General features: G+C 34.1%; 1 pseudogene; it reads left to right on the top strand.

The window, feature by feature from the left end:
- The first annotated feature begins 21,216 nt into the window (after positions 1 to 21,216).
- LOC145261181 (uncharacterized) lies at positions 21,217 to 86,182 on the top strand (annotated as a pseudogene).
- Positions 86,183 to 144,179: the final 57,997 nt, after the last annotated feature.

The following is a 144,179-nucleotide window of genomic DNA, read 5'->3' on the forward strand; positions in this document are numbered from 1 at the left end:
GGAAGCAGGCAGCAGGGATGGAATTCCAAGTTTAACTGTTCGAGGGAAGAAACTATTAGAGTAGAAAGCTTTCTGGCATTTAGGGGGGGCACAAGAGTGAAGGGGTGTGATTTTGTTTGTAAGCGGGTTTGTCAGGGATATGTACGTCGAGGGGGGACAAATGCAATAAGGTCATCAGAGCACATTCAATTAAGATACTTGTAAAACAGGCAGAGGGATGCAACATTGCGACAATAGGACAAGGGTTGGAGTTGACATAGTGGGACATATTAGATTGAAGATTCTTTTTTGGACCCTATCCAAGAGGGGGAGACTAGTTGTAGATGCACCAGCCCAAATGTGGCAACAATACTCCATATAGGCTATAACTTTTTGCCTACTGTTAAGTCTAGTTTATATAATATTAGGTTGGTGCAAAAATAATGTCGTTTTTGACGTTCAACGACATTATTTTTGCACCAACCTAATAATGCGCTAAGGCAATTAAATGTTTGTACCTTTAACCCTTTGTTAAGATTGAATCGCCGGATCGTTGGAAAATGCAATGAGAAAAAAAAAAAAACAGGAATTCAAAAGATTTTGCTGCTGTGAAGAATGTAAACCTCAGATCAAAATTTCTTGTTGGTTGGTTGGTTTTGTTTTACGGCAAATCAACCCTTTTCAGTTTATTTAATGCTGAATTCAGTGATTTTGAAGAAAAACTTTTTAATAGAATATATTTTTTGTTTCAACTTGGTTTCTATTTAATCCATAGTTGAGACCCTAACAGGTACTACCCCTACGGGTCAGAGTGGACCTGGGAGCAATGGCAATTAAAGGGTGGCTCCACACTCCTTAAAGCCTGCAAGCTGGGGCCTCAACATTGGATATAGTTTAAGGTCATATCCAGGACCAAAATTTCTTGGTCTTCAAAGTAGAAATCAGTGGGCAGAAAGGGTTGGAAAGGTCATACTAACAAATTATTTATGCTTTGTTTTCCTCCACTCCACACTAATAAAATGATTTTATATAAACGTTGTTATTTTTTTTTTTTTAAACAAGATTTTTTTTCAAAACGATTTGGGAAAATTAAGTGGGACGACCCCTAGTAGGAGTAGGAGTGACATTTTTTAGTTATCTTGTGTGCGTTGGTTTAAAAATATTCATAGTGTGTATGTAAATAATATATGTATGTGAGTATTTGGAAGCATAGCACTGTGTATGTGTGTGCGTTGGTTTACCCTTTTTATGCTAATGCGTACACAATTTTTTCTGTTCACCTGACTGTTGCTAGTGTGTAGGAATGTGGTGGAGAAAGCTTGTATGTACATCATCACGTTCTTTCTTGCCTACTCCAGTCAAAAGGCAAAGAGGGGGGGGGGTTAAGTAGAATTTCTGGAATCCTGTTCAAAGTGCCCGGCTTGACCGACACCAATTTTCCCACGCTTTCAAATAACCTAATGCCTAATTGGTTTAAACTATTTAGCATGTAATTTTTTTATATATATTTTGCAAATAAATAATTCCAGATGTAGTATCTGTTCTATCTAAAGATAGTACAATAATCTGAGATCTACATACATACCGGATATCAATAGAATGAAAATATCTCACAAACTCCTCCAAGAATTTTAGAGCTACTACTACTATCGTGGGGTCTTTATTTGTATTGGACATTTACAGAATTCAAATATGCCAAAAATCCCTATAACGATATAACAGTGGAATTTCCACGGGTCCCGCTAGTTAATAATATTTATATAAAAATTTAAAATAGCAGGTAGACTCACTAAAATTTTGAATAAAATCAGGCATAAAAATTTCATAGTAATAGATTAGATGTTCTTAAAATTCTGGAGATCATCACATTGTGTTTCTTTTCTTTATTTTCATCTGCAAAGGAAAAAATCTAATATGGAACTTGACGCTATGGGGAACACTAAATCAGGATAAAATACACCCAAATACAATACACACGTTATATTCACACACTGACAAATACAACATAGACGATTAACATCACATAACAGAACATATAATAAAAGGGATTTACTCACTCTTGTGGTGGTCTCTACCATAGAGTCTATTACAGAGTCACGTCATATTCACCCATATGGAATTCGGCATGCCGTGGAGAAAGCATGCCTCCACATGTTGTTGTCTGGATCGTTGTAGAGGAAGTAACCTACCGGTGTCTTTAGGAACCGGTGTTCTTCTCTGTTATTCCCCTACAATCATATAAACATATACTGAAATAATTATTACTAGCAGGACTTGTGGAAATTCCCAAACTTATGAAGAATTCTTAGTAAAATTATAAATAAAAAAATAAATGACTTGAGTGCCATTAGCTATAATCTAACCCGAAACCAAAACTTATGAAGAATTCTTGGTAAAATTATTTATAAAAAAAAAATAGATTACTGGAGTGCCATCAGCTATAATCGAAACCGAAACCAAAACTTATCAAGAATTCTTGGTAAAATTATTTATAAAAAAAAAAATAGATAACTTAAGTGCCATCAGCTATAGTTGAAACCGAAACCAAAACTTATGAAGAATTCTTGATAAAATTATTTATTTAAAAAAATAGATGACTTAATGCCCATCAGCTATAATTAAAACCGAAACCAAAACTTGGTAAAATTATTTATTATTACAAGAAATGGAAGTTCATAACAATTAAACGGCAGTCAATCGAATGTAAGCGTGACACACAAAATAAATAACACACACGCTATCCTATTATATATATATATATATATATATATATATATATATATATATATATATATATATATATATATATATATATATATCTCCCCACTCAATAACCAGTTATATTCTGAAACTACATTAATCAGTTACCATTATGTGTTAGATAAATTATCCCATCTATTTTAATGACGACTTTAAAAGTAAAGCACTGGTTACGTATTCATTTACTTGATATTCATTAATATTTGATATATTCATTTATTAAATGTTGATATTACGTCTGCTTGTTCAACGTTTATACGAACACTAAAACAGCTGCCCACAGAAAGCTGAAATTTAATAGGAATGATCTTTTTTATTTCTCTATTGTTTTCATGATGCTTAATGTTCATGGCCGAAATCATCTCTATAATAATAATACACTAAAACAATTTCGTGTTTGGATGTACATTATCACCCTTCACCCTTTTTAAAACACGGAACTGCTTAATCACCAAAGATTTTTTTTTTCTTTCTACAAAATCAGTTTTCTCCAGAATTTTCAAGCCAGGCACTTTGAATAGGATTCCAGAACGTCTGCTTAACACTCCCCCCTCCACTGTGCCTTTTGGCTGGAAAAGACAGAAAGGACGTAATGACCTACATACAAGCTTTCTCCATCTCACGTGCACATTCCTATACACTAACAATAATCATGAATTGTTACAGCTATGAAAACGAACTGTTACAGCTACGCACGCATTAACATGAAAAGGGTAAACCTACGCACATACATACACAATGCTATGCTGCCAAATACTCACATACGTATATTACTTACATACGCATATAATACATACTATTAATATTTAGACTTACGACTCTAAACTTGTCTTTCTTCGTCAAACATGTGTTTGTATAAATAACTGAAAGTAACTTTTATATTCTTATCTCTTGTATGAAAATTCTTTGTTATAAAAGTTCATTTTCCTCCGAATTTTCATCTACAAAACTCTGATTATCTTGTAGGTAGCACTTACTACTTGGTGACCCTTCTATTCTTCACCTTTTATTTTATTTCCTTTTTAATATGCCTGCATGTCTATATGTCATATAATGAGGGTACCAACATGACGTATGTTGTATACATACTGAAGGGACATACTGTCGTATGTATGTGACGAAGGGTTCATCCAAATGTGTGTACGTGTCACTAAATGTCTATGGTGGTTCTTCACTAATTGAACCCTAGCTTATCGTGTTGCAGTCAAGGTGTGTGTTCTTAACATTTTCTCAGTGTATAATTAACTCTTTGCTTTAACCTTTTTAACCCTGCCATGATCGTCAGTAGTCTTTTTTAATGTGTGTGTGTGTGTGTGTGTGTGTGTGTGTGTGTGTGTGTGTGTGTGTTAACATATAACACAAATACATAAACGACGACATACCTGGTTCTGCTGCTGCCTTTTGGGAGGGTTCTTCGATCATCTTGAGGGAGTTGACTCTCTTGACAAAGAAGACGCATGCAAGATACTCAAGACGATGCATTGTTTTTTTTTTATAGTTGTTTATTCGCTCCCAGGCATTACGTCTAGCAGAAGAGCGATCAACGATCTTTACTTGGGTGGCTAATTCTTACACGTCCCACATCTGAGATGCTAATGTTAAAAAAGAATATGCAAATTAGCTAGATCTTTTGCAGATGATTACCCATATAAAACAAAGTTGTATTTGCTTTTAAAATAAATAGGAAAAAGGGTTTTAATATGAGTATCAATGCACACACACACACACACACACACACACACACATATATCTTCTTTATTATTATAAATTTTCCTAATGTATGTCTGTGTGTGTGTGTGTGTGTGCGTGTGTGTGACGCGGTTTATCTCAACCTACAGGCAATCCACCCATGCAAGTAAGGTACCGAAATGAAGCTTATGACCCAGCCGATGTTTTAGTGATATTTATATTCATTTTTAGTGTATGGAAATGCAAAAAAAAAAAAAAACGCAAAAAAATAACGATTTACTAAACAACGTTTTATTTTCTGGATATTTTTCTGGTATTCACCGGAAATTATTATCTCCCTTAGTAAGTTCGATTTACTGTGTATGTGTGTGTGTGTGTGTGTGTGTGTGTGTGTGTGTGTGTGTGTGTTTACATATAACAAAAATACATAAACGACGACATACCTGGTTCTGCTGCTGCCTTTTGGGAGGGTTCTTCGATCATCTTGAGGGAGTTGACTCTCTTGACAAAGAAGACGCATGCAAGATACTCAAGACGAAGCATTGTTTTTTTTTATAGTTGTTTATTCGCTCCCAGGCATTACGTCTAGCAGAAGAGCGATCAACAATCTTTACTGGGGTGGCTAATTCTTATACGTCCCACATCTGAGATGCTCCCGCCCTTTAAGAGGAGACCCCTTTCAAATCATCTTATTCTGTTGACGTCGTCAATCCAACTCATCTATTTTTCCAGCTAACCTGATCACTTGACAACCATGTCCTTCCAGGAGAGAAAGCACTAGCCAGACCTCTGCTGGATGAGTGCGAAGAGGACTGGGACTTTTGGGAGGCTTATTGCCACCCAAATTCTAGTGAAGACTAATGGTCGCTGCCAATGACAAATCAATGGTAAACAGCTTTAGTGATCACGCAACTCTATCTGCAAAGTTTATTAAAAGAGGTGGAGAGTACTGGAAATCTGAGGAGATTTGTTGTCCCTGAAATAATAATAATAATAATAATAATAATATAGGTCAGCTATCAGACACTCTTCCGGTGCAACTTGTCCAATTTATAGTTTTGACAAATTTATCAAACATCTCTAAACAATAAATAACTTCCAGTATAAACTATTTTAGCAATGTCACTGAGTAGATAGATAAATAGATAGATAGATCGATAATACACATAGATATATAGATAAATCGGCAAACAGATAAATAACAAATATTTTTTTTTTTTTTACACAGTGATCACCACTTATCAAGGCCCGGAAGCCACTCAGGGATAAGGGTTATTGCAAGTACATTACGTTAGTGTGGAGATTTGATGAAGTATTTACTTAAGGGGGCGTTTCATTAGGAATTTGTTAACGTTGGACTTGAACACATCCAAGTTGTAGCCCGGTGGGAAGCTGGCAGACGGAACAGAGTTCCACAAGCGTGCAGTTCTAAGAAAGAAGCCTTGTTCATGGAATCCGCGTTTTGATTTAGGCACAGATATAGAGTGGGGGAAATTTTTCACAGTGGATTCAGCTAGACGGGTGTTTTTCGTGAAAGATTGACGAGGGGGGACCAGAGATTGGAGTTCAGACGAGCTTATGCTTAACAACTACATAACATATATATATCCTTCATTTTATTCTTCCACTAAAACCCAACATTTAGATATATTTACTGTTATGTTTCTGAATTTTTTAGATAAGGGTTGATTAGTCATATTGTTTAGATTCTTCGGACAATTGTTTTCATTTTCAGTATTATTTTCATGGCGAATTACTTATTTCATGGCAAAAGTACTTCTACCCGGTCATGCCTGACGGAACACAAGCATGCAACTTCCGTAAACCAAATAAATGATTCCATTCAAAATTCCATGCAGGTTCTTAAGCTCAACAGATAGATTCTTGGGTTCGACAAGATACACTTGGAGAAGATCGGAGGTTACATTGATCAAAATATGAAAATAACACTCAAAGATGAAAATAGTAGTCCGAAAAATACAAATAATACTAATAATCACCCCCTCATCTGAAAAATTCAGCAATGTGTAGTATTAATGCATATTATCATGGAAGTGTTATTTTTATGATTATTGGTTTTCATATTATATTCAACTAGTAGGGAGACTCAATGTTGCCCGGGATCGGATGAGGGTCAATGAATATTTTTATTGTCATCAAAATTGGTAAAATCGCAAATTTTTCAATCACTCCTAGACAAGGTTCAAAGGGAGTCGCCAACCTAATGTTATCTAGGTTACAGCCTCTGTCCCATCAACGGAATCTTGCATCCCTCTGCCAGTTCTACAAATATTTTAATGGTGAATGCTCTGACGAACTACCAGCACTTGTACCCTCTCGACGCAAATCCCCCATTAAACCCAACAAGCAGCTAAATCCCACCCCTATACAGTAGAGATCCCTAGGTGTAAGAAAGCCTTCTACTCCAATAGTTTCTTCCCCAGAACTGCTAGACTTTGGAACTCCCTTCCGGGAGTCTGCTTTCCCAACGGTACTGACATGCAAAAGTTCAAATGTAATGTGAACAGATATCTTGCTACTTTCCCAACTATACTGATATGCAGAAGTTCAAATGTAATGTGAACAAATATCTTGCTACTCATTTCCCTTCATAATATCCCTGCAACCTATGTCCCCGATAGTAGCCCCCTACTTCAAAGTGGTACTGTTGCCTTGTTTGGGGTGAATTTATTTTTTTAAATCAAAATGCAGATTCCATGGACAAAACTTTTTTTCTAGAACTGCCTACCTGTAGAACAGGTTTGATTAGCCTGTTTCCCGGCCGACTAAACAAGTTCTTCCTGGCCAATGTAAACAAATTCTTGTTGAGCAGTCCCCTTAAATAATCAGATTCTACCAACCTTACACCATTAACGATTACTATACTACCATCTTACATTCAGTTACCCTTATCCTCGAGTGGCCTTCAGGCCTTGATAAGTGGTTACTCCCTTGTAAAAAAAAAGTTCAAAAGATACACCTGAAGAAGGTCGGAGATTATATCAACCTAAATGTTGTGAAAATGGCACTCAAGATGAGAACAATAATTCAAAGAATCCAAATAATACCAATTCATATCAAATGTTCTTGGTAAAATCCAAAGACACTATCATAATCGAAAATGACCTCTACCAACGCCAGGGACCACGCTACAGATTTTCTTCAACGATTTTCTTATATTCCTTTTTTTTTTAATTGTGACAGTATTTTCTTTCTACTGTTTACTCAACCGAGACTGTCTCTGTTAATATTTTTGTTATCTACAATACAGACGCACACATATGACCGATGTAGATTCAAACACCTTTAAAAAAAAAAGTACAATCAAACAATGCATTGATTCAAAACACATTTCAACTGACATTAGATAAATAATTAGTTGTCATCTTGTCTATCACAAAGGCGAAAAATTGGCGGGAACCCTGTTGGTATTTTTCCCACAGGTTGACCTGTCACATTGTTTTACACCATACATTCAAATTTATTTTCCTCTCCGCAAGCAATCTCTATTCATTGCCACAAGGGTATTTCAGAAAGGCTTCCAACACTTTTGAATTTGAGGAAGATATTTGTCTTAAGATAGAGCGCTACTGCCACATTTAAAGACGTGTCACTCTTTTTTTTTTAATACAACAAATACAATACACTTTTATACAATCGACTTTTAACCCTGATTTTTACACAATTTTTCGACATGTACTATATACAGTGAATGCTAGCCCTTAATCTAATGCTGATTTCTGCACAATTTTCCGACACGTACTGCATACAGTGAATCCTAACTCTAATTCTAAGCATACCCTGACCCTTGCTCAATTTTTCAATATAGCTGATCCTAGCTTTAACTCTAATGCTGATCTCTGCACAATTTTTCAACACGTACTGCCTACAATCGAACCCTAACCTTTGCAAAATTTTTCGACAGGTACTGCCTGCAATAGATCCTTACCCTAACTCTGACCCTAACCCTTGCACAATTTTTCACCATTTACTGCATACAGTGACTTCTAACCCTAACTTTAACCCTAACCCTGACTTCTGCACAATTTTTCTACATGTACTGCCTACAACAAATCCTATGTATTCACTGCTCTAACCAAATCCCAAACCGCACCACTTGTGCAAAAGGAAACATCACCAGTTTCACAGATACCTTTCTGTCAAAGAGATTTTGCTGGTATAGTCACATTCTGTGATATCCTAAAGAAGAATTCATCTGCAAAATGGTAACCCTAATCGGCAGAATTGTGGCCACATGAAAACATGGATTAAAATGGTGAAGACAGGAATGGCGCTGAGAGCTGACTCCTGTGTTCTTTGGTATCCATCGTTGAAACCAAGAATGGCTGAAATATGCTGAGGACTCAACTGCAGATTGATGTGGGTGGATTGCCTTGAAGCAGAACACAGGGAATACATCTGGAGCCAACTGAACCCACTCCGAGGTAATACAGTAATTTATACAAAGTAAGGCCTAGATGTGATGACTTCCCCCTAAATTTGTACTTGGTATTCTCTAAGTAATTAGGAGAGAGTTAATGGAAGTTAGTGCCAATTATCATTTCGTTATTCCCTCCTCCGTCAGGCAAGATTACTTGAATGGGATATGTAGAGTCAATCTATTTGACTTGAAATGATAATTATAGGCTTAGGGTGAATCTGTAGATGAACGAACATGATTGGATCTCGTGGAAGAAAGAAAGAAAGAACAAACACATCATTATATGCACATATATACAGCTTTCTCTTTTTTTATTTTCACAATGTATAAAAAAAAACGAAAACATAAAAACGGGAGAAAGAAAATTTTTCCAGTCAGTTTGCAATAGTTCAATTGGAGGTTAGTTCATCTCCTCCACCCCTTCCCTGTTTTTCTTATTTCAAATCTGTTTTTCTTTTTTTTTTTGGGGGGGGGTCACATATGTCTCAACCCTTAGATGCCTGAATGGGTTGGTCTCACAAAATATGTTCGTAGATCAGTCCAAGGGAAGTAAATCTTATATCATTTTTTTCTCTTCCCTTATTTACTTATTTGTCTATTTATTTGTAATTTTCTTTTTTTTGTGTATATATATATATATATATATATATATATATATATATATATATATATATGTATATATATATGTATATATATATATATATATATGTATATATATGTATATATATATATGTATATATATATGTATATATATATGTATATATATATATATATGTATATATATATATATATATGTATATATATATATGTATATATATATATGTATATATATATGTATATATATATATATATATGTATATATATATATACATATATATATGTATATATATATATATATATGTATATATATATATGTATATATATATATGTATATATATATATATATGTATATATATATATATATATATACATATATATATATATATGTATGTATATATATATATATATATATATATATATATATATATATATATTTTTTTTTTTTTTTTTTTTTTTTTTTTTTTGATAAGATAGGAGGAAAAAAAAATAATAATAAGAAGAATTTTTGGTATACTGAATTTTTTGTTAATTCAGCAGTTCAAATAATTAGAATTTAAAAAAAAATAAAAACTTATGTCGTATCATTGCGCCCTCGGTTGTATTTTCTTTTCGTTACGACACTGACTTTCATCTATCTCCACAATTATTAATTCTTAATGATTGCTAATAGCTTCTTCATGTGAACGGCACCTCCAACAATAATTTTTGTTCGTTCTTTTCGTAAGATGTTATTTTACCGTGAGAAAATTTTCACCTCATTTTAACAACTCCAAAATTTGCTCATGCTTGTCAAGTCCATGCTGAAGGGGTTTTAGGGTTAGGGTAATTTTCTGCCTCGACACCGCTTACGTCAGACAGCTTTTCCCTGAACTCAGAACGAGGCGGGACATTGGGACCTTATCCGTACAGGTTAACCATATTTTCCAACATATATATATTGCCGTCCATCATTTTGGGAAATGTTCCCGCAACTGCATTCCAAAGTTTTCCGATTTTTGGTTGTTGAATTTCGGCACCAATATTTTTTTTTTTCCTCCCATCTTATTGGTCAATTTGGATCGGATGATTTTTCTTTCTGAATCGGATGATCTTTTCGCTTCCTTTTATGTGATCATCAGCATCATCATTTTATATGACGATCATCATTTTATATAATGATGATCATCAGCATCACCATCATTATCATCCAATTAAGTTCATCTGTTTTTTTTTCTATTGCAATATACAATTATCGTTACTGTAAATGTTGTTGACTTGTGATGGGGGTAAATATTTATTTTATTTGACAAAAATACAAATAAAAATGTGGCACAAGGCCGAAAAAGGGGGGTGGGGGTTAATGTTGACCTAACTAACATAACGTTAACTTAACTAGACTCTTTCACCAAAATACCAAAATCACTCTGTGGACATCCTACTTTAAACCCGAAAGTTACAAATATATATACATGATGTGGGGGGTTGGGGATAAAAATTTTATTTACAAAATCGTATGAAAAATATACAGTGATAAAAAGTGGTTAGTAAAAAGAACCCCCTCACTACTGATTGTGGCGGATAAAAAGTTTTGTCAGTCGAAAAGATGTAGGTCCCACGAAAGCTAACTTTATTCAAACACAACAAAAATGGCCTACATCTCTGGCAAAACAGTTTATCCGTCACCTAAGGGGCCGGGATTGGGGGTTATCGAACCAAAAGTGGGGAAAAAAAAAAAAAAAAAAAAAAAAAACGAGGGACGCTGGGACAGGGAAAACCAAAAAAGGAGATTGGGGCGATGACAGCATGCATACTCTAGCTAAGTTAAAAATCGAACAAAAATGCCTAACTAGCCTACTCTAGGAGGTCCGATGCATGTCTATGTTTGATCAGGTTACCCAAAATCCTTAAAAAACCTAAGCCACTCAAAAAAGAAATTCAAGACTAGCTCCATTCACTTTACACAGTCGCGAAACTTTCACCCACCTGTCGTTGAAATTCACAGGAGCGAGTTTCGCCTTCTCCAGCTTAATTCGCATTTTCAATCGATATTTGAAAATGAGGACAAGCTGGGGAGCAGTGAAGGTCTCATCTCCGTAAACCTCCTTCTGTCGCGTCGTCCAAATCACGCCTCTCATAACTGCTAGTAAACACAGAAAAACATAGCGTTCTTCTTTCTTCATGGTCGGTGCCCAGTTGCAGCACGGGGAAACCGACTCCAGCACAAAAAACCGCTCGCTCAGCATGCGAACCGTGAAGCCTTCAACTAACTCACACAACGGTCGAACGATGGCGCAGTGGAAGAAAGCATGATCAAGGTCTTCCTCCCATTCTCCGCATCGGACACAATTGGGTGTCTCCGTAAAACCCGCTGCGTAAAGTCTTTTGCCGACCCAGAGAGCATTTCGTATTACCAGCCAGGTGAGTGATGCCTCGTAATTATCGAAGCAGCTCGACCCAGGCGCCCAAGGCCATATTAAGCGGCGCTCCTCCTTCGTAAAACCGAACTCCTCAATCTTTTCGTCTCGAACGGATCCCCTCACTAACGCCCGATATAGCGCTTTGCGAGACAACAGCTGGGTGTCAGAGAGGCTTTCTTTGACCCGTAGAAGAAATCTCAAGGCCTGCCGACACTCGCGATAGAAAGGGCACTCGTTTCGGGGCAACCTGTGTGCCTCCCCCTCAGCCGAATGCACACTCTCCAAAGCCTGAAAGGCTTTCTTAGTGTCTTCTATCCAGAAGACACCGTTTCCCTCACTTGGTGTACACATTCGATCCAGGTATATCAGCCTAAGAGTGTGTCTACGTATTTCTACACTAGGCATACCCAGACCGCCTTCAGACGGATGCAGGTAACAGACCTCCCGGGTAACCATGGCTTGCTTTCCGCACCATAAGAACGCGAAAAGAGCCCGCACCAGATCAACTAGTGTGGTCTCCGGGAGTGGAAGTACTGATAGACGGTAAAGGATCAGGGGGTAGATATGAGAATTGCATACCTCCGCCCGACCCTTCAAAGACAGATTTCTCAAGGCCCACAAATGAGATGCGACCTTGACCGCTTCCAATACCTCCGACCAATTTTTCTCCAGCTGGAGACCGGGACCAAACCAGACGCCGAGTAGCTTGCATGGCCCATCAGCCCAACCAAAGGGTCCCTGAAGGGGCATACCCCTCCAGGCACCGATACGTAAGCCAATAGACTTAACGTAGTTAATTATGGCCCCTGTGACCTTGGCATACCGACTTGTTTCTATGTCAACGACTCTAATCTCGGCACTGCTCGTTACAAGCACAGTCACGTCGTCAGCATAGGCGGTATACTTTACCGGGGTAGAGCCACCTGGCAAAGTAATCCCGCGAAGGACCGGATTCACCCGAAGCTGGCGCAAAAATGGCTCAAGCGCCAGCACATATAACATTGGGGATAACGGACAACCTTGACGGATCGATCTTGTTAACATGAAGGGTTTCGACCTCACCCCATTCACTTCAACCATAGCACCGGGGTTGGCATACAAGAGGCAAATCCAAGAGCGAAACTGGGGACCAAACCCAGCCGAGCGAAGAACAGCCCCTAGGTAATGATGGTCTACTCTGTCGAATGCTTTGGACTGATCTAAATTAATCAGCGCAGCTTCTGTGTCGACTTTTTCTACGATCAAGCGTATCGTGTGCAAATTATCTTGAATCGTCCGGCCCTTAACAGAACAAGTCTGTTCGGGACTTATTAGACGGTGTAAGACAATCTGCAGACGATTTGCTAAGATCTTGGCCAAAATCTTTAACTCTGTGTTTAACATCGTTAAGGGCCGGAAATTACCTATCCCATCCCCTCCATTTTTATCTTTGCGTAACAATTTAATGATCCCCCTGGTAAAGTACTGAGGTATGCACCCGTTCCTATACCAGGAGTTAAAAAGTACGGTCAGCAAAGGAATAAAAATGGGCGACAGCCTCAAATACACCTCGTAGGGCAGACCATCTATTCCAGGGGTCCTGTCTAGCCCGACCTGTTTCAAGGCCTCAATGACTTCTTCCTCTTTTATGCTACCTTCACACCTAGCTGCTTCGGTCGCCTCCAGGCAAGAAAAGTCGGCTAAATAGGTGTCAAACTGCTCAATAGTCAGACCGGGCTCCTTGGTAAAAAGCTCCTGAAAATGAGTCCGAAAACCCTCCAAGATTCCGTCGTTTGAAGTTACGGTTCGTCCGTCCGGCAATGTGACACAGGCGATGTGTCGATCTGCAGAACGTCGAAACTCCTCTGCACGCAGTGACGCGGCCATGTTTGTTGCCTCGTTTGGCGCTCTTTTTAATCTAGCCCTAACTAATAATCCCTGGTCCTCCCTGTTATCCAACGAGTCCAGTTCAACCTTAACTATAGTATAGCTAGCACTATCCCCCTCCTCCACCGCCCTTTCTAATCTATCTTCTAGCGCCGCTTTCGCTGCTCTAGAACTACGTTTGAGCCGGCGACTAAAATCAGCAGCGAAGGACCTAATGACTTTTTTAAGGTTGCCCCACCACTTATTCCCGATGATAGCCCCCGTCAATTCCCTCTGTATTGTTAGTAGAAGCTGTTCCCGGAAGTCCTTCACATCGAACAACGACGTGTTGAACTTCCAGTAACTAGCCATCCTAGGTTTAACACTATCTAAGTTTACTCGAACCCGGACAAGCCTATGGTCCGAATAAACTATACTATGAAAACTTGGACAGTCTAAAAGCCCTAGGTCGACTCTCCTAACTAAGAACCGATCGATGTAACTCGAAAGCTGCACCGGATCGGAGCCGCGTCTACCTGTCCAAGTCCATGCTAAATCCCCGGGTTTTTCGTTCCGAAATTTATCGACAAGATCAAACTTGTCGACAAAGTCTCGAAACGCTTTAGCATCCCGGTTCTGGTTAGTATCCCTTGTGGTATTAACCCCACGATCTAACTCGGGATCCAGGACCGCGTTCCAGTCTCCCGCTAAAACTAACCGTCGAGACGAATTCATGAAAGGCTCGATTTGCCGAAAAAAGGAAACTAGCTCAGTACGGTTATTGGGCGCATAAACCCCAATAAAACGAAATGCCACATCCTTTACGGTAACATCCAGAACGAGCAATCTTCCCTCTGGATCTGCATAAATAGGGTCACACGATGCATCAAGAGTGCGCTTAACTAGCCAGGTAACCCCCCTTGCGTGGGTATCATAATGTGCTGAGTAGAGCTGAAAGCCTCTAAGGAGCACATCCTGATAGTCACTTGGAATAAAGTGAGTCTCCTGTAGACAACATACATCCACACCAAGGCGTTGAAGGTCGCGTGCAACTCGAAGTTTACGAGAGGCGTCCCTCAACCCTCGGACATTTAAAGTAGCTAATCTTAAAGAAGCCATCCTGAGCTACTTAGGGTTGGGAATCCTGATCAAACATAGACGGTGTCAAGACACCGACAGCTGTCCCCATGGATCCAGTGGTCATCTCAGTGGTGATTGACCCGTCAGGGGACAAACCGCCGATGTCAAGAGGAAAGGTTAGTTTAATGGCCCTATACAATGATGGATGCATTTTGATAGGGACCCGTCCAATACATGATTCTTTCATTTTTTGTATGTCGTTATCATTGAAAAAAACGGCTGGAGGAAACAAATTAAAAGCGCTATTTGCTTCCTCCATCATTGTCCACACTCCACTGGCCTCTGCTCTGGGCCTTACTACAGTCAATAATCTTGGGGCTTTGGGGAAGTTTTCGGGGTTAGTGGTATCCTTTTTCTTTATATTTTTTAAGGCTAGCAAATTTTTATAATCCTTATTCTTGTGTGCTTTCATCACAGTTTCTCTTTCGGTTGAGATTTGACAAACTGCTTTGCCTGTAAAAAAAAGGGGAGATTTTTTTTTTCGGGATTCTCTCTCGGAAGAGGGGCTCCTTTGCCTTTTTTTATCTGTCGGAGTGGGAGGGGGCATATCTGTTTTCATGGGAGAAGGGGGAGGAGTGCTTTGAGGCGTGTTAGCAGGAGTGCAGAAGGGGGAAGGTCTCGGGCTTCTCTTTTTGGGAGGAGCGCCTAGATAGGTCATATTTTTCCCTCTAGTCGGGGGTGTAGAAACTATTGGGGCTGGAATTTTTGGGGGGGAACGTTTTTCTTTTGGGTTAGGTTTCTCCGGGAACAGGGACTCTGGGAAGGGAACGTGTATTTTTTCTTTTCGTTTTTCATCGAGAGATTCTTTTAATTTTAGCAGTTCTTTATATTTATTCCCTCCGGGGTCTTTGCTCGAACGTATTTCAACTTTTTGTTCCTTTGTTAAGGATTTTGCATAGGTTGGTGATGCTGCTTTTCTGATTGGTACGGTTTTCCATTCACCTTTCTCTGGTGATGCAGCTTCAGTGTTATAAACTGCTTCGATCTCGTCAGTTGATAGACTGGGAGGATTAGTTTTATCTGTCGGTTCTGGTATTTTAAATCCAGGTTGTGCGCCCGGCTCTAAATGTGGTAATACCCGATTTTTTGGGTTTCTCGACGTTGTTTGCTTCTTGGGGCACGTATACGTTAAGTGCCCCACTTCTCCGCATATCCAGCAAGCCGGACGCCTTCCTGCCACTACTATAGGTAGTTTCTCCTCCTGTGCCTCGATGTAGTATGGTATCTTATAGTATGCCTCCTTATTCAGCAAAATATCAAACGACCAGACACCATTGTACTGGTCGACGTTTACTCCAGAGATGTCTCCGTATTGCAGTAAATACGCCGCCAAATATTCCCCTGGTATTACACCTGGGACTTCGAATATGGAAATGGTTGTCCGTCTCCGTCCCAGGTATTCCATCCTCAGAATGTATTCTAGAGTGATGATTTCGTTTTTCGAGAGCTTAATGCAATCTTCTGGAGATTTAAATAGGGCTGCCCAGGTGTTGTAGCCCTTTGTCTTGGTTATCCTTTCCGCTCTCATTCCCACAGTCGCAATTAACTTTGTCACGGTGTCTTTGGTTGATCTAATCAGCTTCTTGGTTTTTCTGTCGATGACAAAAAGTGAAATTGTCTTTTTGGCAAATTCATCCATCCGTAGTTGTTCCACCTTGATGCCATTCGTGGTGACATGCTCTATGCATTTCTTGGCTTCTTCAAGAAACGATTCTACGTCTATTTTTACTGCTGGCGGCTTCTTCCAGACTGCATTCTCCTCTTCTTGCCTTTCCTTGACAGGTTCCGACGGCTCACAGCTGGTAGATGCCATGGCCGACGGGAAATGAGAGAAAAAAAAAACGCAAAGATCCGGGACTTAAAAAGGTAACAACGGGGGAAGAGAAGAAAGAGGAATAACAAATTTAACAAATATATAACAATAATAATAACAATAATAATAACAGTATCAGCGCAATGAATATCGTATACAACCAAAAGACGAAGTGATGGGGGTATGAGACGAATGGATTCGCCAATCATTTTTATAACCAACGGCTGTGCTAAACAACCAATCAAAACGTAGCAAAATTATTATAAAAAATCGTCGAATTTTGGATTCAATCAGTTCGCCATTTGCTACGTCACGGACCACATTTAATTCTTCGCCGCCATCTTGGTTACTGATCTGAACTACGCCGCCATTTTGGTTACTGATCTGAACTACGCCGCCATCTTTGTTCAACATAATATCTCAGAACTTAAGAGGTTACCTACGCGACGGACCGCATTTGATTCTTGGTCGCCATCTTGGTTCTGATCTGAACTACGCCGCCATCTGTGTTCAACACAATTTCTCAGAACTTAATAGGTTATGGGCCCAGCCCCGTCTTTTCTTTGACGGATCGGAATCTAAATTCGAATTGTGGCAGGTAAAATTTCTGGGATATCTAAGGATTCGAAAACTACACAAAGTCATACAATCTACAACAGAGAATCCAAACGACCCCGAATTTCTAAAAAAAACGACTTTTTTTGCAGAACTGATTCAATGTTTAGACGATAGAAGTCTGTCTCTGATTATAAGAGACGCACTGGATGATGGGAGGAAAGCATTGAACATACTACGAGAACTTAACAGTTACACTAGATAATATTAGCTATTTTAAAATTTTCCAAGCATCAACATTAATTTTATTAAGAAGAACACATGATTTACTATACAGAGACTAAAAGATCCTGCAGGAGGTAAAAAGTATAAAAAAGAATATAGCCATGGCATGGATCGACTACAATCCCACATGGATAACAGAATGTCTGGAAATGTACAAAATGCTAGGCAAGATCATCAATTTGATTGAAAATGCAATGAAAACATGGAGACTTGAACTGACAGCTGATGGACAATACATAACTGATATTAAAATACAAATCGGGTATCTTCCAAGATAATTCCCTATCACTATTACTGTTCATCATAGTCATGACAAGATACTAAGAAAATGCCAAACTGGATACAAGTTCTCTAAAAAAGATGAAAGAATGAACCACCTAATGTACATGGATGACCTGAAACTTTTTGCAAAAACCGAAAACGAACTAGAAACGCTGATGAACACAACGCTGAATCCTCCTCCAGGGCATTTGAATGGGATTTGGTATGGAAAAGTTATGAAAAAAGAAAAACTGAAAGCAACGGAACTACACAACCAAACGGAGATGAGGGCACTAGAGAACATGACCCCTACAAATATTTGGAAGTTATTGGAGCAGACACAATCAAAGTAACAGGAATGAAAAAGGAAATTGGAAAGGAATGCCGGTAAAGAACAAGAAAATTCTAGAGACTAAACTATACAGAAAAACGTAATAAAAGGATTAAATACAGGAGCAGTGTCACGGGTAAGATACTCTTGACCGATTATAGGGTGAACCAAAGATGAACTGATGCATCTTGACCAGAAGACCAGGAAACTTATGACCATGCACAATGCATGGATAATGCTGGCCGACTTTACATGAAAAGGGAGCCGGTTGAAGAGAACTGGTTTTATGAAAGATAGTGTGGATTACATGAAAAAAGAAATTGAAAAATTATGTCGAACGCAGAAGGAATAATTACTGCTGGAAGAGACACTGATCAAATAAACAATACAGAAAACAGAGAGGCAAGAGATAAGACGAAAAAAGAAAAATATGAAGAGAAACATCAACGCGGGCGATTCATCAGGATGACAAAAAGATTAAACTAACAAAAACACTTGGACATAGCTGCAAAAAGGACATCTAAACAGAAAAACAAAGAAACTGAATTCTTAGAAACGGTCGCACAAGATAACATGATTAGTACCAACCCCATCAATGCAACGATAGTCAGAACACAAGAAAGCAGCAAGTGCAGACTCAGTAGACAAATAAACGAAACAATAAACCACATAATCATCAAATGCAGAAAACAAGCTCAAAAAGAACATAAGAATAGGCATGATTACTTGATTACTGGGAACTATGTAGGCAACTGCATCTTGAGCACTCTGACAAATGGTACCCGCACAAACCGGCAGTAGTACTTGAAAAAGAAAATCACAAAATTCTATGGAGCATGGATATACAAACAGATAAACCCATCCAAGCAAAAAGACAGGATGTCATGATAGTTATAAAAAGGAAAAATCCTGCCAGATTATAGATCTTGCTGTTCCAGCAGAGATTTAATATTAAGGAGACAGTGAAGCAGAACAAATACACGGAGCAGACCAGAGAGCTCAAAGGGATATGGAATATGAAGAAAGTGAAGATAACACCAATAATATGAGGAGCACTCGGGACAATCCTGAAAATCTTTGAAAAAAGAATAGAAGAAATTGGAATCAGATGAATAGCTAAGATAAGATAAATGGATAAGATTTACTTATGATTACTATGCTATAATCACATTGACTAATGTATACCCGTTAACCCTTATCCTCGAGTTGCCTCCGGGCCTTGATAAGTGGTGACTACTTTGTAAAAAAAAAAAAAAAAGATAACGAAAACGGCTGAAATTGTAAGGAAAACACTTGAATCCGGAGAATAATACACATGAACTGCAGGCACTATCCAGAAATATAAAAACTGCTACAGAAGTAAAACCCATAGAAACACCACATAAAATTAAAAAAAAACTGTATAATACTATATTAACCCTCCTCCAAAGAAGTGTCAGCATCAATCAATATATCACCAAATAATCAAGGGTGGTCAATAAAGATAGAAAGACTGAGGAAGGAGAGCACTAACCAGACCTCCACTGGATGAGTGTAAAGAGAACTGGGATATTCAGGAGGCTTATTGCCAACCGAATTCCAGTGAAGACTGATGGCCGTTGCTAGTGAAAAATGAGTTGTAAACCGCTGTTGTGATAATGCAAATTAATTTGCAAAAGTCATCAAAGGAGGTGGAAAGTGCTGGATATCTGGGGAGACTTCTTGTCACTCAGACTCCAGGGAATACCAGAGGTTGTTCTCAGGGAGAAATTTTTGATGATGGCCTGTGTGAAAACTCCTAGTGAATAATAACAATCCCGTCTTCCCTTAATAAAGAACAGATATGCATATGCATGAATGGAATGGACATTCTGACAAGGTAGAGTACTAACTAGATTTCCACTAGAAGGGTCCAGACAATACTGAAATCTTGAGGTGCATTGTCAGAGATGACCAACAGTTTCTACTAGCAAGAAATTCCTATTAAACGACTGTTGCAATAAGGCAAAATGATCTTCAACAGTTATCAAAAGAAGTGGAGAATGCTGGAAATTTGGGGAGACTTGTTGTTACTCAGATTCCAGAACAACCCCTGATAATGATTCACGTAATAATTCCTGGCAAGGGAATAATAATAATAATAATAATAATAATAATAATAATAATAATAACCAGATGTCATAATAATTAACAAGAAAGTAAAATCCTGTCAAATCGTAGACTTTGCTGTCCCAGCTGACCACAGGGTGAGTATGAAAGAAAAGGAGAAACGAAGCAAATATACAGAGCTAGCCAGAGAGTTAGAGGGATTTGGATGATGAAGAAAATCAAAATAGTGCCGATAATAGTAGGAGCACTAGGAACAATTCCGAAAAACTTTGAGAAAAGAATGTCAGAAATTGGAATCAGAGGAATAACTGCAAAAGTACAACGATAATGAAAACGACTGAAATATTAAGGAAAACCCTTGAATGTGGAGAATAATACAAGAAGACAATATAATGAATAAGCGTTACAGGGAATGAAGAACACTGAAGCTGCATACCTACATGTTCTACACCCCCATCATGAACCCCCCCCATAGTTTTACCACCGCTCCTCCCAATAAAAAAGTGACACCAAAGAGCTGAGAAGGGTCAAGAAGGACTGAAAGACCGAGAAGAGAGCGCCAGCCAGACCTCAGTTGGACAACCGCAAAGAAAACTGGGACTTTGGGGAGGCTTAGTGCCACTCAAATTCCAGTATAAACCAATGGCCACTGCCGGCGAAAAATCAATGGTAAGAGGCTGTTGCGATGATGCAAATTCATTTGCAAATGCTATCGAAGGAGGTGGAGAGAACTGGACGTCTGGGGAGACTTGTTGTCAGTCAACCTCCAGAGAACACCACAGGTTTCCAATCAGATCGTTTGTTGACTTGTGTGAAAGCTCCATGTGAACCAATAATAATAATAATAATAATAATAATAATAATAATAATAATAATAATAATAACAACAGCACCAATAATAGTAGGAGCACTAGGAACAATACCAAAAAACTTCGAAGAAAGGAGGAGAGTGATTGAAATCAGAGGAGTGGTTGAGAAGATAAAAACGGATAAAAATAAAGAAAACAGCTGAAATATAAAGTAAAACACTTGAATGCAAGCCAGACATATAAAAACTGCAACAAAGGTAAAACACAAAGAAATACCACATGAAATCAAAAAAGCTGAAGCTATGATTGTAAGTAAACCCACTAATATAAGAAAAGGGGGGGTGAGAGGATTGGAATCAATAAGCAATATACCGAAGAGTTGAAGATTAGTGCGAATAGGACTGGGACTTTGGGGAGGCTTATTGCCACCTAAATTTTAGTGAAGACTAATGGTCGCTTCCAATGGCAAATCAATGGTAAACCGCTATAGCGATAAAGCAAATTCATCTGCAAAGTTTATCAAAGGAGGTGGAGAGTACTAGAAATCTGAGGAGACTTATTGTTACTGAAATAATAATAATAATAATAATAATAATAATAATAATAATAATAATAATAATAATTATAATACGTGAAAAGAAAAGACAGCAAGACAGGACTGGTTTGTATTAAAGACTGCATGAATGACAAAAAGAGAACGAGAAAAAATCATAATGCAGAACACTAAAAGGATAATCATGACAGCGAGAGACACTGAAAAAATAAACAAAACAGAGACAAAGGATAAGACGAAAACAGAAAAATGGGAAGATAAACACCTATACGGAAAATTAATAAGAAAGATGGGAATAACGAAAACACTTAGACATGGATGGGAAAAGGACACAATAATGAAAACAGCTGAAATATTAAAGAAAACTCTTGAATTCGGGGACTAATAGATGAGCCACATGCGTGGGCCAGATGAGCTACCACAGAGACAAAACACAAAACGTTATATGGAACCAAAAAAATTGATGCTGCATATCTATAAGTTCTTCATCCCCATTCTCGTTACCCAATCACCGCCCCCACCCCATTAGAATGATGCCAAATAGTCGTGAAGGCTCATGGAGGATGGAAAGATTGAGGAGAGAGCGCTGACCAGACCTCTGCTGGACAAATTCCAAGAGAACTGGTACCTTGGGAAGGGTTATTGCCACTCAAACTCCAGTAGAGACCAATCAATGGTAAGTGGCTGTTGCAATAATGCAAATTCATTTGCAAATGGTATCGAAAGTGGTGGAGAGTACTGGAAATCTGGGGAGATTTGTTGTCACTCAGCTTGCAGAGTACACCACAGGTTGTTCTCAAGAAGAAATCCTTTATGATCTGTGTGAAAGCTCCCTGTGAGCCAATAATAATAATAATAATAATAAGGAGGAGGAGGAGGAGGAGGAGGAGGAGGAGGAGGTACATGAGGTACAAACGCTAACTGACCATATAAAAACCACAACAAAAGTTGGACAAAAAGATAAAGAACACCATATGGAACCAAATAAACTGAAGCCGCAAATTTGTAAGTAAACTAACCAAAAACATAACAGTGTGTGCATCGACTGACGCTACACCAAATAGTCGTTAAAGGTCAAAGAGGATGGAAAGCCCAAGGAGGGAAAGCACTAGCCAGACTACCACAGGATGACTGCAAAGAAAATTGAGACCTTGGGGAAGCTTGTTTCCCTCTAAACTCCAGTGAAGACCAATTGTTGTTCATGTGAGAAGATAATGGTAAACTGCTGTTGCAGTAATGCAAAGTCATTTGCAAAGGTTATTGGAAAAGAGGGAGAGTACTGGAAATCTGAGGAGACTTATTGTCATCCAGACTCCAGGGGATACTCTCGGTTGTTGTGAATAATTTCTGATGATGGCCTGTGTAAGAACTCCTAGTGAGTATGAAAAATAAAAAGAAGCTAAGAACGTGATTTTCAATACAGATAATATTAAGGTTTACCAACGTTGGCAGGGGCCCTAATTCATGTAAACAATATGAAATACGGCTAAAAAATAAGCGTAAGTCAATTTTAACAAAATCGCTTAATATTGCAATGTGGAATGAATGACGTTTGGATTATATTATGCTATTTACCAAACTTTGCATCATGGGAAATATTTTCCGTTACCTTTTGTTTGTTCATAGATAAAATTGCTTTGCGGAAATTATCAGGGCATGATGTGCGTGACTTGCTTGCAAATATTAACTGCATAATATGAATGGTCAGATTCTGCGTGAACAATGGATATTTTTTTTTTCTTTTGATGATAAAGATTGTCATTTATCGAAAGAGAAAGAGCGGAAATGATATAAATGAAGGATTGGCAATCACCATCATCTACATCATTATCAGCAGCAGCAGCAGTAGTAGAAACAGCAGAGGCGGCGGCAATTACAACGGCAACAGCAGTGGCGATGACGGCGGTGGCGATGACGACGGTGGCAAAATGTTCAGTTTAATGTCTGTTTTACATGCTAACATCTGTTGAACGACTTTTAGAGATTGACTTCTAAACTCACCTATCTCTGGACAGGTCTTTATTTATCCCTCTTTCTTTCAAATCGATCCTTATCATTTGCTCCCATATTTTCCATGGCCAACTTTTGTGAACTAACCATGTTACTTCAACTGTTCGGCCGTTTTAAGAGATTGATTTCCAAACTAACCTATCTCTGATCAGGTCTTTCCTTATCCCTCTGCCTTTCAAATCGATCCTCATAACTTCACTTTTCAATGGCCTGCCCCTGTGAACTGGCCAACTATTCTACATCTATTAACCCACGCGGAATTAAAAACTTTCGTTTATATTATAAAATAGCATCCGTTTTACATACTAGCATGTGTAAGATGGCTTTTAGAAAATGGCTTCCAAACTAATCTATCTGTAGATTGGTTTGTTTGGAAGATCTTTTTTTAATCTCTCTTTTTCTCGAATCGATCCTTATCATAACCTCTTATGTTCTCATTGGTCTTCCCCTGTCAACTTACTATGTTACCTCAACTATCCTACACCTATTTAGATATTTGGCAGGTGACCCCAGAAAGAGAGGAAATCAATGGGTTGCACACACACAGATCGATTCCATGCTTGTTTATTGAAATGCATAATTTGACCCAGAATATGTGATAGGATATCAGTCAAAGGATCCAAGACAATATACAATGGGAAATATTAAACATTCCAATGAATGTTTATATAAATCGATACAAACAAAAAAGCAAGCAGTTGGTAACAGAGGTATGGAAGAAGCTGGTGCATTCTTCAACACCAAGCATCCACACCACCTCCACGTGCATTCACTGATGTCAAACACTGGTCATAACTAAATCCAAAACTGTTGTCGGTGTGAAATAAAACAAAATATTTTTATAGATCAGCTGTGTTGTGTTTTATTCACTGTCAGTGTGTATACATTGTAGACCAGTAATAAAAGTAGATTAAGCAATTATATAGACTGAAAAGCATATTTGGACACCGGCCGCAGCAAATGCATAACATACAGGGTGGAACAATAAAATTGTCGCCCTAGAAAAAGTGACATGATTCCATTTCCGTTTGATAAAAAACAGTTTTCTTTTTTTGTTGCAAACCATCAACTAGTTGGCCAGCTGTGTACAAATCCCAAAAGCTATAGGAGCCTTCTATCATGTCTGAAAGTGACACAATGTTTAACAAGTAAGATCAGAGATGCGCCACTGTACAACTCATGCTCTCTACCGATCTAAGTTATGACAATAGGATCATTGCTAGCACCCTCAAAATGCAAATCCAGATGGTTCAACGTTTGAGAGATGTGCCGAGGATTATGAAAACAAACATGGTCATCTTCTTTGGTTTGATTTCAAGTAAAGGCCACATCATGCCACCTCACATCTACGAAGTCGGCTTGAAAGTCAACACATAAAGTGTACCCAGATGTGCTGAAAAATGTGGTGATGTTCTGGTGCAATTAGGTGGCCGCCGGAAGACCCTGGGTGTGGCAGCAGGACTCAGTGTCGGCTCACAAATCCAAAGAGACCCAGGCTTAGCTTCAGGAGTGCTAGGACTTTGTACCCTTCTCCTACTGGTCCTTCATCCCCCGACTAGAACTTGCTGGACTACTTCGTTTGGTCATATGTCGAGAACATCACCAACATGACCTCCCACAATACCAAAACCAGCCTGATCACCGTCATCCAACAAGCATTCGCCGAGCTCCAGCTGGCACTTGTGGAAAAGGTATGCTTAAAGTTCTGGACCCATATTAAGACGGTGCTTGAGGCTGAAGGCGGCTACATTAAATAGATATCAGGTCTGTTATATAATCAAGTTACCTATGTTGTTTTATCGTTCTAGCGTGTACTGACTTAAGCACTCTTACTTATTCTATCGTGGCCATCATTGGATTAACGTCTGATTTACATAAAGATATGTGTTAGATGACTTTTTGAAATTGACTTCCAAATTTACCTATCTCTGGTTCGGTCTTTATTTTTCTGTAATCGATCATTTCCCTCATGTTTTATTGGCAGACATCAATACGTATTCTGAAAAGAATACAATGTTTTATTGCATATGAATGTTTAAAAATGTAAAATAAAGGAACCCCTGCTAATCGACCCTGCTACTAACCAATCACACTCAGTCCTGGATATGACCTAAAACTATATCCGATGGCGAGGCCCCACCTTGCAGACCTTAGGGAGTATGGAGCCACCCTTTAATTGTCATTGCTCCCAGGTCCACTCTGAGCCGGAGCGGTAGTACCTGTTAGGGTCCCAACAACTATGGGTTAAATAGAATCTGACTTGAAAAAATGTATACTCCATTAAAAATCGTTCCTCAAAATAACTAGATTCGGCATTAAAAAAGGTTGATATGCCGTAAAACAAAAACAACCAACCAATCACACTCATCCAATTTTCCTTGTTCCGTGTATTGTCTGGTTTGAATCTTGCTCCAAGATCAACAGATCCAAGACTTTAAGTCTTACATTTTGCATTTATTGCACCATTCTCATATCGTTTCTTTCCATGCAACACATATCCTCAACACCCAGCATAAAAAGTTATTGAAATCTTGAAAAATGGTCAGTTTTGGGCAGTTTTGACGATTTCTATGAAGAGGGAATTGTCTTTCTAACTGAACTCTGAGGAAATAGTTCTATCCTATCGGTTCATTAAAGCACTTTGATAATAGTTGAAAAAAAAAAAGATGATAGAATTCCCATGCTGAAAATATTCTTGATTTTATATATAGTTCTTAAATGCCTGGTTATTTATCTGGTGCCATTAAATATGGCCATAAACATAAAGTCGTCTTACTAGAATGGAAAGCAGAACTGAAGCAGAAAATAATATTTCTGAACAGTCTGCTAATGTTCACTCGGTGTCAGGCACTTTTTGTTCTCTCTCACATAAAGTACCATTTGTAGATTCTTCATCATCATCATCATCATCATCATCATCATCATCATCATCATCAGAAGCAGAAGCATCATCAGAAGCAGAAGCAGAAACAGAAGTAGAAGCAGAAGTAGCGGCATAAGCAACATCGTTGTTGTCATCTCACCTTCATCATCGTCATAATCATAATTGTTGTCATCATCATCGTTGTTATCTTCATCATCATCGTAATCAGCGTCAGAATCACCATCATCATCTTCATCATCGTCATTATCATAATCATTATTGTTGTAATCACCATCATCAACATCAGCATCACCATCACCATCATCATCTTCATCATCATCATAATTACCATACTCATCATTGTTGTCATCATCTTCGTTGTCTTCATCATCATCGTAATCAGCATCTTAATCATCATCCTCATTGTGGTCCTCAGCGTTATCAACATCAGCGTCACCATCATCATGTTCATCATTATCATAATTACCATAATCATCATTGTTGTCATCATCGTCATCAGGATCACCGTAACCAGCATCATCTTCATCATCGCCATTGTCATCGCTATCATTGTTGTCATATTTTATAACTTTTTTTACTTATAACCAGCAGTCACATATTGATAGCAAATATCAATCCAGGATATGAACTTTGAACCCAAATTATTTGCTGACTGAATTAAGGTCAAAATAAAAAAAAATTATTATTTCAGATATAAATGGCACAAAGGAGCATTGCATGTCAGCGTTGACACCAGATGATATAAACAAAAGTTATTTAACAAGATGTCTGTCAAATGCTAGGCAGACAAAGAAGAGAGGCCTACAGACAGACAAACTTATGGAGAAGAAAGAGTGTGTGCAAAATCAACTTGTGCGAGTTAATGACTCGTTTGTTCATTCGTAAATGAATTTAAGTCAGAATAATAATAAAATAAAACTACCTTGATTTTATATGAGGGGAAGCAACTTTACTTCCATGAGAAACGAGAAAATGAATTAGGTTATTTTCCCTACATTCAATACCAAACAACCAAACAATAAATTATTGGACTTAGTTACACAGTATTTATATGTAAGAATACTTTTCAAATAATGTTCCTTAATCTTACATTTTTAGACATTCATATGCAATAAAACATTGTATTCTTTTCAGAATACATATTGATGTCTGCGAATAAAATGCTAACTCTGAAAGTCTCATTGTTCTTACTTTTACAATAATGCAGTTGCCTTTAGACATTATGCTGTGCTGATATATTCTTGTCAGCTATTTTGACATTGTATATCCAGCAAACCATAAGATTCTCATTTGGGCCAAACCTTCCTCGACTTTGCACATAACGGGGCTTTACTGTTCTGGTTGTTTGCAAAATGAATAGCTGCACAGACCAGGTGCTCCAGTATATGGTCTTCATGATTTTTGTAGAAAAATCTGATCTACCCAACAAGAATAATAATTACAGACATTGGATGCTTTAGTAGGCTCTTTAAAGCATTTTTCCAGAGTGCTTGTTCAGGGGATAGATTTCGTCCAGGTTCCTGTGAGAATTTAATCTTACATAACCCGATGCCTCAGCGCCAGACATAACCTGACAAAAAACAAGACTTACTTTCTTGATTGATAGATTCCATTTGTTTTGGTTCGTCTTGTGAAGTTCGTTTTGACGGATTTTGTGAGCAAGAAGCCAAGTAGTTGAATCCTTTGAGAAGATTTGTTAGTCGGATTTAAGGTCGAATCTTATGCACAGTTCAGAAAGAAACACTAATAAAAACACAACCACATCAATTACAATATTTTTGCACTATAATGGGGGTAGTTATTTAAATTGCTGCCCACATCAGCAATATTTGGCATAAGGCCGGGAAAGTGGAGATCTAAAGCAGGCTCCACTAAAGGAGGGGCATTCCTGCAATTGAAAAAATTGCCTGAGTAACCCCATCGGCATTCCCTGGTCGGGGCACCTCAGGCGACAAGCAATAAACTTGTCCCACCCGAAAGCCGGGTGGCAAGGCCTGGGAGGGTGGACCTCCTGGGTGATACCCTGGTGGTGTACCTCAGTCCGGCAGGTGCTGATTTGGTTCCCAGCCCCTCACCTGTCGGGTTGAGTGTCAAGAACGGATCCTTGACTTGTACTACTACCCTGTCTCCCTGCAGCTGAAGCCGTTAGGAGACACATCCCACTATAGTAGCACTATAATGGGGTATGATCCTGTACAGTCGGACGATTCTATTTATAAACGATGCTGCTAGAAACTGACAAATCGAATTAATTCACGTTCTGCTACCAACCAATCAGAAACCAGAATTGCTCCATAAATATTAAACCTTTCTGTAGCAATTTCGCATATGTTTTCTTCGTCTCAACACGGGAAGAATCTTTGCTCTGTGGATTCCAACTCGAGAACTGTCTACTGCGAACCAGTCACCTCCCAGGAAGGACCTGTGTAGAACAACAAACCATTGGAAACTGTTCTGTCTACTGCGAACCAGTCAACTCCCAAGACTTGTATGGAACAACGAACCATCGGAAACTGTTCTGAAACTAAACATGGCTTACACTTCTAGACCTAAGACATAGGACATCAGTCTGCATCATTACACATTTTACCATCGCAACCTCTGATGAAAGGAAATTAATGTCGGGAAAATACGCGTTTGGAATGTGTAAGGGATGGACGATAAACGTTGTTTCTATTGGCCAAAGAATATTTTAACAAAGGCAGCCATTTTAAAGTAACCACGTTAGGCTTTTTATGTGTGTCCCAAATATTTCAGGCAAGCAAATAAGAATCGAAATAAAAAACAGTTTTATTTATGTATTTTATGCATTCTTGTTTCATTCTCTTATTTAACTTATGTACCAACTTTTTGGTTGAGATTTTCCAACTAAAAAAAAAAAGCCCACACATTAACTCGCTTGCAAATAAGTTTGTTATGGTGCTCTGCCCTATTTATCTGATTTCAAATCAAAAATTACTGTTTGAATATCTAAATATTCAAAATGACAGCACCTATAACTCCCCTCCCCTCCACAGTAAATCTGGCAAATAAATCCAACTGCGACGTCTACATTAAGTAGAAGTCACTCTGAACAGCAGAGTTTACACTGCCATTAATTGAATACATAGCATCACTTCCATTTATGGATGTTGGCGACCTTCATGTATTCCCTCCTATATTTTAAAGAATCGAGGAAATCAATGTCCAAAACAAAGTCATCATATTAAAGGGGGGGTGATTAATTGGATACTGATATAGATTAACGAGTTGGGCATGAGATGTTTGAATCCAGTCGATTCCATAGAACCACTTTTTCTTATGGATGTTGGCAACCTTCATGTTACCGCTCCTGTAAGTACCTGATTTTAGTGTTAAATATTCTTCGAGTAGACCCACTAATATATAATTATAATATTAAAATAATATAGTATTCTTGCAGGAGGGACCACATGAAGGTTGTCAACATCAATAAGTGAAAGTGGTACTATCGAACCGACTACACTCGAACTTGACACACCTAGGATATCAGTCTGTATCATTTTCCATTTCACCATCGCAAACCTCTCTTGAAAGAAAAATAATGCAGAGAAAATTGTGACTTATTTGGCTTGCATGTGCGCAATGCGCATGCTTCAAAGGCGTAACACTAAAAAGTGAAAATGATTAGTTGATAAAGGAGGTGGCGACGATGAAGTGGATACTGGCACGAACCAACAGCCTGAGTATGCTAAGTTCGAATCCAATAGGTTTTATAGCACAACTTTCACTGATGGATGTTGGCAACCTTCACATGATCCCCTCCTCAAAGGATTTGAAAGAATCAGGAAAATCAATACCAACAACAGAGGCATCACATTAAAGGGAGTTGACTGTGATGAATAAAATATTCATGTAAATTAAAGACTTGGGTATACCAAGCTTAAATCCAGTTTAATACATACCACCACTTCCACTTATGGATGTTGGCGACCTTCATATGTTCCCATCTGTGTTTGAAAGAATCGAGGAAAACCAATGCCAAAAACAGAGTTATCATAATTAAGGAAAGTGAGTTTGAGGAATTGGATACTGATGTAGATTAACGAGTTGGGCATACCAAGTTTGAATCCATAGCATCACTTTTACTTACGGATGTTGGCAACCTTCATGTAACCGATTCTGTAAGTACCTGATTCTAGTGTTAAATATCCTGCGAGTAGATTTGGTTTGGTTATTTTGTTTTACGGCATATCAACCCTTTTCGGATTATTTAATGGCAAATCCAGTTATTTTGGAAATAGTATTCATGTCGCAGATGGTTTTTGTCTTCAGCCCTGCAGAACATGATTTAGTTCTGCAAGGAAAATGGTCCCTAGTATTCTTGGTTGATGTGTTTTAGGAATTCAGTAGGGAAGTGGGTGTGGAAAAAGTAAAAGGGAGGGGGAGAGGGGAAGGGGACAGGGCTGTTGTTTTTGTTTTGGGGCTTTGCAGAACATGGTTGAGTTGTGCAAAAGAGAAGAAAAAAAAAACAGTAACAGTTATGTGGTGCATTTGAGCCAGGAAGCCAGTATTTCAAACAGCCTGATCTGGTAACACCATTGGACGCAGTTTATCGTCTTGCCCAGGACAACTGCGAGTAGAACCATAATTATAGTATCAAAATAATATAGTATTATTGTAAGAGGGACCACGGGGGAGGGGAGGGGGGTTCACAAAATCCCTAAGTGAAAGTGGTATTATAGAACTGACCAGACACACATAGGATATCAGTCTGCATTATTATCCATTTCACCATCGCAGCCTCTCATGAAAGGAAATTAATGCAAATGAAAAGTTCGCAAATGTACATTTTTCTTTTTGATAAGCAAGAAATATAAAAACAATATAATTTCTTATCAACTGATATCAACGAACGGTAACCATTCCCAGCCCGCCCTCCATTGAAACGATAAAATTTTTGCACTAACTGTACAAGAGATAGTGAATTAATTTGATTAAATTCGACGTGCAATTTGCATAATATTTTTATTTGTTCACAACATGAGTACTATCGGCAGTTTGTAATTAAGTACAGAATATTAATTTCTGTAGCAATTACTAGTGGATCTCTCTTTTTAGAGAATATCATCATTAAACCATAACAGAGTTAGCTCCCTTTTTTGACAGACTTAAAGAATGTACATCTTATCTGTACTTCTATAAATATAAAAGCGAAAATGTATGTATGTATGTATGTATGTATGTGTGTTCGCTTTTTCTGTGTGTCTACAAAAGGCTTCTTTCAGAGGAGCGGTTGCTCGCTTCACAACTTTTTAAAACTTTTTATATCACATATAAATCGTAATATCTCACAGTTAACAATGAAGCTCGCCTGTCTATTTAATTTGCTCGATTTTGGGAAGATAAATATTCAACATTTGTCGCTCGCCGCATGTGGGTTAGTCTTTTTCCTATAACATCTTGGGGGTGGGGGAAAGCGTTCAGCACTAAATGAAATCCCGCAGGCAAACTTGACCTCATTAATTCATTTAAACGGGTACCTGCTAAATCCAAGTAATTAAATAAATTCAAACGCGTCTCCGTTAGCATGTCGCAGTGGGGCAATGCTTAACGTCGCACTTTTTTTTTCACACTTTAATTTACAACTTTTCCTCAACGGTTCGGGTTCGATCCACATACTTACTTTTTTTTAACCCACCCCCCACCCCCGGAGTTTCCACACACACCTACAAACACCCGGGCAACGTCGGGTATCCCTCGCTAGTATTATATAAAAGGCACTTTATTCTGTGTGTGTGTGTGTGTGTGTGAGTGTCTGTATGTGTGTGTGAAAGACTTCCATTCTTATGGACTCCAAAACGACTATATCGATTTGTTTTTAAACTAAATGTACTTTATGTGTCTAAGAGTGTTCTTAGATAAGTTTTGTATTGGAATACCTCCGATAAGTATTGAAAATCAATAATCGAAAATTAATAACATTAATAATTACAAAAGTTAACACCCTTTTACAGCCTAACATCACAAGTGCATTTGATTTTATCACCAAATAAAGAAAATTGCCTGGCATACCAAATCAACAACAGATTCTTGGATAGGATAGGAGCGCATTCAAAATAAATATTTCTGTTTAAAGCACAATTGATATTAAACTTTTGTATTTTAAACTTGAATTGAAGCCATTGTATATAAAACTAATTTTATAAAAGCAACAGTAGGTTCTTTATAGTACTATGTAGACTACAACGTACTGTAGACTAAGTCACTGTGCAGAGGCATTTAAAACTTTTTCATATGCACCGTGGTAGGTCCCTGACTAGAACAGATTGATTGAGAATTAGATAATTTCATCGAATTAAGGTATTAGAAGGGTGGAACATTCGTTTATCCTTCTCTAATCCAAAGTAACATCGGGTCTCCCTGCTAGTAACAATTAAATATTTATTGAGGCCAATATTAAATATGTATTGAGCCCAATATTAAATATTTATTGAGACCAATATTATGATGTTATATATTCGGGGGGGTCCCTTAAAGGAGATTTTGTCAAGGAGATTCGTGTACGTGATCGTCTAGTTTCTAATGGTTTTATTTTTGATGTCTTTCTCTGAGTGTGTGTTTGTGGACATGTATTTCTTAACATACCTTTATTCATGTGTCGTCGGTTGTTCCTCTGGTTTTCATTGTCTCTTGGAGGGGAGCTGGCCTGTTGGATGAAGAATTCACTCCAAGATGACAATTAAGGTTTTTATGTTTTTATTCACCTTCCAAAGGTCGACACAGAATGGAGGTGAACCTTGCTTGTTTGATGATACACGTCATCGTCCTCCCCAGCCCAGGGGGGGGGGGACAGCTGAAAAGCCGTCTGTCTTATTCAACACCCGAAAACCCAACTGCCAAGAAAGAATCAGCTAACCTCATCACATGATACCACGTCATCTGGTCAGCTGACCCTTCTTTTGCAAACGTGTCCACTGTCCACGTTATTCACCTCTCTCTCTCTCTCTCTCTCTCTCTCCCTCTCTCTCTCTCTATTCTCTAATAGAGACACACAGAGAGAAAATAGAAAGAGTAAGAAAGCCAGAGAGGGGGGGAGAGATGCTCTTTAACATTCCTCCACCCCTTTTTTATCAAAATGTATGGCAAGCCATACATTTTTAATAACTAACTAACTAAAAAAAATAATTATGTCCGAAGTACATCTTTATTTTTTCACTTTCCGGACTCACCCCTTTTCCAAGAAAGATCAGGCACCAGTACTCTTCTACAACACTATCAACCTTTCTGCTGCTTCTCAAAAGTCCCTCCTAGACATTAACTTGCTTCCAAGTTAGACAAAGATACAGCTTTGCAGATATACATCTTGTCTAGGCGGTCGCATTGTTGGATATTTTCCACTGACTCTGCTCTTTATTTGGACCACTTGGCCAAACAAATGGAGACTCCATTTTCGATCACTTTTTCGAAATGGGGCCAGCATATCGCAATTACGACCAGAACGTCGGATGCTCCATGTTGGTGGTAGCTTTATCGCATGGGGACTCGAACCCCAGACCCTCAGATTAAAAGTCTGATGTTCTACCGACCCAACCATCCCATTGAGGCCAATATTAAATATTTATTGAGGCCAATATTAAATATTTATTGAAGCCAATATTAAATATGTATTGAGGCCAATATTAAATATTTATTGAGGCCAATATTAAATATTTATTGAGGCCAATATTAAATATGTATTGAGGCCAATATTAAATATGTATTGAGGCCAATATTAAATATGTATTGAGGCCAATATTAAATATGTATTGAGGCCAATATTAAATATTTATTGAGGCCAATATTAAATATGTATTGAGGCCAATATTAAATATTTATTGAGGCCAATATTAAATATGTATTGAGGCCAATATAAAATATTTATTGAGGCCAATATTAAATATTTATTGAGGCCAATATTAAATATTTATTGAGGCCAATATTAAATATGTATTGAGGCCAATATAAAATATTTATTGAGGCCAATATTAAGTACGTATTGAGGCCAATATTAAATATGTATTGAGGCCAATATAAAATATTTATTGAGGCCAATATTAAGTACGTATTGAGGCCAATATTAAATATGTATTGAGGCCAATATTAAATATTTATTGAGGCCAATATTAAGTACGTATTGAGGCCAATATTAAATATTTATTGAGGTGAATATTAAATATGTATTGAGGCCAATATAAAATATTTATTAAGGCCAATATTAAATACGTATTGAGGCCAATATTAAATATTTATTGAGGCCAATATTAAATATGTATTGAGGCAAATATTAAATATGTATTGAGGCCAATATTAAATATGTATTGAGGCCAATATTAAATATGTATTGACGCCAATATTAAATATGTATTGAGGCCAATATTAAATATGTATTGACGCCAATATTAAATATGTATTGAGGCCAATATTAAATATGTATTGAGGCCAATATTAAATATTTATTGAGGCCAATATTAAATATGTATTGAGGCCAATATTAAATATGTATTGAGGCCAATTTTTAATATGTATTGACGCCAATATTAAATATGTATTGAGGCCAATATTAAATATTTAATGAGGCCAATATTAAATATTTATTGAGGCCAATATTATATATTTATTGAGGCCAATATTAAATATGTATTGACGCCAATATTAAATATGTATTGACGCCAATATTAAATATGTATTGAGGCCAATATTAAATATTTAATGGGGCCAATATTAAATATTTATTGAGGCCAATATTAAATATTTATTGAGGCCAATATTAAATATGTATTGACGCCAATATAAAATATGTATTGACGCCAATATTAAATATGTATTGAGGCCAATATTAAATATTTAATGGGGCCAATATTAAATATTTATTGAGGCCAATATTAAATATGTATTGAGGCCAATATTAAATATGTATTGAGGCCAATATTAAATATTTATTGAGGCCAATATTAAATATGTATTGAGGCCAATATTAAATATGTATTGAGGCCAATATTAAATATTTATTGAGGCCAATATTAAATATGTATTGAGGCAAATATTAAATATGTATTGAGGCCAATATTAAATATTTATTGAGGCCAATATTAAATATGTATTGAGGCCAATATTAAATATGTATTGAGGCCAATATTAAATATTTATTGAGGCCAATATTAAATATGTATTGAAGCCAATATTAAATATGTATTGAGGCCAATATTAAATATTTATTGAGGCCAATATTAAATATGTATTGAGGCCAATATATAATATGTATTGAGGCAAATATTAAATATGTATTGAGGCCAACATTAAATATTTAATGGGGCCAATATTAAATATTTATTGAGGCCAATATTAAATATGTATTGAGGCCAATATTAAATATTATTGAGGCCAATATTAAATATGTATTGAGGCCAATATTAAATATGTATTGAGGCCAATATTAAATATGTATTGAGGCAAATATTAAATATGTATTGAGGCCAATATTAAATATGTATTGACGCCAATATTAAATATGTATTGAGGCCAATATTAAATATGTATTGAGGCCAATATTAAATATTTAATGGGGCCAATATTAAATATTTATTGAGGCCAATATTAAATATGTATTGAGGCCAATATAAAATATGTATTGAGGCCAATATTAAATATTTATTGAGGCCAATGTTAAATATTTATTGAGGCCAATATTAAATATGTATTGAGGCCAATATTAAATATTTAATGGGGCCAATATTAAATATTTATTGAGGCCAATATTAAATATGTATTGAGGCCAATATTAAATATGTATTGAAGCAATTATTAAATATTTAATGGGGCCAATATTAAATATTTATTGAGGCCAATATTAAATATGTATTGAGGCAAATATTAAATATGTATTGAGGCCAATATTAAATATTTATTGAGGCCAATATTAAATATGTATTGAAGCCAATATTAAATATGTATTGAGGCCAATATTAAATATTTATTGAGGCCAATATTAAATATGTATTGAGGCCAATATTAAATATGTATTGAGGCAAATATTAAATATGTATTGAGGCCAATATTAAATATGTATTGACGCCAATATTAAATATGTATTGAGGCCAATATTAAATATGTATTGAGGCCAATATTAAATATTTAATGGGGCAAATATTAAATATTTATTGAGGCCAATATTAAATATGTATTGAGGCCAATATTAAATATGTATTGAGGCCAATATTAAATATTTATTGAGGCCAATATTAAATATGTATTGAGGCCAATATTAAATATGTATTGAGGCCAATATTAAATATGTATTGAGGCCAATATTAAATATTTATTGAGGCCAATATTAAATATGTATTGAGGCCAATATTAAATATGTATTGAGGCCAATATTAAATATGTATTGAGGCCGATATTAAATATGTATTGAGGCAAATATTAAATATGTATTGAGGCCAATATTAAATATGTATTGAGGCCAATATTAAATATGTATTGAGGCCAATATTAAATATGTATTGAGGCCAATATTAAATATTTAATGGGGCCAATATTAAATATTTATTGAGGCCAATATTAAATATGTATTGAGGCCAATATTAAATATGTATTGAGGCCAATATTAAATATTTATTGAGGCCAATATTAAATATTTATTGAGGCCAATATTAAATATGTATTGAGGCCAATATTAAATATTTAATGGGGCCAATATTAAATATTTATTGAGGCCAATATTAAATATGTATTGAGGCCAATATTAAATATGTATTGAGGCCAATATTAAATATGTATTGAAGCCAATATTAAATATGTATTGAGGCCAATATTAAATATGTATTGAGGCCAATATTAAATATGTATTGAGGCCAATATTAAATATTTATTGAGGCCAATATTAAATATGTATTGAGGCCAATATAAAATATTTATTGAGGCCAATATTAAGTACGTATTCAGGCCAATATTAAATATGTATTGAGGCCAATATAAAATATTTATTGAGGCCAATATTAAGTACGTATTGAGGCCAATATTAAATATGTATTGAGGCCAATATAAAATATTTATTGAGGCCAATATTAAGTACGTATTGAGGCCAATATTAAATATTTATTGAGGTGAATATTAAATATGTATTGAGGCCAATATAAAATATTTATTAAGGCCAATATTAAATATGTATTGAGGCCAATATTAAATATTTATTGAGGCCAATATTAAATATGTATTGAGGCAAATATTAAATATGTATTGAGGCCAATATTAAATATGTATTGAGGCCAATATTAAATATGTATTGAGGCCAATATTAAATATGTATTGAGGCCAATATTAAATATGTATTGAGGCCAATATTAAATATGTATGTAGGCCAATATTAAATATGTATTGAGGCCAATATTAAATATTTATTGAGGCCAATATTAAATATGTATTGAGGCCAATATTAAATATGTATTGAGGCCAATATTAAATATGTATTGACGCCAATATTAAATATGTATTGAGGCCAATATTAAATATTTAATGAGGCCAATATTAAATATTTATTGAGGCCAATATTATATATTTATTGAGGCCAATATTAAATATGTATTGAGGCCAATATTAAATATGTATTGACGCCAATATAAAATATGTATTGACGCCAATATTAAATATGTATTGAGGCCAATATTAAATATTTAATGGGGCCAATATTAAATATTTATTGAGGCCAATATTAAATATGTATTGAGGCCAATATTAAATATGTATTGAGGCCAATATTAAATATTTATTGAGGCCAATATTAAATATGTATTGAGGCCAATATTAAATATGTATTGAGGCCAATATTAAATATTTAATGGGGCCAATATTAAATATTTATTGAGGCCAATATTAAATATGTATTGAGGCCAATATTAAATATGTATTGAGGCCAATATTAAATATTTATTGAGGCCAATATTAAATATGTATTGAGGCCAATATTAAATATGTATTGAGGCCAATATTAAATATTTATTGAGGCCAATATTAAATATGTATTGAGGCAAATATTAAATATGTATTGAGGCCAATATTAAATATTTATTGAGGCCAATATTAAATATGTATTGAGGCCAATATTAAATATGTATTGAGGCCAATATTAAATATTTATTGAGGCCAATATTAAATATGTATTGAAGCCAATATTAAATATGTATTGAGGCCAATATTAAATATTTATTGAGGCCAATATTAAATATGTATTGAGGCCAATATATAATATGTATTGAGGCAAATATTAAATATGTATTGAGGCCAACATTAAATATTTAATGGGGCCAATATTAAATATTTATTGAGGCCAATATTAAATATGTATTGAGGCCAATATTAAATATTATTGAGGCCAATATTAAATATGTATTGAGGCCAATATTAAATATGTATTGAGGCCAATATTAAATATGTATTGAGGCAAATATTAAATATGTATTGAGGCCAATATTAAATATGTATTGACGCCAATATTAAATATGTATTGAGGCCAATATTAAATATGTATTGAGGCCAATATTAAATATTTAATGGGGCCAATATTAAATATTTATTGAGGCCAATATTAAATATGTATTGAGGCCAATATAAAATATGTATTGAGGCCAATATTAAATATTTATTGAGGCCAATGTTAAATATTTATTGAGGCCAATATTAAATATGTATTGAGGCCAATATTAAATATTTAATGGGGCCAATATTAAATATTTATTGAGGCCAATATTAAATATGTATTGAGGCCAATATTAAATATGTATTGAAGCCAATATTAAATATTTAATGGGGCCAATATTAAATATTTATTGAGGCCAATATTAAATATGTATTGAGGCAAATATTAAATATGTATTGAGGCCAATATTAAATATTTATTGAGGCCAATATTAAATATGTATTGAAGCCAATATTAAATATGTATTGAGGCCAATATTAAATATTTATTGAGGCCAATATTAAATATGTATTGAGGCCAATATTAAATATGTATTGAGGCAAATATTAAATATGTATTGAGGCCAATATTAAATATGTATTGACGCCAATATTAAATATGTATTGAGGCCAATATTAAATATGTATTGAGGCCAATATTAAATATTTAATGGGGCAAATATTAAATATTTATTGAGGCCAATATTAAATATGTATTGAGGCCAATATTAAATATGTATTGAGGCCAATATTAAATATTTATTGAGGCCAATATTAAATATGTATTGAGGCCAATATTAAATATGTATTGAGGCCAATATTAAATATGTATTGAGGCCAATATTAAATATTTATTGAGGCCAATATTAAATATGTATTGAGGCCAATATTAAATATGTATTGAGGCCAATATTAAATATGTATTGAGGCCGATATTAAATATGTATTGAGGCAAATATTAAATATGTATTGAGGCCAATATTAAATATGTATTGAGGCCAATATTAAATATGTATTGAGGCCAATATTAAATATGTATTGAGGCCAATATTAAATATTTAATGGGGCCAATATTAAATATTTATTGAGGCCAATATTAAATATGTATTGAGGCCAATATTAAATATGTATTGAGGCCAATATTAAATATTTATTGAGGCCAATATTAAATATTTATTGAGGCCAATATTAAATATGTATTGAGGCCAATATTAAATATTTAATGGGGCCAATATTAAATATTTATTGAGGCCAATATTAAATATGTATTGAGGCCAATATTAAATATGTATTGAGGCCAATATTAAATATGTATTGAAGCCAATATTAAATATGTATTGAGGCCAATATTAAATATGTATTGAGGCCAATATTAAATATGTATTGAGGCCAATATTAAATATTTATTGAGGCCAATATTAAATATGTATTGAGGCCAATATAAAATATTTATTGAGGCCAATATTAAGTACGTATTCAGGCCAATATTAAATATGTATTGAGGCCAATATAAAATATTTATTGAGGCCAATATTAAGTACGTATTGAGGCCAATATTAAATATGTATTGAGGCCAATATAAAATATTTATTGAGGCCAATATTAAGTACGTATTGAGGCCAATATTAAATATTTATTGAGGTGAATATTAAATATGTATTGAGGCCAATATAAAATATTTATTAAGGCCAATATTAAATACGTATTGAGGCCAATATTAAATATTTATTGAGGCCAATATTAAATATGTATTGAGGCAAATATTAAATATGTATTGAGGCCAATATTAAATATGTATTGAGGCCAATATTAAATATGTATTGAGGCCAATATTAAATATGTATTGAGGCCAATATTAAATATGTATTGAGGCCAATATTAAATATGTATGTAGGCCAATATTAAATATGTATTGAGGCCAATATTAAATATTTATTGAGGCCAATATTAAATATGTATTGAGGCCAATATTAAATATGTATTGAGGCCAATATTAAATATGTATTGACGCCAATATTAAATATGTATTGAGGCCAATATTAAATATTTAATGAGGCCAATATTAAATATTTATTGAGGCCAATATTATATATTTATTGAGGCCAATATTAAATATGTATTGAGGCCAATATTAAATATGTATTGACGCCAATATAAAATATGTATTGACGCCAATATTAAATATGTATTGAGGCCAATATTAAATATTTAATGGGGCCAATATTAAATATTTATTGAGGCCAATATTAAATATGTATTGAGGCCAATATTAAATATGTATTGAGGCCAATATTAAATATTTATTGAGGCCAATATTAAATATGTATTGAGGCCAATATTAAATATGTATTGAGGCCAATATTAAATATTTATTGAGGCCAATATTAAATATGTATTGAGGCAAATATTAAATATGTATTGAGGCCAATATTAAATATTTATTGAGGCCAATATTAAATATGTATTGAGGCCAATATTAAATATTTATTGAGGCCAATATTAAATATTTATTGAGGCCAATATTAAATATGTATTGAGGCCAATATTAAATATGTATTGAGGCCAATATTAAATATTTATTGAGGCCAATATTAAATATGTATTGAGGCCAATATATAATATGTATTGAGGCAAATATTTAATATGTATTGAGGCCAATATTAAATATTTAATGGGGCCAATATTAAATATTTATTGAGGCCAATATTAAATATGTATTGAGGCCAATATTAAATATGTATTGAGGCCAATATTAAATATGTATTGAGGCCAATATTAACTATGTATTGACGCCAATATTAAATATGTATTGAGGCAAATATTAAATATGTATTGAGGCCAATATTAAATATGTATTGAGGCCAATATTAAATATGTATTGAGGCCAATATTAAATATTTAATGGGGCCAATATTAAATATTTATTGAGGCCAATATTAAATATGTATTGAGGCCAATATTAAATATGTATTGAGGCCAATATTAAATATTTATTGAGGCCAATATTAAATATTTATTGAGGCCAATATTAAATATGTATTGAGGCCAATATTACATATGTATTGAGGCCAATATTAAATATTTAATGGGGCCGATATTAAATATTTATTGAGGCCAATATTAAATATGTATTGAGGCAAATATTAAATATGTATTGAGGCAAATATTAAATATGTATTGAGGCCAATATTAAATATGTATTGACGCCAATATTAAATATGTATTGAGGCCAATATTAAATATGTATTGAGGCCAATATTAAATATTTAATGGGGCCAATATTAAATATTTATTGAGGCCAATATTAAATATGTATTGAGGCCAATATTAAATATGTATTGAGGCCAATATTAAATATTTATTGAGGCCAATATTAAATATTTAGTGAGGCCAATATTAAATATGTATTGAGGCCAATATTAAATATTTAATGGGGCCAATATTAAATATTTATTGAGGCCAATATTAAATATGTATTGAGGCCAATATTAATATGTATTGAGGCAAATATTAAATATGTATTGAGGCCAATATTAAATATGTATTAGGGCCAATATTAAATATGTATTGAGGCCAATATTAAATATGTATTGAGGCCAATATTTAATATGTATTGAGGCCAATATTAAATATGTATTGAGGCCAATATTAAATATGTATTGAGGCCAATATTAAATATGTATTGAGGCCAATATTAAATATGTATTGAGGCCAATATTAAATATGTATTGAGGCCAATATTAAATATGTATTGAGGCCAATATTAAATATGTATTGAGGCCAATATTAAATATGTATTGAGGCCAATATTAAATATGTATTGAGGCCAATATTAAATATGTATTGAGGCCAATATTAAATATTTATTGAGGCCAATATTAAATATGTATTGAGGCCAATATTAAATATGTATTGAGGCCAATATTAAATATGTATTTAGGCCAATATTAAATATGTATTGAGGCCAATATTAAATATGTATTGACGCCAATATTAAATATGTATTGAGGCCAATATTAAATATGTATTGAGGCCAATATTAAATATTTAATGGGGCCAATATTAAATATTTATTGAGGCCAATATTAAATATGTATTGAGGCCAATATTAAATATGTATTGAGGCCAATATTAAATATGTATTGAGGCCAATATTAAATATGTATTGAGGCCAATATTAAATATGTATGGAGGCCAATATTAAATATGTATTGAGGCCAATATTTAATATTTAATGGGGCCAATATTAAATATTTATTGAGGCCAATATAAAATATGTATTGAGGCCAATATTAAATATGTATTGAGGCCAATATTAAATATTTATTGAGCCCAATATTAAATATGTATTGAGGCCATTATTAAATATGTATTGAGCCCAATATTAAATATTTATTGAGGCCAATATTAAATATGTATTGAGGCAAATATTAAATATGTATTGAGGCCAATATTAAATATTTATTGAGGCCAATATTAAATATGTATTGAGGCCAATATTAGATATGTATTGAGGCCAATATTAAATATTTATTGAGGCCAATATTAAATATGTATTAAGGCCAATATTAAATATGTATTGAGGCCAATATTAAATATTTATTGAGGCCAATATTAAATATGTATTGAGGCCAATATATAATATGTATTGAGGCAAATATTAAATATGTATTGAGGCCAATATTAAATATTTAATGGGGCCAATATTAAATATTTATTGAGGCCAATATTAAATATGTATTGAGGCCAATATTAAATATGTATTGAGGCCAATATTAAATATGTATTGAGGCCAATATTAAATATGTATTGAGGCCAATATTAAATATGTATTGAGGCAAATATTAAATATGTATTGAGGCCAATATTAAATATGTATTGACGCCAATATTAAATATGTATTGAGGCCAATATTAAATATGTATTGAGGCCAATATTAAATATTTAATGGGGCCAATATTAAATATTTATTGAGGCCAATATTAAATATGTATTGAGGCCAATATTAAATATGTATTGAGGCCAATATTAAATATTTATTGAGGCCAATATTAAATATTTATTGAGGCCAATATTAAATATGTATTGAGGCCAATATTAAATATTTAATGGGGCCAATATTAAATATTTATTGAGGCCAATATTAAATATGTATTGAGGCCAATATAAAATATGTATTGAGGCCAATATTAAATATTTATTGAGGCCAATATTAAATATGTATTGAGGCCAATGTTAAATATGTATTGAGGCCAATATTAAATATGTATTGAGGCCAATATTTAATATGTATTGAGGCCAATATTAAATATTTAATGGGGCCAATATTAAATATTTATTGAGGCCAATATTAAATATGTATTGAGGCCAATATTAAATATGTATTGAGGCCAATATTAAATATGTATTGAGAACAATATTAAATATGTATTGAGGCCAATATTAAATATGTATTGAGGCCAATATTAAATATGTATTGAGGCCAATATTAAATATTTATTGAGGCCAATATTAAATATGTATTGAGGCCAATATAAAATATTTATTGAGGCCAATATTAAATATGTATTGAGGCCAATATTAAATATGTATTGAGGCAAATATTAAATATGTATTGAGGCCAATATTAAATATGTATTGACGCCAATATTAAATATGTATTGAGGCCAATATTAAATATGTATTGAGGCCAATATTAAATATTTAATGGGGCCAATATTAAATATTTATTGAGGCCAATATTAAATATGTATTGAGGCCAATATTAAATATGTATTGAGGCCAATATTAAATATTTATTGAGGCCAATATTAAATATTTATTGAGGCCAATATTAAATATGTATTGAGGCCAATATTAAATATTTCATGGGGCAAATATTAAATAGTTATTGAGGCCAATATTAAATATGTATTGAGGCCATTATTAAATATGTATTGAGGCCAATATTAAATATGTATTGAGGCCAATATTAAATATGTATTGAGGCCAATATTAAATATTTATTGAGGCCAATATTAAATATGTATTGAGGCCAATATTAAATATGTATTGAGGCAAATATTAAATATGTATTGAGGCCAATATTAAATATGTATTGAGGCCAATATTAAATATGTATTGAGGCCAATATTAAATATGTATTGAGGCCAATATTAAATATGTATTGAGGCCAATATTAAATATGTATTGAGGCCAATATTAAATATGTATTGAGGCCAATATTAAATATGTATTGAGGCCAATATTAAATATTTATTGAGGCCAATATTAAATATGTATTGAGGCCAATATTAAATATGTATTGAGGCCAATATTAAATATGTATTTTGGCCAATATTAAATATGTATTGAGGCCAATATTAAATATGTATTGAGGCCAATATTAAATATGCATTGAGGCCAATATTAAATATTTATTGAGGCCAATATTAAATATGTATTGAGGCCAATATTAAATATGTATTGAGGCCAATATTAAATATGTATTGAGGCCAATATTAAATATGTATTGAGGGCAATATTAAATATGTATTGACGCCAATATTAAATATGTATTGAGGCCAATATTAAATATGTATTGAGGCCAATATAAAATATTTATTGAGGCCAATATTAAATATGTATTTAGGCCAATATTAAATATGTATTGAGGCAAATATTAAATATGTATTGAGGCCAATATTAAATATGTATTGACGCCAATATTAAATATGTATTGAGGCCAATATTAAATATGTAATTAGGCCAATATTAAATATTTAATGGGGCCAATATTAAATATTTATTGAGGCCAATATTAAATATGTATTGAGGCCAATATTAAATATGTATTGAGGCCAATATTAAATATGTATTGAGGCCAATATTAAATATGTATGGAGGCCAATATTAAATATTTATTGAGGCCAATATTAAATATTTAATGGGGCCAATATTAAATATGTATTGAGGCCAATATTAAATATTTAATGGGGCCAATATTAAATATTTATTGAGGCCAATATTAAATATGTATTGAGGCCAATATTAAATATGTATTGAGGCCAATATTAAATATGTATTGAGGCCAATATTAAATATGTATTGAGGCCAATATTAAATATTTATTGAGGCCAATATTAAATATGTATTGAGAACAATATTAAATATGTATTGAGGCCAATATTAAATATGTATTGAGGCCAATATTAAATATGTATTGAGGCCAATATTAAATATGTATTGACGCCAATATTAAATATGTATTGAGGCCAATATTAAATATGTATTGAGGCCAATATTAAATATTTAATGGGGCCAATATTAAATATTTATTGAGGCCAATATTAAATATGTATTGAGGCCAATATTAAATATGTATTGAGGCCAATATTAAATATGTATTGAGGCCAATATTAAATATGTATTGAGGCCAATATTAAATATGTATGGAGGCCAATATTAAATATGTATTGAGGCCAATATTAAATATTTAATGGGGCCAATATTAATTATTTATTGAGGCCAATATAAAATATGTATTGAGGCCAATATTAAATATGTATTGAGGCCAATATTAAATATGTATTGAGGCCAATATTAAATATTTCATGGGGCAAATATTAAATAGTTATTGAGGCCAATATTAAATATGTATTGAGGCCAATATTAAATATGTATTGAGGCCAATATTAAATATGTATTGAGGCCAATATTAAATATGTATTGAGGCCAATATTAAATATTTATTGAGGCCAATATTAAATATGTATTGAGGCCAATATTAAATATGTATTGAGGCAAATATTAAATATGTATTGAGGCCAATATTAAATATGTATTGAGGCCAATATTAAATATGTATTGAGGCCAATATTAAATATGTATTGAGGCCAATATTAAATATGTATTGAGGCCAATATTAAATATGTATTGAGGCCAATATTAAATATGTATTGAGGCCAATATTAAATATGTATTGAGGCCAATATTAAATATTTATTGAGGCCAATATTAAATATGTATTGAGGCCAATATTAAATATGTATTGAGGCCAATATTAAATATGTATTGTGGCCAATATTAAATATGTATTGAGGCCAATATTAAATATGTATTGAGGCCAATATTAAATATGCATTGAGGCCAATATTAAATATTTATTGAGGCCAATATTAAATATGTATTGAGGCCAATATTAAATATGTATTGAGGCCAATATTAAATATGTATTGAGGCCAATATTAAATATGTATTGAGGGCAATATTAAATATGTATTGACGCCAATATTAAATATGTATTGAGGCCAATATTAAATATGTATTGAGGCCAATATAAAATATTTATTGAGGCCAATATTAAATATGTATTTAGGCCAATATTAAATATGTATTGAGGCAAATATTAAATATGTATTGAGGCCAATATTAAATATGTATTGACGCCAATATTAAATATGTATTGAGGCCAATATTAAATATGTAATTAGGCCAATATTAAATATTTAATGGGGCCAATATTAAATATTTATTGAGGCCAATATTAAATATGTATTGAGGCCAATATTAAATATGTATTGAGGCCAATATTAAATATGTATTGAGGCCAATATTAAATATGTATGGAGGCCAATATTAAATATTTATTGAGGCCAATATTAAATATTTAATGGGGCCAATATTAAATATGTATTGAGGCCAATATTAAATATTTAATGGGGCCAATATTAAATATTTATTGAGGCCAATATTAAATATGTATTGAGGCCAATATTAAATATGTATTGAGGCCAATATTAAATATGTATTGAGGCCAATATTAAATATGTATTGAGGCCAATATTAAATATGTATTGAGGCCAATATAAAATATTTATTGAGGCCAATATTAAATATTTAATGGGGCCAATATAAAATATGTATTGAGGCCAATATAAAATATGTATTGAGGCCAATATTAAATATTTAATGGGGCCAATATTAAATATTTATTGAGGCCAATATTAAATATGTATTGAGGCCAATATTAAATATGTATTGAGGCCAATATTAAATATGTATTGAGGCCAATATAAAATATTTATTGAGGCCAATATTAAATATGTATGGAGGCCAATATAAAATATTTATTGAGGCCAATATTAAATATGTATTGAGGCCAATATTAAATATGTATTGAGGCAAATATTAAATATGTATTGAGGCCAATATTAAATATGTATTGACGCCAATATTAAATATGTATTGAGGCCAATATAAAATATGTATTGAGGCCAATATTAAATATTTAATGGGGCCAATATTAAATATTTATTGAGGCCAATATTAAATATGTATTGAGGCCAATATTAAATATGTATTGAGGCCAATATTAAATATTTATTGAGGCCAATATTAAATATTTATTGAGGCCAATATTAAATATGTATTGAGGCCAATATTAAATATTTAATGGGGCCAATATTACATATTTATTGAGGCCAATATTAAATATGTATTGAGGCCAATATTAAATATGTATTGAGGCCAATATTAAATATGTATTGAGGCCAATATTAAATATGTATTGAGGCCAATATTAAATATGTATTGAGGCCAATATTAAATATTTATTGAGGCCAATATTAAATATGTATTGAGGCCAATATTAAATATGTATTGAGGCAAATATTAAATATGTATTGAGGCCAATATTAAATATGTATTGAGGCCAATATTAAATATTTATTCAGGCCAATATTAAATATGTATTGAGGCCAATATTAAATATTTATTGAGGCCAATATTAAATATGTATTGAGGCCAATATTAAATATGTATTGAGGCAAATATTAAATATGTATTGAGGCCAATATTAAATATGTATTGACGCCAATATTAAATATGTATTGAGGCCAATATTAAATATGTATTGAGGCCAATATTAAATATTTAATGGGGCCAATATTAAATATTTATTTAGGCCAATATTAAATATGTACTGAGGCCAATATTAGATATGTAATGAGGCCAATATTAAATATTATTGAGGCCAATATGAAATATTTATTGAGGCCAATATTAAATATGTATTGAGGCCAATATTAAATATTTAATGGGGCCAATATTAAATATTTATTTAGGCCAATATTAAATATGTATTGAGGCCAATATTAAATATGTATTGAGGCCAATATTAAATATTTAATGGGGTCAATAATGAATATGTATTGAGGCCAATATTAAATATGTATTGAGGCCAATATTAAATATGTATTGAGGCCAATATTAAATATTTAATGGGGCCAATATTAAATATGTATTGAGGCCAATATTAAATATGTATTGAGGCCAATATTAAATATGTATTGAGGCCAATATTAAATATTTATTGAGGCCAATATTAAATATGTATTGAGGCCAATATTAAATATGTATTGAGGCAAATATTAAATATGTATTGAGGCCAATATTAAATATTTAATGGGGCCAATATTAAATATGTATTGAGGCCAATATTAAATATGTATTGAGGCCAATATTAAATATTTATTGAGGCCAATATTAAATATTTAATGGGGCCAATATTAAATATGTATTGAGGCCAATATTAAATATGTATTAGGGCCAATATTAAATATTTAATGGGGCCAATATTAAATATTTATTGAGGCCAATATTAAATATGAATTGAGGCCAATATTAAATATGTATTGAGGCCATTATTAAATATGTATTGATGCCAATATAAAATATTTATTGAGGCCAATATTAAATATGTATTGAGGCCAATATAAAATATTTATTGAGGCCAATATTAAATATGTATTTAGGCCAATATTAAATATGTATTGAGGCCAATATTAAATATTTATTGAGGCAAATATTAAATATGTATTGACGCCAATATTAAATATGTATTGAGGCCAATATTAAATATGTATTGAGGCCAATATTTAATATTTAATGGGGCCAATATTAAATATTTATTGAGGCCAATATTAAATATGTATTGAGGCCAATATTAAATATTTAATGAGGCCAATATTAAATATTTATTGAGGCCAATATTAAATATTTATTGAGGCCAATATTAAATATGTATTGAGGCCAATATTAAATATTTAATGGGGCCAATATTAAATATTTATTGAGGCCAATATTAAATATGTATTGAGGCCAATATTAAATATGTATTGAGGCCAATATTAAATATGTATTGAGGCCAATATTAAATATGTATTGAGGCCAATATTAAATATGTATTGAGGCCAATATTAAATATTTATTGAGGCCAATATTAAATATGTATTGAGGCCAATATTAAATATGTATTGAGGCAAATATTAAATATGTATTGAGGCCAATATTAAATATGTATTGAGGCCAATATTAAATATTTAATGGGGCCAATATTAAATATTTATTGAGGCCAATATTAAATATGTATTGAGGCCAATATTAAATATGTATTGAGGCCAATATTAAATATTTATTGAGGCCAATATTAAATATTTATTGAGGCCAATATTAAATATGTATTGAGGCCAATATTACATATGTATTGAGGCCAATATTAAATATTTAATGGGGCCGATATTAAATATTTATTGAGGCCAATATTAAATATGTATTGAGGCAAATATTAAATATGTATTGAGGCAAATATTAAATATGTATTGAGGCCAATATTAAATATGTATTGACGCCAATATTAAATATGTATTGAGGCCAATATTAAATATGTATTGAGGCCAATATTAAATATTTAATGGGACCAATATTAAATATTTATTGAGGCCAATATTAAATATGTATTGAGGCCAATATTAAATATGTATTGAGGCCAATATTAAATATTTATTGAGGCCAATATTAAATATTTAGTGAGGCCAATATTAAATATGTATTGAGGCCAATATTAAATATTTAATGGGGCCAATATTAAATATTTATTGAGGCCAATATTAAATATGTATTGAGGCCAATATTAAATATGTATTGAGGCCAATATTAAATATTTATTGAGGCCAATATTAAATATGTATTGAGGCCAATATTAATATGTATTGAGGCAAATATTAAATATGTATTGAGGCCAATATTAAATATGTATTGAGGCCAATATTAAATATGTATTGAGGCCAATATTAAATATGTATTGAGGCCAATATTAAATATGTATTGAGGCCAATATTAAATATGTATTGAGGCCAATATTAAATATGTATTGAGGCCAATATTAAATATGTATTGAGGCCAATATTAAATATGTATTGAGGCCAATATTAAATATGTATTGCGGCCAATATTAAATATGTATTGAGGCCAATATTAAATATGTATTGAGGCCAATATTAAATATGTATTGAGGCCAATATTAAATATGTATTGAGGCCAATATTAAATATGTATTGAGGCCAATATTAAATATTTATTGAGGCCAATATTAAATATGTATTGAGGCCAATATTAAATATGTATTGAGGCCAATATTAAATATGTATTTAGGCCAATATTAAATATGTATTGAGGCCAATATTAAATATGTATTGACGCCAATATTAAATATGTATTGAGGCCAATATTAAATATGTATTGAGGCCAATATTAAATATTTAATGGGGCCAATATTAAATATTTATTGAGGCCAATATTAAATATGTATTGAGGCCAATATTAAATATGTATTGAGGCCAATATTAAATATGTATTGAGGCCAATATTAAATATGTATTGAGGCCAATATTAAATATGTATGGAGGCCAATATTAAATATGTATTGAGGCCAATATTAAATATTTAATGGGGCCAATATTAAATATTTATTGAGGCCAATATAAAATATGTATTGAGGCCAATATTAAATATGTATTGAGGCCAATATTAAATATTTATTGAGCCCAATATTAAATATGTATTGAGGCCATTATTAAATATGTATTGAGCCCAATATTAAATATTTATTGAGGCCAATATTAAATATGTATTGAGGCAAATATTAAATATGTATTGAGGCCAATATTAAATATTTATTGAGGCCAATATTAAATATGTATTGAGGCCAATATTAGATATGTATTGAGGCCAATATTAAATATTTATTGAGGCCAATATTAAATATGTATTAAGGCCAATATTAAATATGTATTGAGGCCAATATTAAATATTTATTGAGGCCAATATTAAATATGTATTGAGGCCAATATATAATATGTATTGAGGCAAATATTAAATATGTATTGAGGCCAATATTAAATATTTAATGGGGCCAATATTAAATATTTATTGAGGCCAATATTAAATATGTATTGAGGCCAATATTAAATATGTATTGAGGCCAATATTAAATATGTATTGAGGCCAATATTAAATATGTATTGAGGCCAATATTAAATATGTATTGAGGCAAATATTAAATATGTATTGAGGCCAATATAAAATATGTATTGACGCCAATATTAAATATGTATTGAGGCCAATATTAAATATGTATTGAGGCCAATATTAAATATTTAATGGGGCCAATATTAAATATTTATTGAGGCCAATATTAAATATGTATTGAGGCCAATATTAAATATGTATTGAGGCCAATATTAAATATTTATTGAGGCCAATATTAAATATTTATTGAGGCCAATATTAAATATGTATTGAGGCCAATATTAAATATTTAATGGGGCCAATATTAAATATTTATTGAGGCCAATATTAAATATGTATTGAGGCCAATATAAAATATGTATTGACGCCAATATTAAATATTTATTGAGGCCAATATTAAATATGTATTGAGGCCAATGTTAAATATGTATTGAGGCCAATATTAAATATGTATTGAGGCCAATATTTAATATGTATTGAGGCCAATATTAAATATTTAATGGGGCCAATATTAAATATTTATTGAGGCCAATATTAAATATGTATTGAGGCCAATATTAAATATGTATTGAGGCCAATATTAAATATGTATTGAGAACAATATTAAATATGTATTGAGGCCAATATTAAATATGTATTGAGGCCAATATTAAATATGTATTGAGGCCAATATTAAATATTTATTGAGGCCAATATTAAATATGTATTGAGGCCAATATAAAATATTTATTGAGGCCAATATTAAATATGTATTGAGGCCAATATTAAATATGTATTGAGGCAAATATTAAATATGTATTGAGGCCAATATTAAATATGTATTGACGCCAATATTAAATATGTATTGAGGCCAATATTAAATATGTATTGAGGCCAATATTAAATATTTAATGGGGCCAATATTAAATATTTATTGAGGCCAATATTAAATATGTATTGAGGCCAATATTAAATATGTATTGAGGCCAATATTAAATATTTATTGAGGCCAATATTAAATATTTATTGAGGCCAATATTAAATATGTATTGAGGCCAATATTAAATATTTCATGGGGCAAATATTAAATAGTTATTGAGGCCAATATTAAATATGTATTGAGGCCAATATTAAATATGTATTGAGGCCAATATTAAATATGTATTGAGGCCAATATTAAATATGTATTGAGGCCAATATTAAATATTTATTGAGGCCAATATTAAATATGTATTGAGGCCAATATTAAATATGTATTGAGGCAAATATTAAATATGTATTGAGGCCAATATTAAATATGTATTGAGGCCAATATTAAATATGTATTGAGGCCAATATTAAATATGTATTGAGGCCAATATTAAATATGTATTGAGGCCAATATTAAATATGTATTGAGGCCAATATTAAATATGTATTGAGGCCAATATTAAATATTTATTGAGGCCAATATTAAATATGTATTGAGGCCAATATTAAATATGTATTGAGGCCAATATTAAATATGTATTGTGGCCAATATTAAATATGTATTGAGGCCAATATTAAATATGTATTGAGGCCAATATTAAATATGCATTGAGGCCAATATTAAATATTTATTGAGGCCAATATTAAATATGTATTGAGGCCAATATTAAATATGTATTGAGGCCAATATTAAATATGTATTGAGGCCAATATTAAATATGTATTGAGGGCAATATTAAATATGTATTGACGCCAATATTAAATATGTATTGAGGCCAATATTAAATATGTATTGAGGCCAATATAAAATATTTATTGAGGCCAATATTAAATATGTATTTAGGCCAATATTAAATATGTATTGAGGCAAATATTAAATATGTATTGAGGCCAATATTAAATATGTATTGACGCCAATATTAAATATGTATTGAGGCCAATATTAAATATGTAATTAGGCCAATATTAAATATTTAATGGGGCCAATATTAAATATTTATTGAGGCCAATATTAAATATGTATTGAGGCCAATATTAAATATGTATTGAGGCCAATATTAAATATGTATTGAGGCCAATATTAAATATGTATGGAGGCCAATATTAAATATTTATTGAGGCCAATATTAAATATTTAATGGGGCCAATATTAAATATGTATTGAGGCCAATATTAAATATTTAATGGGGCCAATATTAAATATTTATTGAGGCCAATATTAAATATGTATTGAGGCCAATATTAAATATGTATTGAGGCCAATATTAAATATGTATTGAGGCCAATATTAAATATGTATTGAGGCCAATATTAAATATGTATTGAGGCCAATATAAAATATTTATTGAGGCCAATATTAAATATTTAATGGGGCCAATATAAAATATGTATTGAGGCCAATATAAAATATGTATTGAGGCCAATATTAAATATTTAATGGGGCCAATATTAAATATTTATTGAGGCCAATATTAAATATGTATTGAGGCCAATATTAAATATGTATTGAGGCCAATATTAAATATGTATTGAGGCCAATATAAAATATTTATTGAGGCCAATATTAAATATGTATGGAGGCCAATATAAAATATTTATTGAGGCCAATATTAAATATGTATTGAGGCCAATATTAAATATGTATTGAGGCAAATATTAAATATGTATTGAGGCCAATATTAAATATGTATTGAGGCCAATATAAAATATGTATTGAGGCCAATATTAAATATTTAATGGGGCCAATATTAAATATTTATTGAGGCCAATATTAAATATGTATTGAGGCCAATATTAAATATGTATTGAGGCCAATATTAAATATTTATTGAGGCCAATATTAAATATTTATTGAGGCCAATATTAAATATGTATTGAGGCCAATATTAAATATTTAATGGGGCCAATATTACATATTTATTGAGGCCAATATTAAATATGTATTGAGGCCAATATTAAATATGTATTGAGGCCAATATTAAATATGTATTGAGGCCAATATTAAATATGTATTGAGGCCAATATTAAATATGTATTGAGGCCAATATTAAATATTTATTGAGGCCAATATTAAATATGTATTGAGGCCAATATTAAATATGTATTGAGGCAAATATTAAATATGTATTGAGGCCAATATTAAATATGTATTGAGGCCAATATTAAATATTTATTCAGGCCAATATTAAATATGTATTGAGGCCAATATTAAATATTTATTGAGGCCAATATTAAATATGTATTGAGGCCAATATTAAATATGTATTGAGGCAAATATTAAATATGTATTGAGGCCAATATTAAATATGTATTGACGCCAATATTAAATATGTATTGAGGCCAATATTAAATATGTATTGAGGCCAATATTAAATATTTAATGGGGCCAATATTAAATATTTATTTAGGCCAATATTAAATATGTACTGAGGCCAATATTAGATATGTAATGAGGCCAATATTAAATATTATTGAGGCCAATATGAAATATTTATTGAGGCCAATATTAAATATGTATTGAGGCCAATATTAAATATTTAATGGGGCCAATATTAAATATTTATTTAGGCCAATATTAAATATGTATTGAGGCCAATATTAAATATGTATTGAGGCCAATATTAAATATTTAATGGGGTCAATAATGAATATGTATTGAGGCCAATATTAAATATGTATTGAGGCCAATATTAAATATGTATTGAGGCCAATATTAAATATTTAATGGGGCCAATATTAAATATGTATTGAGGCCAATATTAAATATGTATTGAGGCCAATATTAAATATGTATTGAGGCCAATATTAAATATTTATTGAGGCCAATATTAAATATGTATTGAGGCCAATATTAAATATGTATTGAGGCAAATATTAAATATGTATTGAGGCCAATATTAAATATTTAATGGGGCCAATATTAAATATGTATTGAGGCCAATATTAAATATGTATTGAGGCCAATATTAAATATTTATTGAGGCCAATATTAAATATTTAATGGGGCCAATATTAAATATGTATTGAGGCCAATATTAAATATGTATTAGGGCCAATATTAAATATTTAATGGGGCCAATATTAAATATTTATTGAGGCCAATATTAAATATGAATTGAGGCCAATATTAAATATGTATTGAGGCCATTATTAAATATGTATTGATGCCAATATAAAATATTTATTGAGGCCAATATTAAATATGTATTGAGCCCAATATAAAATATTTATTGAGGCCAATATTAAATATGTATTTAGGCCAATATTAAATATGTATTGAGGCCAATATTAAATATTTATTGAGGCAAATATTAAATATGTATTGACGCCAATATTAAATATGTATTGAGGCCAATATTAAATATGTATTGAGGCCAATATTTAATATTTAATGGGGCCAATATTAAATATTTATTGAGGCCAATATTAAATATGTATTGAGGCCAATATTAAATATTTAATGAGGCCAATATTAAATATTTATTGAGGCCAATATTAAATATTTATTGAGGCCAATATTAAATATGTATTGAGGCCAATATTAAATATTTAATGGGGCCAATATTAAATATTTATTGAGGCCAATATTAAATATGTATTGAGGCCAATATTAAATATGTATTGAGGCCAATATTAAATATGTATTGAGGCCAATATTAAATATGTATTGAGGCCAATATTAAATATGTATTGAGGCCAATATTAAATATTTATTGAGGCCAATATTAAATATGTATTGAGGCCAATATTAAATATGTATTGAGGCAAATATTAAATATGTATTGAGGCCAATATTAAATATGTATTGAGGCCAATATTAAATGTTTATTGAGGCCAATATTAAATATTTATTGAGGTCAATATTAAATATGTACTGAGGCCAATATTAGATATGTATTGAGGCCAATATTAAATATTTATTGAGGCCAATATGAAATATTTATTGAGGCCAATATTAAATATGTATTGAGGCCAATATTAAATATTTAATGGGGCCAATATTAAATATTTATTTAGGCCAATATTAAATATGTATTGAGGCCAATATTAAATATGTATTGACGCCAATATTAAATATGTATTGAGGCCAATATTAAATATGTAATTAGGCCAATATTAATTATTTAATGGGGCCAATATTAAATATTTATTGAGGCCAATATTAAATATGTATTGAGGCCAATATTAAATATGTATTGAGGCCAATATTAAATATGTATTGAGGCCAATATTAAATATGTATGGAGGCCAATATTAAATATTTATTGAGGCCAATATTAAATATTTAATGGGGCCAATATTAAATATGTATTGAGGCCAATATTAAATATTTAATGGGGCCAATATTAAATATTTATTGAGGCCAATATAAAATATGTATTGAGGCCAATATTAAATATGTATTGAGGCCAATATTAAATATGTATTGACGCCAATATTAAATATGTATTGAGGCCAATATTAAATATGTATTGAGGCCAATATAAAATATTTATTGAGGCCAATATTAAATAGTTAATGGGGCCAATATAAAATATGTATTGAGGCCAATATAAAATATGTATTGAGGCCAATATTAAATATTTAATGGGGCCAATATTAAATATTTATTGAGGCCAATATTAAATATGTATTGAGGCCAATATTAAATATGTATTGAGGCCAATATTAAATATGTATTGAGGCCAATATAAAATATTTATTGAGGCCAATATTAAATATGTATGGAGGCCAATATAAAATATTTATTGAGGCCAATATTAAATATGTATTGAGGCCAATATTAAATATGTATTGAGGCAAATATTAAATATGTATTGAGGCCAATATTAAATATGTATTGACGCCAATATTAAATATGTATTGTGGCCAATATTAAATATGTATTGAGGCCAATATTAAATATTTAATGGGGCCAATATTAAATATTTATTGAGGCCAATATTAAATATGTATTGAGGCCAATATTAAATATGTATTGAGGCCAATATTAAATATTTATTGAGGCCAATATTAAATATTTATTGAGGCCAATATTAAATATGTATTGAGGCCAATATTAAATATTTAATGGGGCCAATATTACATATTTATTGAGGCCAATATTAAATATGTATTGAGGCCAATATTAAATATGTATTGAGGCCAATATTAAATATGTATTGAGGCCAATATTAAATATGTATTGAGGCCAATATTAAATATGTATTGAGGCCAATATTAAATATTTATTGAGGCCAATATTAAATATGTATTGAGGCCAATATTAAATATGTATTGAGGCAAATATTAAACATGTATTGAGGCCAATATTAAATATGTATTGACGCCAATATTAAATATTTATTCAGGCCAATATTAAATATGTATTGAGGCCAATATTAAATATTTATTGAGGCCAATATTAAATATGTATTGAGGCCAATATTAAATATGTATGGAGGCAAATATTAAATATGTATTGAGGCCAATATTAAATATGTATTGACGCCAATATTAAATATGTATTGAGGCCAATATTAAATATGTATTGAGGCCAATATTAAATATTTAATGGGGCTTATATTAAATATTTATTTAGGCCAATATTAAATATGTACTGAGGCCAATATTAGATATGTAATGAGGCCAATATTAAATATTATTGAGGCCAATATGAAATATTTATTGAGGCCAATATTAAATATGTATTGAGGCCAATATTAAATATTTAATGGGGCCAATATTAAATATTTATTTAGGCCAATATTAAATATGTATTGAGGCCAATATTAAATATGTATTGAGGCCAATATTAAATATTTAATGGGGTCAATAATGAATATGTATTGAGGCCAATATTAAATATGTATTGAGGCCAATATTAAATATGTATTGAGGCCAATATTAAATATTTAATGGGGCCAATATTAAATATGTATTGAGGCCAATATTAAATATGTATTGAGGCCAATATTAAATATGTATTGAGGCCAATATTAAATATTTATTGAGGCCAATATTAAATATGTATTGAGGCCAATATTAAATATGTATTGAGGCAAATATTAAATATGTATTGAGGCCAATATTAAATATTTAATGGGGCCAATATTAAATATGTATTGAGGCCAATATTAAATATGTATTGAGGCCAATATTAAATATTTATTGAGGCCAATATTAAATATTTAATGGGGCCAATATTAAATATGTATTGAGGCCAATATTAAATATGTATTAGGGCCAATATTAAATATTTAATGGGGCCAATATTAAATATTTATTGAGGCCAATATTAAATATGTATTGAGGCCAATATTAAATATGTATTGAGGCCATTATTAAATATGTATTGATGCCAATATAAAATATTTATTGAGGCCAATATTAAATATGTATTGAGGCCAATATAAAATATTTATTGAGGCCAATATTAAATATGTATTTAGGCCAATATTAAATATGTATTGAGGCCAATATTAAATATTTATTGAGGCAAATATTAAATATGTATTGACGCCAATATTAAATATGTATTGAGGCCAATATTAAATATGTATTGAGGCCAATATTTAATATTTAATGGGGCCAATATTAAATATTTATTGAGGCCAATATTAAATATGTATTGAGGCCAATATTAAATATTTAATGAGGCCAATATTAAATATTTATTGAGGCCAATATTAAATATTTATTGAGGCCAATATTAAATATGTATTGAGGCCAATATTAAATATTTAATGGGGCCAATATTAAATATTTATTGAGGCCAATATTAAATATGTATTGAGGCCAATATTAAATATGTATTGAGGCCAATATTAAATATGTATTGAGGCCAATATTAAATATGTATTGAGGCCAATATTAAATATGTATTGAGGCCAATATTAAATATTTATTGAGGCCAATATTAAATATGTATTGAGGCCAATATTAAATATGTATTGAGGCAAATATTAAATATGTATTGAGGCCAATATTAAATATGTATTGAGGCCAATATTAAATGTTTATTGAGGCCAATATTAAATATTTATTGAAGTCAATATTAAATATGTACTGAGGCCAATATTAAATATGTATTGAGGCCAATATTAAATATTTATTGAGGCCAATATGAAATATTTATTGAGGCCAATATTAAATATGTATTGAGGCCAATATTAAATATTTAATGGGGCCAATATTAAATATTTATTTAGGCCAATATTAAATATGTATTGAGGCCAATATTAAATATGTATTGAGGCCAATATTAAATATTTAATGGGGCCAATATTAAATATTTATTGAGGCCAATATTAAATATGTATTGAGGCCAATATTAAATATGTATTGAGGCCAATATTAAATATTTAATGGGGCCAATATTAAATATGTATTGAGGCCAATATTAAATATGTATTGAGGCCAATATTAAATATGTATTGAGGCCAATATTAAATATTTATTGAGGCCAATATTAAATATGTATTGAGGCCAATAATGAATATGTATTGAGGCAAATATTAAATATGTATTGAGGCCAATATTAAATATTTAATGGGGCCAATATTTAATATTTATTGAGGCCAATTTTAAATATGTATTGAGGCCAATATTAAATATGTATTGAGGCCAATATTAAATATGTATTGAGGCCAATATTAAATATTTATTGAGGCCAATATTAAATATGTATTGAGGCCAATATAAAATATTTATTGAGGCCAATATTAAATATGTATTGAGGCAAATATTAAATATGTATTGAGGCCAATATTAAATATGTATTGAGGCCAATATAAAATATTTATTGAGGCCAATATTAAATATGTATTGAGGCCAATATTAAATATGTATTGAGGCCAATATTAAATATGTATTGAGGCCAATATAAAATATTTATTGAGGCCAATATTAAATATGTATTGAGGCCAATATTAAATATGTATTGAGGCCAATATTAAATATGTATTGAGGCCAATATTAAATATTTATTGAGGCCAATATTAAATATGTATTGAGGCCAATATAAAATATTTATTGAGGCCAATATTAAATATGTATTGAGGCCAATATTAAATATGTATTGAGGCAAATATTAGATATGTATTTAGGCCAATATTAAATATGTATTGACGCCAATATTAAATATGTATTGAGGCCAATATTAAATATGTATTGAGGCCAATATTAAATATTTAATGGGGCCAATATTAAATATTTATTGAGGCCAATATTAAATATGTCTTTAGGCCAGTATTAAATATGTATTGAGGCCAATATTAAATATTTATTAAGGCCAATATTAAATATTTATTGAGGCCAATATTAAATATGTATTTAGGCCAATATTAAATATTTAATGGGGCCAATATTAAATATTTATTAAGGCCAATATTAAATATGTATTGAGGCCAATATTAAATATGTATTGAGGCCAATATTAAATATGTATTGAGGCCAATATTAAATATGTATTGAGGCAAATATTAAATATGTATTGAGGCCAATATTAAATATGTATTGAGGCCAATATTAAATATTTATTGAGGCCAATATTAAATATGTATTGAGGCCAATATAAAATATTTATTGAGGCTAATATTAAATATGTATTGAGGCCAATATTAAATATGTATTGAGGCCAATATTAAATATTTATTGAGGCCAATATTAAATATGTATTGAGGCCAATATTAAATATGTATTGAGGCCAATATTAAATATTTAATGGGGCCAATATAAAATATGTATTGAGGCAAATATTAAATATGTATTGAGGCCAATATTAAATATGTATTGAGGCCAATATTAAATATTTAATGGGGCCAATATTAAATATGTATTGAGGCCAATATTAAATATGTATTGAGGGCAATATTAAATATGTATTGAGGGCAATATTAAATATTTATTGAGGCCAATATTAAATATGTATTGAGGCCAATATCAAATATGTATTGAGGCCAATATTAAATATGTATTCAGGCCAATATTAAATATTTATTGAGGCCAATATTAAATATGTATTGAGGCCAATATTAAATATTTATTGAGGCCAATATTAAATATGTATTGAGGCCAATATTAAATATTTATTGACGCCAATATTAAATATGTATTGAGGCCAATATTAAATATTTTATGAGGCCAATATTAAATATTTATTGAGGCCAATATTAAATATGTATTGAGGCCAATATTAAATATGTATTGAGGCCAATATTAAATATTTATTGAGGCCAATATTAAATATGTATTGAGGCCAATATCAAATATGTATTGAGGCCAATATTAAATATGTATTCAGGCCAATATTAAATATTTATTGAGGCCAATATTAAATATGTATTGAGGCCAATATTAAATATTTATTGAGGCCAATATTAAATATGTATTGAGGCCAATATTAAATATTTATTGAGGCCAATATTAAATATGTATTAAGACCAATATAAAATATTTATTGAGGCCAATATTAAGTACGTATTGAGGCCAATATTAAATATTTATTGAGGTGAATATTAAATATGTATTGAGGCCAATATAAAATATTTATTAAGGCCAATATTAAATACGTATTGAGGCCAATATTAAATATTTATTGAGGCCAATATTAAATATTTATTGAGGCCAATATTAAATATGTATTGAGGCAAATATTAAATATGTATTGAGGCCAATATTAAATATGTATTGACGCCAATATTAAATATGTATTGAGGCCAATATTAAATATTTAATGAGGCCAATATTAAATATTTATTGAGGCCAATATTATATATTTATTGAGGCCAATATTAAATATTTATTCAGGCCAATATTAAATATTGATTGGGCCAATATTAAATACGTATTGAGACCAATATTAAATATGTATTGAGACCAATATTAAATATTTATTGAGGCCAATATTAAACAGCGAGCAGACTTAAATATTAGCTTGCGCTTAACAAAGTTAAACGTGAATAGTGTCTACTCTGTCTCCAGGCTGTACGCCAATTTGTTGTATTGGAATAATTATAAACATATCGGTAGTTTCTGTGTGTGTTTGTGTGTGTGCGTTTTTGTGTGTGTGTTTGCGTGTGTGTGAGTGAGTGTGTGTGCGTGTGTGCGTGCATTTGTGTGTGTGTTTATTTGTGTGTGTGAGTGACTGTGTGTGCGTTTGTGTGTGTGCGTTTGTGTGTGTGCGTTTGTGTGTGTGCTTTTGTGTGTGTGTTTGTGTGTGTGTGAGTGAGTGGTGGTGCGAGCGTTTGTGTGTGTGTGTGTTTGTGCGTGTGTGTTTGTGTGTGTGTTTGCGTTTGTGTGTGTGCGTGTGCGTGTGCGTGTGTGTGTGCGTTTGTGTGAACGTGTGTGTGGGTGCGTTTGTGTGTGTGCGTGTATGTGTGTGTGTGTGTAACGGATAAACTCTCTAGCTGTTGGTCACATAACAGTGAAATTAACAGGAAATGATGATAATCATACACCAAGGTTAACAGAGAGTAAAATCTTTGGATGAATAACGCGTACCGAAGTCTTCAAGTTGAAATGCAAAATGTTTTTTTTTTCAACTTACCAACATATTTGTATTAGTTTTAGTCATGCGTAAAACTAATCATAGCTAAAAGTGGTTTAATTTTTTAACTTTCTTATTTGTCTGTCGGGTTAGTTCAAACAGTAAAGAAAACGGCTGCAAGGCAGAATGTTTTGGTTTCGATTCTTGCTGACGGCACAGAAGTCATAACTTTTTAACTTTTAATATAAGTACTATATATAAGCACTATATATATATATATATATATATATATATATATATATATATATATAATTGGTTTTGATTCTAGCTGACGGCACACAAGTCATTTATTTTTAACTTTTGATATAAGTACATAATATAAGTACTATGTATATAAGCACGATATATATATATATATATATATATATATATATATATATATACATACAATATAATAAAATATTTTTATATACGGGGTGCCTTCAGTAAGTTTCCCGTTTTTTTTGTTTTTTTTTTGTACAAGCATTTAAAATTGTTGTATACACTTTGAAAATTCATTATGGTATTGCTATACATCTTATGAGATGACTGACCAATTTCAAAATTTCAAATTCAAATTAACAGCTACAGCAGGAATTTGAATACACCCTACTAAAGCCTGATTGTCGCAGCTGGTGAATTTTAAAAATGCAATCTGGACGTTAGGACATTTTAGAAGATCAATATGTAATAAAATTCTATTTAAACTTGGAAAAAATGCCACAGAAACGTATGGAATGCTTCAGACTGCTTTTGGACCATCTTGCATAAATCGAGCATCAATTTTGGAGAGGTATAAGAGATTCAAGGGAGGTAGTGAGTCTGTGAGTGATAATTAGAAGTGTGGGATGAGTGAGAAATATCGTGAGTGAGAGTTCCGGAAACAGCTTGTGAGAGTCAAGCCCCCTACAGAAAAAATCATGACTAAGAAATGTGTATGTGAAATCCCATATGAATGTGGAAAACTATACAGAGGTGAAACTTGTCGTCGGTTGAAAGTACGATTAGAAGAACATCGAAACGCCGTAGTGCGTGGAGAGACTGAAAAGTCAGGTATAGCTGACCATATCTGGAAGGAAAAGGGAAACCATCTGGCATTATGAGACGAGGTAAAAATTATAGATAGAGAGGAACGGTGGAGGATAAGACGACTGAAAGAAGCAGTACATATGTTGGGGAATGACCAACTGGTAAGTAGACCTAGTATAGAATTCAATACGATATGGGAACCAGTAATTATAAACAATAGATAATATATACAAGTAATAAGTATAGAGATAGATATACATTAATATATAATAATAATTAGTGATAAATAGTGATATTTACAACTTAGAAATAAAATAGGTTTAAGCTGCTAAAATTCGTACTAGAATTGTCCGCAAGGACCTGCTGCGCAGTGGTTAGAGTAGTGGGAAAAATCGATTGTAAAAGTGATATTCTCCTGAAGGTTAAAAGTTCAATCCTCAGTGTGGGCGACCAAAATATACATTTGCAAATTACTTAGGACATCTATCCAGTCATGGCTGACGGAATACCCCTGTGAAGTAAATAGAAGGTTCCGCTCGAAATTCCCGAGTTCGACAAGATACAAGAAAAAGGTCAGAGGTTATATCGACCGAGACGTTATAAAAATTACACTCAAGGTGAGAACAGTAGTCTGATGAATAATAATACATCAGAGTTGATTGGCCAAATAAAGAATTTCATGGATAAGGACCACCGCATGTCTATAGAGACAGTAAGTGCACAGTTTTATGTCAGTGTAGGAAATGTACACAAAATTATTCATGAGGAACTGAAAATGCAAAAAATTTGCGCGAATGCACCAGTTCACGATTCCATCCTTGTTGCAGACTATTTTGACCAAGATGTGACTTTTGGTTATTACCTAAGCTCAAGGAAAACCTTAGAGGCTGTCGTTATGAGATAATTGAGATGAAATAGTCTGTGACGAGGATCATTGACACGCTCACACAAGATGATTTCGATGGGACCTTCCAGAAGTTGTGGGAACGATAGAACAAGTTCATTACAAGAATATTACATCGAAGGGGACTAGAGTTTCATGTGTGTACTATCAATAAAAGCACTCATATGAAAAACGTCTGGAAACTTATTGAACGCACCTCGTAGGTACTATATACGTGTATATATATAATATTTTGAAATCCATACTATATATTAGATACAGCATAATATTCAATGGTGAATTGGCTTGGACGTAATAAATACAAAATCTGCATGAATTAAAATATATTAAAGAGTATTTTTGTGACCGGACTGGTTGGGCAACCCCCACCCCCACCCCACCTCCTGCTAATTTTGTATAAAAAAAATCGTTAAACACTTTACTGATTGGTTAAAATGTAAAAACAGGCAATGAATTGGTTTCTCTAATTTAGGGAAATGAATTTTATGACTCTTTACGATGTTTGATCCTAAAACAAATGAAACCAGTTAGAACTCCGAGCAGTTCAGACTATACATGATTAGCTCAATATATTCCATTGTAGTCTACGGAACCATCTTTGCCAATCTATTGAATCTAATGGGGCCATCTACAGACTGATACATTCAAGAAAATGTTGTTTTTGTTTTTGTTGTTGTTGTTGTTGTTGGCGGCGGCGGCAACCATCCGTCTCAGCCTGATTCTAACGGCGCCGCAGGAGTTGCCAGTAATCCCAATACAAAGCCAGGCTGCCTTAAGAACTCCATCTCCAGATTTTATGTTGGGGTTTAGTAAATGTATGAAGCCACGAATTCATCCTAACTCAGCATAAACTAGCAACTTGTGTTCAATTAATCGCATCATAATAGGTGTTTGACAATACCCTCCCTAAAAGATCTATATATTGTAAACAGCGAAAACTGGTTCAATTTTACCAAATTTGCTGGAACACGCTTTATGTAGTCTGCAGAAAAGGGGGTAGAATCCATTGCAGTTATTTGTGCACTAATAATCTGGAGCAAAAGGTATGAACTTCATATCTACAACCCTTCTCACATAATCGCTTATATGTACTAAACAATAGATACTCTCATCGATGAAGGAATCGGCTATGCCTAATCAGTTATGCAATAACACTTTTAGGTAAAGGTATGAACCTACAAATCCACCCCCTTTATAAGTAAACGAATCGAACCAGCTGGAAATCTTAAAAATTCAGGAGGTCCGTGATTGGCGTAATGTACTCCAGTGTATATGCTAATACATATAGGGAAAGGTATGAACCTACAAATTCACCTTAGCTCTTGATAAACCGGAAACGTGTGTTTAATTAATCGCATCATAATAGGTATTGTGTTCTAGATGCTGTCATGGATGTTGAATCGTCCATGTTGAGTTCAAATAGGATCAAATGGTCAGTTCTGCATTAATACTTGTGGCAAATTTTTTAATCTGCAAATCCACCTTGTTTATAAATAAACGGATCAAACCAATTGGAAATCTGACCATTCGGGGGATTCGTTATTGACCTAATGTTTTCTAGTCTATGTAATCAGCTATATCGATCTATCGAACTTAATGACATCATCTCTGCGCTGATACAATTAGGGAAAGCTATGAACCGACAAATTCATCTTAGCTCTGGATAAACTAGCAACTTGTGTTCAATTAATTATAATAGGCATTGTGTTTTAGTAATAATCCCGGAACTAGTTGATATGCCGTTAAATGTTCAAGACTGGGTCAGTTTCACCAAACCTGTTGCCACTCGATTTGTCTATTTTTCGTTATTTCGTGTCCACACATTTAATGAAAGCCAATTTCGGTTTGTCTATTAATAGAAGAACATTTCCTTTTGTTAAAACGCCAAGGAAACAAAATGGTTTGACTCGTGCATGCAGAATAGAATGGGGAAAGTAAAATATTTCCTTGGAGTTTTATGAACCAAATATGGAATCCATTGTGTTGAAAAGGTTTCCTTTTGAATTATTGGATAATGCGACTTTTTTTTTCGAGGGCAAACGTTAGGGTAGTTCTTTGTATTTGTAGTGAAACCATAATGCGGCTCTTCCTTTTGTGTATGGGATATCGGTGGAGGATGCAATGTCTTTTAGCAATGGAGGGAGAAGGAATTGGTAGAGAAAAAAATTGGTGGTCGGAAGATATATATATATATATATATATATATATATATAAAACGGGAAAAGAAAGGAGTGGTGTGGAATTATATATATATATATATATATATATATATATATATATATATATATATATATATTCAATTCCACAGTAGTCCTTTCTTTTCACATTTTATATATTTTATATATATATATATATATATATTTATTTATATATATGTGTGTGTGTGTGTGTGTGTGTGTATAAAACGGGAAAAGAAAGGAGTAGTGTGGAATTATATATATATATATATATATATATGTATTCAATTTCACAGTAGTCCTTTCTTTTCCCATTATATATACATATATATATATATATATATATGTATACATATATATATATATATATATATATATATATATAAATTATTATAGTAAATAATTATGACAGTCCTTTTAAGAAACTCGTTTATTTTATCGTTGAGCACTTTCAGTTGAATTAAAGTCTGTCAATTTAGCTCATCCTATAATGATTAGATCACTCTGACAGACGTTAAAAGGCATTTAAAAAATAAATGTTAAAATTTCAACAGCATTTCTCACGGTTAACGGTAACTGAATGGATTGGGTCCTTGCTGATGAAGCCAGGGATGGCTTCTGTTGCCGAGTTCGGATCTATTGACTGGTGTTTATCGTGACACCCTGCACTGGTGATTCCCGTAAGGATGCAAGATTAGTGTCTATACCAGTTAAAAGGTATTCAAGAGTGATAACCAATGAATTTAGAGAGGTTATAAAGAGTGCTCAATAAAAGAAAAGCAAGATATATTTTTATTTATATTAACAAATTTGCATGATCGCTACACTGGAAATGCTAATGTTTCCGACAAATGGTCGGTAAAAACCAGAGGTCCTCGTCAGGCGACTTAATCACAAGTTGCTTTCCACAGAAGAAACCAGTCGCCTGACGAGGACTTCTGGTTTTAACCAACTATTTTTCCGAAATATTAGCATACAAATTTGTTTACATAAATAATATATATATATATGCGTGTGTGTGTATGTGTGTGTGTGTGTGTGTGTGTGTGTGTGTGTGTGTGATCAAACAATTCCAATATTGTTTCCAATTCCAATACAATTATGGATGCCATACTAAATTCCCGAGTCTGACACAATTACCGATTCCGATTTCGATTGGTTATAAATAGATATATATTTAACTATAGCGTTGTTATTTTTTTTTTCAGGATAACCGTTAAAAGCACATGTTATATGCACAGATATTTTCTCAAATTTACAAATACATTTGTGGGGATGATGCATCAATTTTTTTACTGATGGTTAACAATCAATTAGTGTTGGACTATTAATCCGAATCGGAATCTGGAATCGGAAAAAATTGGTACATTTAAGGGTATCAGAATCGGTATTGGAATTGGAAAAAATTGTACATATTTTCCGATGTCTAAACGATTCTTTTAATTGTCTTTTTTTTATTTGAATACGCTTCTTTTGCCGGTAATAATTATAAAATAATAAATATTTATTGGTTTTTAACTAATAATAAAAAAAATTGATAGATGATTCTCTCAAGTGTATTTTGTTTTTAGTTTAGGAAAATATCTCCACATTTAACATATGTTTTTATGGTAATCGGAGAAAAATAACAGCTCTATATTTAAATGTTTAGATATTTATAAAGATCGGAATCGGTAATTGTATCAGAATTGAATAATTATTAAGGAATCGATAATTGTATTGGAATCGGGAAAAATGTTGGAATTGTCTCATCACTAATATATATATATATATATATATATATATATATATATATATATATATATATACATATATACACACACATTATATATATATAATCACATTTTGTCTCGGCAGCCGTGTCAAACGCATATCTTATTTTTCTTTTATTAATATTATTGGAATTTTTCCCCTTTTCTTTGTACATATTCATGAATTATTCCATGGATTTCGGCCTTTTGGATTATTTTGGACCATCTTCCAATTACGTGATTTCCTTGGATTTTACTTGTGCGAATGGAAATTCAATTAACTTTCTTGGAGTTATATTTTTGGATTTTACCGTCATTGGATATTTTACCTTTCACCAGACTATCCATTTACGTGTAATGACCTTTTTCTTCACCATATTCCCCCTGCTTCACTTTTTGTTATCAAGTAAGATCTTTGACTTACTTGCAGTTTCATCAAATACTTTTTTATGCAAAATCCCATCCCGCATTTTGCTAATTCCTCTAATGAGAAGGAAAGTATTTCTTCGAAACTCTGCGGATTAAGGACTATCCACTTATTAAGTGTTTTTTTTTTCATATTAAATGTTTTTAACTCTTTTTCAAAGTGTTTTTAACATGTTTCATTAACTATTTGCTCTTATATATATATATGTGTGTGTGGGGGTGTAATTTTGTATATCTGTATTTCCCTATATATGTCCTTATTTACCCAATCTTCTGTCTACCTTTATTAGCAGTATCCTTCTACAGTCATCATTCAAATACTACCGTGTTTGAATATATGATTAAGTGTTAGTTTTACTCATTTAGAACTGCTTTAAAGCTTCGCTGCTTACTCATTTTGCGACCAAATTTTTAACAATTTATACAGTTAATAGGTAACCTTCTCAGCCTTATTTTGAAATAAAGATTTTCAATTTTCGTCCATTAAAACATAAATTATAAAAAAATTACTGCGAGCATGAAAAGTAATATGGTTAAGATTAAACTTAGAAAAGTAAAATGACTAGTTGTTAAAACTGGAAGAGAAAAAAGACAAGATATTCTAATAAAAAATATAATTCATTTATAGCTTAAAATATGGCAGGATTAAAAATTTCTTTAAAATTCAATTTAACATTATATATAAATTATACTGCAATATTTTAAATTTTAAATTTATTATATTTTTTACTAGAATATCTTGTCTTTTTCTTTTCCAGTTTTAACAACTAGGCTTTTTATTTTTCTAAATTTAATCTTAATCATATTACTTTTCATTCTCGTATTTTCTATGTAATCTAACATATAGTCTTTTTTATCTTGTTTCTAAGCTAATGTCCTCATTGTAATTTTTTCGTAGATATATAAACCTGACTTTTTTCCTTTTCTAATGAGGAGCATTTGGGTACGAAATGCCATGGCTGAAAAAGTTGTTTTTTTTTACCTTTTTCCTTATGGATCTGATAAAGTTTTATTTAATCTGAATTCTCATCTTTTATATATATATATATATATATATATATATATACATATATATATATATATAAATATATATATTAAGTAATGTGATTGATAATTTAAAATTTAAAAATCAAATTATAATTAAATTAAAAATCCGTTTCATAAGAAGGAACAACAACAAAATCAATTATCTGTACGATCGTTTCGGAAAACAATGCGTTTTATTGTGGTAGACATCAAGTTACGTACAATAATTATTACATATCGTTTTTTAATAAACAAGGTCTCCTCGTCAGCAAATTTTGAAGGGTTTTTATTAAATTTAAAAGACACCATAAATAAACCTAGCATTAAAAGTAAGGCAGATGTATCTTTTAATTTTTCGCCTTTTGGAATCAGGAACTATGGTTAAAATACTCATTTAGATGTTTGCTATAGCTTTTTACATTATTTATTTTTTCCATTTAGTGTCTTTAAATAACTCTTGCTTAAATTTTCTTAAGTAATAACCTGTTCATTTCAGTTGACATCTAAATGAGTATTTTAACCATAGTTCCTGATTCCAAAAGGCGAAAAATTAAAATATATATATATATATATATATATATATATATATATATATATATATATATATATATATATGTATATATATGTGTGTGTGTTTCAATGAAGATCATTTTTTCAATCAAATCGATTGTTTGCCTCCTCTCTGCAGTTTCTTTGTCCACAATACATTGTAGTCTGCATTGTAGAAAACCTTTTGTTGATTTAATAAAACTATATATATATATATATATATATATATATATATATATATATATATATATATATATATATATATATATAAAATAAAAATTACAATTAAATTTCTGAAACTCAATAATCCTTTATTTTAATTCTTTATTTCTTCTTTGTTTGGCCGGTTTTTTATCTGCAATTTCTGTTTTAGTCTTTAAATATTCCTATCTATCAATTATATCAATCTACTTACACATTCATATCCTGTGTGTATATTTACTTATATTTTACTATATGCATTTACTTACATACTTACTTGCTTTATCCGGAATTTGCAGATACCGGCCATCCTCTCCCCTTAAAAAATTATTTTTAATTTTATATTTTATATTTATTTTTATTTTTCATTTTTCATCTTTTATTTATTTCTTTATTTCTTTCTTTATTAATTATTTTTTTTCCATTTAGTGTCTTTAAATAACTCTTGCTTAAATTTTCCTAAGTAATAACCTGCTCATTTCAGTTGACCTCCTTTTTTTGCCCTATATTATTCGCGTGTTTTAACGTTATCCAGATACTGGATCATTTTGATATTTGCTTTTCTAATTTATATTTGATTCTATCACCATTTAATCTTCTCTCTCTCTCTCTCTCTCTCTCTCTCTCTCTCTCTTCTTCTTCTTCTTCTTCTTCTTTACTGATTTTTTTAAATTGCACTTTGTTCTCGGCAGTCGTGTTAAAAGCATATATTATTTTTCTTTTATTATTATTGGAATTTTTCCTCCTTTTCCTTGTACATATTCTAGTCTGCATTGCATTGTAGAAAACCTAGTGTGATTTAATAAAACTATATAGATATGTGTGTGTATGTGTGTGTGTATTTCAATGAAGAAAGCCATTATACTCATATCAAAAAGAATATCCGAATTATCTCATAATGAACATATATTTAATAGCTAAAAGAATATTATAATCGAGCATTTGCTAGATCAGATGAAATTAAGTATATTCAAAATGAAAATAATAAATTAATTGAAGGGAAGGGAACAAAACCGAAACCATCACATGTGATTTCATACAATATGGCAATGGTTAAAAATAATCTAAAAAATAAAACTAGAAAAATAATTTTGAAGAAAACAATATAAGAATCTCTGAAAATAATATCCAAAGTAAAATTAAAAAGAAAAATAGACATACAAATTGCATTTGGTTTAATTCGCTTTATAGCACACGCATAAAAAATAATTTGCCGAGGAAATTTGTTCAAATTATTGACAAAAATTTTGCACAATGAAATAATCTGGTAAAAATCATATACCGAAATAATGTTAAGTTATCTTTTTTTACAACGACTAACTTTGTGAAAACTATAAGTTCTAACAGTGCAAAACCAGACAAAGAGATAAATGAAGTGGGATTCTTAACGAATCAGAACATTGAAGAGAATTTACTTTGCAACTGTGGGAATATTGACGAATGTCGTTAGAAGGTAAATGTTTCATTTCTAATATAGTATATAAATGTGAAGTAATAGATAATAATAGAACCAGAGATTGAAAACTAGATTTAACAACCATATAGTATCTTTCAAAATACTAGCAGTTAATAATAAGAAAACAACATCATTAGCAAATTGGATAATGGATTAAGAATGAATAACGTTGAATACAAATTGAAATGGTCAACACTAAGAAGCGCTAGTAAATACTTACCAAATATGTCTTACTGATGGAACTTTTGCAATCTAGAATCATATGCTGTATAAAGAAAGCATAATAAACAAATGATAGGAAGTAATACAAAACTGTTTACATAAATCTAAGTATATCTTGTCTCAATTAAAACCTGATTAGGAGCATGTAAATATTTTTTTTAATTTATAGAGATCAATATATTAAATAATATAAACAAAGAGCCAATAAGGTATAAATAAGATTAACAAATAGCCAATAAGGTATAATAAAGTACAATAAGGTGAAAATCGTAAGTCAGAATAATCCAAATAAATAAACTAAATGTGATAACATAATGAAAGCAAATAATGACATTAAATAATCATATATTTAGAATAGATTAGAAAATGAAAGATGGTGACATGTTTTACATAATGTAGTATTTAATATAAATCTGATAACTATGAGTTAATAATTTTATAATTATATGTAAATAATAAATTAAACTATCAAATTAGTATATGGAATGGAAGTTGTGGAACTTTAAATATTCTAACAATTAGTCTAATTGCAATATTTGGACACGTTAAATATTAGTTGAAAATTAAAACATTTTATTTATAAATAAAATAAAACGTAAATGAGAGGGTGAGAAGTATAATATTGTATTGTAATGACAATTATTAATAATCATAATTATAATCATAATATCATAATATAATAAAGTATAAGTAGATTTTAATACTAATTTAATTATTTGAAATATGAAATTATCATATGATTGGTGTGTTGCCCTAAATAAATAAAACAAATGTGATAATAGAAATTAAAACATTAGTTATAAGCAGGTATATCTATGGAACAAATTAGAACATGAAATAGAGTGGTATAATTTTAGATGTTAATAATTTTAATTTGGGATTATGGGCTAAAATAAAATAAACTATTACATTAACATACTGAATTAGGGATGTGGAGCTTGAAATATTGGTAAAATTGCAATATTAAAACATGTTAAATATTAGTTTATATTAAAAATTTCAATTTATAAATCTATATATCCACCTACACATTTATATTCTGCATGTATGCTCACTTATATTTTACTATATGTATTTAGTTACATGATGATTGCAACGTCTTGTCAGACGAATGCCACTCCCTCATACACTTAAAAGTCCATGAGCCCAAAAATGACTTTCATCGCCACAGAACCATTTTAATAGACAAATGCCTGAGGGAGTATCTATACACAGATGATGTTACAGTCTTAGCTTTGTACGACAGCTAAGTTTCTCTATCAGTTCAAAATGTTGATCCAGCAACAGGCAAGAGCAAGATAGCCAGCAACAAGTTAAACTGCAGACCAGCTTAATGCGGGTACTGGTCTCCCGCTTTATGTTTTTTAATCAGAGATTTGCTTCTCCTAGAAAGGTTGCCTTCACCACGGCTTATGGGAGCCCTCTCCACCCCAACACACATATACATACACACAAACACACATGGTGCTAATTGGCCGTTGACCCCGAAAAAGGGTTCATTCGCCCTTTGGAAGGCCTTGTTTTTATTCCTTCAGGGAGACTAGCCACCCTCCTCACCAAACAAATCTGGTGGGGGAACCAGTTTAGTCGCCGGTGACCCGATCATGAGGCAGGTAGTACTGGGTTACATGGTACCAGTAGCATATGACATGACCTGACACACTTACATTTACTTACATACTTACATACTTATTTACTTACATATTTACTTGTTTTATCCGGAATTTGCAGATACCGGCCTTTCTCTCTCCTTCTAAATTTTTTTAACTTTTTATTTATTTATTTATTCATCTATTTATTTATATGTATGTATGTGTGTGTATATGTGTGTATCTTATATATATATATATATATATATATATGTGTGTGTGTGTGTGTGTGTGTGTGTAACTGTATGTATTCATATATATGTATGTATGTATGTTTGTATTTACATGTGTATGTATTTATTTTATATTTCTTCTTATTTCATTTGGTTTCTTTCAAATACTCCTGCTGATAATTTAATTCTTAAATAATAACTTGTACATTTCAGTTGACCTCTTTTTTGCTTAAAATTTCGTTGCCTCTAACGTCATCTTGTCTGGGTAATTTTGACATTGGTTTTTCTATTTTAAATTTATTCCAATACCATTCAACTTTTTTCCCTCCCTTCTTCTTCTTCTTCTTCTTCTTCTTCCTCTTCTTCTTCTTCACTCATTTCCTTTAATTCAGTCTTGCCTCGACAGTCGAGCTGTATATTTCTTCAATTCTTTTTTTTACACACATTTTATCTTTCTTTTAATAATATTATTGGAATTCTTTCCCTTTTCCTTGTACCTATTTGTGAATTATTCCACGTATTTCTGCTTTTTGGATTACTTTGGATCATCTTCCAATTACGCGATTCCATTAGATTTTACTTGTGCGAATGGAAATTTAACTTTCTTGAATTCTGCATCTTTGGATTTTACCATCATTAGATATTTTACCCTTCATCAGACTATCCATTCACGGGAAATTACTTTTTTATTCACCCTATTCTCTCTGCTTCACTTTTTGTTATCAAGTAAGATCTATGACTTACTTGTAGTTTAATTTAATACTTTTGCAAGCAAAATCCGATCCCGCATTTTGCTAAATCCTACCCTCTGATGAGAAGGAAATTATTTCTTCGAAACTCCGTGGATTTAGTTTTTTCTTTTTAAAATTTAATATGCTTTTAACTCTTTTTCAAAGTATGTTTTATTAACTACTTGCTCTATTTCCTATTTGGTTTTATCGAGCTTTTACATCTGGTTGAGATTACTTTATAAATATTAATTCTTTAATATTTATAATTTACTTTAGATTTGCCATCTTGGATCATTTTGGTAAACTTACCTGTAATTCTTATATATATAATTAGACCCCGTTTCTTAGTGTTTTGCCCGAATCAAATGAAACTTTGGTCATAACTAGTTTATTATATTCAAAACATCACATCAAAACACTAGGGTGTTTGGCCTTCTTTTTCTCCGTTGACTGTAAAATGCTCAGAAAAACAATTGAATGTCCTGTGTTTTTTGGGTCACCCTATATATATATATATATATATATATATATATATATATATATATATATATATATATATATATATATATATATATATATATATATGACATTAGTAATCTCTTCTGTTAATGAAATAATTAAAATTTAGTTTCAAGCAGTGCATCTTTGAACACTGGTAAATGTACCTGTAGCATTAATTTTGAAGAACCTCTACATAAATAACATTTTGCGTGTGACCTCTAACTGGTGTGAACTGAAATGGCATGTCAGAAGGAATAAGGGAAATTCGAGGAATTAACACAGTTTCACCCTGAAATTTTCCAGTTATTATAATGGCTTCCAGATTATTAGTTTTAAAAGAATTTATTGCTAATCGTGTGCCATCACACAGTTTAGGTGGATCAAGATTTCATAATAATATAACTGGAGCTCCTTCCTTCAATATCAGGTTATAATGTTGCATTCCAGGTGGTTGTAGTGAATGTAGAAAATCTACAGGAAATTCTACTGCCTGATCTTTATCAATAACACAATAAATGGATTGATAAGAATGCTCTAACCAAACAACTCTTGCAAAAGATTATAATTGATCATATCAACAGCATCATTTCTAGGGGTCAAGATTTCTCTTTCACAAAGCCATCGAACATTGTGGAAATTTTTAGCAATATAATCGGAAAACCTAAGTCATCAGGTCACCAATTGAATTTACCATCTGGTCACATGGTAATCTGTGCAATTGAAGATCTCTATTCAATGTTAGTAAATCATGATACATTCATTCTAAACTATTAATCTAGTTCGTTGTAATAAACTGGTCATGCTGGGACCTTGCTGGACGCCGCAAACTCATTTTCAGATTTCCCAGCCAAATCAAGAGGCAACTAGAGTGTGTAGTATCACCCACATCTAGAAGTGTTGCTTCTATACATGAAGAAGTAATAGAATGTTATTACTATATCTCATTTTTTGCAGGAAGAGGAATGTTTCCCCTGTACCACCTGAAGCATCGAGAAAAAAAGGCCACCTCTAGCATCATCTACTCTACCCACTATGAAGTCATATACTCTTTGTTGTTCATCTAGAAGTTTTGACTCATTTTTACACACATGCCTGCTCATGTAAGTTGTATAAAGTTTCATGATATTCTGAAAGCCGTTTTTCTCCTAAATGGGGAAGCTTCTCCTGAAGATGCCACAAAACTTCATTTAAGATGCCATCTAAAACAATGATATTGACATGAGAATTGTTTTGCTTGACTCTGTACAGGATGTCTTCGTTGAGATGGGGCTTATGCTTCTCCCACAGATCTGTTGGGTTAGAAATATTACAATTATGAAACATAATGGCAAATAAACTGCTTGGGTGACTGGAAAAGTGATGCTTCATCCATAGTTTTATGTTTCGGTATTTAATTTTAATTTTAAATTTATATTAGGAAAAACGAAATCTAAATGTATCAAATTTATCGAAATATCAGATAATTATTAAAAAAATTGGTAAAGTTTTACATTTTATTACAATTCACTGCACATATTCGAAATGTTGACTCTTATATGTTTTCGGATATGCTGACAACACTATCAATAATTCCCCCCCACTCTTTATCTGTGCCTAAACATGAACGTAGATTCCATGAACAAAGCTTCTTTCTTAGAACTGCACGCCTATGGAATTGTCTTCCGTTTTCCTTCTTTCCAGCTGACTACAATATGGTTGTCTTCAAGTCTAACGCAAATAAGCTCTTGATGAGCCGTTCCATATAAGTTATCAAATTTACCAAATTTTCATTACTAATGATTACTATATTGTCCAATTTTTACGGTACACTCTTTAACCCTTATCCTCAAGTGGCCTCTTGGCCTTGATAAGTGGTAATGCCTATGTAAAAAAAAAAAAGTAGTATCAAATTTTTTCATTCAATTTTGTCTTCGTTCGTGAGGGCTTTCCGGCAAAAAAAAATAATTGTCATTATTTTCCCAGCCTGTAATTAAATTCTGATTCCGCTTGTCGTAAAAAAGAAAGTTCAAATATATTTAAATTCATGAAGATTTTCGTAAAGACATGATGTTAAATGTTTAAAAAGAATGACTTGGTGCCATTAGCTAGAATCGAAACCAAAACATTTAGCATTCCAGCAGCGTTCTCTATCAATGTTGTTATCGATAGAAACGCAATCAAGTCTAAATATTAAAACACTCAAAGAAATGAATTTTATGTGAGCATGCGCAGAAACAAGTAAAAACATGTCGGCCAATTGAAATGAACATTTCGCATTTTCATTTGACGATATATGTCTGTACGAGTTATTCACCAATCAAAACAAAGATTTTACTCATCATAAACTCTCCTTGGTGTATGATTACCTGATTTCCTGTTAATTTCAGTGTTATGTAACCAATAGTTTAAGAGTTTACCTGTTAAATATTTACACACACTTATACATCTACTCTTTTATGTGTATCTAGCTAATTTGCATATTCTTTTAAGCATTCATTTTAATTAATTCCCTATTAATTTTTTTTTTAATTTTCTTATGCGATGATCATCTTTAGTTAACTCTTACATGTAATTTAATTATATTCATGCAGATATTCTACATGATTTTTACTTGCGTAATATTTGTGTAAAAGGGTTATAGTAAACATAAAACTATTTCTAGATATATTTATGTATATGTATATATATTTGTCTAAAAAATTTTGCCTACCAAACTTTCCTGTCAATTTTTGGTCTATAGACATGAAACTTAATATATAGGGTATTCGAACCCATGCGAAACTTCATATTTGGGTTTAAGCTGGGGAAAATCGGTGCAAAAGTATGAAATTTTTTTTTAAATGGAATTTGCCAGGTGATGGTCGAACGACGCCATTACGAATATACATGCTTAACGTAATAGCTATTGGTTCATGTTTTTAATTTTAGCCTTGCAGCAAACATATCTTCATAGATCATGCATTAACGTCAAAGGAAAAAGTAAATCATAAGCTAAACGTTTTGGTTTTGATTCTCGGTCAGTGCGCACAAGTCATTTTTTGTTTTTGTTTTTAAATCATTACTGTATAAATAATAAATCATTACTGTATAAATAATAAATCATTACTATATAAATAATAAGTCATTACTGTATAAATAATAAATCATTACTATATAAATAATAAGTCATTACTATATAAACACGAAATCTACATTAATCAAAATATCATATTTAAGGATATTTTACGACCGGGCAATGCCAGGCTAGTAGATAACAGATATCTAGAGAAAGTGATTAATGAGTCATCCATGTTTGTAATTGTATGAAGTCGTAATGCTGATAAAATCCGTCTGATACATATAGTTTCAATGGAGTCAAGTGGCATTATCTTTTTCGTTAGAAAGTAGAACTCCTTCTTCGAAAACTGTCAAGGTATTTAAAAAAAATGCCGACAGTGTATGATAGTTATCTTAAGTCCCCTATTGATTAATATTGATGAATCAGATGATTGCTGTTGGTATTCGTCTCCCCCGATATCTTTCTGGGAAGAATTCTTTCTAGAAAGACCAAGTGAAGGTTGCCAGCATCCCTCAACTGCGAAACGATCTGGATTCAAACTTGGCCCACCCGGGTTGCCAATTCCTGTCGTTACCCACCTGCTTTTTATGTTGTTGCTGTTTTTGTTGAAGGAGAAGGAGGAGGAGAAGGAGAAGTGTTATTCTTATTCGAGGAGGAGGAGGAGGAGGAGAGGAGGAGAATGAATCAAATTATTATCGCATTCGTTTCCCCCAATAACTCTCCAGTTAGGATTCTTTCTATTAATTCATTGGGTACGTACTTCAGCATGAAGGTTGCTAACATTCTAGGTAAAGTGTTTCTATGAAACAAACTGGATTCGAACTTGGATCATCCAGGTTGCCAGTCTGTGTTGTTAACTACTTAGCCACGGTCACATCCCAAGAAGAAGATGAGGATGAAGAAGAAGAGAAAGGATGCGGAAAAAGAACAGGAAATTGAATCTCCTTACTATTGCCACATGTCTGAATACTCGCTATGTATAAATTTAAAATGTTTAGACCAAAAATTGGCTGAATAGTTTGCTAGACACCACAAAGGTCAAATCGTTTGAACTTTGACCACTTGGCAGCTCAAATTTTCGACTCAAACCGATTAAAAAGCTTTCCCTATCTCTGAATGCCCTTTATGTAAAATTTCAAATGTTTAGACGAGAAACTGGCTGAGTAATTTGGTAGAGACAACAGAGGTTAATTTTTAACAACTTTGACCGCAATTATAACCCATTTACATTTATTGTTTTGGGATCAAATACTAATTATAAAGTTAGATCAATGTCCAAATAATGCATATCTAAAATTACAAGTGTTTAGCCCTAAAACTGGCGTAGGAGTTTGGCAGAGTTATCAAAGGTCAAATCGTTGAACTTTGATCCCTTAACAGCCAAATTTCTGACCAAAAATCGATTAAAAAGATTTTTCCCAAATCTCAATACCCCTTATGTCAAATCTCGAGTCTGTAGATCAAAAATTGACAGAGTAATTTGGTACGGAATGTACACAGATAGACAGACAAACAGACAGACAGAGAGATATTTTCACATTTATATATATATATATTATATATGTATATATATACATATATAAATATATATATATATATATATAAATGTGAAATATATAAATATATATATATATATATATATATATATATATATATATATATATATATATATATATATATAAACATTTACATTAGATGTAATGTTGGCAATAAATTGTGGAAATGGTGTATAATATAAAGTATGTAATGGTTTGTACTTATAATTACTTTTTCCTGTTCACAAAAAAAACTACAAAAGCGGACATATAAGAGAAAAACGAAAAAAGAGAGTAAAAGGAGAAAGAGAGAAAGGGTAAGAAAGAGATAGATATATAGAGAGATATCGTGAGAAAGAGAGAGTGAGAATGGCGGCCGGACAATTTCTGTGTCCTGTCACGGGAAAGATAATTTCATAACAAATTCAGCCAAACTGAACTTTAGACGTCCTCATTATTCTAACCTTACCTACATCCCCCCTCATCACCACTCGACCCTTTTATGTTACCATTGTTTGTCTTCCACTCAGAAATCAATTTTCTGATCTGGTCGCTACACCGATTAAATCTAGTGTTTGCCTTGGCTATATAACCCAGGATCGGATCTGATGCTTGTATTAATATTGGCAATACTCCTGCCGAATAATAGTGATCAGTTTTACTTGTGAGAAGTAAATATTGACAAGGAAACACTATAAACACGAGTGTTTTTAGGGATATTAAAATTTACTCAATAGCGATATAAAATAGTTCATTAATAAAAAGTTTTTTTGCAAAACCAATATGCAAATATCAGCAGGTTATATCTGATGCCGCGCTGGTTTAACAAGCCAAGAGCAGACTCAATGAATTTCCTCAAATAGAGGTGATGGCAAGCCATTCATGTGACAAAATGCCTGATTGTCACTTGCAAGCAACATAATAATTGTTAAAAATTATACAAACGTCCGATTTTGTACAACATGAAGTGTCCAGTCACAGTCACAATCACAATCACAGACAAAATCACAATCACAATTACAGTCACAATCACAGTCAAAATCACAGTCAAAATCACAATCACAATCACAGTCACAATCACAGTCACAATCACAGTCAAAATCACAATCACGATCACAGACAAAATCACAGTCATAATCAGTCAAAATCACAGTCACAATCACAGTCAAAATCACAGTCACAATCACAGTAAAAATCACAATCACAATCACAGACAAAATCACAGTAAAAATCACAATCACAATCACAGACAAAATCAGAGTCAAAATCACAATCACAATCATAGTCAAAATCACAGTCAAAATTACAATCACAATCACAGTCAAAATCACAGTCAAAATCACAGCCAAAATCACAATCAAAATCACAGTAAAAATCACAATCACAATCACAGTCAAAATTACAGTCAAAATCACAGTATAAATCACAATCAAAATCACAGTTAAAATCACAGTCAAAATCACAAGCACAATCACAGAAAAAATCACAGTCAAAATCACAATGACCATCACAGTCAAAATCACAGTCAAAATCACAATCACAATCACAGTCAAAATCACAGTCAAAATTACAGTAACAATCACAGTCAAAATCACAATCACAATCACAGACAAAATCACAGTCAAAATCATAGTCAAAATCACATTCAAAATCACAGTCACAATCACAGTCAAAATCACAATCACAATCACAGTCACAATCACAATCACAATCACAGTCACAATCACAGTGAAAATCAGTCAAAATAAGAACCACAGTCACAGACACAATCACAGTAAAAATCAGTCAAAATGACAATCACAGTCAAAATCACAGACAAAATCACAGTCAAAATCACAGTCAAAATCACAGTCAAAATCACAGTAAAAATCACAATCACAATCATAGTCAAAATCACAATCACAGTCAAAATCACAGTCAAAATCACAGACAAAATCACAGTCACAATCACAGTCAAACTCACAGTCAAAATAACAGTCACAATCACAGTCGAAATCACAATCACAATCACAGTCAAAATCACAATCACAATCACAGACAAAATCACAGTCAAAATCAGTCAAAATCACAATCACAGTCAAAATCACAGTCAAAATCACAATCACAATAACAGTCAAAATCACAGTCAAAATCAGTCAAAATCACAATCACAGTCAAAATCACAGTCAAAATCACAATTACAATCACAGTCTAAATCACAGTCAAAATCACAATCAAAATCACAGTCCAAATCACAGTCAAAATCACAATCACAACCACAGTAAAAATCACAGTCAAAATCAGTCAAAATATAAATCACGATCACAGACAAAATCACAGTCAAAATCAGTCAAAATCACAGTCACAGTCAAAATCACAGTATAAATCACAGTCAAAATCACAATCACCGTCAAAATCACAATCACAATCACAGTCAAAATCACAATCACAATCACAGTAAAAATCACAATCACAATCACAGACAAAATGACAGTCAAAATCAGTCAAAATCACAATCACAGACAAAATCACAGTCAAAATCAGTCAAAATCACAATCACAGTCAAAATCACATTATAAATCACAGTCAAAATCACAATCACAATCACAGTCAAAATCACAATCACAATCACAGTAAAAATCACAATCACAATCACAGACAAAATGACAGTCAAAATCAGTCAAAATCACAATCACAGACAAAATCACAGTCAAAATCAGTCAAAATATAAATCACGATCACAGACAAAATCACAGTCAAAATCAGTAAAAATCACAATCACAGTCAAAATCACAGTATAAATCACAGTCAAAATCACAATCACAGTCAAAATCACAATCACAATCACAGTCAAAATCACAATCACAATCACAGTAAAAATCACAATCACAATCACAGACAAAATGACAGTCAAAATCAGTCAAAATCACAATCACAGACAAAATCACAGTCAAAATCAGTCAAAATATAAATCACGATCACAGACAAAATCACAGTCAAAATCAGTCAAAATCACAATCACAGTCAAAATCACAGTATAAATCACAGTCAAAATCACAATCACAGTCAAAATCACAATCACAATCACAGTCAAAATCACAATCACAATCACAGACAAAATCACAATCACAGACAAAATCACAGTCAAAATCACAGTCAAAATCACAAACACAGTAAAAATCACAGTCAAAATCACAATCACAATCACAGACAAAATAACAGTAAAAATCAGTCAAAATCACAATCACAGTCAAAATCACAATCACAGTCAAAATCACAATCATAATCACAGTCAAAATCACAATCACAATCACAGCCAAAATCACAATCACAAACACAGACAAAATCACAGTCACAATCAGTCAAAATCACAATCACAGTCAAAATTACAGTCAAAATCACAATCACAGTCAAAATCACAGTCAAAATAACACTCAAAATCACACTCAAAATCACAGTCACAATCACAGTCACAATCACAGACAAAATCACAGTCAAAATCAGTCAAAATCACAATCACAGATAAAATCACAGTCAAAATCACAGTCAAAATCACAATCACAGTCAAAATCAAAGTCAAAATCACCATCACAATCACGGACAAAATCACAGTAAAAATAAGTCAAAATCACAATTACAGTAAAAATCCCAATCACAATTACAGTCAAAATCACAATCACAACTACAGTCAAAATCACAGTCACAATCACAGTAAAAATCACAATCAAAATCACAGTTAAAATCACAATCACAATCACAGACAAAAAACAGTCAAAATCACAATCACAGAAAAAATCACAGTCAAAATCACAGTCAAAAACACAGTCAAAATTACAGTCAAAATCACAATCACAATCACAGTCAAAATCACAATCACAATCACAGTCAAAATATCCATCACAATAACAGTCAAAATCACAATCACAATCGCAGACAAAATCAGTCAAAATCACAATCACACTCAAAATCACAGTCAAAATCACAATCACAATCACAATCACAGTCAAAATCACAGTCAAAATCACAATCACAATCACAGTCAAAATCACAATCACAATCACAGTAAAAATCACAATCACAATCACAATCACAATCACAGTCAAAATCAGTCAAAATCACAATCACAGTCAAAATCACAGTCAAATCACAGTCAAAATCATAATCACAATCACAGTCAAAATCACAATCACAATCATAGTCAAAATCACAATCACAATCACAGTCAAAATCACAGTCCCTATCACAGTCAAAATCACAGTCACAATCACAGTTAAAATCACAATCACAATCACAGTAAAAATTCACAATCACAATCACAGTCAAAATCACAATCATTATCACAGTCTAAATCACAGTCAAAATCATAGTCAAAATCACAATCACAGTAAAAATCAAAGTCACAATCACATTCAAAATCACAATCACAATCACAGTCAAAATCACAATCACAATCACAGTCAAAATCACAATCAAAATCACAGTCAAAATCACAATCACAATCACAGACAAAATCACAGTAAAAATCAGTCAAAATCACAATCACAGTCAAAGTCACAGTCAAAATCACAATCACAATAACAGTCAAAATCACAATCACAATCACAGTCAAAATCACAGTACAAAATCACAATCACAATCACAATCACAGTCAAAATCACAATCACAATCACAGTCAAAATCACAGTCCAAATCAGTCAAAATCACAATCACAGTCAAAATCACAGTCAAAATCACAATCACAATCACAGTCAAAATCACAGTCAAAATCACAGTCAAAATCACAATCACAATCACAGTCAAAATCACAATCACAGACAAAATCACAGTCACAATCACAGTCAAAATCACAATCACAATCACAGTCAAAATCACAGTCAAAATCAGTCAAAATCACAGTCAAAATCACAATCACAATCACAGTCAAAATCACAGTCAAAATCACAATCACAGCCACAGTCAAAATCACAATCACAATCACAGTCAAAATCACAGTCCCTATCACAGTCAAAATCACAATCACAATCACAGTCAAAATCACAATCACAATCACAGTCAAAATCACAATCACAATCACAGACAAAATCACAGTCAAAATCACAGTCAAAATCACAGTCAAAATCACGATCACAATCACAGACTTAAAAAGTTAAAAAAAAAAATAGCTGAGGTGTCTAATCATGTAATGGAAGGCCTTACCTAGTAAAACAACTAACCTTTACCTCTGCTGAAATATATAAAGATATTGGGGCGCTCTACCATAGCTCACTCAGCCATTTACTTGAAAATAATAGTCAGCCTTTAAATTTAATCAGACTTTTTCGATTATTGATTATCGATACTTATCAGACACATTCCGGTACAAAACCTATGTAAGAACACCTCAAGATACATCAAGTACCTTCGTGTAAAATTGGTAAAATATTAACCTAGCCATTTCCGATTCTATAGGGAATTCACTCTCTCTCTCTCTTCCTCTCTCTTTTTTTTCTTTCTTTCTCACACACACAGAGACACACACGCACATACACACACGCATGCACATACTCACACACACACACACACACACACACACACACACGCACACACAAAATTTTTTTTATATAATAGTAGAGATATTCTGGTACTTTCTGTCAGATCACTTTTTTATAAAACTAATCCAAATAAAATGAAACTACAATAATAGATATATGATTAAAAAATTTCCATAATTTGACATCTTTCCCTCCTTTCTTGGTTCCTCTTCTCCTAAAAAATGCACAGGGACATGAACAGTAATGATCATGAAGAATTTAAGGCAAATCGAAATGCGCCTGCGTGCGTTTATTACACAGGCCGTGATCGTCTGGTTATTGTATTAGTTTGAAGTCGGTGCTCAATTTTTATACTGGTCGCAGTGTAAATTTTGTGTTCGCCATCAGTGGTGAAAACAGAGAAGTATTCTCCATCCAAACAGCATTAGAAATCAGGTTCGAAATGAGTAAAAAAGTTTGATTTTGACGGCTGTTAAAGGATACTCGTTTTCTACTACTCAACAACTTGCAGATCAAGATAATCTATTGGCTTAGATCAGAGGTCTCCAAAGTTTTCGAATGCGGAGGGGGCATATTGCTGACTTTTTACAGCTATGTGGGCAAAAATTTTTTTAAATACAACAGTGGATGAATAACTATACAGCATTTACTTTCAAGGATGTTTTTTTTGTTTTGTTTTTTTTACATAGGCATTAACACTTATCAAGGCCAAGAGACCACTCGATGATAAGGGTTAAAGAGTGTACAGTAGAAATTGGACAATATAGTAATCGTTAATAATGAAAATTCGGTAAATTTGTTAACTTATATGGAACGGTTCATCAAAAACTTGTTTACATTAGACTTGAAGAGAAACATATTGTAGTCAGCTGAAAAGCAGGGAAACGGAAGACAATTCCACAAGCGTGCAGTTCTAAGAAAGAAGCTTTGTTCATGGAATCTACATTTAGGTTTAGGCACAGATAAAGAGTGGGGGAAATTAATGATAGTATTTTCTGCTAGACGGATGTTTCTTGTGAAAGTCTGGCAGGAGGAGACCATAGATTGGAGCTCAGCCGAGCACTCACCATGAAAATAACGATAAAGCAGAGACAAACTTGCAACATCTCTTCTAAGTAGAAGTAAAAACGAGTGCTGGCAGCAGACAGTCAAAATGAGGGGAAAAAAGAAGACGCGATAAACACATACAAGAGGACGTGTTTACTACTGTTTTGGCTGCTTACCTTTACGTTTTAGTGAAACTGATGCCCCAAAACCTCATTAATTTAATCTGAACAAATAATAAAAAAAATAAACCATCACACTATTTTCTCACATCTCCAAATTTTTCTAAATATATGTTTTTTTCATAAGGTCTCTGCAGATCAGATTAACCCTTTACTACGTGATAGTTCAGTCATAAATAAATGAATATAACGGTATAAATAAAGTGGGAATTGATTCAAACACGCTTTATACGTATTAGTTCAGTATGTGGGTAGATGCCAGAGATCTCCAGATTGCAATTGTCCATTGCTTACATTCAGTATGCTGCAATCTAAAATTAACAATAAATATTTTTTAATCATCTACATCATAATGCGTCCTTGGCCTTTTGGTCAAGATCAAAGGGAGTCCAAGTTCTTCTCCGAATGCCGAACCGCTCTTAAAGCTTTGCCAGGGACCAATGTCCTCGATCAGCCAAGGAAGAAACTGTATCGGGATTTAGTGGAGGGGACCGCGAAGGATCCACTTTGTAGGCGGATGGGATGATCGATGGAGGTTGTCCGTTCTCAATGGTGTTGGGCACCGGGACGGGAGATTCTGAATAACTCGGAATTCTCCCTGACTTGGCGACTGGTCCGAAATGCACTGCCCCTCTTCGACGTACTTTTCCGGTATAAAGAACATACCAGGCGCTTCTGTCCGTGCTGTGATGAACGCGAGCCCGAAACAATCGAGCACGCGTTTTTTAGTTGCAGCCGGATACAGCCCCTATTAAAGTACGTCGAGGGGGTAACAGCTCGCATCGATGCCGAGTGTCTGCTCGATCTCGACGTAGGAACTTTTGTGTACAACATGGAGCCGCCGTTCCCCAGGGAGGAAAGTTTGGTTTTCCTGGCGATCCTAGCAGTAGCGCGCATGACCATTTGGATCACGCGCCTCAAGTTGGTCCACGAAGGGACATCTGTTCCTGATCGGGATCTGATCGTTTACTTTAAACATTTGCTTAAAGTAAAGATCAGATGCGATTGGAAGAGGTTGCCTAGAGTGGAATTTGACAAGAGGTGGGTGCACAGCACTAGTTTGTGCATCCGTCGAGGAGCCAAGTTTCAATACGTGTTCCCTCCTTAGGCATGGCATGGGCGGTGCTGGGTCCTACAGAACCCATCCCGCCTAGGTTAGCATTATAAGTTCAGTAAAGTAACTCTTGACTGGTGGTACAAATGAGATCCTGTTCCTGATTTTATTTTTTGGTATAAGAGAACCTCTGAGTCTGCCCAACCCCCATGCTCCTTATCTTTATTTTCTGATGCCCCCGGTCATCCCCCTACTCAGAGGTCACCTTCCTACCCCTCCATCCGTTGCTTTATTTTCTCCCACCTCCATTAAGGCGACTTCCCCAAACCCCATTAGGGATGCTCTGCTTGTTTTCGGTTCCCCGGAAAACAGTGGGGGATCTAGCCACATAGAATAGTACAGGGGGGTCTTACTAACAACACATTAGTAGTTTTTTCCTTATTTTTGAAATGAACATTTTCATTAGTTTTTTCCCACTCCACGAACATTTTATGCCAATTAATTCAAGAACTCTTTCTAATGAAATCGAACTTTATTTTCTCACACATACACACACACACACAAAAAAAAAAAAAAAAAAATGCACACGCAACATACAGAAATGAATATACAAATTGTACATAGTTAAATTTTACATTGAACGCTGGGGTTATTAGTTAGATTAGGATCCACAGAGTGATTGAGGTATTTTGGTAAATGTTGCCAGTCAAGAGTAAGACTTCAAAGTCTCATCTGTTACATAGTCAAAAAGACCCTGTACCCTCCCCCTCCCAATTTCTTGTAGGGCCTTGTGCCTAATTTTGTTGAATTGAATTTTTTTTGTACGTTTTTTATGTTCAATTTTTTCTTTCTCAATAAAATATATAAACAAGATCAAAGTGTAGTATCTGTTCTCCCAGTTACGAAACTTTCCGCCACCGGGCTTTCGGGCCTAAAGGACCGACTCCACATTTGTGGGAGCTTGGACCCGGAAACCAATCCCCTTTTTTGGGAGACTGGAATCTCGGGACCAACACCACTAGCTGGTAGTTGAGACCTGCTTTTCTTGTTTTTTGCATGCGTTTTTTCTTCGTTCCGGTCTCTTCCCTCTAGAGAAAGGGGATGGTCTAATTTCTCCGCACTTAATTGCCTGAGCAGCACTTTGACCTGCCAGGCCCAAACTTTGTCTATCTTCGCTGCTCTCTCAGTGGATCGAGCAGACAGGGTTCTCTTTCTCACTTCCGTTGGGGTAAGTTAGTGGGTAGGGTGACGTGGGGTAGGGCGGGTGCTTCGTTTCTGCTCCCCTCTGTGGGCAGGGATGCCTATCCCCTCTCTCTCTTAATTGCGACGCGGCACTCTGACCCGCTAGCACCCACTGCGTCTTTCTTCTCTGCTCTCCCCACTCGCGGGGGGATCTGAGCTGCTAACCCGACATCCCCGTGAGGGGAAGTCAAAAACTCTAATTTCTTCAAAGTCCGCTCCTCCCCCTCCTCCCCCTCCTCCCCCTCCATTCCCCTGGATTTTCTTTTCCCCCACTACACTTTGGTCCGCGTCAGCGGCCAGTGCAACCGCCACGATGCCAGGCAGGAGGGGTACGTCACCCCAAATGCGCAGCATCTCAACTGCTAACGACTCCCTATGTGAGGGAGCTGATGCATCTCCCGGCGAGACGGCGCCAAGAAACAAGGTAGGGCCCCGGCGCGCGGCGACCTTGGAAGAAAGCGGGAGGGTAGGGCCGCAGCCCGTGGCGACCCCCCGAAAAGCACCTGCAACCGCTCCCCACGAGGGCAACCCAGTGGAAAAAGCTGCCGTTAAGTCACTAGCTGGGGAAAGTGCAGAACCCAGCCAACCAGCTTCACCCCAGGACGGCAGAACCAAGCGACTCCCCAACAGAAAAGGAGGAAAACAGCACCGCGGACCAAACCGAGGCACTGGATGAAGATGTAATAGCCTCCATCTGCTCACTATTCGGTGGGGAAAACAGTGATTGGCCCCCCAACACTCCCCAAGAGGACCAAATACGGAAAAGGGGTGACTCTCCGGCCAGTGGTAACAAAAGTAAGCTGGAAGGAGAGACACCCTTGACAGTACCCACCAAGGCTCCAGCTGGGAACACGGCACCAGAAGGGGAGACACCTCCATCCCCCAAGGGGACAGCCACCCAGGAAAAGAAGAAAATAAGAAAGGGGAGCGGCCCGGAGAGCAAACCAAGCCAGGACGAAACAACGCCAAAGACACAATGGCCTACTTTGCCTGGTAACGGCCCAGTTCCGAAACCAAAAATGCCCATAACAAGAGAGAGCCCCACAACACCAGCTACTCCCCCAAACCTGAGTCCAGCTGACACCCACCAGGATGGAGGACCGGCATGGGGCCCCAAAGAGCAGCAAGGGAAGTTGACGCCCGAAGACTACAGAGCACTCTTCGACTCCACTTACAAGGAGTATACCCAGGGGAACAACATCCAACCCCTCCCGGGTCAAGTGGAAGTTCTGGAGAAAAGAGTGCTCTCTCTGATAACTTCAGACACCAAGACAAGGGGTCTGACGGGCGTCGACAAGGACACCATGATGAACGTGTTGCTGGAACAGAACATTCCCGCCAACTACATCTGTAGAAGGAGTTATGCACAGTGGGATGTTCTGCTCCCCACCTCCGAGGACGCAGTCAGGCTGTCCAGGACCAGCCATCACAGCAGGAACATAAAGCTCCAACCCATTTATATGAACAAGAGGAGAGCAAATGTTTCTGCTCTAAACGTCCCCTGCTATATGGAGGCCAAACAACTGGGGGCCATCCTAAGCCAGTATGGGGACGTAGAGGAAGTCACCCCGGTCCGCGGATTAAGAAACATCTTAACCGGGGACTACAAAGTACAGATGGTCCTGGACAAGGCTGGATTCTGCGCCATCCCAGCCACACTCAAGTTCGGAGAGTGGACACTCTCCCTTATAGTGGAAGGGAGGAGGCCCCATTGCTGGCTGTGCACACAACAAGGGCATATGGCGAAGGACTGTCCGAAGAGGAATGGAGGGAAGAAGCCCACAAAAGCGGCGGGAACAAGCGTGACAACAAATCAAGCCGCTGCTCCAGCGCCGGCCGCAAATCCTCCAGAGGCACCGACAGGCTGGGTGACGGTCGTAAAGAAAGGCAAGACCAACAAACAGCCATCCTTGCAGACAGTCACCCAAGACCAAGACCAACCGAAGAGCGAGACGGAGAAGATGGACACACAGACACCCTCCTCCTCAAACAAGAGGAAACTACCAGAATCTGAGGAGGAGGCCGTGTCAGAGGCAGAGGAAGAGACAACAACAGTCTCTATGGCCCTGAGCGCAACAGAGATCAGGAGGGCCAGGAGGAGGAAAAGCCGCAAGACACGCGCAAACCCTCCTACCCCCACTGAGACTGAGAAGGACTCCCTCGCAATAACAACACAGGATGAGCCCCCTGTGATCCCAACACCCCAGCAACCCGAACAACCTTCCCCCTCTCCTATAAAGGCTCCAAGAAACTCTTCCCGCCCCTCATCCCGTGACAGGAGCCAAAAAGAAGAAAACGAGCAGGCTACCCCCTCCCCTAGCGCCCAGCTTCCCCATCTACCAAAAGAGGTCCCCTCCCCCACTCCCAAAGTCCGCACTGAACGGACCAAAAAGCTCCCCTTCCTGCCAGGAAGCAGGATTTGTGAAACAGACCCTCTCCAACCGGCTCCGGACCTTAAAGGACAACAGAAGGTCCAGTACAATAAACTTAAAAACTTTGAAAAAGTCGGTGGAGACCTAGTAACAGACCCCACTAAATTCAAGGACGCTCCCTTGTTGACCACTTTCGTTAGGGTCAACAAGGACGCTAGGACTGAAGGAATGTGGGCAATGATTAAGGCAGCGAAGAATGCGATCCCAGGCCAGTAGCTGGTGGATAAGGACCATCCTTCGCTGACCAACATTTTCTTTAAATGTGAGGGTAGAATCCCCATGTATGTACACCCATCGCTATATAGGGCACTTAAGCTAACCTTCCCCCTGGACGTGGGTGGCGTGGCCAAGGATGGATCACCTTCATCGGATTTACTTACCGGCAGCCTTGGCCAGGCCTGCCATGTCCTCACTGCCAAGGATTCCAGACCCGTCTGTGACAGTGCTTGAGGTAAGTGATCATGTCTTTGAACTTGGCTACATTGAATGTGAGGGGCATCAGGTGTCGAAGCAAGGCCTCGCACGTTGTGAGAGACTTGGTGTCCCTCAAGGTAGATATTGCCGCTATCCAGGAGACCCACTTTGTTTGTGACGGGGATTGTCAGGTGCTGGTAAACGATTACGATGTCTACTCAGCATATGGCAATACCTATAGTCGTGGAATCTCCTTGCTAGTGAGTCGCACCCTGTCAGCGTCGGTGAATGTTGTTCACGCAGGCGAGGACGGGCGGGCGCTTGTTGTTGATGTTGCTGTTAATTGTAGTGTTTTTCGGATTGTTGCTGTTTATGCTCCCAATGCTGCTGTAGAGAGGGCAACCTTTTTTCGACGGTTGGAGGGCTTCTTAGTGGATCCGGAACGGTTAGTTTTAATGGGGGATTGGAATGCAATCCTTGATCCCAAAATAGATAAGGTCGGGGGGACTAGCGGGTCGGCGTGGTGTGACAGCAGTCTGTCTGACCTGATGGCCTCGTGCGATCTCGTCGACAGATTTCGTCTGGATCATCCGGGGCGGGAGATGTGGACGTGGCATCCTGTAGTGCCTTCCCATCCAAGCACTTACTTGGATCGGATGTTAGTTAGAAGAGGCGATGTAGACTTCCTATCTTGCCCTACGTTCCACTTGCTAGGACACTCGGACCATAAACTTGTTATGGCCCGTTTGAACTTAAGTGCTAGGCCTAAACTGGCCGGATACTGGAAGTTCAACAGCACCTTGTTGGAGCTGGAGGACTACCGGTTGAAGGTCACTGAGCTAATTCAGCGGGCTTTAGTGGGGGCGGTTACAGGGAGTAAGTGGTGGGTTAGTCTCAAGGCCAAAATTAGGCGCTTCTCTGTCCAGTATAGCCAACGCCTCGCGATAGATAAGGCTAAGGCAAAGAAGCGTTTAGAGGATAAGCTGACCCGGGCGGTGGAGGGGGGGGACCCCCTAGAGTTAGCACTAGCTAAACAAGATCTCAACCGCTTGGCTAGCGAATGGTATGAAGGTCAAGTAGTTAGGGCTAGGTTAAAGAAAGTTTCTAACGAGGCTGTGAATGTTGACGCTGTTGAGCGTAAGGCTGCTTTAAGGCGCGGTTCGGATGGGTACATTTGTAAAGTACATAACCTGGAAGGACACGCTTTAGTATCGACTCGGGAGATCTGCGAGGGGTTTCGGGAGCATCTATCGGTGCGCTTCACCCAACTACCCGGACTCAGGGTTGATGAGTTTGGCAGCTATTTGGCTGACTCGCCCCGCCTCACGGCGGCTCGGGCGGCTAGCTGTGATGGTCTTATTACTGAAGATGAGGTCATTACTGCGTTGAAGCAGGTCGGCTATAACAAATCCCCGGGGCTTGATGGTTTACCCTACGAGTTTTACTTGAGGCTGTCGCCCATATTGGTCCCTATTCTGAAGGATATGTTCAACCATTGGTTTGCCCAGGGTTCCATCCCTGGACAGGTGACCAAGGGTGTGATCACATTGCTGAGGAAAGGTCAACGGCATGGTGGGAGGGAAAACTTTGATGATTTTAGGCCCTTGACTCTGCTAAACACAGAGTTAAAGATTTTGGCAAAGATTCTTGCGAATCGCTTGCAGGTTGTCATCACTGACTTGATCGAACCGGACCAGACTTATGCTGTGAAGGGGAGATCGATTCAAGACAATTTGCACTTGATACACTCGATCATAGAAGGGACAGAAGACGACGCTGAAGCCGCGCTGATCAGTTTGGATCAGTCCAAGGCATTCGATAGGGTCGACCATCGGTTCCTAGGATCTGTGCTAGAGGCCGCCGGATTTAATCTGGACTTCCGCAAGTGGATCTTTGTTCTGTATGACAGGCCGACGGTAGCGGTGCAGATCAACGGTAAGCTGTCGGAGTCATTCGCTGTCTCTCGGTCGGTGCGACAGGGTTGTCCACTGTCGCCTCTGTTGTATGTCCTGGCGTTGGAACCCCTCCTTCGCAAGTTAAGGGACGAGGCAGCTACACCAGTCCTGCGCGGAATAGCTCTCCCTGGAGGCACACGAGCCAGGGTTTCCGCGTTCGCCGATGACGTCACCGTATTCGTGTCTTGCCTCACGGACGTTCAAGCGGTGGTCGAGGCGCTCGCTTGATACGAAGAAGTAACAGGGGCCATCTTCAACCGTAGCAAGTCTGTTGGCCTGCGGTTGGGGGCCTGGACCGGGGTAAACTCGCTTCCAGGTATTTTCAGCTGGACCGATGGACCGGTCCGCATTCTCGGTGTTTGGTTTGGACTGGGACTTTAGCTGGAAAAGAATTGGTCGGAAGTACAGTCTAAGGTCAAATCGTCAGTAAAGACTTGGATTGGAAGGAAATTGTCCTTGAAGGGTCGGGCGGAGGCATGTGCTACATACTTCTTTCCGCTCATCCTTTACCGTTTGTCTGTACTTCCTCTCCCTGCAGAACGACTAACCCGCTTACAAGGGCGCCTCGATTCACTTTTGTGGAACGAGGGTAAGCATTATGTCTGCAGAGAGGTCTGTGTTCAAAGTCCGAGCGAGGAAGGCCTGGGTCAGCCCAGTCTCTTGTGTCATAGAAACGCCGAGAGATTGGCTTTCCTGGGTCGTTCGCTTGAAGGAGACGCTCCTTGGGTCCCTGTGGTTGAGAACTCGTTTCCCAATCTCAAACCCAACTCTTCGGTAGAAGGTCGTCGTAGACCGAAGGGGGAGTCCAAGTTCTTCTCCGAATGCCGAACCGCTCTTAGAGCTTTGCCGGGGACCAATGTCCTCGATCAGCCAAGGAAGAAACTGTATCGGGATTTAGTGGAGGGGACCGCGAAGGATCCACTTTGTAGGCGGATGGGATGGTCGATGGAGGTTGTCCGTTCTCAATGGTGTTGGGCGCCGGGACGGGAGATTCTGAATAACTCGGAATTCTCCCTGACTTGGCGACTGGTCCGAAATGCCCTGCCCCTCTTCGATGTACTTTTCCGGTATAAAGAACATACCAGGCGCTTCTGTCCGTGCTGTGACGAACGCGAGCCCGAAACAATCGAGCACGCGTTTTTTAGTTGCAGCCGGATACAGCCCCTATTAAAGTACGTCGAGGGGGTAACAGCTCGCATCGATGCCGAGTGTCTGCTCGATCTCGACGTAGGAACTTTTGTGTACAACATGGAGCCGCCGTTCCCCAGGGAGGAAAGTTTGGTTTTCCTGGCGATCCTAGCAGTAGCGCGCATGACCATTTGGATCACGCGCCTAAAGTTGGTCCACGAAGGGACATCTGTTCCTGATCGGGATCTGATCGTTTACTTTAAACATTTGCTTAAAGTAAAGATCAGATGCGATTGGAAGAGGTTGCCTAGAGTGGAATTTGACAAGAGGTGGGTGCACAGCACTAGTTTGTGCATCCGTCGAGGAGCCAAGTTTCAATACGTGTTCCCTCCTTAGGCATGGCATGGGCAGTGCTGGGTCCTACGGAACCCATCCCGCCTAGGTTAGCATTATAAGTTCAGTAAAGTAACTCTTGACTGGTGGTACAAATGAGATCCTGTTCCTGATTTTATTTTTTGGTATTAGAGAACCTCTGAGTCTGCCCAACCCCCTTGCTCCTCATCTTTATTTTCTGATGCCCCCGGTCATCCCCCTACTCAGAGGTCACCTTCCTACCCCTCCATCCGTTGCTTTATTTTCTCCCACCTCCATTAAGGCGACTTCCCCAAACCCCATTAGGGATGCTCTGCTTGTTTTCGGTTCCCCGGAAAACAGTGGGGGATCTAGCCACATAGAATAGTACAGGGGGGTCTTACTAACAACACATTAGTAGTTTTTTCCTTATTTTTGAAATGAACATTTTCATTAGTTTTTTCCCACTCCATGAACATTTTATGCCAATTAATTCAAGAACTCTTTCTAATGAAATCGAACTTTATTTTCTCACACATACACACACACACAAAAAAAAAAAAAAAAAATGCACACACGACATACGGAAATGAATATACAAATTGTATATAGTTAAATTTTACATTGAACGCTGGGGTTATTAGTTAGATTAGGATCCACAGAGTGATTGAGGTATTTTGGTAAATGTTGCCAGTCAAGAGTAAGACTTCAAAGTCTCATCTGTTACATAGTCAAAAAGACCCTGTACCCTCCCCCTCCCAATTTCTTGTAGGGCCTTGTGCCTAATTTTGTTGAATTGAATTTTTTTGTACGTTTTTTATGTTCAATTTTTTCTTTCTCAATAAAATATATAAACAAGATCAAAGTGTAGTATCTGTTCTTCAGATGCTGCAAGCTATGACTAGCTATGACTAGCAAAGACCAGATGTGGGGGCAACCCTACATGCCTGACCTTTAACCAGCTCCCATTTCCCACCTCTCGGGAGCTGGTCCCCTTTTCCCTTCCCCCTCCCTTCACTCCTCACATTAAAAATTGGCCTTGTGCCTAATTTGCTCGGTGGGGGAGCAAATAAATACCATCTGTTCTTCAGATGCTGCACTTCTATTTCTTGTTCTCCTTCGGTGGAGGAGAAATCCTTCACGACTGAGACAATTTTTTATTTTTGTACCTTTTCTCCACGTTAAAAAACGACCCTGGTGTCTAACTCTGTCCCGTGGGGAGGCATAGTAAATAGGTACATCATAATGCGAGTCATGAAGGGTTAAAGACCTTGGCAGGTTGGATCTGACCAATAGACTGTACTTTAAAGAGCCTTGGTTTAGCATTTAAGTCTCATCTTGCTTAGAGATGTAAACAAACCTCAACTTACCGTGCGATGGCGTCATTCTTACCGTAAGATGGTCAGAAAACCAACTGACTTTTCTTTCCATACGTATTTGTTTGAATATAATTAGATATTTTTTGTTGTTGTTTTTTGTGGTTTGTGGCGGCTTCCCCAGTTATCTATTGGAAAAATAATGGCGAGACTTATCTATGAGTATAAAAATAAACTACTGCCTAAGGGTTCTGTATCTGGACAGCCATTAAATTCGGAAAAGCGTGAGTGTGTCCTAACTACAGCAGGAACCACGCATCTGCAGAACCATTTTTTTTTCATATTCTGAATGGTCAAAATTTAATGTTTCGTTTCTCTTCCTTTGGTTAAATATCTCTTCCACAAAATTATATTTTTATACATAATTGTATTTCCAATTCGTTTTCTGTTTTCTTTTCTTTTTCTTTCCTTCTTTCTCTTGTTTCTTCCTTTTTTTTTCTTTTTCCTTCCCATCCTTCATAATAACAAATTTACGCTCTTAAGAGCTACATGGAAATATATAAACATATACACAGATGTAATTTATTTGTTTTTGTTTTGCGATACTTTTTGAATTAATTCGATTGTTCATATGAAAGTGCATTTTTGCGTAAATGCGAGTTGGGAATAATTTTCCCTTTTTACCAATTTGGTACCCCCGAATCGGGAGCAGCGTATATATAGTTTTTAAAATATAATTATCCACTGACACGTGTTTCGCTTTGAATGAATAGAGATAGTGTTGCAAAGTCCTGGGTAGATAGTATTATAACCACAGAAAAGATACTATACAGCATCCCCCCTCCCCAAAAAAGAGGATGTAAGGATGGAATTATGACAAACGAACAAACGTATACTACACTACTCTCCAAAGAAGGCTGTAATTTCTGGAAAAATATTCTCATGACAAACAAACATACATTACTCCCACCCCACCCCCACAACTCAGGAGGTAATGCCTAGGAAAATGGCTTTTTCACAACAGAACAAATACTAAACTATTAATTAATTATCCTCATCTTTTTTTAGTTGTTGTTTCACGATGTTTCGTAGCCCGTGACGCATTGGAAAGAGACATTGAACCTCTACGGTTTCAGATGATGATTGTCTGAAGATAGCAGTTTCAATCCTACCCAAAATCCGGTCAGAGGCTTACTTGGCCAAAACGCGGTGAGACGACTACAACTATAGATGGCAGTAATTGCTGAGAATGCAGTTACGAGATTCGGGAGTTTCTATCCCGTCGCGGTTACCAGCTAACAAATGCCTGAGGAACAGTTGGCTGAAACGTCGTGAAACAACTAATAAAAATGTGGATAATAGTCTGCAATAAATAAATTAATAAATAATACTCATCTCAATAATGAATTCCAATTAAATAATATAAATACTAAACTCTTGTTCACCCCTTCAATAGAAAATTGATAGAAAGCACATTAGTCTGAAATAGTATTTTAAATTGAAACTAAGCATTAAACGAGAACACAATAGTACAATTATTTAAAAAAATACTAGTGTAGTTTCCGCTTCAGAGAGACAGATACCAAATATATATCAGTAATATACTAGCAGGGAGGCCCGACGTTGCCCGGGATTGAATAATGATCAACAAATGTTTAACACTCCTATATTTTTATTGTCATCGAAAAATTGATGAATTTGCAAATTTTTTAATCAAACCGATTATTTGCCTTCTCTAGCTGGGGACTCATCGCTCTACTAATTATTTTTTGCTTAACATGTTATTTCTTAAGAAGGAACTGAAATTAAAAGGTTAGTTTAAATAGTGTTAATTAAAATTTTTCTTCATTCCATAATGGTTATGTCAATAGTCTAAATTTTAAATTTATCTTTTCAATTAACATTATCTAAGTATTTTATTTTAATCTTTTTTTTATCTTTCCTCGCCTTATCATTCGTAATATCTTTACGTTTTAAGGGAGATAACTATTTTGCCAATATTTATCAATTTTTATCAATTTATCGACATCCCATGCATTCATATTTTAATATTTTGACTTCAGCGTTTATTAATCACGTTTGTTTAATTTTAAACTTGTACTTCTAACATTATTTTCTTTATAACAATCGCAGTTCAATTTCTCAGTCAGTTTTCTTCAATTTTATATTTTGATTAAATTTATTTTAATCCATCCAAAAATTACATTTATTTTAATCCATCCAAATCTGATTGTCTCCATATCTTGCAGTTATTTAATGTTAGATTCTTCTCATTCTTGTGTTATTAAAATTGCTTGCTCTCTGGGTCTTGATAAGTAGTTATACCTATGTAAAAAAAAAAACTTTAAAAATATAATATAATATTAAAAATATATTCTGCAATTTTTTCCTTTTTTTAAATTTATTTTAATCAGGTTTTAGGCGTGATAACAATTTATTTTTATAAAGACAGCTTTGTATAACATCTAACTTTTTGTTTAAAATTTCCTCTTTAGAATCCATTATGTAGTAAGCCTTATGTAAACATAGATTACATCGTTTTGATTCGGTCGGTTTATACGTCCTAGCTTTATCTACTATTGTCCATTTTAATCCAAATTATTTTTTATTCTTACGTAGTTTCCTAATCTAATGCAGTTGTGTTTCTCTTCATTTTTGTTCTATCTTTATTTCTATCAGTATCCTCGTCCCGATTTGAATTCTCTCGTCCAATTTAAAATGGTGCAACATGGTTTCGAAATCTGTCCTTAAAATGACACTCAGTTCCCCCCAGGTATATCTTCTTACTATTATCCACTCTAACTTCACATTTGTATACAATTTCAGAAATTAAGCAAGTGCCCTCCAATGGGCATTCGTTACGTATTCTTCAGTTACATTTTTCCTCCAAATTTAGTTCACCTGATTCAATCCTATTATTATTCAATATTTTCTTTATTTTATCATCATTTGAACTTATTATAGTATTATTTAGATTGGCAGCGGTTGAGAATGAAAGTTTAACTGTGTTCTTATTAATTATTTTACTTAATCTATTTAATGTTAGATTCTTTTCATTCTTGTGTTATTGAAATTGCTTAGGTGTTATTTTATCACACTCATAACGATTATTTGAATTAAAATCATTTCTATTTCTTCTATTTAAGTTATAATTATTTTTTTGTTTCTATACGTTAAGTTAATGATCTAATAATTAATTTACTTATTGCAACATTTTGAAGTCCTCGTATTAAATTTTATACTCTCTTTCCACACTTAAAATAAGGATTTCAATCTTTTTATTTTTCTTATTTTTATAGTTATTTTTATTCTTTACAGTTCTTCTTCCTTTTAAATATCATTATATCATGTTATATGACATTGTGTAGTTTGTTCCGCCATTTTTATTATCCACCTCCTTTATGTATTTGATCTTTCCCTAATATCCTGATGTAATTAAAGCTCCATCATAATAATCCTTATTTTTATCAAATATATTCTCATTTTGTGATAACCTGGATATTCCTTTTTGATATACTGAGGATAGCATATATATATATATATATATATATATATATATATATATATATATATATTGTATCGGAATCGGGAATTTAGAACAAAATCAGCAATTGTATCTTGTTCAGGAAAAATATTGGGATCGTTCCACCACTAATATATATATATATATATATATATATATATATATATATATATATATATATATATAGTAGAAATGGTAATTAATAAAAACTGAAGACAGTGCTCAATACTGTTGTAGAGCAAATATGCGTTTTATTTTTTATTACCGTATCTTTCTGTTAAGTGACATTATTGTTTCAGCTACCCGGCCGTTTTTTTAGCCGTCTGTAGCTTCCTCAGACTTTACTGTAAAAGTCTGAGGAAGCTACAGACGGCCAAAAAAAACTGGTCGGGTAGCTGAAACAATAATGTAACTTAACAGAAAGATACGGTAATAAAAAATAAAACGTATATATATATATATATATATATATATATATATATATATATATATATATATATATATATATATATATATACACACACAGCAGGAGATCGCTTGTAAATTTTATATTTCCTGTGAACTTCCTCCTCGTCATGAGCTAATAATTCACCTGATATTATCAGTTCGTTTTGTTTTCGAGGAAACCATCTCAACCCAGAATGAATTACCGCATCAAAACAGGGATTTAATCTCTTGTAAAATAAATGCTGTTGAATATAATATTTCCCTATATACAGCATAAATTATGTGAACACACCAGTTCTTGTTAGCTTACAAAAGTTAAGCAACGTGGAGCCTGCCTAATACCAGCTGGGTGACCATTTGGTAATACTAAGTGCTATATGTCATTTAGTCGGAATATATATATATGGCTGGGAACCGCTTTTGAATGTGATATTCCCTTTTGTAATACAATATGTAATATTATATATATATATATATATATATATATATATATATATATATATATATATATATATATATATATGCGTGTGTGTGTGTGTGTGTGCATGTGTGTGCGTGTGTGTGTGTAATTTAACCGTTCATTACATTTCAACCAATCGGATCCACACAGCTGCTGCTGCTAGTATTTTCGCTAGTCAGCTATCTTACGGCTGCTGCTGATTTTCTCACATGTTACAATTTTTGGAAAGCTAGCATAACCTGATCAGAGCTAAATATTACAGCAAATATTATAGGTTCGTGTAATATGAGTGATAAAGACAAGTTTAGCTCTGATGATGTCAGAATAGGAGTCACAGATTTAATCTGAACAGTATACAGAAACATGCGCAAAAGAGTAGACTTCCATGGTGTGGCCACGTTTAAAGAATCGATGAATGTTCTTGGGTTAGCAGACGTAAAACAGTTGAGTTAGCAGGATCAGTTCACATGGAATCCTAAGTAACAACATGGGAGGGGGTGACAAGAATGGATCTCAGGGAAAGAGGAATAAACAAAGACCTGGTCAGAGATGGATTAGTGTGGAATTCAATTGGTCAAAGCCGTCCAATGCACACTAGCATATAAAACAGACGTTAAACTGATGATGATGATGATGATGATGATGATGATGATGATGATGATGACGACGACGACGACGACGACGACGACGACGACGACGACGAAGATCTTTCTCTAATAAGAGCTTTGCAATATTATTCTGTTGGTCTGTCGCGCTTAGGTGTGAAATAAAATTTTCATACTCAGATTAAATGAATGCAACTTATTTTATTTTCTTTCTAATATTTCTGTAACGAACTCTGTCTATCGGTTAATCTGTCACGCTTAAATTTCAAACAGCAATTTACTTCGGTCTATCGCGTACGGATTGAATGAACGCCAACAACGAGCACCTGTTCTTGTCCTTTCTTCTAAAAGCTTTGTCAATTATTCTAATTTCTTTTTATCAATTAATCTCACGCCAGGAACAAATTTGGCAGTTTATATTCTGTAATCTGTTGTCGAAATATAATTTATATATTTTAATAATAATCCAGTGAGAATAGAAAAACAAAAAGAAACAAAATTAAGATTAAAATAGCAAGATCTTATATGACATTTTAATTGTATCTTTTCAAGTGAAAGATATCAGCCCCCCCCCCACCCCTCCCCATCATCATCCCATCTCTATCTCCGACCTCTTTGGATTCTCGTGCTTAAACGGAAAAATAATTACTGTTTTATATTCAAGAATTTAATTATGGAAGGAAAAAATATTTTGACGCGAAAATTGTTCCACTCATTCGCACTCTACTTTCTGTTGTTTATCGCACAAATAAAAATGTATGAGGTTGGAGGTGGGGGCGGGATTAGGGTAAGGGTTAGGGCATTGTTCTCTTCCTTGGGGGCTGGGTTGATGATTATTTACTCTGGATAATCATCGGACAAATAGCTGGAAAACCCGATTGGAAGAAGAAGAAGAAGAAGAAGAAGAAGAAGAAGAAGAAGAAGAAGAAGATAGTGAAGAAGGTATATAAGGACATAAAGAAAACGTAGAAGGAGTATAAGATACAGAAGAAGACGCAGGAGTATAAGAAGATAAATGATAAGACATAGAAAAAGTAGTATAAGAACATACACATAAGACGTAGAAGAAAGAGTATAAGAAGATAAACCCGAAGTCGCAGTAGAAGGAGCATAAGAAAATAAACAAGAAGAAGAAGAAGAAGAAGAAGATAAAGAAGAAGAAGAAAAAGAAGAAGAAGAAGAATATGGAGTATAAGAATATTATGAACAACCAAAATCATTTTAAATATATTTTATTCGCTGAACTATTTGAAATATTTCATTCCTTAACAAAGTGTTGCTTCCAAATTAATCATCTCCACACTTCAAAACATTCCATAATTATTTGCATCGCTCTAACGTATCACTAGTAATGAGACATTGACTTCGAATATAGGAGCACAGCATGATCTTGGGTCAAACCTTGTCAACTATATGTAAATACATTTCTACACGTTTTATTGCAGCTGTAGGAAGGAGAGAGAAGAAGGATAGGACAATATTGACTTTGGTAAGGAAAAAGCAAGAGAACGCATTGTGAAAAAAAAATGCGATGTAGCTTGCTTGCTTGAAGTGTAATATTTGTACAGAGGAGTCACATAAAGTTTCGATAATGCAAGAAATAAAAATATTTAAAAAAAAAATAAAGAACATCTTAATTGTTTAGACACAACTTCTACTCAGTGATCTAGTATGTATGACCGTGTTCGATTTTATATTTCGAGGTAAGACTTCTTTATCAAATAGGAGATGTTTCAAGTCTACTGAAACTCATCAAAAGAATCACTTCGTTTTCATTCATTTTTCCAACACCGACATATTTTTTACATTGTGATAGGCTTCTACAATTCCTCTATAACAAGAAGGGGTTGTTAAGTAGATACCTTTTCTGTAGACCTCGTTTGGTAGGTTATTTTTTTATTTATTTTTTTTTTTAGAATGAACTTCATTGTCATTTAAATTCATTTTATTCATATAAGGATTTTAAAGAGTTCCTATTTACTTTGCCTCCATGGAGGGGAGAGTTAGACACCAGGGTCGTTTTTTAATACGGAGAAAAGCAATAAAAATAAAAGTTGTCTTGGTCGTAAAGGATTTCTCCTATATTAACTTTTCTCCTATATTAACCGAGAACAAAAAGTGAAACGCAGCATCAGAATAGATACTGCACTTTGGTCGTGGTCCGAAGGTCAAGAAATCTCTTATGGGATTGGAAAGAGTTATATAGACAACATTATGAAAAACTTCTGAGGTGTGTGCGTATATCCGAAACATGAATTGAGTTTGGGTTACTTGCCTTTCGCTCGCCAGAACGAGACAGGAACATGACTGTTTTGTCACATTGAAATGGGAAACACGAACTGTTCAAAGTGCAGAAAAATATAATGGAACTGTTCAACAGAATTGCCTCCCACACGCAAGTGTTTTAATTGGACAATATATTAATAAGCCCGCATATAAGGATAAGCCTACTCCAAAGAAAATAGGTTGTAATCATATAACCGCTACGAGATAAACAATTTAATTGTTTTTTCGTTAAAATTTAAAATAAAATCGTCTGAAAGAAGAGATGAAACATAGGACTAAGTGTGATGATTACAGACATATACTACTCATGGGCTTATTTATCTTCTACCTATCTATAAAGTTGAGTTTTTTTCTCGCTCTGACATTGACATTAAAAGCCTACTTTTTTTTAGTATTTATTTGCTTCTCCACGAAAGCAAAATGTGACACAAGGTCGTTTTTAATGTAGGATATGATCTCCAAAATCGGGCACTCTGGAAGTAGGCAAAAATAAAAATTGCCTTAGTACATAAGGACTACCCCTCCATTGACTCCATCGACAAATTATCTTTAGTGTTGCATCAGAACAGATACTACTCTTGGATCTTAGCCCGAACGCCAGATCCTGCTTTTTCTATTTATAAATTGTTGTTTAGTTCTTTCATATTGCAAGAACTTAGACACCAGGGTCGGAAAGTGGGATTGAGAAGTCAGTTCCCCCGCGAGGGGCACTATGGCTTGCAGAAATTGTTTGGCAGCCCCGTCGGCTTTTCCCGGTAAGGGCGCCTCAGGCGATTGACTATAAACCAACGCTCTTCTCAAAAAGACCTGGAAGAATAACCCTCCTAGAACTGCATTTTGTCTCGTGATGCTTCGATTTAGGTTGGAGAAAGGTTTCGCATATAACTCTCTTTGTAGTCTGTATCTTACGTCATATCCGCTAAAATGGCATCGACTTTTTCCCCACGAATTTTGATGTATCCTATTCCTAGTGATTCTTTTGTTGCCCTTGTCTCTTTTCTGTTTTCTAATAGTTTTGCCATATATATCTGAGTCAGCATGTATTGGTTAATATTTACTAGCAAACCTAGCCATATCATTATTTGATAAGTTATAATCACTTATGTGAAAATTCCTAGTTAGTAAAAAGTAATAATGAAAATGGATACCGGTAATAAATGTTCTTATTCACTTGCTACGAGGGCACATTTATAGACAAAGTGTAATGATTAGTATAAAAAAAATCATCAGCCAAAGGACTCTCCAACCAGGATAACAATCGCCATCTTCTTACTGTCGGCTCACTGAATTATGAACTCTTTTCTTAACAGACACATATTTATGCCTTTCGTATAAATGTTTCCTTCTTTCTTTTTGACATATTTTTGGCTGTGGCCCCCCTCTTAAATGTAAGCGATAGCAAACATCATCCGTCAAAACAAGTTTACAAATTGAACTCCATCACTGACTAATTCTATCGATAGCAAACGATTTTCCCATGGCTGAAAGGACAAAGAGGTGAGAAAAAGGGAGATAATTCATTACTTAATTACATGTTACACGTTTATAACCGTTTTGATATAATATTATTTACCACGTCTTGACGATCTTTCGTTTATACAGAAACTGTTTTTACATATGTTCATCACTATCTTTCGTTAGAACATAAATAATACATTTTGTCTTGTGATGCTTCGATTTAGGTTGGAGAAAGGTTTCACATATAACTCTCTCTGGAATCTCTACCTTACGTCATATCCGCTAAAATGGCACCGACTTTTTCCCCACGAATTTTGATGTATCCTAATCCTGCTGATTCCTTTGTTATCCTTATCTGTTTTCTGTTTTCTAATATTTTTGCCATATATATCTGGGTCAATACGTACTAGTTAATATTTACTAGCAAACCTAGCCACCTTAATATTTGATAAGTTGTGATCACTTATGTGAAAACTACTAGTTAGTAAAAAGTAATAATGAAAATGGATATCTGTAATAAATGTCCCTATTTACTTACGGGGGCACATTTATAGACAAATTTAAATTATTAGTATAAAAAGATCATCAGCCGAATGGCTATCTCACCTAGATAATTACCATCTTCTTACAGTAACGATTTGTTATCTTTTCTGTCGACTCACTGAATTATGAACTCTTTTCTTAACAGACAAAGATTTTTTTTTTCTTTGAAATAAATTCCATCGTTATATTTGGATTTAGAAAAGAGTTTATGGTTTTTCTTCTTTGTCTGTGTTTCATTTTTAGTTTGGAAACCGGTCATCAATGTCGGCCTCTGCAACTATATATGACTTGTCAATATTGACGTCTACGGAAATACAAATCCATTATTTATTTTGCTGTCATGATTTCGAAACAGTATAAAATGTTACTAAATGTCGATAAAGTTTCAGAAATTGTTTCAGACGATGACAGATCATTTGAATTCTTTGGATTATTTAAAGTACTCTTTACGTCTTCTTCGATGTTATTCTTACAACGTTTCAGCCGTTGTAACCTTCAAGCTTTTTGAGGTGTGTCTTATCGAACCAGGGTTTCTACGTCAAACTTAGGAATCTGTATGGAATTTTGATTTAATCCACGGGGATAACTTCGACAAGTTTCTGTTGATGTCTCTGTTAAGTCTCGAAAGTAAAAGGATACCCCATGTAGGTGCAGGTGCGCATGTAATTCTGAGGCAAGGGTTGTGCAATCTCCAACCTCGCTTCTCCTGAATCAGTACTATTTGAGTCCAGTGGCAAGGAGAAGTCCAGAACAACTGGAAAAAATGCCGAGATAAGCGGGTGGCACATACAGCACCTGGAAGTCCCAAATGGTCACCCATTTAGTAGTGATTAGGTTAAACGTTGCTTAACCGGTGATCCAGCGGGACCCGGTGTGTCAATGTATTTCTATAGTGCAGTGGATAAAGTTGTTAAGTTATAATCAGTTTGAAGTGACAGTTTTCTGGAGGTTGATGGTCAAAGTTACTAGGAATACAATTACGAATTACTTAAGACTTCTGCACAGTCGTAGTTGACAGAAATGATAGTAAAGTAAATTGATTAAATTCGAAATTCCATATAGACACCAAAATTCTGGATTAATTGAACTAGTATTCTCATCCTGGATGAGCACATTAGTCATCAAATGTATCTAAAGTTCATCTGAATAAAAATTATAAATATGGCATCTTGTTTAATACCTTATTTACAAGGGAATATGTGTGACATAAGAGTTACTCGACATATTTTCTTATTCTTTTCCTGTCTTTCTTCCTTCTGCTTCAGTTACGTTAGAGGGTCAATATATTCATAGTTCATTTAATCTATGAAGGGATGTTAGGTTATTCCATTACATCAGCCATAAACATTATTTTGGTTCTTTGGACTACTGTTCTGATCTTGGATCTTATTCTCACAACGTCATGTGCACCGAGAATTATTTTAACGAAAGCCTTTATCTGGCCAAATGTAAGAGCAATAAAATAATTATCAAATGTACCAAAAAGTTATTAAATAAAAATTATGAACCTAACCCAGGAACTTGATCAATTGTCAAAAAGAAAAGCTAAATGTATAATGTTTGAAAGGTCATTGTTGTGCAGGGAAAAATTGCTCTCGTTTCATCCGTCATCTTTAATTCAAATAGTTTATAAGTAATCCTTAATTGTATTCTTAGTATAGACCGTACAGTGAATTGAACCTTCACTTTTATCCTTTCTGTCAATGATCCTTGTAGATTCCTGAATTCGAAAAGATGTACACGAAGAAGATCAGAGGTTAAATCGTCGGAAACAGTGTGAGAATAAGATCCACGATCAGAACAGTAGTCCAAAGAATCAAAATAATGTTGATGGTTTTACTCGAAAACGAAAATAGAGATTAATCATAACTAGGGATATGACAACAGCATATTCTTTTCGTTGTTTTGACTCTCGAATGTGTATACATTAATATATTATATGCTTTTATATAGAGTGATGTAGTTCTCGGTTGATTAACTGTGTCTAACTGTGTCGGAAATATACTCGAGAGTAAAAACAACGATAAGAATATGCTGTTGTCATAGCCCTAATTATAACGCATTACTTACTGTACTATCCCTAATCAGGGAGTACAGTTGTCTATGGTAACTTGTATAAAATGGAAAAGGAACAAAAAAAACTGGCAGCATCAAACCGCCCTCTCGTCGATACAATGCACGAACGTCTTTTTGTTCTTTTCTCAACTTGCAACAAAGCCTCGTGTATTCGATATTATCTTCCACTATTCGTGGTCCTGGATATGACCTTAAGCTATATCCAGTGATGAGGCCCCCAGCTTGCGGGCTTTAGGGAGTGTGGAGTCATCATTTAATTGCCATTGCTCCCAGGTCTACTCTTACACGGAGTGGTAGTACCTGTTAGAGTCTCAACTATGGGTTAAATAGAAACCGACTTGAAAACAACAAATATATTCTATTAAAAAAAATTTTCTTCAAAATCTTTGGATTCGGCATTAAATAACCTGAAAATGGTTGATATGCCGTAAAACAAAAAAACAACCAACCAATCCACCATTCGTTCTCGTTCTAAACTGTCCAACAAAAAACTCCACTCAACCTCTGCTCTAGAATTCGTCCTATTTAGCAGTTACCAATTGTGCAGTATGAAAATTAATGGCATACGTTGTTCACCAATGAGCGACCTACAAAATTATGCTTGTCTTTTCTTTTCTACATTTTCTGCTGACATTTTACAGACTAAGCCAGCACGTGGTCGCTTGCGAGATCAATTTCTATTACAACGTGTTTATTAACTAATTCATATACTAATATAGTTTTGTTTAGTTATTTTACTGTTATTTCGCTCCAAACAAGGCACAGTGCCACTTGAACGTAAGAAGCTACTATCTGTGACCAATTCGACAGGAATACTATGTAGGGAGTTGAACAGTAAGATGTCTGTTCACACTACACTTGAACTTCTGCATGTCAGTACAGCCAAGGAAGTAGGGACCCGGGAGAAAAATCCAATGTATAGCAGTTCGGAGGAAGAAATTATTAGAATAGAAGGCTTCCCGGCATCAAATGATCTCTACAGTGTAATATAGCTATATAGAATGCAGTTATAATTTAGTGTCTACATATTATAAATTAAATGATTACGCATCTTTAAAATAATCGATACATATTATAAATTAAATGATTACATATCTTTAAAATAATCGTTACATATTATAAATTAAATGATTACATATCTTTAAAATAATCGATACATATTATAAATTAAATGATTACATATCTTTAAAATAATCGTTGCATATTATAAATTAAATGATTACATATCTTTAAAATAATCGTTACATATTATAAATCAAAGTATTACATATCTTTAGAATAATCGTTACATAATATAAATTAAATGATTACATATCTTTAAAATAATCGTTACATAATATAAATTAAATGATTACATATCTTTAAAATAATCGTTACATAATATAAATTAAATGATTACATATCTTTAAAATAATCGTTACATATTATAAATTAAATGATTACATATCTTTAAAATAATCGTTACACATTGTTGCATAAGAACTGATGATTGATAGCGATGGTGACGGTCTCCGAGATCTTCATCTTTAATTAAATGGGTGTTTGTTAATCATGCTGGAGAAAAATGCCCTCAAAATAAAATGCGAGATCACACGGATAAGATTAACTGGTTTCGTGGAGTTCCTGAAAACCAATCTCAGTGAACACTGGTTGCCTTAAGGGCAAAAAAAAAACGAACTGAAGAGTGCTACTCTGGGCAGGTTGAACCGGCTTCCTTCGAAGGAGAAAGTATTTAGGGAATATCAATTTTACAAGCAATTCCTAGTCGCATGTATATCTCCATCAAGAGAGACGACGACGTTATGGTTTTGCAGTTCTTGCAAGAAAATGTAGACATCCTCCTACATACAGCCCCTGGTCTTCCCATATAGTCACCCATCTGGTACTGATAAGCTCACCGTTATTTGACTTCAGTGATCAGATGAGAACCATTGTGCCAACGTAATTATATCTTAAGGAGAAACATAAACCATCATACTCCAATGAATATTTGAATTTCTTTTCTTTTTTTTTTTTTTTGGTTATTTCCACGGCTGTACTTACAAAAAGCCAAGAAATCCAACATTCGTGGTCTTTTATTGGGAGTTAGATTTCCAGTCAGTCAGCATCCTTTTTAGCTGCTAACATTTTACTCTCATTGTTTAATTCTGGAAAACCAATCTCATTGAACCGTGGTTATCTTAAGGGGAGGATATAAACTACTGGCTGACACATGCGACCCCGATTAAATCACATTTAGAAAGGGCTAGCAAACCGGAAAAGGGAAGTCACCTTACCCATGACGTTACTCTTTCCTCATACAGAGTACACTTTGCTTACGTTATACATCAACTACCAGGGATATCTGACATTGTCCGGGATTGAATGAGGATTAACAAATGTTCCGTCCTACCATAATTTGATTGTCATCGAAAGTGGTGATATTTTTTAATCAAATCGATTGACTGCCTGCTCTAGTTAGGTAACCACTCCTTGCATGCCTCTCCACAGTGATTTAGTCCACAATACCTTGGAGTATACATTGCACTGTAGAGAATCTACTTTTGAGTTTATGAAATTGAAATGATTTACAAATAATGGCTTCATTTAAAGTTTAAAGCTAAATGTCATAGTTCAGTTGCACTCTAAACAGAAACATTCATTTCGAATGCGCTGCGGTCTTATCAAAGATCCATCTGTTGATATTATGAAATTATTTTTACATAATCACTTGAATTAAAGTTAAACGTACAAAACGTACTATAATGAAACATTCATTTTGAATGCGCCCTGTTATATAAAAGAATCTACAGTTGATTTTATAGGCTGGGCCTTTCTGCTTGTGTGGTGATAAAACTTCTCAAATGCTCTTGTGGTGTTAGGTTGTATAAAAGTGTTAACTTTGGTCAAAATCGAACTTCTTTCTTTAATCAGATTTTTTTTTTCGATTTTCACTTTCTATGCTTATTCATATGCATTTCGATATAAAACCTGATGTAATGTAAGAACACTCCCAGACACATCAAGTGCCTTTGTGTAATTTTTTTTAAATCGGCCGAGCCGTTTCTGATTCCATAGGGAACTTTCTCTCTCTCTCTCTCTCTCTCTCTCTCTCTCTCTCTCACTTTCTCTCTCACACACACAAACTTCCTTTTATATAGTAGTAGAGATATCAGCTCTAGTTTATGTGTATGACTAAATAATGTTTCATATTGATGCTTCAAAAAATACGTATTATGCATAATGGTTTCATTTGCAGTAGACAGTTCTTGGTTCATATAATCACAGTCTTTACTTCTACGCACAATGTGTTTCAATCAAGGTCATTTCTATAAATATATATACAGCATAATCACGTTGACGCACTGGTTCTCATTACATAATTGAAGTCCAGCAACATTGAGCCGGGTCAGTAGCAGCTGCTGTACGTAGGTGGATGTCGACACCACCCAACAACTGCAAAAAACATAACGTTTTCATCTTCCCTGACTGTGGTATACATGCAACTGGAGACCGATTGAAAACTTGATATTCCCATGAAACTTCTTCCTTTGCGGGAAACCAGTTCAACCTGCCTAAGGTGAACGTCACTAGCATTAATATATGCTATTTCTATGAAAGATCAAGAGATCTAGCATTTTGGGTCTTTTACTGCAGGTAATATTTCCAGTCATTCAGCATGTATAAGGTGAAACAATAAAATTACCCGGCCACGGTTATGGTCCTTGGTGTGAGTTCAAGTGAGGGCCGCATCATGCCACCTCACATCTTCAAAGTCGGCTTGTAAGTCAACACTAAAGCATACCTTGATGTGCTGAAGAGTGTAGTGATTCCCTGGTGCAATTAGGTGGTCGCTGGCAGACTCTGGATGTAGCAGCAGGACTCGACGTAAGTCTACAAGTCCAAAGAGACCCAGGCTTGGCTTCAGAAGGAGTGCTCTGGCTTTGTATACTTCTCTCACTGGCCTCTTCTTCTCTCCTGCTGTGAACCCGCTGGACTACTTCGTTTGATCACATGTCGAGAACATCACCAACATGACCTCCCACAACACCAAAGCCAGCCTGATCGCAACCATCTACCGAATATTCGCCGAGCTGCCACTGGTGAACCGAACCCCTACCAAGGCAGTGATTAAGACTGAAGGCGTCTACATTGAATAGATATCAGCTCTACTACATACTCAAGTTACCTGAATTGATTTTTTTTTCAATAAAAGTTTTAAAATAAAACTGTAGTGTTGTTTTCTTTAGGGCAACAATTTTATTGTTCAAATACTGCACTTTCATTGTTTGGAGAAAATTTAATTTATTGCAAAATTTTCTTATATTGTAACACGATTTTCATGCAGCCTGACAGTACCAGATTATCTTGCTGGTAATTATAAGGGTTAGGTGTAGTCTAGGGTGTTGACACATGGCCAAATACCCCATATTCACAGAGAGAGGATAGAATATGTTTTTATTGCGGTATGATAGAAAAAAGTCATTTCTCAACGAAGTAAAATGGACATTTGGCACCATAGTGTCTGGCTTGACATGCATAGAGATGTCAACAGTAGTAGAAGATAAATAGATACGTAACTTCCAAACGACAAAGGAGAAAATACTAATCTCAGAGAGAATGGAGTCAGTTTTGAAAATCTCATAAAACCTTTTGGTTTAGTAGATGAAGATTTGTTGGCCGTGGAAAAGAACATGTCAGCTTTGGGTTCCTATCCAAGGCTGAAGATTCCCTAAAAGAGCTAATTGATAAAGTTTTTTTTTTCTCCTCTGACTAAGAAACCATCTGAAGGAAGCAAAGTTGAAAAAAAATTTTGCATCTTGAATCGTTAAGAACCCGAAATGTTTAACTTTCCTTGCACAGTTGTATCTGGGAATATCTTATGAATCATTAGTCTCGTTTATAAGAAAATGATGTTTGAGCTGTCATTGATTATTGAATTGCTTTGAAAATATTTAAATAATAATAAATAAATAATTTCCAGCACCAACACCTGGAAACTGACGCCCGAACTGTAGCTGAGAGAGGCGATATACCAGCAACCCCAAAGTACCTACTGGAAGAACTCAACCCCGATGTCGAACGAGGAACAGCCAGCTAACGATATTAAAGGTATTGTCACACAGACTTAGGGTTGTGCGTATTTTGTGTGCTCTGAGTATCAGAGCGATAGTTCCAGTAACAAGTAAGTATTTGATTACATTTTGAAGGTTCCATCACTAGACGAAGATACAGATGTAGCCCTGAGGACTTAGGGCTAGCCCCTGCGTATAGGGGCTGGAGACGCCCTGATTACATTAATTGAGCTCACGCTACAAAATTGTGCGAACAAACCCATAGACGTGGGTACAATATTATACAACAATATCAGATGTATTTTATGTCTGCTGCATAATTGCACAATGCGTTTCAGTCAAGGTCATTCCTATAAAAGGCCAATAACTATCATATCATTGACAGGAAGAGATTGTTAAGTGAAAAGGGATTTAGATTAAATTATTAGCGTATAATAATAGTTGTATTTTCTCAATTACTTCTTTCTATACTGAGATACCTCTTTAAAACTGAATTCTATGACCTTGTTGTAACGTCACTTCCCCTCTTCTGCGTTTTCACTTTCGTTCCCACGATTTTGACGCATTGCTATGAGAAAATTTAATTTTGAAAGGGAATGCCAACCTATCAAATTATTCCAGCTTTTGTAAAAGTATATTGTAAATAATTAAAATGTTTCCGTCATTAATAAAAACTTTCATTTCATTTTCTTAGGACAAATTCGGTAATTAGTTGTACACATTTGTGTTTTTATAGCATTGAACAAGGAAAAGATATAGAAATGAGTTTGAATGTAAAAGGCAATGACTATAGATAGTTGTAGACGTCAAGAGTATAGACTTATCACCAATACACACATCGTGTGTTCATAGCATTGAACAAGTCAGAAATATATGAAAGTGTTTGAATATAAAAGGCAACGACTATGTGTAGGTGTAGACGTCAGTAGAATGGGCTTATCTCCAATAGACACATGGTATGTTCATAGCATTGAACAAAGAAAAGATATATGAATGAGTTTGAATATGAAAAGCAATGACTATGGATAGTAGTGATATATCAGTGTTTCGTCATTCTTTAAAATACAGCAGAAATACAACATGACTTTATCTATTCAAAGTTACCTTTTCCTTACACGGTGGTCACCACTTATCAAGGCCCGGAAGCCACTCAGGGATAAGGGTTATTGCAAGTACAGTACGTTAGTGTGGAGATTTGATGAAGTGTTTACTTAAGGGGGCGGTTCATTAGGAATTTGTTAACGTTGGACTTGAAGACATCCAAGTTGTAGTCAGGTGGGAAGCAGGCAGACGGAACAGAGTTCCACAGGCGTGCAGTTCTAAGAAAGACGCATTGTTCATGGAATTCACGTTTTGATTTAGGCACAGATAAAGAGTGGGGGAAATTTTTCACAGTGGATTCAGCTAGACGGGTGTTTTTCGTGAAAGATTGGCGAGGAGAGACCAGAGATTGGAGTTTAGACGAGCACCTGCCATGGAAATAACGATAAAACAAGGATAGGCTCGCAACGTCTCTTCTGTGGAAGAGAGGTTGCAGGTTAGAGAAAAGGGCATCCCCCAATAAGCCTTTATATTCATAGAGATTTGTTAACAATTGTCAAATTTATTATCTTTTATGAAAAACGCATAAAAACATCAAACAAAGGCGAAATTTTTCGTCGATTTTTAACTACTATATATGTAAATTACAAAATTAACATTGCTTCCAGTAAATGACCCCAGTTGTATGATTGCCTGGCCTGTTATAGGAATGACCTTGGTTTCATTGGATTTACTGAAGACTGTGGTCTGAATCAAGGGATATCGATTTCATGCTAGCTAGAGAGGAAAAGATGAGACTATAAAAACACAAAAAGATGAGACTATAAAAACACAAAAAGATGAGACTATAAAAACACAAAAAGAGAAGATAATAAAAATTTTAAGTAGCAACGAGTGAAGACTTTATGCATACAAAAAGATTGTGGAAATGATTATCAATTTGTTTAACGATTCAATATGTGGTATTTATTCAAGGGGAACGGGTACATCTGTAATATATATATATATATATATATATATATATATATATATATATATATATATATATATATATATATATGACTGATTGAGCACAATTTGGCATTTTGTTATTTATATCTCATGTTTGTTGGGGATGACAAGACGATTACAAAAACAAAATAATACAGTGAAAAGGTGTAAGGCCCTCATGTTCAAATAAGAATATATAATGAAAAATAGGAGAGAGAGAGACACTTTTTCAAGTCACCTGACATCTAACCCCAAGTTTTTTCTTATATTTTGATAATACTCTCTTAAATTTTACTAGCCCTTAAAGTGTGGGAAAATCCAAAAATTTTAAATTTACCAATTCCTTTATTCCAAATTGAGAATATATAAAATGAGAACAGTGAACAGTTCGTAAAAGAAGAGAAAGTCGACACAGATTATCGTAAAAAAAAATGATCAACTTCATTAACTTATAATCTAGGGGAATGTAAGACAAAAAAAAAGGAACAAATATAACAGGGGGGGGGGAGTTCTTTGAACACAAAAAGATCAGCTTCCGACGAGAAAAAAGATTCTGAACTTATAATTCGTTTTAGTTGATTGCCGTATTGATGCAACATAATCTTCGGGCCAAGATCACAGTGTAGTATCTGTTCTGATGCTACAATTCACCTTTTCTGTCTTCGGTCAGTGGAGGAGAAATCCTTCATGACTGGGACAATTTTTATTTTTGCTCCTATCCAGAGTGCCCATTTTTAAGGAGGGGAGGCTGGATTTCTTCCACATTAAAAACTGACCTTGTGTCTAACTCTGCCCTCGTGGGGAGGCAAGTAAATAGGAACATAATTACTTTCACACACCGATTCTCGTTAGATCACTGAATCACTTAAGTTAAGCAACATTGAGACTACTCAGTATCAGATAAGTGACCATTTGGAAATACCAAGCGCTGTATGTAGGAGGACGTCGACACTTTCCTGCAAGAACTGTGGGAAAATAACAGCGTCATTTTCCATTAGTATAGACATGCGAATGGGGTCTACTTGTAAATTATATATTCCTTAGATACTTCGTCTTCTAGAGGAAGTTGGTTTAACCTGCCTTGGGTGAATGCCACTTTTTTTTTAAGTGTAAGCCATGTTTAGTTTCAGAAGAGTTTCCGATGATTAGTTGTTCTATACAAGTACTGGAGGTGACTAGTTCTCAGTAGACAGTTCTCGAGTTGGAATCCACAAAGCAAAAGATTCTTCCCGTGTTGACACAAAGAAAACATATGCGAAGTTGCTACAGAAAGATTTAATATTTATGGAGCAATTCTGGTTTCTGATTCGTTGGTAACAGAACGTGAATTAATTCAATTCGTCAGTTCCTAGCAGCATCGTTTATAAATAGAATCTCCCGACTGTGCAGGATCATACCTCATTATAAGACAAAAATATTGCAACATTTAGTTGATTTAAAATTGTAAAAAGAAAAATGTTCACATGAGCGTCACAAAACTCCACTAATATTTTTGTTCAAATTGCAACAATAATCAAAAGCATTTCTCTTCGTTTACTTCAGCAATCGAGATCAGCCAATATACTTTCAGTCTGTTATTTTCTAAAATAATTTACCACAGTAAATGCCCATAAACGTTCACAATGCAACCCAAAACGCCGGATTAAGTTTCAATCAGTTTCCACAACGATATCATATTTGGTGAATCAAAATCATATTTGGTGAATCAAAATCATATTTGGTGAATCAAAAATTGCACAATATTTTCATACAACTTTTCAGATTTCGATTTATCATTTCTCTTAGTTCCACATGCAACATAAGTTTATGTCTTGAAACTTGGTTAGAAATTCTTTTAAGCCATGAAACTAATCTTGGGGAATATCTGAGCCAGTCTAAACTTCGTTTGCAGATTAATGAGAATACTCCCTGTTCGTCAGTGTGGTCTCTGACGTAGACTTTGCAGACAATATTGTTGCTCTAGCGTCAATTACCTGCAAAGCCTTGTCAACAAGGTCCAAGTTGAAGCAGGGACCATTGGTCTCTATATCAATGCTAATAAAACTGAGAACATGCTATTTGGGACACAGCAGGCATCCTCAAACGTCTTTATTGACAAAAAAAGAAGAAATAGCTGTAGTTGACAACTTCAACTTCTAACGAAGTTCCAGAAACAAGAAACGCAATATGTACTATGACTTGCAGTGCAGGATAAGTAAGTCCGTCCAAGACATCATTTAATCAGCTTTGTAAGATCTGGAAAAAACAAAAAACCTTCGCCCACGGTCCACACTAGAAGTAAAACTTAGCATCTCCAAATCAACCAAGAGAGAAAAGTAGACGCCTTTGATTCAAAGTGCTTCAGATTATAGGGATCAAATGGAAGGATCAAACTACTAAACAAGAACTTTAAGATCGCACTAATCAAGAGGTGGTATCGTCAATAATCTGCAAACGACATCTAAGTTGTTTCGGACATATTCTAATATTTGCCCCAGAGAGAATAACTAAGAAAGTGCTCCAATAAACCCCTGATGGCAAGAGAGGAAGACCAAAAATGAACTTGAATCAAACAATCGAGATAGAGTTGGTGGTTGTGGACCTGATTTTATATAAAAAATTAAAAAAAAATGATGATATACTTTGACAGCCTCATACGTCATAAATCCAACTAAGTCTTCAAGCTTGTGTTAAGATGGTCAAAAATTCAAAAACATATTTTTTTTTTCTATTTTACTGTGTTATGGTAATTTCTTTACATTTATGTTAAAGCTTGAAAGGTCGAAAAGAAATAAGACAACAAGGAGGTAGTTAACAAGAATGCATATTCAGAGTAAAAACAAAAGTAAAGTATTTATCTCCCTTCCACTGCAGGATGATGTGACACAAGAGTCAAAAAGTGGGATTGAGGAGCTAGCAAACCAGAGGAGATAACATTCTGGCCTACGAAACATGCCTGTCGATATTCCTCGATTGGGGCGCCTCAGGCGATTAGCAAAAAAAACTCTTCTCGAAGAGAGAATATAAAGCCTAGAAGAGGTGGACCTCCTAGAGCTGAACAGAATCAGGTACATACCGCAGTCAACAGGGTATAAGCCATTTCAGAAATGGCTGAGTCACTGTTGATTTGGGGACAAAGGGAAAAGTAATACATTACCAGAATCTGCTTCTGACATAGTAATAGCAAATGTTACCAGCATTATCGTTATTCAAGAAGAGTTAATAGGATAGATTAGTGTAATAGTGGCCGGATGTGTATGTGGCGGCAGCAGCAGTTGCAGTAGCAGCTGTATGACAGTAAATACATGCAAATGACCGAACCGTGTCGAGCCGATGTCACAGTGAGGAAGAACAAAAGAAAAAGATTACAAAAAAAAAGAAATACGTGGCCCAAGTAGCACAGAAAGGTAGATGTGTTACACACTTGGCCCGAGAGCAAAAGGAAAAGACGTGTTCCAAACATGGCTGTAAAAAGATAGAGTACCACATGTTAGACACTGACGAGTCTTGTTAAGCACATTGGAGTACGAGAAGACTTTTGAACAAGAGACAAGGAAGTACCTGTAAATAAATGTCTGTTGTTTCAACTGAGAAAAAAATGTGAGTTCATTTCTTTCCTTGTCTTTGTTTCCTTGCGACTGTCTGCATACAACGTGTGGGTCCTGAGTGTGTATATGTAGCATGTACATTACAATATGATGACAATATATAAGGTGCATATCTAGTTAAAAATAAAATCGTTTAGTTGGATATTATCAAGGTAGATATAGCTTTTAATACTGTGAAAATTGTAACAGTTGACTCCCTTGGACTGTGTGAAGGGTTAGTTCTCCTTGCTTTATGCTTTGATGGCGTATTCGTGTTCAATGATACAAGTTTTTTTTTTAGTAACTTAGAGTTCCTGTATATAAATGAGTGATTGCCTGTTTTTTCTCCTCTTCGTCTTAGAATGGTACTAAAGCAAACATCTCTCTCTCTCTCTCTCTCTCTCTCTCTCTCTCTCTCTCTCTCTCTCTCTCTCTCTCTCTCTCTCTCTGTTAAACGAAAAACATGTTTACGTGTTAATTTTCTGTTTTGTTGACGTCAGTTTGACTTCTACAGTGTGAATCCTACTTAAAACAAATGTTGCATTTGATTCCTAACTTTAATAATTAACCATCACCTTTATACTTGCGTGAAATTCAAAATCGGTAATTGACACGGTAAAAATTACTTCTTTCATAGTGTGTATGCTGACTTATCATTTTTATCAAGCAGTCTATTTAATTTTGTACTTTGATACGCATAGACTCGTAAAACGCCATAACCTTTTAACAGTACATAAATAGATCAGTTAATTATTACAATGCATAAGGTGCTTTAATGAGCATATTATCTCTGCCGTTTCTCTTGATATCACAAGCAAAATAATTCATGTATTTCCCTCCGAGCTTGCGTCGAAATGATCGTTTTAGGTAAAAAAAAAAAAAAAAAATGGTGTTTGATCAGCCACGTGTACGATTCTGGGCCGACGAATTTCCTACCTGTGTATGAAAAAAAATAGAGACAGAAATGTGAAGTTTCCTAGTTTTTTTTATAACTCAAAAAGTTGAAGAGCTACAAAGACAGGAATGGTACCATTAAAACGAGCGAACTTTTCTGCTCTAGAATTTATTTGTCTACATAATCACCACGATTCTAAAGGTAGTTTTACTAGGACTTCAATAACGCATCTCTGCTTTTGCTGCACGTCCATAACATGTGTTGCTTTTTTAGGATCTCACACTGTCAATATCTGCAACAGAGAAATGAAACTTTCAGGTCATGAATGCATGAGTTCAGTCATCATAACAATGCAATTTGTAGAATGTGTGTGTGTGACTAAGGACACTTCGCAACCTATATACTCAACGAATTTTTTATCTTTGGTATATAGGCCATTCAGACACGTGGAAAACGTTTAAATATATTTTCATTCGGAAAAAAGAGCTGCTAAGAGGTCAAATTTAGAAAGTGGTACGTGGTGGTCATTGGATTTTATCTGTTTGTCAACTGTTTTACGAATGCGCCTGCATGAATCATTCAAATGACAGAATACTTATGTTAAGAATAAGTAGGTTTGAAAACACTTTTACGAGAGCGTGGCAAACTGGTTTACTGGTTATCCTACTTGACTCACTTCCTTTAGGTGTTGGTTTTGATCTCAGCTCGAGCATTTTTTTATCATAAGAAGTCAATTGTTTAGAAAAAACATAATCCTCGCATGCACGTTTCCCAGTTTATTTTCGTTTTGTACTTCATTTTTAAAAGGAATTAAACCTTACATTGAATACCTACGCTATTTCTGTTCATAATAAATAAATGATCTGCATTAATTCAACTATAATATTTATGCGTATTTTACGGCCGGGCAACGCTGGGTGGCCTTCTAGTATATATATATATATATATATATATATATATATATATATATATATATATATATATATATGCATAAAAATAAAATAAAAATACCAGCGATGGTTAACGTTGTTATTTTGAAAAAAGAAAAACCGAATGAATTTATGAAATGATCGTCCATATTGCAGAGGACATCTTCAGGATATTAAAAGGAAAAATACAAAAGAAGAAAACTATCATAGACCATACGAAAATGAAAAGGAAACAGTGTTAGAATCCTACCCATATCGGGAAGGAAACTATGTGTGTTATTGGGAAGGTTGGGTTGTTCAATGTCTATTTATATACTTTTAAAAATACGTAAAATAAATATGTACACTTTTTTTAATCTTCTCTAAACTTATTCATTTTGTTTAAATTATTTAACGATTAAGGAAAAATGGTTAACCAATTGTAAAAATTGTCAACAAGCATACATAGGTGAGACACAGCGTAAATTGAAACTAAGACTTTACGAACACAGAAGAGATATAAGGAATGGTAACGCCCTAAATGCACTCTTTTGCCATTGTGCAGAACACGATCATTCATTTAATTTAGATCATGCGAAAATTATAAAATAGGTGATAGATAGAGCTAAAAGAAGACTTTTAGAGTCAGCACTAATATTAAACACTAATACTATTACGCAAAGAAAGGGCTTCTACCATTTAGCCCCTAGTATAGGGAAAATAATAATGAAAGAACAAAATATAAAAACAGATCTTGGTTAACCATTTTTCCTTAATCGTTAAATAATTTAAACAAAATGAATAAGTTTAGAGAAGAAAAAAAAAGTGTACATATTTATTTAACGTATTTTTAAAAGTGTATGAATAGACATTGAACAACTCAACCTTCCCAATAACACACATAGTTTCCTTCCCGATATGGGTAGGATTCTAACACTGTTTTCTTTTCATTTTCGTATGGTCTATGATCGTTTTCTTCTTTTGTATTTTCCCTTTTAATATCCTGGAGATGTCCTCTGCAATAGGGACAAAACGTTGATCATTTCATAAATTCATTCGGTTTTTCTTTATACAAAACACACACACACACACACACACACACACACACACATATATATATATATATATATATATATATATATATATATATATATATATATATATATGAATGATCACAATAAATCCAATAGTATTTGAACTTAGCATGTGATATTATCAACGTTGCCCCAAGTATTAGAATGTATGACAAAAAACATAAGTTTATCAGGTGAACAAATGTATAGGAAATGAGATGTTGAAAAGATAATAGATAGGAAGTTGTTCACCGTCAGCTAGATTAAGAGTGGTATTGGTATGTAATAAGTTTGGTTGTATTTGATTAGTAGATTGGTTAATGGGGGTGCTGCCATTGATTAATTGTGTGTTGGAGTTAATCTGTGAGAAGGGATTTATATGGTTGCTATTAATATAATTTATATTTGGGTGTTTTAACACTGTGCAGCTATAAATTACACTTATAAATACACACACACACACACACATAACTGATCCTTGCAGAAAGTGTTGGAGTTTGTGTTTTGTTTTATTTTATCTTTTCATACTTGTGAACTTCCTTTCCCCTTTGACTCTTTCCTTTTTTTTCTTTCTTTCTTTCTTCCATTTCCCCTTTCTTTCCTTCTTTGCCGAGTATTCTGTACTCATTTTTTCTTACTGCCTCCTTTTTTTCATTTCTTTCCTACATTACTTCCCTTCCTTTTTAAGATGCTTGTTTACATTACGTTTAACTTTCTGCATGCTGGTTCAGTCAGGTAAACAGGGAGTAGGAAAGTGAATTCCAAAAGAAAGCTGCTCGAGGAAAGAGGCTATTCAAGTAAAAAGCGTTCCTGCATTTGGGAATGTCTACCGGTGAAACTAGTGTGATTTCCCTGATTGGTGGGCCTGTGAAGTGTCTTTATCTTGAGGGGGGGGCAGAGTAGATTTGTTGTCGGAGCACATTCCATTAAAATATTTGCAAAACAAGAAGAGACATGCAACATTGAGATTGTGTTTTTATTTTATCTTTTCATACTTGTAAACCTATGCACATACCCCTCAGTAACCGCCAATCTAAGAGACAACAACACGGCCAGAAGATAAAATGAAGAAGGAGAAGATCATGGGAACGCACCGTTGGGGTCAGTAATGTTAGTGAGTGGAGAGAGACAGACACATAGTATCACAACCATTCTCAATTCCATAGTCTGAGATAGTGTCGATTAGGCTAATCAAAACTGTTACATGGTGATTCGTCCTTGATAGATCTCTATCTCTAAAAATTTTTAACCGGATTAACACTCAAAAATTATAAGAGATTAAGCTAATCTTTTAATCTGCCAGATTGGGTCTATTTTCTGTCCAATTCTAAGAAAATGAGATTTGAATATACTATTAATGGCGTTATATACATTTGGGAAAGATGGAATCTTTCAGAGGATAGAAAAAGATTGGGCTAAAATCTAGCTGTCGACCAGAACCAAAATAGCATTATTAATTTTACGCTTTTGAGATTTGATGAGCGCGCATGGGTGTGTCAAGATCGAAGCAAATGCCAAAATCCTATTGGAAGCAAAGGGGGATAACTCCATTTTAGGTGAAACGTGAAGTGCACTTGATATGAGCGGATTGCCAGCTCGATTGCATGTCATAGGCTTTTCTATGGAGACCTTCCGTAATGGCTTCCCTCGTTTTGGCAATCTTTGCTATCTTAAATTAATTTGCTGCATCAACTTGGGATTCCAGAGAGCCCTAGTAAAATTAGTTGTCGATGGGTTATTAAGGCAAATAATAGGATGCAATAACCGGGTCCTTCAGAAGAGTGGCATTGACATTGCTATGAATACAAAATAATTTCTTCATTTTTATTTTCTTTCTTTCCCTTTCTGCCTACTATAATTCAATGTTTTCCTCGTTTTTGTTTTAATTTCCTTTTCCCTTTGGCTCTTTCCTTTATTTATTTTCTTTCTTTCTTTCCTTCTTCGCCTATTATTCCGTTCCCATTTTTTCTTATTTCCTCTTTTTGCATTTCTGTCCTCCATTTCTTCCCTTCCTTTTCCTTTTCCACTTTCTTTTTTTCTTTCTTTTCTTTCTATTCTTTCCACGTTTTTCTTTCTTTTTTCTTTCTTTTTTTCTCTTTCTTGTTTGTTTCATACTCTTCCCTTTTTACGTTAACTTATTTTTTTATTAACTATCAGGCAAGGTATATTTTCACTAAACATAGTGGGTTTTGAGTAATTCGCAAAAAGAAGTTATTAGATGACCATATACATAGAGCCATCCTAACTGGGGAGTTGTGTAGCAAGAAGTTTACATCGCATTTAATTTTTTTCATATTCGTATAATCATGGAAAAATTGATTAGAAGGGGAATTCCAAAGGTTAGTAATTCGTGGAAAGACGTTATTAGGGAGCAATATACATATAACCAGTGTAAGTGTAGTTTTGTGTAGATTGAGATGCGTGTTCACATTACGTTTAACTTTTTACATGCTGGTTCAATCAGATAAAGAAGGGGTAGGAAGAGAATTCCAAAGGAAAGCTGCTTGAAGAAAGAAGCTATTCAAGTAAAAGGCCTTCCAGCATTTGGCGATCTCCGCCAGTGACAGGGGTGGGATTTTGCTGATTGTTGAACCTGTCAAGTGTCTTTACGTTGGGTGGGTGCCAGAGCAGCAAGTTTGTTGAAGCACACTCCATTGAAATATTTGTAAAACAAGCAGAGAGATGCAACATTACGGTGATGGGACAGGGACTAGAGCTTGGTAGAAAGTATGGGACATTAAAGGCAATGCAATTTTAAAGGCTCTTTTTTTTTTCGACCGTTTCACATCTTTCTTTTCTTTCTCGCTTCTTTTCCTTTTTTTTCTTTTTCTTTTTTTTTACCTTCTTATCGGCCATTGTCCGTTACTCTTTTTTCCTTTCTTTTCTTTCCGCCTTCCTTTTGTTCTTTCCTTTTTTCCTCGTTTTCTCCCTTCCTTCTCTCTCTCTTTCCTCTTTTTACCTTTACCTTTCCTCTCTTTTTTCCTTTTTTTCTCTATCGTTCTATCCTTCCTTCTATTTTCTCTTTACTTTCCTTTCTCTTTTCCTTCTTTATCCGTTGATTCACTTTCTTTCTTCTTTCCTTCCATTTTCCTTGTCTTTTTACTTCTGTCCTTCTTTCTATTTTCTCTCTTCTTTCCTTGATGTCCTCCTTTCGTTTTCTCTCCTTTTCCTTCTTTCCGTCTCTTTATCTTTCCTTTCTCTCCCACCCATGTTCTACTTCGACTTCTACTTCTACCCTTCCTTCTTTTTTACTAATTTTCTTTTTCTGAAATTTTGAGATGTGGATTAAAAATTCGTATTATCTGGATTATTCCGACTACTGTTCTCATCTTGAGTGTTATTCTCACATCATATAATCAATGTAACCTCTGACATTATAGGAACCATTAATCTATATAATATTCTGCTTGTCCGTTTCTTAGCTAATCCGTATGTTACACTTTAAAAAAGGCTAAATACAATTTTGAAGACCAAACTGTTTCAAAATAGGCCCAATACAATTTTCGAAGGCTAAACTGCTTCAAAAAAGGACGAAGGTTAAACTGCTACAAAAAAAAAGCCCAATGCAATTTTAAAGGCTAAACTGCTCCAAAAAAAGCCTAATACAATTTTTGAAGGCCAAACTGCTTCAAAAAAAAAGGCCAATACAAGGTTTAAAGGCTAAACTGCTTAAAAAAAAAAGGCCCAATACAATTTTTGAAGGCGAAACTGCTTTAAAAAAAGGCCCAATAAAATTTTTGAAGGCTAAACTGCTTCAAAACAGGTCCGATACAATTTTTGAAGGCCAAAATTCTTTAAAAAAAAAAGGCCACATCTACAAAATATGACTTTAAAGAGGCTAATCTGGAAAACTGGATAAGAATATGAGAGTAACCTTCTTTTTACGTAGCGTCCTTTTCGAATATTATTATGATAATATATGATCATTGTTATATATTATATATTTTTTGAACTTTCAGAATCCTTTGCAATGAGGCTTCATAATTTGTGTATTCGTTCTTTTTGCGGATTGTTACCCTCATCTTCAACAACAATTATGAAGAAGAGAATAGCAGCGCGCAACAAAATTGAATACATGGTCATTGTTGTAATGGTGTGAGAAAATAACTCGTAATTATTTCGACTCAACAAAAGTCAGCAAAACGTTACGTAATAATGAAAAAAGAACATCTGAAAGAAACAGGGTAAGAAAAGAAAAACATTGTCTGCCGAAAGCTGCTGGAATAAAGGAGTAAATTAAAGATTATTTCTTACAATGCGATTTTATTATTTATATTGAACTATGTAGCACAATATTACTTTCTAAGTATTTATTAGTATTTATTAATCTACCTCATTTAGATCAGTGCTATATTTTAAATACAATGGATACTATTCTCAAAGAAATGTTAATAAACTCATATTTACTGCGTGATATTAGTTTTTCTGTCCAAGAAATAATTTTTTGAACTATCCAGAAAAATATCAGTATATATATATGTATATATATATGTATGTATATATATATATATATATATATATATATATACTTAGTTATATTTCTTTTGAAAAAAAGGGTTCCAACAGAGTGATCTATTATAAGAAAAAATTCCGAAAATAAGAGCGTATTATTTACATTTTTATTTACAGAAGGTTTAGATGAAATAAGTCATCGGTACCGTCAGTTTCAAACCTGATAATAAGGGATCGTTTTACATACCCATAACAAGCTCTCTTCAGTCGATATTCATATATATATATATATATTTGCGTCCAAAAGTTAAGGAGTGGCCGATCATTTTCTTTTAAATGGCTTCTAACTTTATCTATGAAAAAAGGGGGAAAATATGTTTATTTAACTACCATTATTAAACATTGGAAAATTCACCAAAAATTTTTTTCCCTTTTCCATAGATAAAGTTAGAAGAAAATGATCGACCGTTCCTTAACTTTTGGACGCTACTATATATATATATATATATATATATATATATATATATATATATATATATATATATATATATATATATATATATGAATTTTGGAAAAATCGTCTCTGGAAAACTCGTACCCGGAAAACTCGACTCCGGAAAACTCGACCCCGGAAAACTCGACCCCGGAAAACTCGTCCCCTGTTGCTAGGTAGGAAAACTGAGCCCTTATTGAATAAATATCGATGGAAAACACATTTTATGACCGTTCTTGAAGGAGATATTGTCTTTAAAAGAGAATACACATCCCATAATATTTTTTTTAAATATTTTTACTTGTTTACTGTTGTTTAAAAAAAAATTAAATTAATTTTTCTAAGTTTTAGTTTTCTACCTAGCTTTGAAAGTTTTTGGTCTTTCAACTTATTTTAAAGAGTTTATTTAGTTTTGAAAAAAAAGTAATGTTGAGTGTTACTTGTGAACAAAAAATGTCTGACATAAGAGGATCACGTCTTAGGAGGATAATTGCTCAAAAGTAGAAAAATAAAGAAAATATTAAGGTAGATATAGTTTTAAAACGAGCCCCCCCCCCTCCAAAAGAAAAGAAATTTGTATATTTTTAGGTAATAATGCACATTCCATAATATTTTTTAAAAATATTTTTACATGTTTATTTTTTTTTTAAGTTAAATTGATTTTTCTAAGTTTTCGTTTTCCACCAAGCTTTGTAAGTTTTTTGTGTTTAAACTTATTTTAAAGAGTTTATTCAATTAAAAAGAAATAGCAAATAATGTCAGGATCGACATTACTTAGTAAATAATTTTTAACAAAAAATGCCCGAAAATTAAAGAAAATACTGAGGTAGATATAGTTTTAAAACGAGCCTTCCCCACCTCCAAAAGAAAATAAATTTGTATATTTTTAAGTACTGCACAAGTGCCCCCGAAATGACTTTTAAACGATACCCTCCCCTCCCGATGTTAAGAATTGCTTTCGAAATAATAACGTTATTATTTCATCGCGGTACCAAAATTACATAAGACCGTGTTTTCTTTTTTGTTTTGTAATAACACAAGAATTATTTAAACTGAATTAATTCTTCTAAATAAAATAATTGTTTTCTTTGATAATACGTGTTTCCTTTCTTTATTTTTGTTTCGTAATGACACAAAAGTGTTAAAATTAGAGTATTTTTTTAAATAAATATTTGGTTTCGTTTTCCGTATCTTGACTCCGTGACCAAGTTTATTTTTTTTAAGCAAGAGTTAAAAATAATTTTTTTTTAAATATTATGGGGATGAATAGTCTCTTTTAAAAACAATATCTCCTTCAAGAACGGTAATAAAATGTGTTTTCAATCGATATTTATTCAATAAGGGACCAGTTTTCCAACCTAGCAAACAGGGGGGGGGGGGGTTTGGGGTACGAGTTTTTCGGGTACGAGTTTTCCGGATACGGGGTTTCCGGAGACGAGTTTTCCGGCCACTATATATATATATATATATATATATATATATATATATATATATATATATATATACAGATTACTATATATATATATATATATATATATATATATATATATATATATATATATATATAGTAATCTGTAGCAAAACGTAGCGATGTATTGTGATAAGTAGTAAGATTGTGAAAACAAAAATGGGTTTAAGGCTCCCCAAATTCATATCAGAATTGTCCACAAAGACCCGTGGCGTACTGGATAAAGTACTTGGTATATCCAGTTGTAAGTAACTCGACGTTGAAATTATAATCCTCAGTGTAGGCAACACTGGAAATTAAAATTACGAATTACTTTTATCCAGTCATTGCTCGCGAAACGAGAGCATGCTGCCCCCGTGGATTAAATAAAGAATTCCTTGCAGATTTTCGAGTTCAACAGAAAGATTCCCGAGTTCAACAAGATACACTTAAAGAAGGTTGGAGGTTATATTTACCGAAACATTGTGAAAATAGAAAATAACACTTAAGATGAGAATAGTAGTCTGAATAATCCAAGCAATACATTTTTAACATATAATCCTAACCCTAATTCTACTTTCCCCTTCCCTTCACTGTTTTCCCCCTTTCCTTCCTTCCTTCCTTCTTTCCTTCCTTCCTTCCTTCCTTCCCTATCTCTTTTTACCTTCCTTTTCCCCTCCCATTTTTTTACATTCTATTTTTCCTTCTCTTCCTTTTATACTTCTCTCCTTTTCTTTCTCCCATTTTACCTTCCATTTTTCGTTCCCTTGTTTTTTTTTTTACTCCTTATCTTTCTTTAGCCTTTTCTTCTTTTTTCTTCCTACCTCCCCATTTTCTTTCCCTTCCTTCCCCGTTTTCTTTCTTTTTGCTCTCCTCTTTTTCCTTCATCCCCACCTTTTACCTTCCTTCTTTTTCCCCCCCCCATCCGCTCTTACATTTTTCCTTTCTCTCCTCCCTTCTTTTCCTTTCTAACTTCTCCTACTCCCCCCCCCACATTTCTTCCCCCTCTTTGTCTCTTCTACTAAAACATTGCATAGTTCCTGTTCACATTAAAAAATACCTTTTATTTTATTGCCTCATTCTCGCTTGCCGAATATAAAACATTTCAGCTTCCTAATAATAATAATAATAATAATAAAAAAACGAACTGTTGCTTTTTATTATAACTTTCAACCACCCCTTCCCCTCCGGTACCATTCCCCAACTATCTTTAGCGAGTCTCTGACAATGAAATTATTATCTATTCACTTCATGTCCGCTTTTGTATTCAGGTAGATTTGTAAAAATTCCCCCAGACCATATTTCCCAAATTGAAATTGCTTCCACCTCTCCTTTCAATTTACAAAAGATTTCTACTTCCTTTCTAAAGAAATACACCCCGCCCGCACATACGGTTTTGTATTTATTGTCAGTAAGTCCTGAATTCTATATTTTGTGTTTTTTTGTTTGCATTTTTATATAAAAATCTTTTTTATTGGTACTAGCCAAAGTGTTTTTACGAGAAAAGCGCTCCACCAGACAATTAAAGAGAAATTCTTTTAAAAATGTTAAACTAATAATGATTTTAAAGTACCCAAACAAAAATGCAAATGCATTCGTGCAAAACACATGCGTACATATCAATATAACCGACAGACTAAAGAAAATGCTATTTCAAAATGTATTTTCCTCAGTCTACCATTTGTCAGTTTTAAATAGCATTTTTTTAGTCTGTCAATCTTCTATAATATAAATGTCACCTGTCTGTTAAAATGTATGTACGTATGTATGTAAGTGTGTGTATGTATGTATGTATGTATGTATGTATGTATGTATGTATGTATACCTTAAACTTTCGACAGAGGTTTGAGCCTGCCTGCTTATTGCCACTTTTTATTTATTTTTTTATTCTCAACACACACCTCCAAACACCCGGTTAACACCGGAAACCCAGGCTAGTCTATAGTATAAATCTCACCTGTCTGTTTAAATGTATGTATGTATGCCTAAAAATTTCGACAGAGGCGACGGATTTTCACGATATCGGTATCAATTTGAAGCTGGAGACTTCGGACGACAAATATAAAAAAAATTGGCCAAAAACATTAATTCCTTCACTCTCAACTGGCACATTTCTACAGGAAGAGGTCGCTTTTTTTTGAAAGTCATCGCCTCTTTTCGATTGTCTAGCCTTAATTTAAACCTACATCACTTCCGGTTTGGCAATGGGCGCAACAGCAAACACGTCACTTTTTTTCACGTTTTTTTCCTCCTTCGCGGTACGGGTTCGAGCCTGCCTGCCTACTACCACTTTTATTTTTGCTCAACACACACCTCCAAAAACCCGAGCAACGCCGGAAACCCAGGCTAATTAGTTTGAAAAGTATCAGAGCGTGAATGCGCATATAACAGCAGCGGTCGTAACAACAGTCAATGTACGCAAATACCGAGCCATGTGCGGAAGGGCTTTACGATGAGAAAGAAGGAAAGAAAAATATTATATAAAAAAAAGAAGAAAAACGTGGTTTCTTGAGGAGAGAAGGACAGATAGATAGATGTGTTACCCACATGGGCCGAAAGCGACAAGAAAAGACGCGCCCTAAACATGATCGGAGAAAGACAAGGCATCACGTGTTCAACACGGCAGATTCTTGTTCGGTACATTGGAGTATGAGGAGACCTTTGAACAAGCGACAGAAATTTATTCTGGAAAGTAACTGTAAATAAATGTCTGTTTCACTGAAGAAAAGAACGAGTCGAATTCTTTCCTTGTCTTTTTTTTTTTTTTTTTTTTTGCGACGGTGTCTACACGTTAACACGTGTGTAACGTTAAAGAAATAATCTGCCAGCAATACGTTTTAAGCAACATGTTTAACAATCTGTCAATCATCGGTTTGAAATAGCATTAATTTTTTCTGTCTCTTGTGCTTTAGTTTGAAACTAGCAGGGTGATCCGACGTTGCCCGGGATTGAATGATGATCAACCCATGTTTCACCCTCCCATATTTTTATTGTCATTGAAGTCGGTGAAATCGCCCATTTTTCAATCAAATTGATTGATTTCCTGCTCTATTTGGGAACCCATCGGGGTGCACATGGAAGCAACTCTCATACCTTTCGCAGTGATTTAGTTCACAATATATTATAGTATGCATTGTACTGTAAAGAACTCACAATATATTATAGCATACATTGTACTGTAAAGAACTCACAATATATTATAGCATACATTGTACTGTAAAGAACTCACAAAATATTATAGCATACATTGTACTGTAAAGAACTCACAATATATTATAGCATACATTGTACTGTAAAGAACTCACAATATATTATAGCATACATTGTACTGTAAAGAACTCACAAAATATTATAGCATACATTGTACTGTAAAGAACTCACAATATATTATAGCATACATTGTACTGCAAAGAACTCACAATATATTATAGCATACATTGTACTGTAAAGAACTCACAAAATATTATAGCATACATTGTACTGCAAAGAACTCACAATATATTATAGCCTACATTGTACTGTAAAGAACTCACAATATATTATAGCATACATTGTACTGTAAAGAACTCACAATATATTATAGCATACATTGTACTGTAAAGAACTCACAATATATTATAGCATACATTGTACTGTAAAGAACTCACAATATATTATAGCATACATTGTACTGCAAAGAACTCACAATATATTATAGCATACATTGTACTGTAAAGAACTCACAATATATTATAGCATACATTGTACTGTAAAGAACTCACAATATATTATAGCATACATTGTACTGCAAAGAACTCACAATATATTATAGCATACATTGTACTGTAAAGAACTCACAATATATTATAGCATACATTGTACTGTAAAGAACTCACAATATATTATAGCATACATTGTACTGTAAAGAACTCACAATATATTATAGCATACATTGTACTGCAAAGAACTCACAATATATTATAGCATACATTGTACTGTAAAGAACTCACAATATATTATAGCATACATTGTACTGTAAAGAACTCACAATATATTATAGCATACATTGTACTGTAAAGAACTCACAAAATATTATAGCATACATTGTACTGTAAAGAACTCACAATATATTATAGCATACATTGTACTGCAAAGAACTCACAATATATTATAGCATACATTGTACTGTAAAGAACTCACAATATATTATAGCATACATTGTACTGTAAAGAACTCACAAAATATTATAGCATACATTGTACTGTAAAGAACTCACAATATATTATAGCATACATTGTACTGTAAAGAACTCACAATATATTATAGTATACATTGTACTGTAAAGAACTCACAATATATTATAGCATACATTGTACTGTAAAGAACTCACAATATATTATAGCATACATTGTACTGTAAAGAACTCACAATATATTATAGCATACATTGTACTGTAAAGAACTCACAATATATTATAGCATACATTGTACTGTAAAGAACTCACAATATATTATAGTATGCATTGTACTGTAAAGAACTCACAATATATTATAGTATACATTGTACTGTAAAGAACTCACAATATATTATAGTATACATTGTACTGTAAAGAACTCACAATATATTGTAGCATACATTGTACTGTAAAGAACCCACGGTTGATTTTATAAAATTGTGCTTTGTATATAATGGCTTGAATTTAAGTTTAAAATGAAAAAGTCAAGTATCATACTTCAATTGTGCTCTTAAAAGAAACATTTATTTTGAATGCGCCCCTGTCATATCAAAGAACCTACTGCTGATTTTATATGCCTTGAATTTATGTTTAAAATGCAAAAGTCAAGTATCATGGTGTAATTGTGCTTTAAACAAAACCCATCATTTCGAATGCGCCCCTGTCATATCAAAGAACCTACTATTGATTTTATATGTCGCGCCTTTCGGCTTGTGTGATAATGAAACTTCTCAAATGCACTTGTGATGTTAGGTCGTGTAAGGTGTTAACCTTGATCAAAATCGTCTGTTCTGTCTTTCATCTGATTATTTCGATTATCGATTTTCGATACTTATCAAAGACATTCTGGTGCAAAACCTATCTAAGAACACTGCCGGGCACATCAAGTACCTTCGCTTGAAATTTCATAAAAATCGGCCGAGCCGTTTTCAAGTCCATAGGGAACGAACTCACACCGACACGGACACACACACACACACACACACACACACAAATTACTTTTTATATAATAATCAAGATAATATTATACTTCGTCTGTTATACTTTCCTATGTAAAAATAATTTTGTTTTCAGCTTTCTAAAATATGAAAGGGTATTATGGTTAGTCATGCTCTAGTTTGAAATAACATTATCCTTTTTTAATTGGAATTCATTATTGAAATGAGTATTATTTATTATTTTATTTATTGTGGACTATCATCCTCATCTTTATTAGTTGTTGTGGATTTATAAGACCAAAGAATCCAACCTTGATCGCCCTTCGGGGTGCGTGGCGCAGTGGATAGAGACATTGAATCTCTACAGTTCAAGGTAAGAATTGTCTGAAGATAGCGGTTTCAATCCTACCCAAAGTCAGCCAGAGGCTTACTTGGCCAAAAAACGTGGTGAGACAACAACTATGGATGGCAGTGATTGCTGAGAATGCAGTTAGGAGATTTGGAGTCCCTATCCCGTCGCAGTTACCACGTGACGAAGGCCAGAGGAATAGTTGGCTGAAACGTCGTGAAGCAACAACTATAAAGATGAGGATAATAGTCCGCAATTAATAAACATTATCCTTTTCATACATATGTTCCAAATAGCATTCTTGTCATGTTTAATCTTTAAATAAAATTTTTGTTGGGCTCTCAAGCTCAAGTTGGAAATAGTATTTTTATCTCTATGTGCACGGATTGATTGGACATAGGACATTTCTTTGTGTCTTCCTTACACGTGATATTCTTTCGTTCATAACTGCGATGCCACTATCTTTCAACCGTAAAACAATGTCTAGCAAGGCAAAAGAGATACTTTCGTGCTTTGAGTGGATCACCAGTTGGTAAAGTTTTCATAATGAATGTCGACATCTTTCATGAAAATTCTCTAAGAATTGCTTTGGACGAAGAATTATAGTAATTTGTCTGTGAAATCAAATAATTATTACAACTTCATCGACTCAGACATCATTGAAATATTGAAAGTAAATTAAAAAAAAAAAAAAGGTGAACATTTCCTATTCAATAGGAGGTCAACTGGTAATTTTGAACTTTTCTTCTTCTTCTTCTTCTTCTTCTTATTATTATTATTATTATTATTATTATTATTATTATTATTATTTACTCACTAGGAGTAGATACACAGGCCATCATCAAAGATTTCTCTTTGAGCACAACTTGTGATGTTCTCTGGGGATTGAGTGACAGCAAATCTCCCCAGATTTCCAATACTCTCCACCTCTTTCGATAACCTTTGCAAAAGAATTTGCGTGATCGCAACAGCCGCTTTCCATTGATTTCTCATTGCCAGGGCCGCTGCAAGGAAGGTAGGCTTTCTCTACCCTGCTAGAAAACTACTTACGCCTGAAAGTATCCTGTACCTCTACAAGGCCACCATTCGCCCATGTATGGAGTATTGTTGTTACATTTGGGCTGGTGCATCTGTTACTAGTCTCTCGCACCTGGACAGGGTTCAAAAAAGAGTTGTCAATCTGATATGTCCTAAACTGTCATCAAAGCTTCAACCTCTATCCCATCGATGAAATGTTGCATCCCTCTGCCTGTTTGACAAGTATTTTAATGGTGTATGCTCTGACGAACTACAAGCCCTTGTACCTCCTCGACGTTAATATGCCTGACAAACCCTCTACACAGTAGAGATTCCTAGATATAAGAAGGCCTTTTACTCTAATAGTTTCTTCCCCAGAACTGCTAGACTCTGGAATTTCTTCCAGGTTCCTGTTTTTCCAACTGTACTGACATGCAGAAGTTCAAGTGTAATGTGAACAGACATCTTGCTGCTCAACTCCCTACATAGTATCCCTGTGACTTATGGCCCCGATAGCAGACCCCTACACCAAAGTGGTACTGTGCCTTGTTAACGGTGAAAATGGAATTTAAAAAAAAAGTTCCAAGACTTATACTGTCAGCAAAATCAGTGAAATCAACTATTCGTGAATTAAATCAATCGATTACCTGCTCTAGGCAGGAACCCATCATGGTGCACCTGAAGAAAGTTACCCACACCTCTTTGTGGTGCACTTTAGACAACGTTCATGTGATTTTATGAAATTATTTTTATATAATGACTTGAATAAAAATTTAAAATACAAAAGTATAGTACATTTGTTCAATTGTGTTCTGAACAGAAACTCATTTTGAACGCACCCCTGTCTTATCAAAGAACCTACTGTTGGTTGGTTGGTTGGTTGGTTGGTTGGTTGTTTTTGTTTTACGGCATATCAACCCTTTTCAGGTTATTTAATGTCGAATCCAAAGATTTTGAAGAAAAATTTTTTAATAGAATACTTGTTGTTTTCAAGTCGGTTTCTATTTAACCCATAGTTGGGACCCTAACAGGTACTACCACTCTGGGTCAGAGTGGACCTGGGAGCAATGGTAATTAAAGGGTGGCTCCACACTCCCCAAAGCCCGCAATCTGGGGCCTCACCACTGGATATAGTTTAAGGTCATATCCAGGACCACCTACTGTTGGCTTTATATGCCAGACCCTTCTGCTTGTGCAGTGATAAATGCACTAGTTATGTTAGGCTGTATAAAAGTGTTAGCTTTGGTCAATATTGGCCCGTTCCTTCTTTAATAGGATTTCTTTAATTATCAGTTTTTGATACTTATTAGAGGTATTCCAATACAAAATCTATGTAAGAACACTCCCAGATATATAAGGTACATATGTGTAGTTTTTTTTTTTAATCGATCCAACCGTGTTGGAGTCCATAAGAAACAAACTCCCACACACACATACACACAAAGTTTCTTTTATATATAAGTAGAGATTATTATTATTGGCTCACAAGGAGCTTTCACACAGGTCATCAAAGATCTCTCCTTGAAAACAATCTGTGGTGTTCCCAAGAAACTCAGTGACAACAAGTCTCCCCAGACCTCCAGTACTCTCCACCTCTTTCAACAGTATTTGCGAATAAATTTGCATTATCACAACAGCCTCTAACCATTGATTTCCTGCTGGCGGCGGCAATTAGTCTTCACTAGAATTTAAATGTCAATAAGCCTCCACAAGGTCCCAGTTCTCTTTGCACTTATCCAGCAGAGGTCTGGTCAGCGCTCTCTCCTCAGTCTTTCCATCCTCCTTGACCCTTTTCGACTATTTGGCATCATTCATTGGGGGGGGGGTGATTGGGCAATGGGAATGGATGGGTAAGGGGATGTAGACATGCAGCTTCAATGTTCTTGGTTCCCTGTAATGTTTCTTTATGTTTTGCGTCTGCAGCAGTTTATCTGGCCCACATATATAGTTCATGTGTATTAATCTCTGCATTCAAGGGTTTTTCCTTAATATTTCAGCTCTTTCCATTATTGATATTCATTGTATTTTTCCAGCCATTCCTCTAATTCCAATTTCTCCCATTCTTTTTTCAAAGTTTTTCGAAATTGTACCTAGTGCTCCTACTATTATAGGTATTATCTTGATTTTTTTGATCATCCAAATCCCTTCCAGCTCTCTGGCAAGCTCTGTGTATTTGCTCCGTTTCTCTTTTTCTTTGATATTCACCCTGTGATCAGCTAGAACAGCAAAATCTACGATTTGACAGGACTTGTTCTTCTTATTAATTATTGCGACATCCGGTCTTCTTGCTTGGATGAGTTTATCCATTTGTATGTCCATATCACATAGGATTTTTGATTCTCATTTTCAAGTAATATACCATGCTTGTACCATTTGTCTGTGCATTCAAGATGCAGTTGTTTGCATAGTTCCCAGTGTACTGCCCTCCCCACTTGGTTGTGCCTGTTCTTGTATTCCTTTTGGGCTAGTTTGCTGCATTCGCTTACTATATGGTTTATTGTTTCGTCTCTTTGTCCATAGAGTCTGCATTTGCTGTTTTCTTGTGTTTTGTCGATGTTTGCTTTGATGTGGTTGGTTCTTATCGAGTTATCTTGTGCTGCAGTTATTAGGGAACCAGTTTCACAGTTTACGTATCCGTATCGCATCCATGTCCAGGTGTTTTCGTTATTCTCATCTTTTGTCATTCTTATGAATCTTCTGTAGAGTTGTTTCTCTTCCCATTTTTCTTTTCTCGTTTTAACCTTTGTCTGTTTTCTGTTTTGTTGATTTTTTTCCATGTCTTTTGCTGCCATAATTATCCTTTAAGTATTTTGCATTATTTATTTTTCTACATCTTTTTTTTTTTCATTCACACATTCTTCTATGCAAACCAATCCTCTTCCACCTTCTTTCCTTTTCTGTCAACATCGTCCTTTGGGTGTAGTGCATTGTGCATATTCATAAGTTTCCTGGTCTTCTGATCGAGCTGTTTCAGTTCTTCGTTAGTCCACCCTATGAACAGTCTATAATATCTTACTAGTGATACTGCCCATGTATTTATATCTTTTATTAGGTTTCTACTATATAATTTCGTTTCCAGGAGTTTTTTTTTCTCTTGAGGTGTCCCTTTCTAAGTCTCTCTTTTATTTCTGTTGCTTTGATGGTGTCTGCTTCCAGAATTCCCAAGTATTTAAAGGCGCCTTGTTTCCCTAGTGCCCTCATTTCTGTTTGGTTGGGTAGTTCCATGCCTTCTGTCGTTTCCAGTTTTCCCTTTCTTATAACTATTAGTGCGCACTTTTCCATTCCAAACTCCATTTGGATATACTGGCTGAAGATCCTGGTAGTGTTTATTAATGGCTCTAGTTCCTTTCCGGTCCTTGCAAAAAGTTTCAGATTGTCCATGTACATGCCTCTTTGTCTGTTTATTTCTGTTATGTGTTGTCCATCAGCTGTCAGTTTCAGTCTCCACGTTTTCATTGCATTTTCAATCACGTTGATGATCCTGCTTGGTATTTAATAAATTTTTAAGCATTCTATTATCCATGCTTGGGGGATCCTGTCGTATGCTTTTTTGTAGTCGATCCATGCCATGGCTGAATTCTTTCTCCTTTTTACCTCCTTTAGGATCTTTTGATCTATATATAGCAGATCATGTGTTCCTCTTTTTCCTTTTTGGCATCCTTTCTGTTCCTCGGGAATGTCCATGATTATTCAGAGAGTGGTAAATTTGTTCCCTCAGTTGTGCTGTTAGTATTTTCCACATAGTGGGTAATCACGTGACAGGCCTATAGTTGCTGAGGACGATTCCTTTCTCTGTGTTTTTCTGTATCAATGTGGTTCTACCTTTCGTCTACCAATCTGGCACATTTGTTCCTCAGGTTTTGGGCTAGCTTTTCGTGTAATGTGAATTTTTTGAACCAGTATGCATGTATTTCGTTGTGCCATTTTTTTCCTTCAATTTGTTGTAACTCTTCTTTCATGTCTTTCAGCCATTCGGCATTTCTATCGTGATCCCATCATTCTTCATATATCTTACTCCAGTAGGTCCACTTTTCCCTGAGTTTTGTTTCTGTCGGGTTTGGTTGTTCTGTTTTTGCTTTTCCTCCATTCACATTTTGGTAGAATTGGCTTTCATTGTTTTCAAATGTTCTGTTTTGTTTGCATTGTTCAGATTTGTATCTATTTCGTCTCAGTCTCTTTTACTTCTATTTTTTTGTTCATGTTTCTTGTTTAGCCTCTCCCTACTAGTCACGTTTACAGTTTTCCATCTTCTCTACATCGCTTTCTTCCTGTTCATCGTTTTACCTTCTTTTTTAATGTTCGTTGATTTGGGTTTCTAGCCTCGTTTTCCATCCAGGTTTTGTCGGTCCACTGTTCCCTGGTTGTTTTTCTGATTTGAACTACATATTTACCATCTTGGTGGCTCACTGAGAGTTCTCACACAGGCCATAACCACTCACTGGCAATAAATTGAGTGACAATAAGTCTCCTCAGGTTTCGAGTGCTCTCTATCGTCTTTGAAAACCTGTGCGTGTGACTTCACATTATCGCAACAACTGCTTACCATTGATTTCTCACTGGCATTGGTCCTCGGTATTCCTTGGGATTTGGGTGACAAAAAGCCTCTCCAAAGCCCTAGTTCTTTCTGCACTCTTCCAGTGGAGGTCTGACTAGTGCTCTGTCTCTCTCTCTCTCTCTCTCTCACTCTCTCTCTCTCTTTCTCTCTCTCTCTTTATGTCTCTCTCTGTCTCTCTCTTTCTCTCTCTCTTTATTTCTCTCTCTCTCTCTCTCTCTCTCTCTCTCTCTCTCTCTCTCTCTCTCTCTCTCTCTCTCTCTCTCTCTCTCTCTCTCTCTCTTCGACCCTTCCAGACCTTTCACAACTCTAGTTCTCTCTGCACTCTTCCAGTGGAGATCTGACTAGTGCTCTGTCTCTCTCTCTCTCTGTCTCTCTCACTCTCTCTCTCTTTATTTCTCTCTCTCTTTCTCTCTCTCTCTCTTTATTTCTCTCTCTCTCTCTCTCTCTCTCTCTCTCTCTCTCTCTTCGACCCTTCCAGACCTTTCACAACTCTTTCATGTGGCACCATCTGATGTAAATGCCACTATTTTTTTTTTTTTTGAGCTGGGGGATAATATTTTGTAGTTTTGTTTTTTTTCATTGTTTTTTTTTGTTTCCTGTGTTCTTTCTGGTTTTGTTTTATTCTTATTGCAGCATCCAAGTTACTGGTTATAGTGTTCGCAGTTTACAAAGGTTGGTTTTTGTATTCAAGAATGTTCTTTAGGATTTCAGCTATTTTCATTATTGCTATTCAAGGTATCTTCTCAGCCTTCTCTCTGATTCCAGTTTCGCCCTGTCTTTTTATCCAAGTTTTTTTTTTTTTTTAGATTGTTTTTAGTGTTTTACGATTTTTAATGTTATTTTGACTTTCCTTATGTTTCATATTCCTTTCACTTTTCTGGCCAGTTCAGTATATTTAAATTTGAACATTTGAAAAAGGATTCTAACCACAAGGTTTAGTATCGTCATATCTTGATTTTGATTTTCATAAGAGGCACAAAAGTGGACCAAGGAGAGTAGAAAGTGGGCCATGTGTTTATTTTCGACAGCCTCACAACTCTCACTTTATCTTAGTTTGTATTTAAGTCTATACATGTCATGAGCGATATTTCTGACAAAGAGGGAAGAATTACTGTTTTCTAAGCTGGGATCTATTCATCTAATACTTTTGTTTTTGGTTGTTGTTTTTTTTTAGTTTCTTATATCAAGTGGCTTTGTGCCTTGTCTGGAGCAATTTCCATAACAAATCATGATGCAAAACTGTTTTGTTTCATCCATTCTGGGACGTGTATTTATATAGTAAATGCATAAACATATACACACGACTAATTTTATATATACGACCACATGCAGACCAGACTATTCTGAGGCACGATCTTTGTGAGCTGCATGTATCTTATATATAGCTAGTGTGTGTGTATAACAATATTCAATCAATCAATCAATTAGGGTTTTATCACTCAATGACTTTAGCCATCTAACTCTGTCCCAAGCTATCCGCTGCCGTGTGGGACCCATGTGTTTTATCAGGTCATCCCTCCACCTCGTTCTTGGTCTTCCCTTTGGCCTCTTATGTTCACGAGGTGTCTATTCCGTTGTCCTAATGGACCATCTGTTGTCATGTTGTCTGGCTAGGTGCCCTGCCTATCTGTGTTTGAATGTTTTCATGGCAGTATTGATGTCAGTAACTCTTGTTTGTTGGCGGATCCAGATGTTTGTCTTTCTGTTTTGTAGAGTGATGTCTAACATTATTCTCTCCATCTTCCTTTGTGCTACTGCCAAGATTTCACTCTGGCGAGTTGCCAGGGCCCATGTTTCACTATCGTAGATCATGACAGGTAGTACATATTCATTGAAGATCTTCCTTTTGATTGGCACATTTGCTTATTGTCAGCGTGTATATCATGAGTTTCTGTTAACTTATGAGTGTTAAACGTGTTGTGATATGTGATTCGTCCAATTAAATTTAATAGGGACACATTTTTCCGATTACCATTTTTTTTTTTTTTTTGACAACCTTAAAGACTCATTTTCGTATAAAATTTCATATTTTTGTTGGCTTTTATTTATTTTTATTAAGTTTTTCTATTTTCTATTTTTACCCTTTCAAAATGCCGCCCTCTGACAGGTGCTGTCCGGGGCGGATTCTTCCACCCCCACCCCGGGCCCCCTTGCTACTCCACTGGTTTTTAGCTGGTTAAAATAGTTTTAAGGGGTCAAAATTGAAAAGAATCGTTATGCATTTTGTACATTCATTTTAGTTTATTTTTAATCAATTCATATACGTGTCACGTTAGTACAGTGGTAACGTCACCAACTTCGCATACTACAGTTTTGCTTTCGGTTTCGATTCCAGCTGATGGCATCCAAATATATATATATATTTTTTTTTTTACTTTTGAAATCACGACTCTATAATAATATACACGAAATGAGGCCAAATTAAAATATATTTAAGCATATTTGACGACTTGGAAAAGCCCCCCCCCCATTAAATAATTAAATAGTAAAGAAAGAGAGGAAACAAAATTATATCAGTTATTAGATTATTACCCACGTACATGTTTGTGTATTCTTTATCAGGCATTTCTAACCGACACCTTATCAGCTCGACATTTCTCCAACATGAATTTGGAATGCCTTCTGGAAAGCAAGTTGCTGAAGTGTTGGATATCCTATGCTAATTGGAACCGTATGATGCTCTTTAAGGTTTTAACCGGTGACTAACTTGAAAATTCCCAGAGTCTAGCATCTGCTCCACTGGCTTCCTAAGCAAAGATGCACTGCTTGCGGGTACACATGAATTATAAAAACGAGTAGCAGTAAGGCAAAGAGCTAAAAAGGTGTTGATTCTTTTTTCTCTTTTGAAGGAGAGAAAGGATGAGGGCGAGATGTTCACATTAAGAACTGTTAGAAGTATTCCATAGACAAAAGGTAGGAACGAAAACCCATCTGATACCAACCATGTCGCTGTTTGCAACTAGCGATAAATGCCGAAAGCAATATTTTGAAAATAGGTTCTCCAATTAATTAACAGAAATCCAAAACGCTTGCAAATATTAACAAAAAAGTTTCTTTTTAGAAATATATATATGTGTGTGTGTGTGTGTGTGTGTGTGTGTGTGTGTGTGTGTGTGTGTTAGAAATCATGATTGCATGACATTGGCAACAAATGGCAACAACATGGCATGAACATGCCATGATACGAGAAGAAGAAGTAGAAGAAGAAGAAGTAGAAGAAGAAGAAGAAACCCCATCACGGAACGTAAATGGCATATTCCAAAAATCACGAAATCTAATCAAGTGGTTCTTTTTATTAAAGAGAATCAAATTTCATGACGTGTCCCACGAGAAAGACTCCATTAGCATGCTTGACTGAATTCAAGAGTAAAACTCACAAGGAAGGGGAACAACTCAATTTCTTTTCAATGACCGCTAAAAATACTTTATTGCTAAAAATTGTAAAAGTTGATTTTCTTAAATAAAAAAAAAATACTAAAAGTATGTTTGAAAAAGATGGATGTGTAAAGTTGAAGATGAGAAATGGCTGTCTATGACCGGAGTGTAGTGAAGCAGAAAGAAAAACACGTCAGGGGTGATGGACGTGTGGCCTCGCAATGGCAGAGAGAGCGACTCTTTAAGCTGCTGTCGAGACAGGGAGAAGGAAAAACGGTAATAAACGACTTTTGTTAAAAAAAGAAAGAACAGCCGAGTCGGATTTATTTATTTTTGTTTGTTTGTTCCTTTCCAACGGTGCCGGATGGCGTGGGGGTCGGGGAATCGGAGAGAGGTTTGAACTGTAATGAATACGATTCAAACGTAACTTCTATGTTACAATGACGCGTTGGTCAAGTACCATGATGATTGGGTGCTTATTTGAACTTTTTTTACCCATCACCGAGTCATAAAAATTTCTAGGTTGGTATCTGGAGGCGTATTAATTCACTGGGAGAGATGCTGCACTCCCTAGTCTTAGTTAAAACATGCATCTAGGAGAAGGTAACTCTGATGATGTCGGCAGCAGGACGTTGGATGGCCATGGAGGAGGATGGATCTCTCGCAGATCCACGGTTCTATGGTATTAAGAGTTTGTATTTATTTGCTTCCTCACTGAGCAAATTA

The sequence above is a fragment of the Euprymna scolopes genome, chromosome 37, assembly GCF_053919585.1.
Source record: "Euprymna scolopes isolate OS-2025 chromosome 37, ASM5391958v1, whole genome shotgun sequence".
Taxonomy (NCBI): Eukaryota; Metazoa; Mollusca; class Cephalopoda; order Sepiida; family Sepiolidae; genus Euprymna; species Euprymna scolopes.